Source organism: Oncorhynchus nerka, linkage group LG22, assembly GCF_034236695.1.
Source record: "Oncorhynchus nerka isolate Pitt River linkage group LG22, Oner_Uvic_2.0, whole genome shotgun sequence".
NCBI classification, from domain to species: domain Eukaryota; kingdom Metazoa; phylum Chordata; class Actinopteri; order Salmoniformes; family Salmonidae; genus Oncorhynchus; species Oncorhynchus nerka.
This window is the reverse complement of record NC_088417.1, coordinates 65,160,898-65,282,793: the sequence shown is the minus strand read 5'-3', so window position 1 is coordinate 65,282,793 and position 121,896 is coordinate 65,160,898. Positions and strand designations below refer to the sequence as shown.

Here is a 121,896-nt window from a genome sequence, read left to right as displayed (position 1 = left end):
AGTTGTGCAGACTCAGGACAAAGCCATCCTCTCTTGGGGAATGCTGCTTTTTAGTTAGCTTTGCGACAGTATCAAAAAGGAATTTGGATTGTTCTTATTTTCCTCAATTAAGTTAGAAAAATAGGATGATCGAGCAGCAGTAAGGGCTCTTCGGTACCGCACGGTACTGTCTTTCCAAGCTAGTCGGAAGACTTCCAGTTTGGTGTGGCGCCATTTCTGTTCCAATTTTCTGGAAGCTTGCTTCAGAGCTCTGGTATTTTCTGTGTACCAGGGAGCTAGTTTCTTATGAGAAATGTTTTTAGTTTTTAGGGGTGTAACTGCATCTAGGGTATTGTGCAAGGTTAAATTGAGTTCCTCAGTTAGGTGGTTAACTGATTTTTGTCCTCTGGCGTCCTTGGGTAGACAGAGGGAATCTGGAAGGACATCAAGGAATCTTTGTGTTGTCTGTGAATTTATAACAAGACTTTTGATGTTCCTTGGTTGGGGTCTGAGCAGATTATTTGTTGCAATTGCAAACGTAATAAAATGGTGGTCCGATAGTCCAGGATTATGAGGAAAAACATTAAGATCCACAACATTTATTCCATGGGACAAAACTAGGTCCAGATTATGACTGTGACAGTGAGTGGGTCCAGAGACATGTTGGACAAAACCCACTGAGTCGATGATGGCTCCGAAAGCTTTTTGGAGTGGGTCTGTGGACTTTTCCATGTGTATATTAAAGTCACCAAAGATTAGAATATTATCTGCTATGACTACAAGGTCCGATAGGAATTCAGGGAACTCAATGAGGAACGCTGTATATGGCCCAGGAGGCCTGTAAACAGTAGCTATAAAAAGTGATTGAGTAGGCTGCATAGATTTCATGACTAGAAGCTCAAAAGACGAAAACGTCATTTTTTTTGTTGGTAAATTGAAATTTGCTATCGTAAATGTTAGCAACACCTCCGCCTTTGCGGGATGCATGGGGGATATGGTCACTAGTGTAGCCAGGAGGTGAGGCCTCATTTAACACAGTAAATTCATCAGGCTTAAGCCATGTTTCAGTCAGGCCAATCACATCAAGATTATGATCAGTGATTAGTTCATTGACTATAATTGCCTGAAGTAAGGGATCTAACATTAAGTAGCCCTATTTTGAGATGTGAGGTATCATGATCTCTTTCAATAATGACAGGAATGGAGGAGGTCTTTATCCTAGTGAGATTGCTAAGGCGAACACCGCCATGTTTAGTTTTGCCCAACCTAGGTCGAGGCACAGACACGGTCTCAATGGTGATAGCTGAGCTGACTACACTGACTGTGCTAGTGGCAGACTCCACTATGCTGGCAGGCTGGCTAACAGCCTGCTGCCTGGCCTGCACCCTATTTCATTGTGGAGCTAGAGGAGTTAGAGCCCTGTCTATGTTGGTAGATAAGATGAGAGCACCCCTCCAGCTAGGATGGAGTCCGTCACTCCTCAGCAGGTCAAACAGGAAGGATATAACTGTTTGTGGGTGAGTCCCAGAAAGAGGGCCAATTATCTACAAATTCTATCTTTTGGGAGGGGCAGAAAACAGTTTTCAGCCAGCGATTGAGTTGTGAGACTCTGCTGTAGAGCTCATCACTCCCCCTAACTGGGAGGGGCCAGAGACAATTCCTCGATGCCGACACATCTTTCTAGCTGATTTACACGCAGAAGCTATGTTGCGCTTGGTGATCTCTGACTGTTTCATCCTAACATCGTTGGTGCCGACGTGGATAACAATATCTCTATACTCTCTACACTCGCCAGTTTTAGCTTTAGCCAGCACCATCTTCAGATTAGCCTTAACGTCGGTAGCCCTGCCCCCTGGTAAACAGTGTATGATCGCTGGATGATTCGTTTTAAGTCTAATACTGCGGGTTGTAACGGTTTGTGGTAGTGCATTTTTCAGCACCATGGACTTGACCTCAGGATTTTATAACATTCCAGTTCACGAAGAGGACAAGAAGTACACAGCCTTTACCACACCGATGGGACTTTATGAGTACAATCGCATGCCACAAGGTCTGTGTAACAGCCCGGCCTCTTTCATGAGATTGATGTTAAGTATATTTGGGGACCTAAAATTCTCAAATCTCATTTGTTACCTAGATGACTTGTTGGTCTTTGCACCCACCGAGGAACAGGCTCTACAGCGACTTGAAGCTGTGTTTAGCCGTCTAAGAGCCAACAATCTCAAACTAGCACCCAAAAAATGCCACTTCCTACGAAAAACAGTGAAATTCCTCAGTCATATCATTAAAGCGGACGGTGTGTCAGTGGATCCTGAGAAGGTGGAGGCCATTGCCAAGATGAGCCAAGCTCAGCTGATGGAGGCAGACGGATGCACTCCCTCTGCTCGGATGCTGAAATCCTTCTTGGGTATGGTATCCGGCACACAGACTAGAATTTCTAGCACTGAAATGGAGTTTGTGTGAGAAATTCAGTCACTGGCTTAAGGGGCATGAGGGTGAAAGGGGCCGCCGTAAGCTGGCTGACAAGTGGAACCCCGAGATTTTCACAGTGACTTCAGTCAATCCACAAACTCACACGTACATAATCCAAGACTGTTACGGCAGAGAGAAAGTGGTTCACAGGAATCTACTGCTGCAGGTGAATTTCTTGCCATTTGAAATTGATGATTCAGTGCACTTCAATGACAGTGATGCTTCAATCAATGTAGATGCAGGAGAGGTCACCCACTCCGGCGATGGACTGGACAGGGAAGACATGGAGGACTCTGGGGAGGAAAGTGCATCCTGGCTGGCGGAGGATTCAAGCGATTACTCCGAGCTCTGGACATCGGATGGAAAGTCAGAGCCAGAAGAACCTTGTTTGCTTGAGGAAAATGACCGGGGAAGCACCTCTGAGATTCTGGAGCTGATTCCTTCAAACCCACCTCTGATCAATGATCTAAGGCCAGAGCCACTGTTAGTCACCATGGCCTCTAGCCCAGTGGCAGGTCGCCCAAGGGCGGGGAGGGTAGTTAAACCAGTCAAGAGACTAATAGTCAATCCACCAGAAGGTGTCAATTTAACATAGTACAGAGAGATGCATACACAGTGTCTCCTCCCTTTCTGCATCCCTTGATTCTCTATGTCCCCTATCCTCCAGGCCGGCTCGGTCCTCCCCTCCCACTCCGTGGCTCGACGACTCATTGCGAGCTCACAGAACAGGGCTCCGGGGCGGAAATGGAGGAAAACTCGCCTCCCTGCGGACCTGGCATCCTTTCACTCCCTCCTCTCTACATTTTCCTCTTCTGTCTCTGCTGCTAAAGCCACTTTCTACCACTCTAAATTCCAAGCATCTGCCTCTAACCCTGGAAGCTCTTTGCCACCTTCTCCTCCCTCCTGAATCCTCCTCCCCCTCCTCCGTCTCTGCAGATGACTTGGTGAACCATTTTGAAAAGAAGGTCGGTGACATCCGATCCTCGTTGTTAAACGACACCGCTGGTTCTGCTCACACTGCCCTACCCTGTGCTCTGACCTCTTTCCTCTCTCTCCAGATGAAATCTGATTTGTTATGCCCAACAACCTGCCCGCTGACCCTATTCCTGGGACCATTTCCGAGACCTTCCCTTACCTCACCTCGCTCATCAACTCATCCCTGACCGCTGGCTTGTCCCTTCTGTCTTCAAGAGAGCGAGAGTTGCACCCCTTCTGAAAAAAAAAAACCTGCACTGATCCCTCCGATGTCAACAATTACAGACCAGTATCCCTTCTTTCTTTTCTCTCCAAAACTCTTGAACGTGCCGTCCTTGGCCAGCTCTCCCGCTATCTCTCTCAGAATGACCTTCTTGATCCAAATCAGTCAGGTTTCAAGACTAGTCATTCAACTGAGACTGTCTTTCTGTATCACGGAGGCCCTCCGCACTGCTAAAGCTAACTGCTCTCATCCTTCTAGACCTATCGGCTTTCGATACTGTGAACCATCAGATCCTCCTCTCCACCCTCTCCGAGTTGGGCATCTCCGGTTGGATTGTTACCTGACAGGTCGCTCCTACCAGGTGGCGTGGCGAGAATCTGTCTCCTCACCACGCGCTACCACTGGCGTCCCCAGGGCTCTGTTCTAGGCCCTCTCCTATTCTCGCTATACACCAAGTCACTTGGCTCTGTCATAACCTCACATGGTCTCTCCTATCATTGCTATGCAGACGACACACAATTAATCTTCTCCTTTCCCCTTCTGAGACCAGGTGGCGAAGGTGCATGTCTGGCAGACATATCAGTGTGGATGACGGATCACCACCTCAAGCTGAACCTCGGCAAGACGGAGCTGCTCTTCCTCCCGGGGAAGGACTGCCCGCCCATGATCCCTCACGGTTGACAACTCCATTGTGTCCTCCTGAGCGCCAAGAACCTTGGCGTGATCCTGACAACACCCTGTCGTTCTCAACTAACATCATTCTTGTAGGTTCATGCTCTACAACATCCGCAGAGTGTTTCACACAGGAAGCAGCGCAGGTCCTAATCCAGGCACTTGTCATCTCCCGTCTGATTACTGCAACTCGCTGTTGGCTGGGCTCCTGCCTGTGCCATTAAACCCCTACAACTCATCCAGAACGCCGAGCCCGTCTGGTGTTCAACCTTCCCAAGTTCTCTCACGTCACCCCGCTCCTCCGCTCTCTCCACTGGCTTCCAGTTGAAGCTCGCATCCGCTACAAGACCATGGTGCTTGCCTACGGAGCTGTGAGGGGAACGGCACCTCAGTACCTCCAGGCTCTGATCAGGCCCTACACCCAAACAAGGGCACTGCGTTCATCCACCTCTGGCCTGCTCGCCTCCCTACCACTGAGGAAGTACAGTTCCCGCGCAGCCCAGTCAAAACTGTTCGCTTGGCCCCCAATGGTGGAACAAACTCCCTCACGACGCCAGGACAGCGGAGTCAATCACCACCTTCCGGAGACACCTGAAACCCCACCTCTTTCAGGAATACCTAGGATAGGATAGAGTAATCCTTCTCACCCCCTTAAAAGATTTAGATGCACTATTGTAAAGTGGCTGTTCCACTGGATGTCTTAAGGTGAACGCACCAATTTGTAAGTCGCTCTGGATAAGAGCGTCTGCTAAATGACTTAAATGTAAATGTAAATGTAGATGATTTAGTACAGGATTATTTTTTTTAAGGCAAGAATGTAGGTATAGTGTAAGAGGCACTATGCATCTAGGGGCAGTTGAAGGCCTGACCAACTTTCACTTGCCCTGAACCCTATGGGTAGCTTTGAGCTGAATTCAGAATTAAGCCTTGAGCTTGGTAGGTTATTTTGTTGTTTTACAAGGTTGGTGAAATTCAGGAGGGGTGAATGTAACAGTTGTTAAAGTACTATGTGAATTTCACCAGGTTCATATATTAATATGTCGTGTTGATTTGTTATGCATGCCTGCATCCTGGGAGAAGGGGAGTGTGTACTTACGTTTTGCCCTACTCAAATCATTTTGATGCACTGAGAGAGGTAGGCACGCTTTTTCTGTCTTCAGAAAAGTTTGATTATTTTAAGTACAAAGTCATACACAGTGTTTTGTTCATGAATAATGATGTATATTTAGAGGTTACTCATAAGTGGATGGTATTGTTATGATGCACTTGTAATTGTACTTTTTAGGATGATATCAACATTCTGAATTCAACATGTGGTTAATAGCTAGCTAAGGTATTAGCAGGCTAGTGTATGTGAACTATGGCTAGCTCCTCGAATGATCCCAGTCCCTCCTATTGTGCATCTGTTGTAGAAAGCGGCAACGATTCTCAGAACATATGTGCTCTACAAATGTTTTATTTCCTTTTGGATGCAGATTGAGTTCTGCTTGATTAAAACTACCTGATCTCCAAAGTCCACGTCTATTGTCTCAATCAACCACACACAACGCAGTTACAGCGGTGCAGTATAGCACCAGGTTACATGCACACACAACGCAGTTACAGCGGTGCAGTATAGCACCAGGTTACATGCACACACAACGCAGTTACAGCGGTGCAGTATAGCACCAGGTTACATGCACACACAACGCAGTTACAGCGGTGCAGTATAGCACCAGGTTACATGCACACACAACGCAGTTACAGCGGTGCAGTATAGCACCAGGTTACATGCACACACAACGCAGTTACAGCGGCAGTATAGCACCAGGTTACATGCACACACAACACAGTTACAGCGGCAGTATAGCACCAGGTTACATGCACACACAACGCAGTTACAGCGGTGCAGTATAGCACCAGGTTACATGCACACACAACGCAGTTACAGCGGTGCAGTATAGCACCAGGTTACATGCACACACAACGCAGTTACAGCGGTGCAGTATAGCACCAGGTTACATGCACACACAACGCAGTTACAGCGGCAGTATAGCACCAGGTTACATGCACACACAAACGCAGTTACAGCGGTGCAGTATAGCACCAGGTTACATGCACACACAACGCAGTTACAGCGGTGCAGTATAGCACCAGGTTACATGCACACACAACGCAGTTACAGCGGTGCAGTATAGCACCAGGTTACATGCACACACAACGCAGTTACAGCGGCAGTATAGCACCAGGTTACATGCACACACAACGCAGTTACAGCGGCAGTATAGCACCAGGTTACATGCACACACAACACAGTTACAGCGGCAGTATAGCACCAGGTTACATGCACACACAACGCAGTTACAGCGGTGCAGTATAGCACCAGGTTACATGCACACACAACGCAGTTACAGCGGTGCAGTATAGCACCAGGTTACATGCACACACACACGCAGTTACAGCGGTGCAGTATAGCACCAGGTTACATGCACACACAACGCAGTTACAGCGGCAGTATAGCACCAGGTTACATGCACACACAACGCAGTTACAGCGGCAGTATAGCACCAGGTTACATGCACACACAACGCAGTTACAGCGGTGCAGTATAGCACCAGGTTACATGCACACACAACGCAGTTACAGCGGTGCAGTATAGCACCAGGTTACATGCACACACAACGCAGTTACAGCGGTGCAGTATAGCACCAGGTTACATGCACACACAACGCAGTTACAGCACCAGGTTACATGCACACACAACGCAGTTACAGCGGTGCAGTATAGCACCAGGTTACATGCACACACAACGCAGTTACAGCGGTGCAGTATAGCACCAGGTTACATGCACACACAACGCAGTTACAGCGGTGCAGTATAGCACCAGGTTACATGCACACACAACGCAGTTACAGCGGTGCAGTATAGCACCAGGTTACATGCACACACAACGCAGTTACAGCGGCAGTATAGCACCAGGTTACATGCACACACAACACAGTTACAGCGGCAGTATAGCACCAGGTTACATGCACACACAACGCAGTTACAGCGGTGCAGTATAGCACCAGGTTACATGCACACACAACACAGTTACAGCGGTGCAGTATAGCACCAGGTTACATGCACACACAACGCAGTTACAGCGGTGCAGTATAGCACCAGGTTACATGCACACACAACGCAGTTACAGCGGCAGTATAGCACCAGGTTACATGCACACACAACGCAGTTACAGCGGCAGTATAGCACCAGGTTACATGCACACACAACGCAGTTACAGCGGTGCAGTATAGCACCAAGTTACATGCACACACAACGCAGTTACAGCGGTGCAGTATAGCACCAAGTTACATGCACACACAACGCAGTTACAGCGGTGCAGTATAGCACCAGGTTACATGCACACACAACGCAGTTACAGCACCAGGTTACATGCACACACAACGCAGTTACAGCGGTGCAGTATAGCACCAGGTTACATGCACACACAACGCAGTTACAGCGGCAGTATAGCACCAGGTTACATGCACACACTACGCAGTTACAGCGGCAGTATAGCACCAGGTTACATGCACACACTACGCAGTTACAGCGGTGCAGTATAGCACCAGGTTACATGCACACACAACGCAGTTACAGCGGCAGTATAGCACCAGGTTACATGCACACACAACGCAGTTACAGCGGCAGTATAGCACCAGGTTACATGCACACACAACGCAGTTACAGCGGTGCAGTATAGCACCAGGTTACATGCACACACCAAAAAATCAAACAATGATCGAAAGACCTGTGTTGCCCTTGTTAATGCAGAGATGATCTACAACTTCTTAATCGTAGCCTCAATTTTGTGCCGCACATTGAATATAGTTGCAGAGTCCCTGTAATCCTAGATTCAGATCATTCAAGCGAGAAAAAAAACCTTACCCAGATAGGCCAGTCGTGTGAGAAACTCGTCATCATGCAAGCGGTCAGACAAATGAAAATGGTCAGTAAAGACAACTTTAAGCTCATCTCTCAATTTAAAACGTGTTAATACTTTGCCCTTTGATAACCAGCGCAGTGAATTCTATGCGTTACAGCAGTATGAGTCAACAGTGGTGGGCCTGGTCGTAAAAGCGTTAATGGTCGAGAACTATATCATTGCATCATGCAGAAAATACGAGCGCCCAGTGGCCTTGCTTTAACAAAGTTAATCATTTTCACTGTAGTGTCCAAAACGTCTTTCAAGCTGTCAGGCATTTCCTTTGCAGCAAGAGCCTCTTGGTGGATGCCGCAGTGTACCCAAGTGGTGTCAGGAGCAACTGCTTGCACGCGCGTTACCCCTCCACTATGTCTCCGTCATATGGCTTTTCTGCCATCAGTACAGATAAACACATCTTGACCAGTCCATTTGATGTCACAAAGCAGTCCAGTACTTTTAAAAATATCCTCTCATGCTGTCCTGGTTTCCAGTGGTTAACAGAAGAGGATGTCTTCCTTAATTGCCCCCCCATAAACGTAACGGACATATACCAGGAGCTGTGCCAGGGCCACCACAACTGTTGACTCATCCAGCTGTAACGCACATAATTCACTGGCTTGTATGCGCAGCAGTAATTGTTTCAAAGCATCTCCTGCCATGTCGAGCAAACGGAATGAGCTGAAGCTACTTTTGGCTACATACGGACCATTAGTAGAATTCCCGTGAGAGCAACGGTTAATGTGATTGATGTTAATTATTTGACTATGCTACCCGTATTTGACATTGTGTGGTTATTCCGCTGAACAGTAGATCGTTTAATTTTATTTTTGGCAGTGAAACGAGGCTACTCAGGCGAGAAAAAACATCGCCCAAATGTATAGCCCCGTTGGAAAATCAAAATAAGACTTTTTTGAAAATGTCAATCACATTTTTATTTTGCGTACCCTCGACAGCATTTTAGGCGTACTCCAGTTTGGGAATAGCCGCCCTAGAGCATGTTCTTCATATTTCTTTATTGTGTTGAGTTGTAATACTTTTACATGCTGCTGCAAGGTTTCTCACTTATTTTTTAAAGTGACATTGTTACAACCTTTTGTACAAGCTTGACAAATGACTATGCTTATACATCTTCCCCCCCAAAAAAATCCAAAGAGGAAATGCATTAATGAAACTTACAAACATATGTTGACATCATTACAAAAGCAGACTTAAATGTTCTTACTGTATATAATTTGTAACTGTATTTTGGGGAAACATACTAGAAGTATGAAGAAGAAAAAATGAGTATTTTATGCATGTTAAATCTTGTCTTGTCTTTTTCTCAAATGTTTACAGTTCTTTAAAATCCCAACTCAACATCTATTCTAAATTAAGAAAGCTTGTGTTTCTGGGTGCACTTTGACCCCCATCTCCTGTTCATCTTCGCCACAGTCACAGAATACTTGCTGAAGAGGAGTGGTTTCTTCCCCCCTTCACATTGAAAGTCTTTTCCCACCACAGACAGCCAGTTATGTGGAAACTGCTTTCCCCCCTTTGAGAGACTCCATGAAGGTGGTGTATTCCTCTGGATGGCAGCGTTTATACTGGTCCACTTTCCTCCTGATCTGTGAGGGAGTGTCCTGGTAATAGTTCTTCTCATCTCTGGCCATAGCCTACAGAAAGAGAAAAATCTTGTCTCACAATGCCCAGAAGAACATACAGTAATTATTGCAATGACCCAAAAGGCAATATACTGCAACTACAATAATACCAGCGCAACCTTTGAAATAGTACTACTGTAAAGAGTTGTCAAGTAAGGTGAAACTCCTCAGCTGTTCTTACCTTGTAGTTCTCGCTGTGTTCCCTGACCATGTACTGCACATACTCGATCAAGTCTGTGGATAAGGTCTTTGTGTCTTTCTCTGGGAGACTGGCCTCAGCCACCAGCTCTGTTGAAAACAAGAAGACACATGAGTTCACATGAACAGATGTTCTGATCAAATGTAATAGGTGAAGCGTTATATATGACTAGTCATATTACTGTCACAGGGAATGTGTATACAGTAGGTGTAATGGTCCTCTGTAGCTCGGTTGGTAGAGCATGCATGGCGCTTGCAACACCAGGATAGTGGGCAGGACCACCCATATGCATTATGTATGCACGCATGACTTAGTCGCTTTGGATAAGAGTGTCTGCTAAATGGCATATTAACATCCTGCTGGGTGAAGAACACAAACATTATGTCAAACAAGAAAATATGATTGGTGCCTTACCATTGAGTACATATGGTTTCCTTACAAGTTTGGGAGCGGGAGCATCTTCAGTTCTCCCCACAGCAGTAATCTGCAGACATATCAATTATAAGTGACTCAATTCGATTAATTAATTATTGAAAGTATAGCATATCACCACGATGGACAGGATATACTCACGGCTGGTGTCTTAATTGGGAGGGCACGGTTTGGGTCAAATGCCAGACCCATGTCTCGCAAGTTTCTTGCCACAGACTTTTTGTCACTCCAGGCATTTCGGATCTGAGGACTTGGAATGAACATTCATTTGTTACACAACTATAGCCATCTACCCATATGATTCTGATAAGTGGGTGAAGTATTGTACATCTGGAGAGTAGCCACCCTTTGCCTTTAACAGCTTTGCACATTCTTGGCATGAAGAAATTACTAATATTTCCCCTGTTTTTTTCTGCCTTCTAGCCATTAAATCTCGTTGAGGAAATCAATGCCGTTGCAGTCTGAACAGAGAATGTTTTGGGTACGAACCGGTCCACAGAGACACAAGAGTATTGGCGGCAGGTAGCCTAGCCACCAGTAACCCAAAGGTCGCTAGTTCAAATACCCGAGCCAACAAGGTGAAAAATCTGATGTGCCCTTGAGTTAGGCACTTAACCCCAATTTCCTCCAGGGGCGCTGTACTACTGTGGTTGACCCTGTAGAACAACACATTTCACTGCACCCATCTGGTAGAAGTAACAAAATATTCCTGGCTGCATACAATGCATTTGGTCAGTAAGATGAAACCATCAATACCAGATCACCATCTGCCAACCTTTGTGCTACCATTAAACAAAATTCCCCTATGATTATTTCATGGAACACTTATCACATAGTCCCAATGTGATATGGCTATGCTTTCCACTGCATGTACACATCTAGCAGACTAAACTCAACGATTTATGATGGAGACTAATGTGGGGGGAATGTTGTTATTCAACTAGGTATGTCAGTTAATAAAAAACGAATTATTATTTACAAAGACGGCCTGCCACGGCCAACCCCGAACGACGATAGATCAATTGTGCGCCGCCATATGGGCCTTCCAATCACGGCCGGATGTGATTCTCCCTGGATTCGAGTAAATCGTGGAGTTTTGTTTAATCAGCTAAACCACTGCAGGACTAGCAAACTGCCATAAAACAAGAAAATAGACTACATACAATAATCCAAATTATAACGATTCGCCTGCTAGTAGTTACCTATCTATATAGTTAGTGCTAGAAAACCTAACGTTAATAGAAACAACCACACAGGATGGATGAGCTAACGTTAGCATTGCTAGCATAGTTTGTTTTTCATCAACAATATTCGACTTACCACTCTATTCTCGGGGTTTCCCTTTTCTTAAACTGCTTTTTAAGTTTCTTTCTGTCTTTACTGTAGTCAAACGTGTTTCCTTTCCTTTTCTTTTTGGCTTTAGGCATTGTTACTTTGCTTTAAAAACGAGCTACCTTCTGATTCTGAACAACGCGTGGAACTGAGCAGGAAGCAAGTGTGGACGCATGTGTTCTAATTCTTCTTCGATGGGGTTTAGCGGCGGTTGACATACAATGTTAATGGTGCATTACCGCCACCAGCTGGACGGGGTATTGAATAATAAAAAATAAAAATAAACACTTTCCGTGAAAGGGGGAAAACGACCTGCAAAAAAGGTTTACTAAATAAAATAACATCATAGTTCTTAAATCACAGTTCACTCCAAAATACATCCTCACACAGCCTCAGGGGCCTGTGATGGGGCTACATTCACAGACAGGATTTATTGCACAGCCTCGGCTGTGAAATGACTTAGACCCCAAAAAACATCAGCATTCACAAAGATTCCGATTTTGTTAGACTTCTTCTCCGCTTGTGCTGTACAGTTTGAGCATTGTAATAAATACAAAGTCCACCTTTTCAGCATGTAGCATTTAACTATCCCTCAATTGATGAGTAACCGTCACTGGTCGTGGTGGCTCTAACGTTACTACCATTGATTCGTCCTTTTGGACACTCCTTATCGTTTCAGGGCACTCCACGAATTCAGGCGCATGTTCACCTCCACAGTTGCAGCATCTCCCTTCATCTGGCATAACAATATTCGTCACTTCTGCACACACTTAACACATGACCAAATATGTTACATTTATAACACTGAAGGGGCTTGTGCACAAAAGCTTTTACAACGTCTTTTTTTACGTCTACAACGTAACTTTATATGAGAAGGGAGAGACTTCATCAAAGAACAGTAGCATGAATGAAGTGAACTTCTTTTCTCCGTCCACCGTACAGGCCTATAGATGTGCACCAACCACTCCACTGAGGTCTTCAGTTACATCTTCTGCCTTTATATCTCGCGCCATCCCAGACATAACACCGTTGATATGCGCCCTGCTACGAAAATCCATGCAGGAAACATTCCACTCGGATATTATTTTGTGTCTTAAAACACGTTTCTTCTGCTCCGCAGACACAAACATCAAAATAAGACTACTTCTTGTGACTCTCACCGACTCCACACTTTCTTACAATACATTCGGGCTCCCGAGTGGCGCAGCTGTTTTAGGCACTGCAGTGCTTGAGGCATCACTACAGACACTCCAGTTCGATTCCAGGCTGTATCACAACCGACCGTGATTGGGAGTCCCATAGGGCGGCGAACAATTGGCCCATCGTCGTCCGGGTTTGGCCGGTGTATGCCGTCATTGTAAATACCAACTGACTTACCTAGTTAAATAAAACAAATCCCGATTTTATTAAGCGGATTTCCCAAGTAGCGTTGATCCAATACCCTGACTCAAGTCTAGTGGTTCCTATTTTCCAACATAGCTTGACTATTCTTGTTTTCCATTTTCTTCGCCACTGTAACCCACTCATTCTCACTTGCTGTACTATTAGCGTCACTCGACTCTTTTTTATTTTATTTTATATATTTTTTTATTTATTAATATCAAATCAATACATAAAGCACATGAGGGAACACAAGCATACATAGATTACAAACAATAGACAATCGAGCTAGGGGGTACAATATCACATTACAATTACACAAGGACCTTAAGGGACATGCATATACTTACAATTCTAACAGCTTTTTTGTTAGTAGAGCATTTAACCGTCTTAAAATACAGTTCAATTTCTTTTTGTAGGGTACGAAAATGTGGTTTTCTGTTTGTAAATTTACATTTGTGTATATGAAATTTGGCCAAAAGAATAATGAAATTAATTACATAAAAATGATTCCGCTTATTTCTATTGTATGTAAAGAATCCAAACAGTACATCTCTCCACAATAGTGTAAAATCTTCATAGATGCGTTCAATTATAAACCTACTGATGTCTTGCCACAGTTTTCTTACATGCATACAATGCCAAAAAAGATGCACAACTGTTTCTGGGTGGTCATTACAAAAGGAGCCATTTGAGTTGATGTTTTCCTTAAACTTCTTCATATAGTGGTTGGCAGGATAATATTTATGAATAATTTTAAAGGAAACTTCCTTAATTTTGTTAACAAGTAGGTATGTGTGTGGCAACATCCAAACTTTTTTCCAACAGATATTATCAATAAATCCATTCCAATAAGGCATGACATAAGGTATAGATACAACATCCTGCTGAAACAAGGATCGTATCGCTCTGTTGTTGAATGGACCAAAAGAGAAACAAATCTTTCCTACTGATGAGTCAACAGGGTCAACAGAAGGTAGGCTCTGAGGGTCAGGTCTTGACATGTTCCTGAATAACATAGCAACACCTGAGGGAATGGCATCTAAAACAATTGCAAAATCTTTAGGTGTTACAGGGACCTTGTAAAGTGATAAGAATTCTTTATAACTGAGTAAAAGACCCTCTGCATTTACCAGTTGGCTCACCAATAGGATATTATTTCGGAACCAATATTCTAAAAACAGAGAGCTATTTTTATACAATATATCCCGATTATTCCATATATAATATCTGTGTGGAGAAAAATTGTGTTTATAAATTAAGGACCATGACAAGAAAACCTGCCGATGAGAAGCAGAAAGTTTCACTGGAACTTTGTCAATATTATAATTGCAAAACAACATGAAGTTAAGGCCACCAAAAGTAGAGAAGACATGATGAGGAATAAAATTCCAGATAGAAGTGGGTCTTCTTAGGAATTGTTTAATCCAATTGATCTTAAAAGTATTATTTAAAGTAGTAAAGTCCAGAAAAGTGCTCATTACAACAGTTTTCCTAATGTAATGGGTACGGTTTCTCCAAAGAAAGTTGAAAAGCATCTGGTCTATCTCCTTGCTTATTTTACGGTCAATATATAAAGATCGAGCACCATATGTTAGTCTAGAGATACCTTCAGCCTTGGTTATTAGGACTCTACCTTTTAAAGATAAGTCCCTCTGTAGCCATTGATTTAGTTTCTTCTGGGGTTTTTTAATAAGAGGGTTAAAATTGAGTAAGCCTCTAGACTTCTGATCCTTTGTAATGGTTATGCCTAAATATGTAAGTTCTTCTTTTACTGGAATACCATAATATGAAGGTGTCATACAATCTCTGACAGCCATGAGTTCACATTTCTTAATGTTAAGATATAGACCAGACGCTTTGGAAAAGGATTGTATCACATTGATCGATATGGGAATTTGGTTAGCGTCTTTCAGAAAAAGTGTAGTATCATCAGCCAGCTGGCTTATAATAATTTCTTTACCAGCTATGGAAATACCTTGTACAGGACTATTATTTAAAGAATTTGCAAGAAGTTGGGTGATTAATAAAAACAGGTACGGAGAGATAGGACAACCTTGCCTAATTCCTCTCTTTAACTCAAATCTAGGTGAGGTGCCATATTTTAATTTGATAGAGCTGTTACCATTTGCATAGAGTCTTAATAGCCTTACAGAAAAAATCCCCAAAGCCAAGTCTCTCAAGGGAGTGGAAGAGAAACTGATGCTCTACTGTGTCAAATGCTTTATAAAAATCTAAAAAATAATATGAAGCTATCCTCAGTTATTAGGTCTGAGTAGTCAAGTACGTCTAATACTAGTCTGACATTGTTAGAAATATGTCTGTTCCTCATGAAGCCAGACTGTGTTTCATCAATGACTGCATCCAGGACTTCTTTAATTCTTTTTGCAAGTAGTGAGGCTAATATCTTAGTCATTATTAAGAAGACAAATTGGACGCCAGTTATCGATGAGTAGCACTTCTTTTTTAGGTTTAGGTATCAGTGTTATTAACCCCTGACTCATTGTAGGAGGGAGAACATTGTTTTTAATACTCTCTAAAAAGACTTCAAATAGGAAGGGAGCTACTTGTTCAGAAAATAATTTGTAAAATTCTGATGTAATTCCATCAACACCTGGTGATTTATTGTTCTTTAGATGTTTGATAGACTCTATAATCTCTTCAATTTTGATGGGTTCATCACACTGTTTAGATTCTATATCACTGATAGAGTGAACATTATTCAGTGAGTTAAAAAACATATATGTGGATCCCTGACAGTACGTAGAGCTATACAATTTTCTGTAAAAATTGCTGCAGTATTTAGCGATTAATTTTTGGTCATCTGTAATAACACCATCAATGTTTAACTTATGGATAGTGTTATTTTTAGAGTGATATTTCTCAAGTCTAAAGAAATAGGATGAATTCTGTTCTCCCTCCTCAATCCATTTTTTCCTAGATCTAATAAAGGCTCCTTCTGCTTTTAATTTATATATATTATCCAGTTTATTTTGTAACTCAATTAGTTCCATCTTCTCCCCCAAGAGGTCAGCTGGGGACCTCTGAGAAAGGGAAGTTATCTTAATGATCACCTTTTCCTCCTCAGCTCTTCTGGTCTTAGCAAGATTACTACCATATTTTCTAAGATATTTGGACACCTCAAATTTAAAGAGCTCCCAGTTCTTGCAATAAGATTTTTCTTCACAAGCCCTTTCCCAAAAGTGTGAGAGCAGATCTTTAACCTCAAATGTAATTATATCATTATTTAATAATGAGCTATTTAGCTTCCAGTAGGATGCTCTACCAAGGTTCGTATCAGGGGTAAATATTTTGATATCAATGTAAATAGCCGTATGGTCTGTGAGGGGAGTAGTACAAATATTTGTAGTAACACACTCACTATCAATACATTTGGATATAAGCCAAAAATCTATTCTGGATTGTCTGGAGCCTGTTTTGTTACTCCAAGTGAATGATCTTTCGGCCGGAAACCTCTCTCTCCATATATTAGTAAGATCAAACTTTTCCATAAAAAGTATTAAACCCAAATTCTGATTGGTTGGCCTACCTGGGGGCCATCTATCAGTTGAATTATCTATTGTAATGTTAAAGTCCCCTCCTATCAATAATAACGAATTGGGAAATTTGGATAACCAATGAAGTATATGTTTCTCTATAGATTCAAGCAACTCATCATTCTCATGTTTGGTGTTGTACCCGTAGAAGTTTACAGTAATGAGTGTAATGTCATTGTAACTGATCACAAGACAAATAAAGTGACCAAAGGGGTCACATTCCGAGTGTAGAATATTACCACCAAAGGTATTTTTCATTGTAGTGACACCAGCAGAGCGTTCAGATCCATGGGAAAGCCAAATATCGTTGCCCCACTGTGACCTCCAGAAGTTGGCATTAGACAAAATTGAGTGAGACTCTTGAAAAAAGCAAAAATCTGTTCGAAATTGTTTAGCAAATAAAAATAAGGCCTTGCGCTTCACACTGTTTCGTAACCCCCTAGCATTAAGAGATAATATAGACAAAGACAAAACAACAAAGATTATATAAAAGTATAAACTGTTAGCGTCACTCGACTCACTACCAGTTTCAAACAAAACCTCAGTTTCCGCCATCTTCCATTTCCCATATCCGTTACATCCCTCCTCCTCTCTTCCGAGTTTGGACGCCTGGTGTTTGGTGTCACGTGGGTGGAATAAACGCCCCTTTATCTTTGACCTTTCTGTAGTAAAGAAAATAAGAAAGAAATATTATTACAGTAGTAGCAGATTAAATAAAAATATCAAGACAATATTACTATTAAAATCTAATTTAAATCCATTCAATTATGGGCGATAATTTGATAACAGGGAAGGTGTGACGATGACCTATTCTGCTTCTGGTGGTGCTGATCTTGCTGTTACTGGTGATGATTATGATGAATGATGAGGGATTCATTATGAAATACAATTATAGATTAATTTGCAAGTAATATAACCCAAGAGTTGTCATTCTTCATCAGTGTCAACACAAAGGTTCCAACCACCTAGCCTACTGCGCAAACATCAGAAAGCTATACTTGTCCATCTGGGTTAATTTCAATTGATTGACAATGACAAACATGGCAAGGACTTTTAGCAACGATTGAGTTGAAATTGGTTGTCTTTCTTATTTTCAGAATATATTTCTTAACAAATTAGAAAGGATGTACACAAGCATTGGAGAAAGAGAGAGAGGAAGAGGAGAGAGAGAGTTCGCCACCTCTGTGCAAAATCTATTCCAGATGGCAATAGCCTCAAAGATATGAACATCCAAGAGGATTTCTACATCTCATTCTGAGGACAAAAATAAAACGAGGCTTGTAGTGGTATCATTATTTTTTTATTCCTTGTCTTCTGGGGACCATGGAAACCAGGCTGCCAGCATCAAACCTCATTCAGGGGTGTAAGGGCACACATATTTCACTGAGGAGGAGAGATCTCACTTTCTTGAACCGTTGGATTAGTGTGTTCTCAGGAGCGTTGATTCGATTTCATACTCTCCAAATGGACTTTGGTATATGACTGTTTCCATTTCCTTCATCTTAATGGAGGATTCTGCTACTCTCAGAGGAGATCTCTTATGTCCATCATAACAACCCACACTCACTGAAACTGTAACAACTAGGTTACCAAAAGAGAGCTTTTCTTTGGATTTGAAAGAACATTTCTTTCAAATCCTTTTTTCTTTCTATCCATTCACACTTTTTGTCAGCATAGACTACGATATCTAGTTTTATAAAGCATATCAACCCGAGAGCCAATATGAGAAACAAGACCCAATTCTATTACACATCTATACATAGTTTATGCTATTACATTATCTATGAATGTGTTAGTTTAAAAATGTTGGTAACCATATTTTAATCTCAGAGAGACAAATAGTCTCTCTCGCCAGACTCTGTGCATGACAAAAAAAAAGACAAGCAATGGTCAAGGGGGTGTTAAGCGGCGCAGCACAGGGGAACCCAAGAGCAGACTCCGACCAGGAAACAGGGATGAATGAACCAAGAAATGTATTGTAACACATGGAGAACTGAGGTGCAGATCCAGCGAGGCTTGGATGAGTTGTAGCAAACCAGATGTGGAGGCTGAGGTTGGAGTGAGCTGGGTTGGGACAGGGTAAACAGGTCTGTAGGGGAATCCAAGGGAGTGGTGGTGTGTTGAGTCCAGAACAGGGTAGTGAGATGTGTAACAGGAGACAGGAACCAGAATGGCAAAACAGCAGCGAGAGGAGAAACAGTGTCACGCAAGGAAATAGGCACAGCAGGATATTAAATAACAACAAATTGCTAGAAGCATGACTGACTGAACGGCGATTACGATCTGGCAGAGTGGCAGTGGCAGGACTGAGTATTTATAGAGGTCTTGATTATGGAACGGGTTGCAGGTGTTGGGGAACTGCTTTGACTCCAGCACACCTGTCTCCAACCACACAATCGCACACAGAGAGAGCGAAGAAGAGGGAGAGAACTGGGGGAATGGCTGCAGGTCAATAAGACTCCGGATGTCCACTAGGGGGTGTAGCAGGAGCAGATGGGACAGGGGGATTCTTGTTAATGCAATGCCATGCCTCTAGATGTCCCTGTAACCAAGCAAAATATCAGTTTACTGTAGAATCCATTCTTCATGCTCATTTTCTTTATTCAGACATTGCATTCAACTGAATGGTCATCAGGTAAAAAGTGTTATATTGCCTCCCCTAAAATGTGAATGGCAACATTTTGTTACTAGTTGGCCTTCATTTGAGACTATGCTGCATTCATAACCTAGTGGGGAAGTGGTGATTACCAGTTGTGAAGTCGTAAATACCAATTGGATGCATTCCAGTGATTTGAACTCGAAACGCTGACTGGCCAACAAGCTGCATCAACCCTAAACTAAAAGTACAGTTATCATGCTTTTAAACAGATTATGGTGTAAAAAATGTTATGTGCCTCCCAAGTGGCGCAGCGGTCTAAGGCACTGCATCGGCAGTGCTAGAGGCATTACTACAGACCTGGGTCACAGCCGGCCGTGACGGGAGACCCATGAGGCGGGGGCACAATTGGCCCAGCGTTATCCGGGTTAGAGGAGGGTTTGGCCACGGACACGGTCATCAGTGGTGCAGGTGGCTTCTGGGTCAAGCGAGCAGTGTGTCAAGAAGCAGTGCAGGTTGGTGGGGTCGTGTTTTGGAGGACGCATGGCTCTCGACCTTCACCTCTACCGAGTCAGTATGGGAGTTGCAGCAATGGGACAAGACTGTAACTACCAATTGGATATCACGAAATTGGGGAAAAAGTACACACAAAAAAATGAATAAAAAAATAACTTATTAGATTGCTTTTCATAAATAATGTTTTGTGTTACATTTAACTGCTGACAAGTGTGTAATCTAGGTCATTTCCTTAGTAGGTGACGTCAGAGGTCAGGATGTGGGAGAAGTCGAAGCTCAGGAATGATGTGGAGTTTCCCACTTGTATTTACAATTTGGAGGGGCGTTCATGTGTATGGTTCCCAGTCATATGTGGTAAATACCACCGTCCACTTGGCTATGAATGCAGCATTGGTTTGCGCTTCTTACGTCATGCGTTGAATAACTGAATATGAATATGAAGATTTTATCCAAGTTTGGTATTAAATGGGCGTGGTTATGTCACTAGAGTCCAATGAAAAAAACACAACTATTTACACTGTCAGAATACACCAATAGTTCACGTGTGGGCGGGGTCTAGTGGTAAACACAAAATAGTCCCAGTTGGAATCGACGCAGTTTGACGCTTCGGGGGTGGCGGTACTACGGGGAGAGAACGACGGAGCGGAGAGTCATTCAGGGTTAAAATATTCCGCCTTGGGGGGTGGGGGAGGACATACTTCACTGCCAACCCAGTGACAAGGTTGGGTCTGCGGTGCCTGCAACCCAGGAAAACATGGAGCTCGAGAATATCGTGGCCAACACAGTCCTGTTGAAAGCAAGAGAAGGTAAGAGACGTCGAAGGGCAGGGACGGGTGACAAGCTTGACAGCTTCTCTCTCTGCACCGCCAGAACCAACTCTGAATCCGGGGATTCCCCCAGGAAGTCCAGGCCATAGAGATAGACACTGGATGATTGCTGCCCCTCTTTATTATTTGCAAATCCTCTGAAGCGTTAAGATAAATATTAACATCACATATGCTCGCTGTGGCCTTCGTCACACAATATTTATCCGAGTTTAACCTTGGACAGTGGTAGGCTACAGAAAAGATGCGAGTGTCAATCTGACTGCGCGAGACGTTTGATTCCCCTTATTCCGCTTTGTACACTACAGCGTCCTTCGGTATTTTTTTTATACAGGATGTTGAACAGAATACCATATTCAATGAGAATAAAAAGAGCATCACTCATGCCAGTACACATGCATTTGTGGACCTCTTTTTGGCATTGACAGCGTATGTCAGTGCGCTCCATGGTTGCAAGAATATTATAGTGGTGTTGACAAGGGTGTCAACATTGTCAATTTGTGAAACGACAACAAAGATTATGACTGATTAAGCAGCACTATAGGCTCTAGCATACTATCTAACTGTAACAGGCAGGATGCACATTTCGTATAACTGTATAATGTGTCCATCTGAAACACAAATTGCAACAATGTATATCAATTTACCACCCAATCACAGATTATCTGCAAAAGTAAGACATTGATGTATCCGTTGTAACTTTTTCCTACTAAATCAATTAGTGCAAACACAATAAACAAATATCTTGTTTTAGAACTAAGGAATGTTTTTCCTTCAAACTATTTACAGTATCATTCGGTTCACAGGGTGGTAGACCCCAATCTCATGAACCTTACTCTGGCTGTATCAGTCTCATGGCGTGCACAGCTTTCTAGCAGATCTTGACAGTAGTGGATATATAAAGTAGAATAGAAAGTAATATAATAACTTTTATTTTCCCCAGATAGAACATCACTATCATCATTGAATAACATCATACTGATCTGTAAATGTGTTTATTTCCAATCAATCAATCAGTTTTTCATTAGTTAAATGTTTTATAATGGCAAACAAAAAAAACAATTGTACTGTGGTAGTCTATAGCAAAACACAGGGTTCAAAATGTTATTGTCCTGTGGTAGGATCAGTAATGAACCACTGTGCTGGCTCTGTCTACTTTGCTGGCTCTGTTTGATAGAGGAGAAGTATTGAATCAGCCATAGACATTACAGACTTCTGTTGTCATGTCGCCTCTCTCTGGTCAGATTGTATGCAATTGAAATCTACATCCAATGCCACTATGTAGTGTTATTATAGTTCGGTATAGTACACCTCAACACTAAGTTCTACTTACAATCTCTTAAGATTGCAAGTCTTATTTCAGCCATCAGGGACTAAAGAGGATGTGTTTTGTAGCAGAATGTAAAAAGATGAATCAGTTCATTCTAAATGATAAAAGTAGTTATCTGAGAGACCGAGCCCTACTCAGTAGCCAAGTGAAGTGGTATGATCAACTCCACAAGGAGAATAACACTAGTTATTACTGCAAACCAGCCATGTTGTATCTGCTACACCCCAATATGGTGTTCTAATAGAAGCTCCTCTACTTTACTTCCACTCTTGTTGTTTATGGTGGTGGTAATAACACTGCAAGTATCTTATTATTATCAAATAGTGATAAAGTAGTTAATAATAGCTTTATACTTTCGGTCACAAACAACAGTTTAAAATGGAAAAGGGCGGTAGAGTGAAAGAATAAGAGTCTCTGATTTGCAATATTATTTCCATACTGTTTGTCTGTCTTTGCATTTGCACTAATGCAGGATGTATGTGGACACCTGTATGTCGAACATCTCATTCCAAAATCATGGGCATTAATATGGAGTTGGTCCCCCTTTGCTTCTATAACAACCTCTACTCTTCTGGGAAGGCTTTCCACTAGATGTTGGAACATTGCTGCGAGGACTTGCTTTCGTTCAGCCGCAAGAGCATTCCGAAGTTGGAAGCACAGAATGGTCTAGAATGTCATTGTAGGCTGTAGCGTTAAAACTTCCCTTCACTAGAGCTAAAGGGCCTAGCCCGAACCATGAAAAACTTCCCCAGACCATTATTTCTCATCCACCAAACTTTACAGTTGGCACTAAACATTGGGCAGGTAGCGTTCTCCTGGCATCCGCCATACCCAGATTCGTCCGTCTGACTGCCAGATGGTGAAGTGTGATTCATCACTCCAGAGAACGTATTTCCACTGCTGCAAAGTCCAATGGCGGCAAGCTTTACACCACAGCTTTACACCACTTTACACCAAACCCATTTCATGAAGCTCCGACAAACAGTTCTTGTGCTGACATTGCTTCCAGAGGCATTTTGGAACCTGGTGTTGAGTGTTGGGACTGAGGAGAAATGATTTTTTTACACACTGCGTGCTTCAGTACTCGGCAGTCCCATTCTGTGAGCTTGTGTGGCCTACCACTTCGTGGATGAGCTGTTGTTGCTCCTAGATGTTTCCACTTCACAATAACAGCATTTACAGTTGACCAGGGTAGAAATTTGACTGACTTGTTGGAAAGGTTGCAGACTGACAGTACCACGTTGAACGTCACTGAGCTCTTCAGTAAGGCCATTCTACTGTCAATGTTTGACAATGGAGATTGCATGGCTGTGTGTTCCATTTTCCATTTTGTCTTTGCATTTGCACTAATGCAGGATGTGAATAGGTCTGATCTCATTCTTTCAACACCAGTGAGTATATCTCCATCAAACAATACTGGGTTAGTGATAATATACTGTACACTGTCATTTGTCTTTCTTGTACATCTATTTGCCAGGCATAAACAATGTACTCAGCGTGTTATTTGCATCCTGTCCACTTCCCATTGTGATAAAACATTGTTAGCCACACATAGTGTCAATATGTTCTCTGCCAACTACTATTTGAATAGCAAATGTTACTTTGCATGGCATCCAGTTCCTCCTCGTGCCCCTTATAGAGTTGGTTTCCCATCCAACCAAGATGGGAAACTTTACATCATAGGCAGCAGGCATATTCTGAATGTCAGTTTGTTTGTTGTCATACTGTAGCTACCCTTGACCAATTTCAGATTGGGTGAGGATGTTTGGATAGTTGGTGTCCTTTATTTGCACTGGTGAAAGTTAAAGCAGGATAATGGTCAGCTGTGCAAAGCCTTGTTTTGAATCTGGGTTTTGTTGATTTTTTTTTGAAGGTGCACACCATTACCATAGGGCAACAAGTTAACCCCTAGCTTTTTAACTGGCACTTAGTTGAAACGAAGATGAGGAACTGACTTAATTTTCTCTCCTTATGTTCTTTGTCTGCGGGACAGACGTTAACAAGTTCCTCATTGCTGCCCTGAGTCCATGTATGCTAGCTTAGCTATATATCACTACACTAAAACCCTCCCCCCCCATTCCCTTCCTCTGCCTTCCTCTACCACTAAAGACAAAGGGCCTCAACCCTCCTGCCTCAGTGTGTACTGTAGGCTCCAGTTTACACACACACAGTCAGCCCTGTGACCTTTCCCTGGACGGCATGTTGACAAGCCAGCTTTTCTAATAAGGAGGGAGCAGCAGGGCCTCCCACCTGGACCAGCCATTCTGCCTGCTCGCTGTGTGCGAATGCTGCAGCGTGTGACGTGGGTCTCACAGACGTTAGGACAGCGGGGCATTCTCATGGCATTGACATGATTATTTTCCTGAAGCCACTCCAGGACGCCTGCAGTCCATAGGCCTGTGGGAGGGAAGGTGGTGGGAGGGAAGGGAATAGTGGAGCCTTAGGCTGGGCAGTCTCCCTTGAGGAAAACAGAAACAGTTCACTCTCTCTCCAGTAATCTTTGTGGAGTTGAGCAAAGTTGTACTTTTATGTCGTACTGTTTTCTATCATCTATTGGAAGATTGGCATCTGGATTTTGTAGTCCCCCTGGCTCTTTCAGACCCCATGACCTTGGTGTGGGTCAGGGTCTCACCAGGTCACCATTCAAGGTCAATGTTTGTGTCAAGACCTTAAAGAAATTAAAAAGCTGTAGGCTATTTGTTAGCATTGTGGTTGGGTATTACTAACCCTATCTCATAGACAGTAATAAAGTAAGTATGCCTTTTCTATGTCAACAATGGAGCACTGTCTTCTTGAAACACACTCCAGGACATCCATTATTTTAATCACCCTGACCCTCCTCTTTATCTTGGCCAATGTACAACAGCACTTTTGTTCCGAGTGTTTTTAGGAGAGCTGTATGTATTTTATGGATCGCTCAAGTCTGTCTACTTACTGTATGTATCAGGTATTATTTAGTGTTTCCCCATGTGTTAAATGTTCCCTTTATTTGATTAATCAACCACTGTTCTTTTGCAGGAGGTGGTGGAAACAGAAAAGGAAAGAGCAAGAAATGGAAACAGATGCTTCAGTTCCCCCACATCAGCCTGTGTGAGGAGCTCCGGCAAACTACAGGTACGCTACCTCTCCTCTGCCCGCTAGCTCACCGCTCGCTCATGACTAGATATACTATATGTCCAAAAGTATGTGGACACTTGCTTGTCGAACATCTCATTCCAAAATCACGGGCATTATTATGGAGTTGTTCCCCCTTTGCTTCTATAACAACCTCCACTCTTCTGGGAAGGCTTTCCACTAGATGTTGGAACATTGCTGCGGGGACTTGCTTTCGTTCAGCCGCAAGATCATTCCGAAGTTTGAAGCACAGAATGGTCTAGAGTGTCATTGTAAGCTGTAGCGTTAACATTTCCCTTCACTAGAGCTAAAGGGCCTAGCCCGAACCATGAATAACTTCCCCAGACCATTATTTCTCCTGCACCAAACTTTACAGTTGGCACTAAACATTGGGCTGGTAGCGTTCTCCTGGCATCCGCCAAACCCACATTAGTCCGTCAGACTGCCAGATGGTGAAGTGTGATTCATCACTCCAGAGAACGTGTTTCCACTGCTGCAGAGTCCAATGGCAGGGGGCTTTACACCACTCCAGTCGATGCTTGGCATTGCGCATGGTGATCTTCGGTTTGTGTGCGGCTGCTCGGCCATGGAAACCCATTTCATGAAGCTCCCGACGAACAGGTCTTGTGCTGACATTGCTTCCAGAGGCATTTTGGAAAGGTTTCAGACTGACAGTACCACGTTGAACGTCACTGAGCTCTTCAGTAAGGCCGTTCTACTGCCAATGTTTGACAATGGAGATTGCATGGCTGTGTGTTCCATTTTTTTTTTTACACCGGTCATCAACGGGTGTGGCTGAAATAGCCAAATCCACTATTTGAAGGGGTGTCCACATACCTTTGTGTATATATTGTGTACCATGGTACTAAAAGTCTGAACAAAAACACAAGATGGGAGAACCTGCAATCCACACTCGAGGTGAAAATTCACACAAAACAATAACTAGGCACTGAGATTCTTTATAAAATGCAATTCAATGTGACGTTCACTGTGGTGTGGTCTGACAGAAGTCAAGGTGGGGTTGGTGGTGACAGACTGTGTTATGAAGTAGTCTGATGGCAGTTGACCATACTGTCCTTTCAATGGTGGAGCAAATCCCCACCCCATCCTCTCAAGACAAGAAGCATATATAATTTAGTACAGTTTGAATGCAGGTCTGTATAATATGCATCAGTTATCTCATTGTCTAATCAGGAGTCATTATTCTATCATCCCATTATTTCCTTAGGAAGTACATTAGTTATTGTCAATTTTGTGCACAAAGCAACATGTATTGCAACATGTATTTTTGGCAGTTGTGGCTGGTGCTGCTGGTGGTAGTCAGGAGTTGTTGAACATGGAGTCACACCAATGCAGATCAGCTCACTGCATGGTCTTTTGTAATCATGGGGCTTGCATTGCATCCTGTGGAACACGTGAATGATGAAGATAGGCTGCTGTGGTAACTTCTGTTTTTCTCAACCTTTCCCGATGATTTAGAGGCATTGTCGGCTGTTCCTCTACAGCTGCACAGAGAGGGTTTATAAATCCCTCTCATCCATCACTCTCTCAGATGGATGAGTTTGGGATTAGGGCTGTGATGGTCATGGAATTTTGGATGACGGTTATTGGCCAGCCAAATGATAATTTAAGACACACATTTTGTCCTCTCCTCTGCTCCTGACTTTATGTGCTGCCATAGAAATAGAATGAATAGAACGGGCGTCCCCGTTCAAGTCAATGAGGGCATAATGGGTGGACTGTACCCATTGGAGCAAAGCAGGAAGTAAAAGCAGGAAATGTACCCATCAATATGTGCTGTAATTTGTTAATTCAACTCAACTGACATTACAAAAATATATTTCATTGCATGAGCCACATCAGTTAAAGCTTTTGCTTTTGGTTTTGTACAAAGCTTCAAACAGCTGAAAATACTATATTTTTGGTTATGGAAAAGGTATTTCACAGCGGTTTAGATGGTACAATGATTCTCTACACTATACATTGCTTGTTTTGTCACATAAACTAAAATTAAGCAAACTATTAGAATTTTAGCAACCAGGAAATAGTTCATCTTTAAAATAATTTGAATGAACATTCTATATTACCATGAAAATGATTGCGTCACAATACCAGTAAGCCATTGCGACGGTACCCATGAGTATACCAGTCAAATTGTCTGGGTTAGAGGTCCGTTCTATTCATTCTGTGACTCAACCACATGAATGCCCTGCCATCCTGTCTTCAGTCAGCTGTTCGTGACAGTTATTTTATTTTCATGACCGTCATCATCCATAACCAACTGTTACATGGTAACTGTACCAGCCCTATTTGGGATGTTTATGAAATGAATCCTGTTTACGCTGTAAATGCTGAGTGCATTTTATCATTGACTTCAGCCATGAAGCAGAGGCAGACATACTGTATTCGTGCTTCAATTGTACCACAGAGGAAACTGCGGCCTGGGCAGAAAGAGGAAGTTGACTCGCATGTATACTTGAATTCACTCTGCCGTTTTAAAAAGAAAATGGTGACACAAATGTTTATAGATCACTGGTTTGGAACACAAAGTAGGCACAGAACACACACACACAGTTTTACTGTGAGATTTCACTCATGATTATTGAAGTTTCGTACAATAAGTAGACGTTAGAACGGTCAAAATAGGTTTGTTGCATATTTGAGTGTACAGTGCCTTGCGAAAGTATTCGGCCCCCTTGAACTTTGCGGCCTTTTGCCACATTTCAGGCTTCAAACATAAAGATATAAAACTGTATTTTTCTGTGAAGAATCATCAACAAGTGGGACACAATCATGAAGTGGAACGACATTTATTGGATATTTCAAACTTTTTTAACAAATCAAAAACTGAAAAATTGGGCGTGCAAAATTATTCAGCCCCTTTACTTTCAGTGCAGCAGACTCTCTCCAGAAGTTCAGTGAGGATCTCTGAATGATCCAATGTTGACCTAAATGACTAATGATGATAAATACAATCCACCTGTGTGTAATCAAGTCTCCGTATAAATGCACCTGCACTGTGATAGTCTCAGAGGTCCGTTAGAAGCGCAGAGAGCATCATGAAGAACAAGGAACACACCAGGCAGGCAAAACATTAGTGGCAAAACATCTGATCTGATTGGCAAAATACCAATTAGAGACAAAATATCAGAATTGGGTTGCCTGTAGAGGTGTGAACATTTACATGTTAAAATATTTAAATGAAATTGGGATCCTGAAAGCTGCAATATGGAACTTTTTGGATGACCCAACCAAATGATCATAGAAATGTAAGTTATAGATCTATCATTCTAATTGAAAACAAGTCTAAGAAACGGTAGATCTGTTCTATTTATATGCTTCAAACAGCTGAAAATACAATACTTTTGGTTATGGAAAATATATCACAGCGGTTTAGATGGTACAATGATTTTCTACACTATATCTGCTTGTTTTGTCACAAACTGGTGAACTAGTGGTTTTTAGACTGTTATTCATCTTATTGCTTGCTAGCTACTCTGTGACAAGAACATGTGGTAGGTAGCTAACTAGCTTGTTGTTAATGGTTTACAAACCAATTAGTGAATGTGTTAGAAAGCTAAACAGCTACCTAGCTAGGCAGGTGACTGCTGTGCATGTTATCCTGCTATCCTTTGAGAGATTTTAAGAGTTCTTACCATATGATTTTGAACATTCAAAGCAACTGGGAATAGTCCATGGCAGGCATTGTCACCATAGCTTGCTAAATAACTTCTGAGTGATAGAAAGCACAAGTGCCACCACCAATCATCCTACACCAGGGTTCCCCAACTGGGATGCTGGCCTAGGCAGAGTTCCTCTCTGTCCAGTGTCTGTTCTTTTGCCCATCTTAATCTTTTATTTTTATTGGCCAGTCTGAGATATTACATTTTCTTTGCAACTCTGCCAAGAAGGCCAGCATCCCAGAGTCGCCTCTTCACTGTTGATGTTGAGACTGGTGTTTTGCGGATACTATTCAATGAAGCTGCCAGTTGAGGACTTGTGAGGCGTCTACCAATGTGAGAAATACTGTACTTTATTAATGTTACAATGGAACCAACCAAAATCATACAAATATTTAATACAAAATACATTACACCAAAATCAAGGTTTCATAATTATTGGCACTCCTCATTTAGTACTTTGTGCAAACACCTCTGGCAATGATATCAGCATGGAGGCTTTTCCTGTAATGTTTGACAGGTTTAAGGAACACATTTGGAGGGATTTTGGACCATTCCTCTATGCAGATACTTTCAAGATCCTTCACATTCTTGGGTTTGTGCTTATCAACTGCCCTCTTCAACTCGGGCCACAGGTTTTTGATTGGATTGAGGTCCGGCTACTGAGATGGCCATGGCAGAACATTGACTTTGTTGTCACAGAATCATTTCTGTGTGGATCTTGAGGTATGTTTTGGGTCATTGTCTTGTTGGAAAGTCCACCCACGGCCAAGTCCCAGACTTCTGGCGGAGGCAACCAGATTGTCAGCCAAAATTGCTTGATACTTGGTGGAATTCATTATGTCATCAATCTTAACTAGTGCCCCTGGACCTCTGGAATAAAAACAGCCCCAAAACATCACTGACCCACCACCATATTTAACAGTGGGTATGAGGTGCCTCTCCTTGTATGCATCTCTGTTTTGACGCCAAACATGCCGATGCTGTATCTGACCAAAATGTTGGTCTCATCTGACCAGAGCACCTTCTTCTCTCACCATCCTCCTCCCTATCCTGAGCACTTGTTGGCTGCTTTTCCTTCACTCTGCGGTCCAACTCGTCCCAAAACATCTCAATTGGGTTGAGGTTGGGTGATTATGGAGGCCATGTCATCTGATGCAGCACTCCGTTACTCTCTTTCTTGGTCTAATAGCACTTACACAGCATGGAGGTGTGTTGGGTCATTGTCCTGTTGAAAAACAAATTATACTAAGCGCAAACCAGATGGGATGGCATGCTGGTTAAGTGTGCCTTGAATTCTAAATAAATCAGTGTCACCAGCAAAGCAACTCCACACCATCACACCTCCTCCATGCTTCATGGTGGGAACCACACATGCAGAGATCATCTGTTCACCTACTCTGCATCTCACAAAGACACAGCGGTTGGAACCAAAAATTTGGACTCATCAGACCAAAAGACAGATTTCCACCGGTCTAATATCCATTGCGTGTGTTTCTTGGCCCAAGCAAGTCTATTCTTATTGGTGTCCTTTAGTAGTGGTTTCTTTGCCGCAATTCAACCATGAAGGCCTAATTCACGCAGTCTCCTCTGAAAGTTGATGTTCCAGGTGTGTCTGTTACTTGAGCTCTGTGAAGCCCTTATTTGGGCAGCAATTTCTGAGGCTGGTAACTCTCTAATGAACTTATCCTCTGCAGCAGAGGTAACTCTGGGTCTTTCTTTCCTGTGGTGGTCCTCATAAGAGCCAGGTTCAACATAGTGCTTGATGGGTTTTGCGACTGCACATGAACAAAGTTCTTTAAATGTACCGTATTGACTGACCATCATGTCTTAAAGTAATGATGGACTGTTTCGCTTTGCTTGTTTGAGCTGTTCTTGCCATAATATGGACTTAGCCCTATTTGGTAAAAGACCTTCTTCTGTGTACCACCGCTCCCTTGTCAAAACACAACTGATTGTCTCAAATACATTAAGGGAATAGATTTCACAAATTAACTTTTAACAAGGCACACCTGTTAATTGAAATGCATTCCAGGTGACTACCTCATGAAGCTGGTTGAGAGAATTCCAAGTGTGTGCAAAGCTGTCATCAAGACAAAGGGTGGCTACTTTGAAGTATCTCAAATATAAAATAGATTTTTATTTGTTTAACACGGTTTTGGTTACTACATGATTCCATATGTTTTATTTCATAGTTTTGATGTTTTCACTATTATTCTACAATGTAGAAAACCCCCTGAATGAGTAGGTGTGTCCACATTTTTAACTGGTACTCCCTTTTTCCTCCAAACATAATGATGGTCATTATGGCCAAACAGTTCTATTTTTGTTTCATCAGACCAGAGGACATTTCTCCAAAAAGTATGATCTTTGTCCCCATGTGCAGTTGCAAACCATAGTCTGGCTTTTTTATGGCGGTTTTGGAGCAGTGGCTTCTTCCTTGCTGAGCGGCCTTTCAGGTTATGGACTCGTAGGACTCGTTTTACTGTGGATATGGATACTTTTCTACCTGTTTCCTCCAGTATCTTCACAAGGTCCTTTGCTGTTGTTCTGGGATTGATTTGCACTAAAGTACGTTAATCTCTAGGAGACGGAATGCGTCTCCTTCCTGAGTGGTATGGTGGCTGCGTGGTCCCATGGTGTTTATACTTGCCTACTATTGTTTGTACAGATGAACATGGTACCTTCAGGCATTTGGAAATTTCTTCCAAGGATGAACCAGACTTGTGGAGGTCTACAATTTTCTTTCTGAGGTCTTGGCTGATTTCTTTTGATATTCAACATGATGTCAAGCAGAGAGGCACTGAGTTTGAAGATAGACCTTGAAATACATTCACAGGTACACCTCCAATTGACTCAAATTGTGTCAATTAGCCTATCAGAAGCTTCTCAAGCCATGACATAATTTTCTGGAATTTTCCAAGCTGTTTAAAGGCACAGTCAACTTTGTGTATGTAAACTTCTGACCCACTGGAATTGTGATGGAGTGAGTAATAAGTGAAATAATCTGTCTGTTAAACAATTGTTGGAAAAATTGTGTCATGCACAAAGTAGATGTCTTAACCGACTTGCCAAAACTATAGTTTGTTAACAAGAAATTTGTTGAGTGGTTGAAAAATGAGTTTTAATGACTCCAACCTAAGTGTATGTGAAATTCCGACTTCAACTGTGTGTGTGTGTGTGTGTATATATAAAAAGTTGGGCTTTGATCTTCCACTATATATATATATGTTTGATACACTACCTATTTTGCAGGTTTTCCTACTTACAAAGCATATAGAGGTCTGTAATTTTTATCATAGGTACACTTCAACTGTGAGAGACAGAATCTAAAACAAAATTCCAGAAAATCACATTGTATGATTTTTAAGTAATTCATTTGCATTTTATTGCATGACATAAGTATTTGATCACCTACCAACCAGTAAGAATTCCGGCTCTCACAGACCTGTTAGTTTTTCTTTAAGAACCCCTCCTGTTCTCCACTCATTACCTGTATTAACTGCACCTGTTTGAACTCGTTACCTGTATAAAAGACACCTGTCCACACACTCAATCAAACAGACTCCAACCTCTCCACAATGGCCAAGACAAGAGAGCTGTGTAAGGACATCAGGGATAGAATTGTAGACCTGCACAAGGCTGGGATGGGCTACAGGACAATAGGCAAGCAGCTTGGTGAGAAGGCAACAACTGTTGGCACAATTATTAGAAAATGGAAGAAGTTCAAGATGACGGTCAATCACCCTCAGTCTGGGGCTCCATGCAAGATCTCACCTTGTGGGGCATCAATGATCATGAGGAAGGTGAGGGATCAGCCCAGAACTACACGGCAGGACCTGGTCAATGACCTGAAGAGAGCTGGGACCACAGTCTAAAAAAAAAACATTAGTAACACACTACGCCATCATGGATTAAAATCCTGCAGCGCACGCAAGGTCCCCCTGCTCAAGCCAGCGCATGTCCAGGCCCGTCTGAAGTTTGCCAATGACCATCTGGATGATCCAGAGGAGGAATGAGAAGGTCATGTGGTCTGATGAGACAAAAATAGAGCTTTTTGGTCTAAACTCCACTCGCCATGTTTGGAGGAAGAAGGATGAGTGCAACCCCAAGAACACCATCCCAACTGTGAAGCATGGAGGTGGAAACATCATTCTTTGGGGATGATTTTCTGCAAAGGGGACAGGACGACTGCACCGTATTGAGGGGAGGATGGGTGGGGCCATGTATTGCGAGATCTTGGCCCACAACCTCCTTCCCTCAGCAAGAGCATTGAAGATGGGTCGTGGCTGGGTCTTCCAGCATGACAATGACCCTAAACACACAGCCAGGGCAACTAAGGAGGGGCTCCGTAAGAAGCATCTCAAGGTCCTGGAGTGGCCTAGCCAGTCTCCAGACCTGAACCCAATAGAAAATCTTTGGAGGGAGCTGAAAGTCTGTATTGCCCAGCAACAGCCCCGAAACCTGAAGGATCTGGAGAAGGTCTGTATGGAGGAGTGGGCCAAAATCCCTGCTGCAGTGTGTGCAAACCTGGTCAAGAACTACAGGAAACGTATGATCTCTGTAATTGCAAACAAAGGTTTCTGTACCAAATATTGAGTTCTGCTTTTCTGATGTGTCAAATACTTATGTCATGCAATAAAATGCAAATGAATTACTTACAAATCATGCAATGTGATTTTCTGGATTTTTGTTTTAGATTCCGTCTCACAGTTGAAGTGTACCTATGATAAAAATTACATACCTCTACATGCTTTGTAAGTAGGACAACCTGCAACATCGGCAGTGTATCAAATACTTGTTCTCCCCACTGTATATAGTGGAAGATCAAAGCCCAACTTTTAGGATGAGATGGCTGTTTTCAAGGGTGTCAGTACAGTCAATGGCCTACACCCAGTTTGGAGCAGTTTGTTACAACACCACGTTGACACCATTTACTCATTGCAAAATCTCACTACGCTTCCTGTCCATCAAAGTGTCATGAAATTAGGGGCAAACAATTGTATTGTGGTTCCTGTTCCTAGTTCTTACCCATCTTGTCTGTAAGGGCAGCACAATTTTATGGATTTGAGTCCGGTTTCATTCAGTAGGTTGTTGGGGGTAGTGGGTGGTGGACAAAGAAAGAAACAGTCCCTTATTAAGGTTAAATGGAATCATATGATTGTCATGATTTATCTCCATAATACATTATGTTGAGATGCATCCACTGGGCTGAGGCTCCATCTGGCCAAGGGCCTTCTGGGTTATGACTCCAGCTCCCATGGTGGCCTTCCATACCTACAATAGACACATTGATTGTTCCCTGATCATTCAAATGTTTTATTTTCCCCTGAGGTTATGAACAAATGTATTTTTCTTTACTGTGCTTTCTGAATGAAGCTACAACAGCTAGCTCTATAGACTAGGCTGCTTGGCCTACATCTCAGTATTGTCAGACAGTGTTGCCGTGCTGAAACGTGGGAATGGTGGTGGTAGAAACATGTGGGTGAAGTAGTCTTGAGTCTAGTGGTGCATTGTTCACTTAGGCTCTTGGTGCTCCACTGGAGTCTAACGGTACAGTGCTTTCCTCTTCAGCTGAGGCTCAACTTGCTTCAATCAGGAAGTGAAAACAGCACTTCGTGCAAGTGGTGCATTTAGGGGCGGGGGAAACAAGGACAGGCTTAAACGGTTCTGAATTGTTGGTTTGTTCATTCACTTAATGTCGATCATAGTCATGGGTCCTCAGACAGTCAAAATGGCATTCTGTACACTCTCACAATTCTTGAAAATGTCCCTTTATGAAGTTATGAACGATAATGGTTGTCAAGAGCCAAACAATGTAAACATTGTGAGCAGGAATAAGCTGTTAAGATGAGCTTAGAAGATAACAGGACTGCCCTAAGGTCTTTGGTTTATTTAAAAACTCACCCCAATGGCTAGGCCTATTCCTAGATGTTATTTTCCTTCTAATACGCACATATACATACATACACTCACACACACACACACACACACACACACACACACGCTCAGTAAAGTCTTCTTAATCATCGTGTTTTGAATTTTTTTTCAAAGGACATCGTCACAGTGTTATGACCTGGTGAATTGCAAATATAAATTTGACTAGCTTTTCATCAACGCTGAAACCGACTCCTAAGGCTTCGGAGCATTCCTTTAAGTGTTATTTTCTAAAGCTCCGCTTGAGATCCACTTTGTCGTATTCCTGTTGCCCCAAACTAAAACGACCCACGTAGTGGGAGGTCAATGCAATCTTCTTTTTGTCCTCCAGGAAAAAGGCATGGCACAACACAAAGCTTGACAGTGTTGCGAAGAGGTCTTGTTTGTGTCATATTCTCACCATAATGTTCATGCTTTAAGCTACAAACTCAGACCAGGCTGTCACAGAGAGGCTGTTGTTGGAAAGACATCCGGATGTTAAACAATTAACTGATGATGACCTGGGAGCCAGTGCTATATGCTCCCTCAGGGAGGTGACCAAGAACCCGATGGTCACTATGACCGAGCTCTAGAGTTCCTCTGTGGAGATGGGAGAACCTTCCAGAAGGAAAACCATCTCCACCAATCAGGCCTTGATGGTAGGGTGGCCAGACGGAAGACACTCCTTTGTAAAAGGCACATGACAGCCCACAGATTCTCTGGTCTGATGAAACCAAGACGTAACTATTTGGTTTAAATGCCAAGTGTCACATCTGGAGGAAATGTAGCACCATCCCTACGGTGAAGCATGGTGGTGGCAGCATCATGCTGTGGGGATGTTTTTCAGTTGCAGGGACTGGGAGACTAGTCAGGATTGAGGCAAAGATGAATGGAGTCTGTAAGGGCAGCACAGAGTTCCTTGATGAAATGTCCTTGAGTGGCCAGACAGAACCCATACTTGAACCCGATCGAACATCTCTGGAGATACCTGAAAATATCTGTGCAGCAACGCTCCCCATCAAACCTGACAGAGCTTGAGAGGTTCTGCAGAGAAGAATGGGAGAAACTCCTCAAATACAGGTGTGCCAAGCTTGTGGCGTCATACCCAAGTAGACTCAATGCTGCAATCGCTGCCAAAGGTGTCTGAATACATTTGTAAATTAAAATCATTTGGAAAAATGTCCAAAAACTATTTTTTGCTTTGTTTATGGTGTTTTGTGCTTAGATTGATGAGGGAAAAATTATTGAATCAATTTTAGAGTAAGGCTGTAATGTAACAAAATGTGGAAAAAGTCAAGGGGTCTGAATACTTTCAGAAGGCACATTACAACAGGGGGCATCATTACAGGCCTGAGCGGCTGACATTTGGATATCTCTCATTGTTTACTGCTTGTTACCTTCACCAGATGCTGTCTGATACACAGCGACAGAGAAAGACAACCTCCCACTGAGATTGTGCAGGATAAAAACAGGCTGTTGTCTGAGCACCAACTCAAAGCTTTTCTTCTGCCTGCAGTTTGCAAAGAGAGTCTAGAGAGAGGGAGAGTGCGTGGGGTTCAGGAAACCCTCAACTTCCGTGTTTACCGCCGAGGCCTGACAGAGAAATTGTCTGCTACCCTCTGTTAAAGTGGGGCAGGAGAAAACCTATGTACACCCCCAGTTTCCTTCCAGTCTCCCAGGGAGCTAACGCCACTGCCACCCAACGGGGCAGAGAATGACTGGACTGTCACTGACTGAATGACTTTTCTCATCTCCTGAATGACCTGGTTATTTAGAAAGGCCCAGGCCGCCCCTCTTCCTCTCCCCCACTGCCCTCCTTCTCCCAGGCTTCAGCCCTAATGAGGGACCCTCTGGTCTCCATGCTCGGCCTGGAGCAGCTGTCCAATCGTCCGGTGGTCAATAAAGCTTTGTGCACTCTTTGTGTTAGCTAATGAGCACTGGCTTCAGGTTTAACATATAGCGCCTGTGCTCACTGCCTCCCTCCTCTCTCCATACATTTTGTTACTGTTATCTTAGAATTGCCCCCATTGACAGTCAGAGCAGCAATGAGAGAGAGGAGATTGAACAGGGCAGGGTGCAGTATCAGGCTATCAGCCCCAATGCAATATGGCACAGATTCGCTGAATGCAAATAGCTTACCGTTTTCCTAGTTTTAATGCCTGTGATCTTGTGGGATTAATTTCACAATTGCAACATCACTACACATTTTTTAAGAGCCCATGGAATCAAGTGTATATGTTTATGTATTAAATTACACCAAATACAGTGATACATATTTTTTGGCTGACTTAAATTCACCTCTCGATCTTCTGACTCACATTTTGGTTGAATCAGGTGCTCTTGTAGCGGGGCCAAAACAATCCATCCATTGGATGCAACAATAGATGTGAAAAGGCCAGGGCTCAAAGGGGGGGAGCTGCATGATCTCTTCCGACTGTCTTCCTGTCAATAGAGCCTCTGTCAGGGACTAAATGAAATTGCATTGTAACTAATGCGATTATCTCCATGAAACGGCCATTAGTGGGTCAAATCTTGTTTGTCCTCCTCATCGTTTCATTGTACAACCCAATCAGAGACCACCTAGCATAGGCCACTGGCAGAGCACATAGGGCCCTATAGATACACAACAGACCCACAACAACCGACAGCTCATGAAAATCTATCAAAATGATTTATTGGAAAGAAATGGGTAGTACTACTGTTTTTAGTGTCATTAAAGGGCAAAACTGCAATTTTATGATAGACAAATAAGACATACACATAAGACAAGCATGTTGCTAAATTAAGCTACAACCTGTAACTGGAAATCTCTACACTATTATCGCATAACATGCGCATAACACTTCTAGCAACTAATTTAGTTAAGGCCAGTGGTGATTTTAGCAGTACATCTTGGTGGGGCAAACCCCCAAACATGTTTTAGATGCATGCCACAAAGCCACTACACAACACTAAACAATGCATTAATTGCGCTATAATGGTGACAAACGGTGCCCACAAACTGTTAGGGCCTACAGAGCTTTCTTTTTAGCACCACGGAGTGAATCCTTACAACTGCTACACCTGGCTATCAGCAGAGCCTTGTCTGGCAGTAAAACGGTTCATTCTGGCTCATTTACTGCCTAAAAAAACAAACATGTGGTTTCCACTGACAATTGAGATGCACAAACTATGGCATAAGGGAAAGATAAGAGGCAATCCGTAATTTAGATTAAGACAGTAATGAGCGAGCTAAGACTGACGTAGTCAATATAACTATTCTAATCAAATTTTAGTCACATGCGCCGAATACAACCGGTGTAGACCTTACAGTGAAATGCTTACTTACGAGCCCCTAACCAACAATGCAATTTTAAAAAATATGGATAAGAATAAAAAATTAAAGTATCAAGTAATTAAAGAGCAGCAGTAAAATAACAATAGTGAGACTATATACAGGGGGGTACTGGTACATAGTCAATGTGCAGGGGCACCGGTTAGTTGAGGTAATATGTATATGTTGGTAGAGTTATTAAAGTGACTATGCATAGATGATAACAACAGAGAGTAGCAGCGGTATTTGTTCAGCACTTTTGAAATGTACAGCGACTGAATTCAGAACATGGGCCGTTCTTACAGTATTCTCCCTGTACACCAAGTCAGAACAGTAGGATAAATAAAGGGGGCATATAAGCAAACAATGAAAGCTCATGCCATATGTGAATGTTTATCATTTTAAGCTTGGAAAAGAGATCCTTAAACCCAGACTTGGACCACACACCCTCTTCACTGAATAGCAGGCTACTGATGGCTTTGCAATGCTTGCAGTTAGCCACTGATTCCTTCCTAACCACTCACTGTTGAATTTGCGATTTCCAACTTGTTGTGTAATGTTTATGTTCTATGGTCGTTCAGCACCGATACGTTTTATCTATAATTTATTTTCATAATACAAGGATTTGCCAGTAGATTGTCGACTTGATTCATGATGATGACTGCTTGTCTAGCTTGCTAGCTAAGATTTTGAAAGTATGATGTTGACATTATCAGTCCAATTAAAGCTATGGTAGATATAACGTGATTTGACGTCATTTTATCTGTGGCCAATGACCTTTAGCCTTCTTGGATGGGCACTTCTAATGTAAATCCATGGCAGCCCCCAAGGGGCTTGACATTTTGAGCTCTCCCTGTAGAGTTTGTGGTGAGTAGTGTCCCATTGCTGATAGTCAATCACAGTGCAAACCTTAGCTCTGTATGTTACGCTGGCTGCCCCACCACCATACAAAGTACTGAGCTAGGCTGAAACACCTGCATTTTAGAGCTGCCTTACTCAAGAGAGCAAAAAGAGACCATGTTTGTATGTGGCATTATTAACTCAATTACATATATTTTTAACATTGTTTGCAAACTGATACGTGACACATATTAATGCCAAAATAACATGCAAAACAGGCAACACTAGTTTTTTTTACCTTAACATTTTTTTTCTTTTTTTTCTAGCTAAACAGGTGGTGCTCAAAACAGGTTTTGAATGATGGGTTGCCACCGGTTAAGGCACAGTAGAGCTTTAGTTTTTTTTAGTAGAGAGTAGGGCTGTGGCTGTTATGCAATGTTGTCAGCCTGTTTAATATCATGCAAAAGCCTACGGACTCATGGTAACACATTTAGCATCTCCAGGCCTCCATGCATACAAGCTGCTGATGTGCCTTTTGAACAAATACATTTAAAAAAGTAAAATAAATCAGTACCATAAGCTCTAGGCTTGTTTATTTAGCTGACAAGATCGGTTTATAAGTCACATGCCATTATGTTATAGGATTTTATAAAATATAATTGAACTTAGCTGAATAAAATGGAAAGGATATTTTTCCCATTACAGAGCAAGTGCGCATGTGAAGTGGTTATGTAAAAGTGATCAATCGAAACACGTCCTATATGCTAGATTTTGAGTTATTTGGCAACTTTAGTTGTGAACTATACCAACCTTAGAATGTCTTAGAAATCAACACATATATGGGCAGCATGGTGTGATTATAGGCTATTGAGAAAGTAGCAAAAAAGCTTGCGATCTGTTCCTTGCCCCAGGCTGCACAGCTGTTCTTTCATCATGTGATCATATTTTCATCCATCAGACTAAATTTCAATTGAATCTTGTCTTTCGATTTAGAATGGCCCAATGGAATGGCCAAATTAGAATGATCAAATGGGCAGGGGGAAAAAGACATGTAAATCTATATGCCCTCGAATAGTGAATGGAGGTCGCGTGCTTTCACGCCGGTCCATTTTGTAGGCTACTTCGGTTATATAGCAGAGCATGTGCTTAATGAGTAGCTGAGAAATACATTTAAGAAAACTTACTTCACTCCACGCATCAACATCTGTTTGAGGCGCATGTTCTCTCTGCCTGACAGGTGATACAAACATTCCCTATTACTAGGCTATTAAAAATCAAATCCAAATTCACTAATTGTAGGCTAACTGTAAGCCTGCCCTGCACAATCAGTGAACCAACAGCATCACCTAGGGCTGGCTATACGTTCTCTACCAGACTCATGGGTATACATTTTGGGGCATAGCATAAGGTAACCAGTCCATCCAGTATCCATAATAATACAGTCCACACTCAAAAGCTAGACCAATTATGTACCAAACACTTCTTAAATCAGTTTGACATTTTATACTTTTTTCTGCAATGCTTAAAATGCGGTAGGCTATATATTCTATAACAGCACAATCATCATTTTTTCTTGTTTTGATGATGTGTTTGATGTGGTTTTTCGATTGCATATGCATTGATATCAGAGTAGTTAAGAGGGACAACAGATCTCTGAGTACCAGCCCATTAGGACCTGATGGTAGTTAGACAGTTGGGTACTACCAAAGCATGTCCAGAGTGCATAAAATGAGATTCCGGTGTGGCTGTAATAAGGTCACCGCAACAGCCCTAGCAGATAGCATGTAAGGTACCATACCGCACATGCATAGGCCTAACACTTCCAAAATGATGTCTGCTCCTGAAAAATGTAACAGCAGGCTAATAGCTGTGTGTGCACTGTGCACATGCTTGTGCGTTGGTGTGTGTCTAAAGTTGCTCTCCGGTTACAGAGGAGCTTGCAGCAGCTCTCAAATGTATTTACTCAATAACGGCCACCTACACATGTCCTCCTTAGGCTCGGCTGGATCCTCACATTGTTTTGTTTGAGTCATACAGTCACCTGTGTCCTCTTTTGCATCTACCTGAGCCGCAGATGCAAATCGCAGTTTCCCTCTGTCAATTTGTTGTTCACTACACAGACAGACAGGGAAATGGGGCCTAATAACTTGGATACATAAACGTAAAATACCTCTTCATAGCTATTTACACATGTGGAGAGACGATGGACCGTTTCTGATTAATTAGTTGAAGATGAGATTGTGCTGTGTGTAGGGTACGTCTAGACCTCATTCATAACCCTTTCTCCGTCTACAAAGGGTGGTTCGGCAGAGGTGTGTGGGAATAGTTTGATACTCATAGTACTCACAGTACATTTGCTAATGTGCCCTATGTCTATACAAGATGTTTAAGTGCACACGCCTTTGAGTAGGCGTGAGCATGTGCGTTATGCACAGTACAGTATATATTTGTTTACTTCTAACGTGTTTTTGTGCTTGAGTGTTTTCATTATACCCTGAGAGAGGCCCTCATTGACACCCCTGTCTTGTGTTCTTCCACAGAGAAATACTACAACAGCCTTTGTGAGCGGCAGCCAATCGGACGCATGCTCTTTCGCCAGTTCTGTGAAACCCGGGTTGAGCTGAGGCGCTGTGTCAAATTCCTGGACACTGTGGTAAGCAAGAAAGACAGATAGGCAGGATTAAAACGCTTGTGTTTGTTTTTCCTCGAGATGCACATCTTCTGAAGGACTCTGAATGAGCTTGTCCAAATGTATCAAGTTCTCATGTGTTAGGGGGAAGGAGAGGAGAGGGGAAATCATTCATTTGAAGGCATTCAGTTGTACAACTGACTTGGTATCCACCTTTCCTTTCCCTCATGAAATACAGGATCTCTTGAGTTCTGGGAGCAAAGGGTTGCAATCTGTGTCAATTTTCCACCCTCCCTCTTCTCTACTTTTTCAGCGAATATGCCCCGCACTACGCTCTTGTAGAATAATGTTTAGGTTCTACCCACCCAGTCTCGCGAGGAAAGGGGCAGTGTTAGGTGGTGATGTGGAGGTGCAGGGGGGGCAGCAGGTTAGCTAGCCTACCAGTGTGTTGTTCAGAGCCCCTACCTGTTGACTCAATGATAAGCCTGATCTTCCTCTCTCCACCCTGGCTTACCCCCATAGCATTGTGTGGCATTCTTCTAAAATATTGTTCTGGTACACACACACATACACACACACACTCGCGCATGCATGCACGCTAGAGGTCTTCACGTGTCCAACAGGCCTAAAATTCTGAGATCTGACCCGGGACCAGTGCAGTCCTAAATTATGACTTTTTTCTTTGATCTGGGTTGGGTCTGATATACAGTGGGGCAAAAAAGTATTTAGTCAGCCACCAATTGTGCAAGTTCTCCCACTTAAAAAGATGAGGCCTGTAATTTTCATCATAGGTACACTTCAACTATGACAGACAAAATTAGGAAAAAAATCCAGAAAATCACATTGTAGGATTTTTAATGAATTAATTTGCAAATTATGGTGGAAAATAAGTATTTGGTCACCTACAAACAAGCAAGATGTCTGGCTCTCACAGACCTGTAACTTCTTCTTTAAGAGGCTCCTCTGTCCTCCACTCGTTACCTGTATTAATGGCACCTGTTTGAACTTATCAGTATAAAAGACACCTGTCCACAACCTCAAACAGTCACACTCCAAACACCACTCTGGCCAAGACCAAAGAGCTGTCAAAGGACACCAGAAACAATATTGTAGACCTGCACCAGGCTGGGAAGACTGAATCTGCAATAGGTAAGCAGCTTGGTTTGAAGAAATCAACTGTGGGAGCAATTATTAGGAAATTGAAGACATACAAGACCACTGATAATCTCCCTCGATCTGGGACTCCACGCAAGATCTCACCCCGTGGGGTCAAAATGATCACAAGAACCACACGGGGGGACCTAGTGAATGACCTGCAGAGAGCTGGGACCAAAGTAACAAAGCCTACCATCAGTAACACACTACGCCGCCAGGGACTCAAATTCTGCAGTGCCAGACGTGTCCCCCTGCTTAAGCCAGTACATGTCCAGGCCCGTCTGAAGTTTGCTAGAGAGCATTTGAATGTTTCAGAAGAAGATTGGGAGAATGTCAGATGAAACCAAGATATAACTTTTTGGTAAAAACTCAACTCGTTGTGTTTGGAGGACAAAGAATGCTGAGTTGCACGCAAAGAACACCATACCTACTGTGAAGCATGGGGGTGGAAACATCATGCTTTGGGGCTGTTTTTCTGCAAAGGGACCAGGACGACAGATCCGTGTAAAGGAAAGAATGAATGGGGCCATGTATCGTGAGATTTTGAGTGAAAACCTCCTTCCATCAGCAAGGGCATTGAAGATGAAACGTGGCTGGGTCTTTCAGCATGACAATGATCCCAAACACACCGCCCGGGCAACGAAGGAGTGGCTTCGTAAGAAGCATTTCAAGGTCCTGGAGTGGCCTAGCCAGTCTCCAGATCTCAACCCCATAGAAAATCTTTGGAGGGAGTTGAAAGTCCGTGTTGCCCAGCAACCGCCCCAAAACATCACTGCTCTAGAGGAGATCTGCATGGAGGAATGGGCCAAAATACCAGCAACAGTGTGTGAAAACCTTGTGAAGACTTACAGAAAACGTTTGACCTCTGTCATTGCCAACAAAGGGTATATAACAAAGTATTGAGAAACTTTTGTTATTGACCAAATACTTATTTTCCACCATAATTTGCAAATAAATTCATAAAAAATCCTACAATGTAATTTTCTGGATTTTTTTCTCTCTCATTTTGTCTGTCATAGTTGAAGTGTACCTATGATGAAAATTACAGGCCTCTCATCTTTTTAAGTGGGAGAACTTGCACAATTGGTGGCTGACTAAATACTTTTTTGCCCCACTGTAATTGCCACGGATCTCGGGTATGTGCAATTGAAATGTATACTGACTGGACCTGATTGGACAGTGTCCTCTGTTAAAGAAGCCAACAAGGGGAATGTCTTCAAGGACAAGTTTTAGTGAACAAAGATGAGAAGAATGTTGGCGCAGTCAAATGGACTGTGTGCAACTCGCTTTTCAGGTTTGATGCAATTTTCTAACATTCATTAATTTTCATATTTGTTATTTGTTTTTGTATATCATTATTATTGTAGGCCTATTTAATAAATATAAGCCAGTTCTTTTAAATGAGGCAAAAAGTGTTTTTTGTTTCATTTTGCTGAGATATTTGTTTTGGCTAAATGAAGTTCAAACTGTCTTTTTATGTTTGTGCTATGTATTTAATTAAAGATAGATTAAAAGTAGGCCTGTTGTAGGATTAGACTCTTGCGGTAATTTGTTGGGTGGGCCTTTGGTAGGCACTCACTTTTGTTGGTAATTTCTGCAATATAAGCCTGTTCAAAACTTTTGAAGGTTGAAATTTGTGTTTATTTCTTTCTGTTGAGACATTTTCTTTGGCCAAATTAAGTTAATGTTGTGTTTTCCGCAATATAATAGAATTACCGGTAGTGCTACTCACACTCGAACCACGAAGAGGAAAAACCAAAGAGGGCAAGATGCAAAACTTATTTTAATGCCACAATATAATAACATGTTTGTATTTTCCTTATAAACAATGACTTGAATTACTTTTGATATTACTACTGAAGTCAAACTTTTGTGAAGGTATGGTGGGGTGTGGCTATTATTAGGCTTAGCTATGCAGGCCTATGAAGGCAGAGCGCACCAGCGTTCCAACTGACTCCTACAGTTGAACTTGAGGTGAGGAAGTATGTTTTGGGCCTACGAGGGTTACCAGTCTGTCGACTCAGAATAAATTATTCCGCTGCTCTGTCGTTCTCTACATACTTTAGTCTGAGACTGACATAATTTGAAGTTGTTTGTGATGATGAGGGGCGTTGTACAAGAAGTCATCAGCAATTTGATCGTCTCTAACCAATCTGAATATCAAAGCCACATTTTCAAAGCTCTGGCCCAACCCATGGGTTTCTGGACCAATCAGACGGCCCTGAATGTGTTCGCATTCGGTGAATGTTGGAGGAGGTACTCAGGTCCAGACTTATTGCGGAGAAGAAACTAACGTCCATTGGAGTGGTGCAGCGTTTGGCCAGAGCAAGGAGTCTGGGTAGCCAGGCAACAGAGTTACCCCTTTAATCTAACAATATAATGCTTATCTTTATAAAAAATGTATGAATTAGCCTCTGTCTGTACGCCTATAGAGTATCACCGTATGTCATAATACCCTTAAAACCTAGCGGTCAAACAAGGAAATGGTTCCAATCGTTTTTCCACCATACATTTTTCCCATAGGGGATTTTATAAACACTTAAAATAATGGCTGTTTCATGTAGGCTTACCGTGGTGTGATGTTTTGATGTCCTAGAGAGATTTACACGGTTAAGGTGACATCAATATATTCTCCCGTATTTACCCCCAAAATTAAATGCTAATGTGGCTATCATAAAGAACTACAAATACCATGATCTGGATGAGACTGCCATTGAGGCAGGATTAACTATCTAATTTGAGCTACATATAGTAATGAATAAATGGTCTATATTTCTTTAAATTGACAATTCTTTGAATTATCTTGTGCAAGTTTTAAGTTGACACAATACCTGTTAGCAAAGGTATCAGCTAGATGACATGCAGGAGCTTGCAGGGATTTATAGCCATGCATGATGTCTACTTTGACGCTAATTAGCATTTTCGAATTGGAATAAATAGAGCCGAATATATTGATAAAAGTAACTTTGTCCGAGAGAGATTTACATGGTTATCAAAACGTCATGCCAGGGTAGGCCTACGAAACACAGCCCTTTTTTAAAAGTTTTTATAAAATACCATGTGGGGAAAAAAGAATGGTGGGACAACAATTGGAACCATTTCACGCTTTGACCGCTAGATTTTATGGATATTTGTTATTCTGGTATTTATTAGGATCCACATTAGCTGCTGTAAACGCATCAGCTACTATTACTGTGGTTCCATATGAAACATGACATAATGCATTAGCCAAGGACTGAAATACATACATTTAAAAACGCCACACACAGCCGACATTCCAGAACATACACACAATGTCTAGTACATAGTACAGTGTAAATTACAATACAGGATATTTAAAATGGCTGTGTCTCTTCACAGTTCCCTTTGTGCAGTAAGGTGTTTTTTAAACTGTTTTTCTTTTGTTTTTTTTGTTGCTAGCTTGAGTTACCTGTTGTGGCAGTGTTCCATGTATTCATGGCTCTATTTTAATACTGTGTGTTTCCCAGCCTCTGTTCAATATTATGACACCTCCCCTGTGGGGCTCTATATCTGTACAGTAGTACAAAGACAAGTACAAAGAAATGTATATCTGTGTCAGAACTAAAATGTAGAATGGGAACATGGTACTGACATATCTTTCTCTCTGTCTCTCTAGGGTTAGGCCTAAGCTTCTTCCTTTTTATATATACATTTGTTTAAATATTCAAATCGTACAGTGGACGTCTAGGCCTATAGGAATGACATGATGCATTTAGCTCTCATCTCCGACTGCTGATCTGTGAAGTGGACAAATATTGTTTTTGAAAAGTAGAAACCAATAAAACAATAGGCTACAAAATGTTGATTATGCTATACAACGAATAGTTTTTTCTTTCATTTGTTATAGGCAGTTAAGAACACATACTTGGCCAATATTGCTTGTTGATTGATGGCGCTGCCCGGTCGGAGGGTTTCTTTATCTCTCTTTCTACTCTTGGATATGAACGGGTCTCTCAAATCCGAACCGGCACTGGTCTGTTTGGGTCTGTTTTTCCACAGGCCTTTTCCAAATGGGTCTGATTGTCTTTGGGTCCATTTGAACAGGTCTCTGTTTTCCTTTTTTAAATTTGTATTTATATCTGGTTGGGTGGGAAAGCCATGGATCCATTTCAGACAGATCCAACTAACGCACACACACACTCAGTTATGAGCCACCCACTTTATCTCCTTCCCTCTAACACGTTATTACTCACACACGCTAATATTGATATGAGGAAGTGTCCTTGTAGCTAGATCCTCTCTGGTTGATTTAACAAACGCAAAAGCCAAGTAGAAAAAGGCTCAATGGGATGATAGCTAGTAGCATAATGAAGATGGTCAATGGCAGTAAAATGATGAATAGGTGGCTGACTTTATGAATTTAAGAGCGAGCAGGACAGTCATAACAGCTTTTATCAAGCAGTCTTCTCAAACTTTGTAAGTAGTGATCATGTGCTTTTACTGCACTGTCTCCTTCCTGCCTCGCACAGAGCCTGGGCTACATGAGAAGGAGCAAATGAGATTTGAACCTTCTCAACTGTCATTAACCATTATGGACAAGTTGTGCTGAGAGTCCATCGGAAGCACTTTAGAGTGAGGCTCTTAGCTTACTGTAAGTCATGCTGCTGGATGGCTGGATGATGGCATGGCACATGGGCTTGATGCTTTTGTACTTAGCAGGATTCAGGAATCAACAACACAGAGAGAAATATTAAAATAAAAATGATTTTGGGAGTGAGACCCAGGCATGTGGCTCTGTAGAACTGTGCCTTAGTGAAGGGATGTACTACTTACAGTAGGACTGGGTTGTGTTCAGTATGCATATTAAACTTGTTTAATGAACATACTCAGGTAGTATTTCTTCCGTTTCAAATAGTGTTCTACGGCTGCGTGCCTACTGAACACGACCCTGTGGTTGCAGTGATGTGGTAATTTGGTACCATCAGAGGTTGTACAGAAAGTACTAGATTGTAGGCTACTGTTATGTGGAAATAGTAGAACTGACCTGTTAGAGCAGGTGTATGTTGAATGATGTATGTTACTGTTTCTTCCCCCCACAGGCAGAGTATGAGGTCAGTCCAGATGAGAAGAGGAGGGAGTGTGCTCAGGAGCTCCTAGACAAGTACTTCAGCCCAAAGGTACAGTAGAAGAACCCCTATTTTCAGCCAATGAGTGATTTGATGTCAACTATTCAATAATGGTGACGTGTGGTTTCCCGGACCCAGATTAAAACTATTCACGATCTAAAAATCTATTTCAATTAAGATACTCCATCGAGCATGCTTTTTAATTCAGGAGAGGGCTTAATCTGGGCCTATGATGTCATATATATGAAATTCACGCTGTATTGTGTTCCATCCCCCTGTAGTCAGAGGATCATGTCCCCGAGTTGGGGGAGGAAATGATGGGTCAGTTTACAGAGAGACTGGAGCAAGAGCAGGAGCCCTGTAAAGAACTCTTCAACGAGTGCACCAAGTGAGTCTGTTAACACAGAAACCCAGTCACAGAGAATAAACTAACATCAATACCTAGCATATGGGATATATTCAAGATTGGAAAAGGTAGATTTTTTTTATTTTTATGATGATCACACCATTATTCAACGAAGGAAGTCAGTTAATAATAAAGGGTCATTTTCAGTGATAAAATATGCCAAGAGGCAGAATTTCTGAGTTTTCCTTTAAATTGTCTCCTACATTGTGCAACATCCTGTGAAAGGTTGTTCACACTTGTTGTATGGGCATGTCAACAGCATTGAGCGTATGTGGCGGCTGATGAAAATAGTTCTAATCAATCAACCCTAGCAACTTCAATCACCCGCCCTTCCATTCAGCAACATTTATATTCTAGAACATTCTCACAACATGAACAGACTCTTTGTCATTCCTCCATCTGGTTGGGGTTAATGAATGTTTAGATGTGAACTGATGTTTGGGAATAGTAGACAGAGAGATGGGCCCATGGCAGCATGGTACATGTGTAGGGCCTGGAGATTTTCCTGGCCATGTGACCTGACCAGAAAAAACTTAGGGAGGGACCAGAGTATTTCCTGTTTATGTCATGTAGTGGGCTGTATGTGTTCTGACTGTGTTCTGTCCTCTGTTGTAGACTGATCCATGACTACCTGAGTGTGGCTCCCTTCGCAGACTACCTCGACAGCATGTACTATAACCGATTCCTGCAGTGGAAGTGGCTGGAGAGGTATGGTAGCCTACTAGTTGAAATCAAAGTAAAAATGACAAATACTCACACACACCCTTTTGCTGCTTCCCACACTTATGAGCACACACACCCACACACACACACACACACACACTCTTATCAGCCTGAGAACCTCACCTCAACACAGCACGAGTGATTACATGTTACAGTAACTTCACACCGCTCCATAGTATCCTCCTAGTCACGTGTACTCAACTCTCAATGGGGCTGTGTTTTTGATATGCTCTGCTGTTAATTCTCTAATATTGATGTGATTTATATATATATATTAGCGGCTCTCAAGGTTTCCTCCTATCTAGAGTTATTCTTATCAACTGTTCCTCAACTTGGTCTCATGGGTTTTTAGGCCAGTTTACCGTTAAGAGCTTTGTGACAAAAGTGTTTGTTAAAAGCGCTACACAACGCACATACAATGTTATGAAGCGATTGATAGTGTTCAGGATAGTGGCATTGTGATGTACTGTATAACCTACACTTTTGGTTTCGTTTACATTCGTACTCATACTTCAAATCAAGCTTTATTTATACAGCACATTTCAGACATGGAATGATTAACAATGTGCTTCACAGGAAAAAACTCAACTGAAATATTTACTACATAATTAACCTAAGAGGATAAAAAGCAAAAGAATAACAATAGAGACTGAAAAACTAAAAAGCACCCTAAGCAAAAGCAAAGCTACGTTTTAAGATCTCATATAAATATAACTACAGTTTCGGCCACCCTCGGGTTCTCTGGCAGGCTATTCCAGATGCTGGGGGCGTAATAACTAAAGGCTGCCTTTCCCTGCCTCATGGTCCTAGGCTTTGTGATAGTTAAAGTGCCAGAGGACCTGAGAGACCTACTGGGCACATAACTTAAACTCATGTCTGACATGTATTGGGGTGCACAATCAAGGATTGATTTTAAAAACCAATAGAAGAATCTTAAAATGTATTCTAAAACTCACAGGCAGCCAGTGCAGACACCTTAAAACTGGTGTAATACGTTCTCTCCGTCTGGTCCTATATGGGCCATTTAAAGACCTTTAGCCCAGCAGGCCTATCATACATGGAATGGTCTCTATATTTATTTACATTTGCAAACAGAACATGTCTCCACTCATCAGCCTAGCAGAGGGGCAAGGCTTGTGCAATGCCTTTCCCATAATAGTCATAGATTAAGTTTACCCACACACTTTCATCACTTTGGCTGTTTTGTAAATGGCACCTTTAGTGCACTACTTTTGACCAGGGCCCATAGAGTTCTGGTCAAAAGTAGTGCACTATGTGAGGAATAGAGTGCCATTTGGGACGCATCCTTTGACTCACAGTAAATATGCCAACACTTGTTAAAGGCCTTAAGAAAGTTGTCTCATCTTGTCTTTGGTGCTGGGCCAAACTCAAGTCTTTCTCTACAAGATAAAACAGAACATTTGACAGAATAGTATTTTTAAAGCAAAAACATTGTTAAAGTGTAATGGTCAAGCCGTTTACTTACAAAGTCAGGTGTGTATGTTCCTGTGCATTGCTGCTGTACAGTCAGTGTATGTCCATGAAGTTGAGCAAATTTCCCCCACATTGGACAATAAAGTTGTTGTTTTCTATTGTATTGACCCTCTTCTCTGTGTCCTCATAGGCAGCCAGTCACCAAGAACACATTCCGACAGTACAGGGTATTAGGAAAGGGAGGCTTTGGTGAGGTAAGGACTCTCTCTGTTTCTCTCTTTAACTAAAGCATACTTTCATTTAGAAGGAGATTTTAGAAGTGAAGTTAGTCTAAAGTTAGTCTCTTCATCAACTTGTAAATGATCAACAAGGTCCAACAAGGATCTCAGTCTGGATGTAATTTGATGGGCCTATAAAATTATAAACTGTGTGTTTGGGAAATAACTGCCATTTAGCTGGTGTCATCTTGTGGTGTGAAATGAGTCATGCCACCATTACATTGTATTTACTACCCTCCTCCTCTCCCTTTCTCTCTCTCATCCACTTCTCTCATCAGGTGTGTGCTTGCCAGGTGCGAGCCACAGGAAAGATGTATGCGTGTAAGAAGTTGGAGAAGAAGAGGATTAAGAAGAGGAAAGGAGAGTCCATGGCCTTGAACGAGAAGCAGATTTTAGAGAAAGTCAACAGTAGGTTTGTAGTAAGTATTCGAGCTACCTATTTACCACATACCATTTGTCACGTATGTATAAGATATGCACTGTATGTAGGGTTGTGCGATATCAAAATAATTTGAATATATGTTTTAGCGCAATGTTCCAAATGCCTTTATTGCAAGTCTCTAGGTTTTTTATTTGGTCTTGTCTCATTCGCTCCTTCTGTGCTGTGTGCACTGTGCACCTTCCCACTCACACACAGACACCAAGCCCCGCCCTTTGCCACTCACAGCAACAAAGATAAAAGATCACTTCTTCCTGTCTGAAAACAAACAGTTTCAACTCGCTATTTGCATTTGAGGTTTGGTCGATTTTCCCTTTTAACGATACCCTTTTTATGTCTTCCAAAATGTAGAATAGAGTAGACCCTACTAAAACGGGAGTTATCAATGAACATTATTGTGGAAAATGAATGCTCAGTTTCTGCAGTACCGTAAGCAGCATTTTAGCTACATACTATTATGTGCTAGCTCTCTAGTCTGTGTTTTATAAATGTGCAATGAGAATAAAAATAAGCATTTATATAAGGAATTGGCAACTGTTCTCATTCTGAGAAGTAAGCATCTTATCCAGGTTAGCCACTTGATTTGATCTAAACAAAGTGAACAGGCTGTTGTTCAAACAGTTGGAGACGGACAGGAGCGTGTGTTCATAATAGTTCAGCTGTTCTACCTTGTTAGCGAGCATATAGATCCAAGTTGGCTAGACTTGAAATACAAAGATTAGCTGGCTACTCACTAGAGATTATTTGAGATCTGTGTTCATTTTCTATAATGCCTGCTACAAGTAGTTGGTCATTATTAGTGGATGTGCATGGTTCTGGTTAAATTTGTAACAAAAAGAGCATTTTCATCGACAGACATGAAAGCCAGATCAGTGATTATTGCAACAACAAAAAAAGCATGTTAAACTATACCGAACAAGAATATACCCCCTGGGGAGCCAAGCTCAGCCAATCATAATTAGTTTTTCCCCACAAAAGGGCTTTATTACAGACAACAATACTCCTCAGTTTCATCAGTTGTCCAGGTGGCTGGTCTGACGATCCCGCAGGTGAAGAAGCAGGATATGGAAATCATGGGCTGGCATGGGAAAACGTGGTATGTGGTTGTGAGGCCTGTTGGACGTACTGCAAAATTCTCTAAAATGACATTGGTGGCGGCTTATGGTAGAGAAATTAACATTAAATTCTCAGGCAACAACTCTGGTGGACATTCCTGCAGTCAGCATGCCAATTGCACACTCTCAAAACTTGAGACATCTGTGGCATTGTGTTATGTGATAAAACTGCACATTTTAGAGTGGCATTTTATTGTCCCCATCACAAGGTGCACCTGTGTAATGATCATGCTGTTTAATCAACTTCTTGAAATGCTACACCTGTCAAGTGGATGGATTACCTTGGCAAAAGATAAATCCTCACTAACAGGGATGTAAACACATTTTTGCACAACATTTGAGAGAAATAAGATTTTTTGTGTGGATGGAAAATTTCAGGGATCTTTTATTTCAGCTCATAAAGCATGGGACCAACACTTTACATGTTGCGTTTATATTTTTGTTCAGTATATTTGGATAAAATAATGTAATTATTAGTAGGCCTTGTTTGTGGAAGGCTTATATTTAGCCTTGGTATAATTTTTCAAGCCCTGATTTAGATTACATTATGTTATTCCTAACTGTTTGAAATGCAGTGTATTGACCTTAAATTGTCCAACAAAGCTTATTTAGAGAAAAGATTAACAAAATAGATCGAGTCGCTCATAAGTTTGAAAAAAAAAAAAAATTGGGCTAAAAATCCTATTTGTATGTACACTCTATGTAATATATTTAATGTATATAGTACATGATCTACATTCATATATTATGCTGCACCACTTACTCACATTTCGACCAAAGATGTCAAGATGTCTGAACTCATCGAATTCAACTGTTGACCGCAACATAAACACTTTTGACCAGTTGAGTCTAGATGGCTCTTCCAGACGACTGTGTGATAGCTCGTAATAATAATAATAAAAACAACACTAGTAATTAAAAGATAACACCAGGGTTTGGTTCAGTGGGGTTTGTTTTCATTTCAAGTGACCCCACACAATCCATTTTAGACTTATTTTATTTGGACATCCATCAGTCAGTGATCCAATGTTCTGGCCAAAAGTGGACTTAGATGTTCATTCTGTTTCCCACACACACTCCTCTACTTCTCTTAGCTTCAAACTGGTCTCTAAGCCCAGGGTCGTATTCATTAGGGCGCACCATAACAGAATGTAGGCGAAAACAAGCGCTTATTGTACAAGTTCAGGTAGTCCCTCCCTGTTTAAGTCTGTTTTCTTTTGTTTGGTGCCTAATGAATATGACCGTGTTGTCTGTCTCTCATGGAGGTGAGTCTAGCGTACGCCTATGAGACGAAGGACGCTCTGTGTCTGGTGCTCACCCTGATGAACGGAGGAGACCTCAAGTTCCACATCTACCACATGGGAGACGCCGGCTTCGAGGAGAAGAGGGCTGTATTCTACTCTGCCGAGCTGGCCTGTGGCCTTGAGGACCTGCACAGAGAGAGGATCGTATACAGGTCAGGCTGCACACACAGTCTCTCTCACTCACTCACTCACTCACTCACTCACTCACTCACTCACTCTCTCACACAAGGCTGTTCTAGGGGAATGGTTTAGCGGGTACTCAGCTTTCTGCTTACAAGGCTGCAGGAACTTTATGGAGCATATTTAGTGTTTACACAAGTATCAGCTTACAAGGGAGGATGGAGAGAAAGAGAGAGAGCGCTTCATGTTTTCAAAAGGGAGAGAGAGAGATGGAGAATGATGGCTAGCAAGATGTAGATTGAAAGAAAGGGGGGAGATGGAGAACAATAAGTAGTAAGATGTGGAGAGAAACAAAGAGAGAAGGAGCGATGGAGAGCTTGTCAAAGTTTTGTAAATCTGTCCCTCAGCTGCTCACAATGCTGTTGGAGGCGATAAAAGTTAGTTCTTAGTTTCATAACTCCTGGTATTTATCTCTTCTTCCAGGGACCTGAAGCCTGAGAACATACTATTGGACGACCATGGTGAGTAGAGATAGCAATAATATGAATGCCCACTTGTATACAAGTAAATAAATATTCTAATGGACCAACCCTGGTCTTGGAGACCAACCATGGTCCTGGAACAATAGCCTGTATACCTTGTTGTTCCAGCTGAGCACTACTTTAAAATAATTTATTAAACTAATCTAGGTCTTGATGATTAATAGATCCGGTGTGTTAGTGATGGGCTGGAACGAAAGCCTGCACACACACACTGTAGCTCTCTGTAACCAGACCTTACTGCTTGTGTGAACCAATGCTGCCATTCTGTTATTCACCAATAGAGGGAGCAGATTGTCTATGAAAAGACTTGTCTCAAGATAGGGGCTCCTGCTTTCTCAAGGTTGTCAGTGAAGCCTGCTACCACTGAATGGTGCTCTTTAGCAAAACAAAATAGATAAGGTGTCCACAGTACATGGCTTTCATGAGATCTGCTTTGACCAAAGGAAGCCCTCTATTGATATACATAGTCTCTTGTTCAGACTCCAGACTGGAGATAGCCTGTCAAATGACATCGGATTGAAGGGTATGCTAAGTAATACTGTATGTGTCTTGTTGTGTTGTGTCGTGATTGTCCGTACCCGGGGAACTCCATTGGTATGCATCGTCTGTGGGATAGCATGTCATTTGACATAAGGTTAACTGTTCCAGCATTAGGCAGTGTACTGTAACACAGTGTGTGTTGTGTTCCTTTAGGCCATATCCGGATATCAGACCTGGGCTTGGCTGTCCATGTGCCCGAGGGAGAGACTATCAAGGGTCGGGTTGGCACCGTTGGGTACATGGGTAAGAACATTCAACAACATTCAACAAAAGATATTCAACATATTGTTTTCATATACGGTTCCTGTACTGTATAATGAACAGTACCAATATACACGGAACAAAAAAACTCAACATGTAAAGTGTTGGTCCCATGTTTCATGAGCTGAAATAAAAAATCCCCAAAATGTTCCATACGCACAAAAAGCTTATTTCTCTCAAATGTTGTGCAAATTTCTTTACATCCCTGTTATTGAGCATTTCTCATTTGCCAAGATAATCCATCCACCTGACAGGTGTGGCATATCAAGAAGCTTATCAAACAGCATGATCGTTACACAGATGCACCTTGTGCTGTGGACAATAAAAGGCCACTCTAAAATGTGCAGTTTTGTCACAGAACACAATGCCACAGATGTCTCAAATTTTGAGGGAGAGTGCAATTGGCATGCTGATTGCAGGAATGTCCACCAGAGCTGTTGCTACCATAAGCTGCCTCCAATCTCGTTTTAGAGAATTTGGCAGTACGTCCAACAGGCCTCACAACCGCAGACAACGTATAACCACGCTAGACCTTGATATCCACATCCGGCTTCTTCACCTGCGGGATCGTCTGAGGGGTGCTGGGGTTGTGCTGAGGAGTATTTCTGTCTCTAATAAAGCCCTTTTGTGGGAAAAGCGTATTCTGATTGGCTGGGCCTGGTTCCCCAGTGGTAGGGCCTGAATGCCAAGTGGGTGGGCCTTTACCCTCTTATGCCCACCCATGACTCCCCCCCTGCCCAGTCATGTGAAATCCATAGATTAGGGCCTAATGAATTTATTTAAATTGACTGATTTCCTTATATGAGCTGTAACTCAGTAAAATCTTTGAAATTGTTGCGTTTTGTACTTATATTTTTGTTCAGTATAAATGAACAACGACATTCATAAAGTCATAAGTACTACGTAAATGCTTCTAAAATGATTTGTAATCATGTGTCTGTTTGTGTGCACATACGTATGTATGCTTGCCTGTCATCCTAATGTGTGTGTGTGTCAGCTCCGGAGGTGGTTAAGAATGAGCGCTACACATTCAGCCCAGACTGGTGGGCGCTGGGCTGTCTGCTGTATGAGATGATCGAGGGCCAGTCTCCCTTCCAGCAGCGCAAGAAGAAGATTAAACGTGAGGACGTGGAGAGGCTGGTCAGAGACGTGGAGGAGGAGTACTCAGACAAGTTCTCAGAGGACACCAAGTCCCTCTGCAAAATGGTACCGGACATATTATCAACAACATGAGATCATGCTTTGTCTGTTGGCACAGGCATTTGCTTTGCATATCAAAATATATCTTTATAGTAGTGACTTTTATTTGTGAAGGCAGCGTCATGTTTAAAAAACATTTGCATTCGTGACGTACGTGGATGAAGGACGCTTTTATTCCGTTTTTTATGACTTCTAATATAAGCACAGAAGGTTGTCTTTGATGATTTGAAAACGAACTCCAAACACATAGTCCCAGTCAGTATCCACATAATAATAAGGCATTTTCCTCGACCATGCCCATAAATTGGGGAAAACCAACATTATTTCCTATTGACCCTCATTGTAAGAGGCAACTTCGTCGTCGATGTTATACAGAAACAATAAAATATGCCGAGAAGCTGCTGTGTTGTTCAAATGTACATGTAACCAGGTCAAAAATCCCAACCCACAGTTTGCAATGCTCCCATGTAAGGAAATAGAGCCTGCGAGAAGAGCCCTGTGGCTTGAGGCTATTCGGTGTGGTAAATGTGGGGATGCGTAGGCTACACGTAGCTATGTGTGTGTGGAAAACATTTAATCACAGGTAAGACATTTAACTTGTACAGCCCGTTTGTAACTCCACTCACTACTTGTAGCTGTATAGTCCGTTTGTTTGTGTTGTTGGTCTTGGCTAGCCTAATGTTCCGGTCGGTAGCTAACTAGCACTCACACTCAAGTGGCTACTAGCATCGTCATGAAAAGGGGCGTGAGGGAAGCCGTACAATATTACATTTTTCTAAGTAGGGAGAATGCTAGGGAGCAGGCAATGTTGAATCTTTAGACACACTTTTCTTTAAATGTAGTTTTGTAATGAACTAAAACAAGCAGACAAGAAAATTGCTTTGAAAATGTCAAGTTTTTGCTGTGAGCCAATGGGGTAACTTAGGTAACCACATGTTGTTTTCCCCACAGATGGGCATGGTCGCAACATTTTTATCTATTACCGACTGGGTCTATACAGCAGATCAGTCAATCTTTCATAAATTTAACAGCATAACATATTTACTTTGTTGCCTAGTAACACTGCTATCTCTCACTCTTGTCTCCGCCCAGCTGCTGGCCAAAGAGCCCAGTGAGAGGCTGGGCTGCCAGGGGGAGGGTGCTACGGAGGTGAAGGCCCACCACATCTTCCGATCCATCAACTTTAAAAGGCTGAAGGCTGGCAGGCTGAAGGCCCCCTTCACCCCTGATGTAAGGAAACACACTGTGGTCCAATCTGTTCACTGTACAGACGTCATCCTTCATAATGCATCATTTAGATTTCAAGTGGCACATGTAGTGATGCTGTCGACATGAAACATCTAGCCTTTTTGTCTTTATATGGTAGTCGTCTTGGTTAGAATGAATGAGCTGCCTCCACTTGATGTGACTGCGTGCATGTGTTTAGTGCATTAAAAAGTAGGATTGAAATAGATGTAATTCGGTCATTGATCTATACAAAATACTCCATGATGTCAAAGGGATACTTCAGGATTTTTACAATGAGGCCCTTTATCTACTTCCCCAGAGTCAGATGAACTTGTGGATACCATTTTTAAATCTGCTAGCCGATACCCATAGACTTCCAGTCATTGCGCTAATGCTAGTTAGCATTGGCTCGCAAAACTACCTTTAACTTCCTTCATACTGGACACAGACACACAAAAATTGTATCCACAAGTTGGGGAAGTAGATAATGGCCTCATTGAGAAAATCCCAAGGTATCCCTTAAAAGTGAAAATATATTTATTTTTTTACAAATTAAATAACTCTGTCTGCCATACATACAACATCTGTAAGGTCCCGCATGACCCCAAGTCACTTTGGATAAAAGCAGTTACTAAATGCCATATGCATTCGGAAAGTATTCAGACCCCTTCCCTTTTTTCACATTTTGTTATGTTACAAATGGATAAAATATATATTTTGCCTCAATCTACAATAGAAAAACTGCTTTTTTGAAATTTGTGCACATTTATAAAAGAAAATCTGAAATCAGAACCTTTACTTAGTACTTTGTTGAAGCACCTTTGGCAGCGATTACAGCCTCGAGTCTTCTTGGATATGACACTACTTTATTTACATAAGTATTCAGACCCTTTGCTATGAGACTCAAAATTTAGCACACACCATAAGGTCCCACAGTTGACAGTGCATGTCAGAGCAAAAACCAAGCTATGATGTCTGTTAGGTTCTAATTCTAAGAGTAAAACACTCAACGGACATTATGAAAGCTTAACCAAGTTTATTCTGCCCAGTGGGTCAATATAGCTGCATTCAGACAAAACATGTTTCCACCACCACAAGTATATATACTCCAATTTAGGCACTCCTCCTTCTCTCCAATCCTTACATCTAGTATGGTTCGACAGGAAGACAAAGTAATAGGGTAATAAACCATAATTTCTCCCTTAAGGGGGTTCTGACCTGACCTCAACCCCTCATTTGCCTAATCCACAGATGTCCACCCGTTTCCCCTATAGCAATCCTGTGTCTTCCTCCTAATCCTGTGTCTTCCTCCTGTCCACCCAGCGCCATCAGGCTCCTAGAGATAACTATTCACTTCTGATGTAAAAACCCTCAAAACCTCAGCACTCCATCAGTGACATGAATAAGTATATTCTCAGAACCCAACATGTCGAAATTGTCTGTTGCGCTTCAAGACCAGATTGTGTTGCGGAACAGAGCTGGGGAAGGGTACCAAAAACATTATGCAGCATTGAAGGTCCCCATGAAGAGTGGCCTACATAATTCTTAAATGGAAGAAGTTTGGAACCACCAAGACTTCCTAGAGCTGAGCTATCGGGGGAGAAGGCCTTGGTCAGGGAGGTGACCAAGAACCCGATGGTGACTCTGACAGAGCTCCAGTGGAGATCTCTGTGGAGATAGGAGAACCTTCCAGAAGGACAACCATCTCTGCAGCACTCCACCATTCCGGCCTTAATAGTAGAGTGGCCAGACGGAAGCTACTCCTCAGTAAATGGCACATTGACAGCCCAATTCGAGTTTGCCAAAAGGCACCTAAAGGACTCTCAGACCATGAGAAACAAGATTCTCTGGTCTGATGAATCCAAGATTGCCGGGTTTGGCTGTTGTAGGCTGTCATTGTAAATAATAATTTGTTCTTCACTGACTTGCTTAGTTAAATAAAGGTTGATTAAAATAAGAAATGTAACTATTTGGCCTGAATGCCAAGTGTCACGTCTGTAGGGAACATGGTACCATCCCTACGGTGAAGCATGGTGGTGGCAGCATCATGTTGTGGGGATGTTTTTCAGCGGCAGGGACTGGGAGACTAGTCAGGAATGAAGCAAAGATGAACAGAGCGAAGTAGAGATCCTTGATGGAAACCTGCTCCAGAGCGCTCAGGACCTTAGACTGGAGCAAAGGTTCACCTTCCAACAGGACAATGACTCTAAGCACACAGCCAAGACAACGCAGGAGTGGCTTCGGGACAAGTCTCTGAATGTCCTTGAGTGGCCCAGCCAGAGCCCGGACTTGAACCCGATCTAACATTTCTGGAGAGACCTGAAAATAGCTGTGCAGTGACGCTCCGCATCCAACCTGACAGAGCTTGAGTGGCTCTGCAGAGAAGAATGGGAGAAACTCCCCAAATACATGTATGCCAAGCTTGTAGTGTCATACCCAAGAAAATCGCTGAAAAGGTGCTTCAACAAAGTACTGAGTAAAGGGTTTGAATGTTTATGTAAATGTAAAAATCTGTTTTAAAAGAACACATTTCCAAAAAACAGTTTTTGCTTTGTCAAAATTGGGTATTTTGTGTAGATCGATGAGGGGGGAAATGATTTAATTAATTGTAGAATAAGGCTATAACAAAATGTGGAAAAAGTCAAAGGGTCTGAATACTTTCCGAATGCATTTCAAGCACAGACGAAACTACAAAGACCCGAGAGCTTTTCAGAAGCCTCATAGGGGCAGTGATTGGTAGATCAAATCAGTCATAGAAATAGCTGCCTTTAAAAAAGATATTCAATCTCGGTAACAATGAAGGTCCTTACTGTTTATTAATTTATTTTTTAAATAGTTAAAAAGAGACAAAAATAGCTTCTTAGCAAAGAGCAATTTCTCAAGCAAGAATTTTGCCAGGAGTGGCGTGATTGAGGGGCTTAATTGGCCAAGATTATGGGAGGGATATGTAATCTGAAAACAAGCTGTTATTGGAAACTCTTTTATTGGTCTATTAATTTATACTGCCTGGTGATGTCGCCAGGCAGGCCAAAACTCCATCCCACCAAAACAGAATTACATTTCAGGTGGTCTTTACAAACTACTCTAACACTAAAAGAACATTATCATTTTCACAATTTCATAACCTCATAGTGGGGAAATAAACTGACAGAGCTTGAGAAGGATGGGAGAAAATCCTCAAATACAGGTGTACAGATCTTGTAGTTTCAACCTGAAGAATGGTGACGGAGGGGGGATGGCTGCCGTTTTACGGGCACCTAACCCATTGTGCTATTTTGTGTGTTTTTTCGCATTGTTTGTAACTTATTTTGTACATAATGTTGATGCTACCTTCTCTTATGACCAAAAAGAGCTTCTGGAAATCAGAACAGCGATTACTCACCTCGACCTGGTCGAAGATTTGTTTTTTAATGAGTCTGACGCGAAGAATATAATGTCTACTTTGAGAAACAGATGCCTCAAAAGTCCTGACCTGACAGCTTCATTAAATAGTACCTGCAAAACACCCATCTCAACGTCAATGGTGAAGATGCTCTGTGATGCTGGCCTTCTAGGCAGAGTTCCTCTGTCCGTGTCTGTTATTTTTGCCCATCTTAATCTTTTCTTTTTATTGGCCAGTCTGAGATGGCTTTTTCTTTGCAACTCTGCCTATAAGACCAGCATCCCGGAGTAGCCTCTTCACTGTTGACATTGAGACTGGTGTTTTGCGGGTACTATCTAATAAAGCTGCCAGTTGAGGTCTTGTGAGGTGTCTGTTTCTCGAACTAGACACTAATGTACTTGTCCTCTTGCTCAGTTGTGCACCGGGGCCTCCCACTCCTCTTTCTATTCTGGCTAGAGCCAGTTTGCGCTGTTCTGTGAAGGGAGTAGTATACAGTGCTGTACGAGAACTTTAGTTTCTTGGCAATTTCTCGCATGCAATGGCCTTCATTTATCAGAACAAAAATAGACTGAGTTTCAGAAGAAAGATCTTTGTTTCTGGCCATTTTGAGCCTGTTATCGAACCCACAAATGCTCATGCTCCAGATACTCAATTAGTTTAAAGAAGGCCAGTTTTATTGCTTCTTTTTTCAGCGTGCTAACATAATTGCAAAAGGGTTTTCTAATGAAACTTGGTTTAGCTAACACAACGTGCCATTGGAACAGAAGTGATGGTTGCTGATAATGGGCCTCTGTAGATATTCCATAAAAAATCTGCCGTTTTCAGCTACAATAGTCATTTACAACATTATCAATGTCTACACTGTATTTCTAAACAATTTGCTGTTATTTTAACTTCTTGGTGACGGGGGCAGTATTGAGTAACTTGGATGAATAAGGTGCCCAGAGTAAACTGTCTGCTACTCTGTCCCAGATGCTAATATATGCATATTATTAGTATTATTATTGCTTTAGTCCAGGTCTGGGAGGAGATCCCTCAGGAGACCATCCGCCACCTCATCAGGAGCATGCCCAGGCATTGTAGGGAGGTCATACAGGCACGTGGAGGCCACACACACTACTGAGCCTCATTTTGACTTGTTTTAAGGACATTACATCAAAGTTGGATCAGCCTGTAGTGTGGTTTTCCACTTTAATTTTGAGTGTGACTCCAAGTCCAGACCTCCATGGGTTGATAAATTTGATTTCCATTGATAATTTTTGTGTGATTTTGTTGTCAGCACATTCAACTATGTAAAGAAAAAAGTATTTCATAAGAATATTTCATTAATTCAGATCTAGGATGTGTTATGTTAGTGTTCCCTTAAATTTTTTGAGCAGTGTAGTTTCATTTACTTGATTGCCTATCCAATATGCTGTGTCTATGGGGCCAAATTGCACTTCCCAAGGCTTCCAGCAGATGTCAACAGTCTTTAGAAAATTGTTTGAGGCTTCTATTGTGGAAGGGTGTCGAATAAGAGCTAAGTGGACTAGGCTGAGGCCAATCAGTTGTTTACTGCGCGGTCACATGGGTGCGCCGTGCCTTCTTTTTCCTCTAATGAATACGCTATTGTCCGGTTGGAATATTATTGAAGATTTATTATAAAAATACCCTAAGGGTCTTGATTGCCCCTTGATTGTAAACATCGTTTGACATGTTTCTACAAATTGTAATGGAACTCTTGACTTTTTGTCTGGATTTTGCGCTCGAGCATTGTGCCTCTGGAATAGTGAACTAAACGCACGAACAAAACGGAGGTATTTGGACGTAATCGAACAAAAAAATTTTTTATTGTGGGAGTGCATTCCGACGAAGATCAGCAAAGGTAAGTGAAGATTTATAATGCTATTTATGACTTTTGTTGACTCCACAATTTGGCGGGTAACTGTATGGCTTGCATTCGTGGCTGAAAGCTGTTCTCAGATGATTAAATATTGTGCTTTTGCGAAATCTGACACAGTGGTTGCATTAACCTCTTCAGTCGACCCTCTACTTTTTTGAACATTCTGTTAAAAATCGCGCAACATTTCAGCGCCCTGCTACTCATGCCAGGAATATGGTATATGCATTTGCTTAGTCTGTGTGGATAGAAAACACTCAGACGTTTAAAAAACTGGTTAAATCACTGCTGTGGCTTTACCAGAACGGCATTTACATCGAAAAGCACAGGAAAAACTGATCACTGAAAATGGGGAAAATATATCCATGCGCTACTTGAACCCATTGATAAACGTGAACCACAATTAATTGCCTGAGGTTGCAGTACCTACAGCTTCCACAGGGTGTCTAGAGTCTTGTCATTTCCCTTCGAGTTTTTTCTTGGTCAAACACATACAGGACACCGTATCTAATCCGGTCTAGGACCGGATATTTTCGTTGAGTTTCTAGCCGGACATTTTTCCAGACGGACAGCTAATGATCTTTACATCGCCTCCTGATGAATTTTATCGCTTATTAACGTTTACTAATACCTAAAGTTGCATTACAAACGTATTTGAAGTGTTTTGTGAAAGTTTATCGTCGACTTTTTGAATTTAAAAAAATGACGTTACGTTTTGAAACGATGTTTTTTTCGTTTATCACACAGTCTACATATAACGATATCTAGGCTTTATATGGACCGATTTAATCGAAATAAAGACCCAAATAGTGTTTATGGGACATCTAGGAGTGCCAACAAAGAAGATGGTGAAAGGTAATGAATGTTTTCTATTTTATTGTGCGGTTTGTGTAACGCCGAAATGCTAATTATTTTGTTTACGTCCCCTGTGGGTCTTTTGGGGTGTTGCATGCTATCAGATAATAGCTTCTCATGCTTTCGCCGAAAAGCATTTTAAAAATCTGACTTGTTGCCTGGATTCACAACGAGTGTAGCTTTAATTCGATACCCTGCATGTGTATTTTAATGAACTTTTGAGTTTTAACTAATACTATTAGCATTTAGCGTAGCGCATTTGCATTTCCAGAGCTCTAGTTGGGACGCAAGCGTCCCGAGTAGAAGCAACAGGTTAACCCACTGTTCCTAGGCCGTCATTGAAAATAAGAATTTGTTCTTAACCTCTTACCTCTACCTGGGACGCTTGCGTCCCAACTAGAGCTCTGGAAATGCAAATGCGCTACGCTAAATGCTAATAGTATTAGTTAAAACTCAAAAGTTCATTAAAATACACATGCAGGGTATCAAATTAAAGCTACACTCGTTGTGAATCCAGGCAACAAGTCAGATTTTTAAAATGCTTTTCGGCGACAGCATGAGAAGCTATTATCTGATAGCATGCACCAATACACTACAACAGAAAAGCACAGCAGGGGACGTAAACAAAATAATTAGCATTTCGGCGTTACACAAACCGCACAATAAAATAGAAAACAGTCATTACCTTTCACCATCTTCTTTGTTGGCACTCCTAGATGTCCCATAAACACTATTGGGTCTTTATTTCGATTAAATCGGGCCATATAAAGCCAACATATCGTTATATGTAGACTGTGTGATAAACGAAAAAAACAGCGATTTCACAACGTAACGTCATTTTTTAAAATTCAAAAAGTAGACGATAAACTTTCACAAAACACTTCGAAATACGTTTGTCAAATACACATGGTTAGCAGATGTCATTGCGAGTGTAGCGAAATGGTTCTAGATCTGACAGTGCAGCAGTATCTAACAATTCCACAACAAAACCTAATACACACAATCTGGTAAAGGAATGGGATAAGAATATATAAGTATAAAATATATGGATGAGCAGTGACAGAGCAGCTAAGATGCAATAGATGGTAAAGAATAGATTAAGGATACATTATATACATATGAAATGAGTAATGCAAGATATGTAAACATTTTTAAAGTGGCATTGAAGTGACTAGTGTTCCGTTTATTAAAGTGGCCAATGATATCAAGTCTGTAGGTAGGCAGCTGCCACTCTGTGCTGGTGGTGTCTGTTTTAACAAACTGGTGGCATTGAGAAGCAGTTTTTCAATCTCTCTTTCCCAGCTTTGATGCACCTGTACTGACCTCGCCTTCTGGATGGAAGTGGGGTGAACAGGCAGTGGCTCGGGTGGTTATTGTCCTTGGACCTTTTTTGCCTTCCTGTGACATTGGGTGTTGTCGGTGTCCTGGAGGGCAGGTAGCTTGCCCCTGGTGATGCGTTGTGCACACCACTCTCTGGAGAGCCTTGCGGTTGTGGGCGTTGCCGTACCAGGTGGTGATACAGCCCGACAGGATGCTCTCAATTGTGCATCTGTAAATGTGAGTGAGGGTTTTTGGTGACTAGCCACATTTCTTCAGCCTCCTGAGGTTGAAGAGGCGCTCTTGAGCCTTCTTCACCACACTGTCTGTGTGCGTGGACCATTTCAGTTTGTCTGTGATATGAACACCGAGGAACTTAACTTTCCACCTTCTCTACTGCTGTCGTGTCGATGTGGATAGGGGGGTGCTCTCTTTGCTGTTTCCTGTCCACAATCATCTCTTTTGTTTTGCTGACATTGAGTGAGAGGTTATTTTCCTGACACCACACTCCGAGGGCCCTCACCTCCTCCCTGTTGGCTGTCTCGTCGTTGTTGGTAATAAAGCCTACCACTGTTGTGTCGTCTGCAAACTTGTTGATTGTGTTGGAGGTGTCCATGGCCACACAGTCATGGGTGAACAGGGAGTACAGGAGAGGGCTGAGAACGCACCCTTGTGGGGCCCCAGTGTTGAGGATCAGCGGAGTGGAGATGTTGTTTCCTACCTTCACCACCTGGGGGTGGCCCGTCAGGAAGTCCAGGACCCAGTTGCACAGGACAGGATCGAGACCCAGGGTCTCAAGCTTAATGATGAGCTTGGAGGGTACTATGGTGTTGAATGCTGAGCTGTAGTCAATGAACAGCATTCTTACATAGGGTATTTATCTTGTCCAGATGGGATAGGGCAGTGGGATTGCATCGTCTGTGGACCTATTGGGGTGGTAAGCAAATTTAAGTGGGTCTAGGGTGACAGGTCGGGTGGATGTGATATGATCCTTGACTAGTCTCTCAAAGCACTTCATGATGACAGAAGTGAGTGCTACAGGGCGATATTTAGTTCAGTTACCTTTGCTTTCTTGGTAACAGGAACAACGGTGGCCGTCTTGAAGCATGTGGGGACAGCACACTGGGATAGGGATTGATTGAATATGTCTGTATAAACACACCAGCCAGCTGGTCTGCGCCTGCTCTGAGGACGCGGCTAGGGATGTCAAGTTCTTCCACACATTCTTGACAAACCGTTTCTGTATGGACCTTGCATTTGTGCACGGGGGCATTGTCATGCTGAAACAGGAAAGGGCCTTGCCAAGTTGGAAGCATAGAATCGTCTAGAATGTCATTGTATGCTGTAGGGTTAAGATTTCCCTTCATTGGAACTAAGGGGCATAGCCCGAACTATGAAAAATAGCCCCAAACCATTATTCCTCCTCCACCAAACTCTGCATTCGGGCAGGTAGCGTTCTCCTGGCATCACTCCAGAGAACGCATTTAAACTTCTCCAGAGTCCAGTGGCGGCGAGCTTTACACCACTGCAGCCAACACTTGGCAATGCGCATGGTGATCTTAGGCTTGTGTGCAGCTGCTCGGCTATGGAAACCCATTTTATGAATCTCCCGACAAACAGTTATTGTGCTGAAGTTGCTTCCAGAGGCGGTTTGGAACTCTGTAGTGAGTGTTGCAACTGAGGACAGATGATTTTTACGCACTTCAGCGGTCTCTTTCTGTGAGCTTGTGTGGCCTACCACTTCGCGGCTGAGCTGTTGTTGCTCCTAGACATTTCCACTTCACAATAACAGCACTTACAGTTGACCGGGGCAGCTCTTGCAGGGCAGAAATTTGATGAACTGACTTGTTGGAAAGGTGACGGTGTCACATTGAAAGTCACTGAGCTCTTCAGTAAGGCCATTCTACTGCCAATGTATGTCTAAGGAGATTGCGTGGCTTGTGCTCAATTTTATACATCTGTCAGCAATGGGTGTGGCTGAAATAGCCAAATCTGCTAAATTGAAGTGGTGTCCACATACTTTTGTATATTAGTGTTGTATTTTTCATTAGTCTTTAAAAAAATCAATCTTCCAGAGTATACAGAGTATTTTGTGTAGATTGACAAAAATGTTAATTCAGTGGAGATTCATACTTATGATAACCACTGTATATACCATGTGACATTAATACCCTCGAGTAATTAAGAAGGCATTGTCAGAGTACAAATGTACAGTGCATACAGTATACATACAATGTTGTTTGCTTCCCCAGCCCCAGGCCATTTACTGTAAGGACGTACTGGACATCGAGCAGTTCTCCACGGTCAAGGGGGTGGAGTTGGAGCCCAAAGATGACTCCTTCTACTGTAAAGTGTCCACAGGCAGCGTGTCCATCCCCTGGCAGATGGAGGTCAGAGGTCACACACGCATGCACCAAAAGGAAAAATGACTGCCGTGGTTTGATTTGTCATCAGCCTGTTTTAAAACACTTTTAGTTATTTAATTATTTTCCTATCAGCTTTGTCAGACAAAGACACTGGGCAAATCAGCTCTATTTTTAAATGCTTTCACTTCCCTGTCCTATCAAGATGGCCTTCACCTTTATCATACTAATGTGCTGGTCAGTGGCCTGGCAAAAAAACACTTGGGTTCTGCCCCAAACAACACCATATTCCCTCTGTAGTCCACTACTTTTGACCAGGGCTCATAAGGCTCTGGTCAAAATTAGTGCACAATGTAGGGAATAGGGTGCCATTTGGTACGCATCTCAAAGTCCCCTTTACCCTAATATGCCACTTTATCAAACGATTTTAGGTTTGACGTTGCGATCAATGTTGTTTCTTCTGTTTCCAGATGATCGAGTCTGAGTGCTTTCAGGAGCTCAATGTGTTTCACACAGACGGGACAGTTCCCCCGGACCTGGACTGGAGAGGACAGCCCTCGCCACCACCTAAACAAGGGCTGCTGCAGAGGCTCTTTGGGAGACAGGTGAGCTCCTCAACCTTATTAAACAGAAAGCCTCAGTATTGTTTGTCATTGACTCTCCATGTTTTTGGCTGTAAGTGTATGTATTCTTATTGACGACTGCGATTCTTTTATAAACCAGAATACACCTATTTTAGCATTTGTTATGTACTACATAACCCACCATGCACCCACCGTGTAAGATCTCACACCGAGCAGTATGGGTACTGTAGTACATCATGCTCCTGAAGCATACATATTGGTGTCCTGTCTATCTATGCTCCAATGTTTTCCTCATTAACTTCTTATTGGGCCTCCTGATAAATCTGTTCTGTATCACCCCCTGTCAGGACTGTTGTGGGAACTGCAGCGACAGTGACGAGGAGCCCACCAGGCTGTGACTGAGCTCCCTCCAACCAATTACACCAAGGATCTCATTTGTTTACAAATTTTGCACATTTGTATCTTTAAGATAGTTCTATATAAATATTGGAATGTATATTTTCAGTATATAGCCATAAAGTCCATGTCATTTAAATGTAATCATTATTCAGAACCCATCATAGGAGGCAACAACAGGTAAGCCTAACACTGCTGTGGTCCCCCCCCCCCAAATCTGTTGATAGTGTTGTCAGCTTTTCTTTCTCTTTTAAAAAGTGTCGACCGTGCTCGGACTGCTAAGTGTTTCTGAATGGGGGATGAATGAAAAGTGTACGTCCACAACTATTTTTATATTTATATTTTATTTTTATTTACTTAATGTAATTCTAGGCAATCAAATTAGGAATGTTGTGTGAACTCTAGGCTTAAAGGAAATGGAAGACTAAGGTGAACTTTTGGTATGAGGTGATACATTATGTACATTCTAGGGTTCAATCTAGAGACACTTGATATAAACCAAATAGATATGACTAAACACTGCATATGTAAGTGCAAACAAGTGTATAATTTGTGACACTCGCGTCCGAAGTGTGTCTTCCAATGAACCTGAGTTTAGGTAGAAAGCATGTTAGTTCCCAACCATATTATGAGCTAGAGAAGTGAATTGACAAACAAAAAAAACTGCATTGTAATACAGTAATTCAGTTGTAAGAAATGACCTTTTTCGTAAGACGTGGATAGCCGAGAATGGCCTGGAGTTTCCTCTACCATGACATCCTCTAGATGGCTACACGTTTGTCACGGAGCACTTGAGTTTAATTAAGCGATGCACTTATGACCAAACCGGTTTGTTTTCATCCTCCAAATATTTTTTATGGTTAATTCCTTCCCATTCAAGGTTCCTTTGATAGTTTATGGTACTCTATATAATTACCATATTTTATCAAATCTAACAAAGCTGTCTGTCTAGGTTGAGACCATGCTGCATCTCTCTCTCCCTCCCTCTGCTGTACCTCATGTGTTCCTCTGCATCGTGTAACTCAGTGGGATTCTCCTTGTAAATGTGGGACTTTAATAGGACTGAGGGACTGAGCTCCCTGACAGACTATGGGACTATGGTATCACCCTCTGAACCCTCCTTACCAGAGACTCTATCAGACTGAGGAAGAAGGTTCAAAGAGGAGGGGAGGGGTCACCGAGAGGTCAAACCATCTCAATGTAAAGCTCAGCACTCCGACGGAAATTGGAAGAGACTCTCAAACTCCTACCATCCCCGTCTCTCATTATCAAATCATGTTATCGTATGTGATTCTCAAATTAACTTGCCTACATTCCAGTCTATACCGTACTGTACAGTGTAAAGTTATGCTACTTTTGTTTATTTTGCAATGTTTTTTTTACCGGTGTAAAGTTACAACAACAATAACAGTTCCACCATGAAACTAGAATAGGACTGAAAGTAAGATGAGTATGATTTCTCTTTACAATGTGCTCCTGAGCCAAGCTTACACACTGAGAGGGAGGGCTTCTCTCTGTCTGTCTCTGCATCCATGAAACACCTCTGACACTTTCTTTTTTGCAATGCACTGACGTTTTTTGTGTGGGCACGCATGTATCACCATAACCACTAGACTCTGTACCCACTTGGCACAAACTGGTTAAGTCAACGTATTGTGACGTGGAAAATACATTGGATTTGAAAAAAGTAATCAACTGTTGTAATTTCAACCACAGGAATATATCATAACCAATTTTCAAAATATGTTGAATTTATACCTTTTGAAACAACATCAGATCTTCAACGTAATATCCACTATAAGAAAACAACTGTAGGGGGGGGTTCTACTAAGCTAACATATGGAATTGTTTTAAGTTAGCTAAATGATCCATCATTTGACTATTTGATTTGGAATTTTAGGACCCCTGTAGGTTTCCCCCCTTGATTTTGGCCTTCACCACTATAGCGCATTGAGGAACGCATTCATACGTGGGAAAACAGACATAAGGAATAAGGTTTTGATGTGTCTGTCCTATTTATAGGAGATATAAGAAAGCTCAGGAAATATTTTTGTTTTTTCAACACACATTTAACCCCTATTGTTGGCACAAAACTACCTCCAACCTTCTGTTCATTTTTTAAAACTGGTACTGGTTTACATTCAGACCAGTCCCGTGACACTTGTGGGGATCATAGAGCAAAACCAGTGTGTTCTTTAGTTTAATCTTTCCATAGAGTTGTTATATTCCTTAGTAAGCCAAACCGTTCAGACGTTTTTGTAAGACAGATTTTTGAGATGTGTCCTGGTCTGACAAACAGCACCGTAGCTCTGCCATTTTCTACTGCAGTGGCGGGAGGCCGACATAGGCGGATAGAGATGCAAAAAAACAGAAACTGATGGATTTTTTTGTTTGTTAATTAGATTGACGCACTTTTTTTACCAAGCCCTGCTAAACTTTGATATTTGTCATCAACTGTCCTATTGTGAGAATGATTGTTGATCTATTCACCGTTGTTATCAAAGTCAAGGGTAGGTTTAATAGAGCAAATGAAATATGACCATATATTATCAATGATGATATTTAGGCCTATATAGCATTTCTAAAGTCATCAACCGCTATTGTTTCAATTCAACACACGATTCAAGCTTTGGTTGATTTCAAATGGAATCTACAAGTTAGTAAAATATAAAGTTGGATTCATGTCGCCATCTCAACCAAAAATGTAAGTTAAACAATGACTAAATTAAATCAAACTGTATTTAAAGTGCATTTAATGTTTCATCTGATTTAGCCCTATTAATTCAAATTGTATGTATACATTTGTAGACAAACTGGAATTAAAGCCAGATAGTTTCATCCGTGCCACTATCTAAGGACACATCTCCTTCATATGTCTATTTTTGGTTGCGTTGACAACCAAGCACAATTAAATATTTTTGCAATACAGTAAATATCCTATTAACTTGTCGATCAGTTAACAAATTAATTGTGTGATTCAGGTCTCCATGTCAACAGAAAATAGAAGTTAGAGAATAGATTTAAGCCAGTGGCTCAGATGGAACTATACAAGCAGCAGATATTTCCTTTAAATGTTTATTTGTTTGCATTGTCAACCAAACAATTCTATTTCTTTTGTAATACAGTAAAATGAGTATCACATCCCTGGCCACATTTTGAGGTTACTGTAACAACAAATGTCTTATGTAATCATAAAAAGTGTGCATGTTCAAGATAGCATGCAAATGTCGCAGGTCTGTGGAGATTTTCTTGCCTGGCTACCCAAACCCTTTGCTCCAACCAAACGCTACGCCATGCCCACAAACGTTAGTTTATTTCAATGAGTCTGGATCTGAGTACCTCCCTGACGATTTCTAGAATTCTCAACGTTGAGCAAAGTGGGTACCCACGTAGGCAAGAACTGGTTAAATCAATGTTGTTTCCATGTGATGTTGAATTAACGTGGAAAACTGAGTGGATTTTTCACCCAACTTTTATTCTAAATCCAATGACATGGTGAGATTTTGTGTGGAATTCACATTAGTTGACAACTCAACCAAATGTAACTCAAAACTAGATGTTGAACTGATGTCTGTGCCCAGTGGGTAAGGTACTGCTCATGATGAGTGAACATGCTACTGTACTAAAGGGAGTTCTCTGAACGTTCTCTGAATGTCAGGAGGTTGTCTAAATCTCTGTTAGTTTCCCAAGCCCAACAGGAGAGCACTAAGCAACAGGTTTTGACAGTGGGTATGAGAACAGTTACATTTGACCAAACACATACTTAATTTTTACCTCAGTAAAGAAAGACGTAGTTAATACAGTAGAGTACCAACAATTAAAGCACTGAAAAGGATGAATACAACATAAGTCAATGTACAATATACACTACATGGCCATAAGTATGTGGACACCCCTTGAAATTAGTTGATTCGGCTATTTCAACAACACCCATTGCTGACAGGTGTATAAAATCGAGCACACAGCCATGCAATCTCCATAGATAAACATTGGCGTTAGAATGGCCGAGTGAAATCGCCGGGCACCGTCATAGGATGTTACCTTTCCAACAAGTCAGTAAGGACATTTTTCTACCCTGCTAGAGCTGCCCCGGTCAACTGTATGTGCTGTTATTGTGGAAAGCCGCAAAGTGGTAGGCCACAAGCTCACAGAATGGGACCACCAAGTGCTGAAGCGCACAGCGTGTAAAAATCATCTGTCCTCGGTTGCAACGCTCACTACTCAGTTCCAAACTGCCTCTGGAAGCAACGTCAGCACAATAACTGTTTGTTGGGAGCTTCATGAAATGGGTTTCCATCTGGCAGTCTGACGGACAAACCTGGGCTTGCCGGATGCCAGGAGAACGCTACCTGCCTGAATGCATAGTCCTAACTGTAAAGTTTGGTGGAGGAGGAATAATGGTCTGGGGCTGTTTTTCATGGTTTGGGCTAGGCCCCCTAGTTCCAGTGAAGGGAAATCTCAACGCTACAGCATATTCTACATGATTCTATGCTTCCAACTTTGTGGTAACGGTTTAGGGAAGGCCCTTTCCTGTTTCAGCATGACAATGCCCCTGTGCACAAAGCGAGGTCCATAAAGAAATGGTTTGTCAAGATCGGTGTGGAAGAACTTGACTGGCCTGCACAGAGCCCTGACATCAAACACCTTTGGACTGAATTGGAACGCCGACTGCGAGCCGGGCCGAATTGCCCAACATCTGTACCCAACCTCAATAATGCTCTTGTGGCTGAAGGGAAGCAAGTCTCCTCAGCAATGTTCCATCATCTAGTGTAAAGCCTTCCCAGAAGAGTGGAGGCTGTTATAGCTGCAAAGGGGGGACCAACTCCATATTAATTCCTATGATTTTGGAATGAGATGTTCGACGAGCAGGTGTCCACATATTCTTAGCCATGTAATGTATGCGCACAATAATGGGTCAAAACTAATGAAGTGCTTGTCTTGTATTGAGTCATGGACTGAGCTGTTTCCTCTGAAAAGGCTCTATCTGTGAAGCGGAAATGGCGGTTAGCATCTGCTAGCGCTGGATAATGAAGTCAGGTTCATGTGTCACACACGTTACAGTACATTGACTTTAAGGATTCAGGGACGTTTGCTTACCCTTTTAATATTTATCTGTTGCTTTTATTTTATGTTGCGCTCTTAACTATTTTATAGCCTTCTGTGAGTCTAGACTGTAATGCTAGGTTATGCTAATGCTAGGCATTCAAAATTGCCATGTCCTTATTAAGGTGCTTCCTTACATTATCTACCTGTACATCTGCATTTTATTTCAGTATTTATTTTTTGACCATGTGCTTAAAGTTTTTACCTTACACTGTTGGTTTCAGTTCAAATATTCAGTCATTTTTTTGATGTTGCCATACTCTTCACATTTTGCCAACTATGTTCAGACTGCACTAAGCCCTCACAATTAGGAGGTACGCTTTGTTACAGTTCACGAGGAGAGAATTGACAAGTGTATGAGGTGAAAAATGTTTATCTGAAATTATATTGTGTCCAATGTCCATATCCTTTTAAATACCATATTAAACCAAGCACTAGTCTTCATTGTCTGATTAATTGTAGCTGAATCCATGTCACATTTGTTGCAACGTTGCATTGTAATGCAGCTCCGCTTTGGCGTTCCGTGTGATATCTCTCTGAGCTCTGGAAGGTTGGAGACTTCATTCATGTAACCATCTTCTGTTACTCAATTGCCTTCCCACCCTGTCCTCTGTTAGGCCCCATGTCATACTGTGTGTGTCTCTAGAGACCATTAGATCTGTTGTCCTACTGTGTTAACATGCCAAATGGAAGCTACCGAGATGATGATTGATGAAAGGAGTCGATAATGATGATAATCAAATCAAAACGTATTGGTCGTGTACAGATGTGAAATGCTGATGTTACTAGCTCCAACAGTGCAGTAGAATGTCTAGCAAATACAATACTAATACACAAATAATTAAAGTATACAAATAAATGTCAGAACGAGTCCAATTAACAATCCAAAGTAGATAGTGAGCAGTGTCAGAATCCAGAATATAAATATTAATACGTGGTGTGTATAGACAGTTTATAATTTTGAAAATAAAATGGTATGTACAGTATTAGGTATATTAGGATGAGCTATGTCAAGAATACAATATATACATAGTGAGTAAACAAGAGTATATGAATTGACCAGTGTTCAATGTCTCTCTGTACATGGTGCATTAGTATCACCATGCAGAGTACCTGGCAGGTAGACGGCTAGTAATGGCTGTTCAACCGTCTGATGGCCTTGTGATAGAAGCTGTTTCTCATTGTCTCGGTCCTGGATCTGATGCACCTGTACCTTCTCTGTCTGCTAGATGGTAGCAGAGTGAACAGACCGTGGCTCGTGTGGCTGAGGTCCCTAATGATCTTCTTGGCCTTCCTTTGACACCAAGTGCCATAAATGTCCTGGAGGTGATGATCATGAGGATATGTAAATGTGCCATGTGCATGCTATGTATCACTGTGATGTGTTTGTTTGAGCTCTTTTGGTTCTCTCGCTCTCCTCTGAAATCAACTCATACTGTCTGACTCTGACCCATCTCCATAGGTGCCTGTGAAACTTTATTAGTCATGGCCAGTCAAACTGGACCTCCATGTAACATATGAGTTGGAATATTATTTTTTTGCATAAGTATTTTACTTCAATAAAACATTGTTTCTTTAGCTTTGGCTTGTCTTGTGTAATTCTTGCAAACAGAGATTTATGACAGTTTGAAATGAAGATAGGAGGAGCCAGGAGAATATAGATGACAGGTGGGATTCGTACCTGGTAGCTCAAGAATCAAAATTAAGTCAACCAGTAGACTAAAGAGAAATCCCCTGGTCCAAGGGGAACTATTTGGCTTATGCGTTTCAGGCAGAGCTAGCAATCACAGTGTGATTTTAAATAATTTCCGCTACACCTGCATTCCTTTAGGTATTTGATTTTCCACTCAGTGGGTGGCTCACATCAAAACCATCATCCCCGAAACACTAGACCCACTCCAATTCGCATACCACCCCAACAGATCCACAGATGACAAAAGGAACACCTATGTGAGAATGCTGTTCATTGACTACAGCTCAGCGTTCAACACCAAAGTGCCCACAAAGCTCATCACTAAGCTAAGGACCCAGGGACTAAACAACTCCTTCTGCAACTGGATCCTGGACTTCCTGATGGGCTGCCCCCAGGTGGTAAGGGTAGATAACACATCTGCCACGCTGATCCTCAAGGGTGCGTGCTTAGTCCCCTCCTGTATTCCCTGTTCACCCACGCCTGTGTGGCTAAGCACAACTCCAACACCATCCCTCAACATGAGCAAGACAAAGGAGATGATCGTGGACTACAGGAAAAGGAGGGACGAACACGCCCTGATTCACATTGACGGGGCTGTAATGGAGAGGGTCGAGAGTTTCAAGTTCCATCACCAACAAACTATCATGGTCCAAACCCACCAAGAAAGTCATGAAGAGGGTGAACAGGGAACACGCCTTTTCCCCCTCAGGAGACTGAAAAGATTTGGCATGGGTCCACAGATCCTCAAAATGTTCTACACCTGCACCATCGAATGCATCCTGACCAGTTGCATCACGTCCTGGTACAGCAACTGCTCAGCATCCGACCGTAATGCGCTACAGACGGTAGTGCGTTCGGCCCAGTATATCACTGGACCTATATACTAGGCGGTGTCAGAGGAAGGCCCAAAGAATTGTCAGACTCCAGTCATCGAAGTCCTAGACCATTCTCTCTGCTACCGCACAGTAAGTGGTGCCAAGTCCAAGTCCAAAAGGCTCCTTAACAGCTTTTAACCCCAAGCCATAAGACTGCTGAACAATTCATCAAATGCCCCGCCCCCTTTGTTTTTTCACTGCTCCAAGTCACTGTTAGTTATCTATGCATAGTCACTTTACCCCTACCTACATGTACAAATTACCTCAACTAACCTGTATCCCCTACACATCGACTCGGTACCTGTACCCCCTGTATATAGCCTCATTATTGTTATTTTACTTTAGTTTATTTAGTAAATATTTTCTTAACTCTATTTTCTTAACTGCATTGTTGGTTAAGTCGTTGGTAAGTAAGCATTTCATGGTAAGGTCTACAACTGTTGTATTCGGCGCATGTGACACATTTTTGGTGCAGCAGATGCATCACCTGACATTATAACAGTCTGACTGCTCACATGTTGGTAACCACCATCCATTTGAACTTTTCCCCCGTAGGCTCGTGATGTGTAGCACCCACAGCACTGCATATCCCCTGTCCTCTGTTCTACCAGACAGCCTCTGTCTCCAGCACTTATTTTCACCATACAGGGCTGATACAGTCTATCCTACTCTCCAAACCATAATCTATGTCTCTCCCTCCCTCACATCTCTCTTTCCTCTCACTCCTCACTAGCCTCCCCTCTGTTGCCTGGCAACTCTCTTTAAGAGGAATTTTAAATAAATAAATAATGCTGCAAATAGACTTTTTTTATATTGAAAGGAGGCACAGGGTGCCCAGTGCAGACTGTCTTTATGGCATGAACGTATCATCAGGGTGTTGCATGCTTCAGGAGGGAGGGAGAGAGATAGAGGGTGCTTAGACAACACAATGTTTTTCTATTTTTCTCAGCCAGTCGTGGATCACCAAGGACGTTGAATGTATTGTTCTTACGTGGACATTAGCTGATTGGGAGTGTGCCATTTGGCGCCCCTCTTTCATTCCATTCTCTCAGAGCCTCCCTCTCTCACTCTTTTCATCACTCTAAAAGTCTCCTGAAGCATGTAACACCAGGACCCCCTCTCCCCTCTTCCAACCCCCTCTCAACCACTGATGGCTTATGTTTGAAGGCGGTCAGTTGCTGATTAGAACAGGTGACTACGATGATGTAGAGCACAGAAAACACATGTTTAGGCTCAGCTACTGTTCCTTCCGGTATAGAGAGTGTTGCTACCTTAACAATTTTACAGCTTTTGAACAATGCTGGTACAATACAAATTTTACAAAAAATAATTTATTTAATCACATAGATCTGGATCACCTGTGTCTGGCTTAGCACCTTTAATAACAATTTTCAGGTACTTTTTGTCATCATAGAAGAGTGCAGTATGTGGATCTTAGAACGGTCTCTTCAAGTATAATGGCGCCGGAGGGGATGGCTGCTATTTTGCGAGTTCCTAAACAACTGCTATTTTATTTTCTCTCGCATTGTTTGTAACTCATTTTGTACATAATGTTGCTGCTACTGTCTTTTATGACCAAAAAGAGCTTCTGGACATCAGAACTGCAATTTACTCACCTCGAACTGGATGAATATTTTTTGTGTTAATGAGTCCGACGTGAAGGATATACTGCTTTGTCAAGACAAGGCCCAAATTCCTGTCATCGGCGCATAGAAAATACAGAGAAAAAGGGGGAGGGAGGGAGGGGTACCTTGTAAGAATTAGCCGACGAGTAGGTAAACCACCACTACCCTCCGTATTATTGGCCAACTTGGAATCCTTGGAAAACAAATTGGACGATCTACGATTAACACTATCCTACCAATGGGACATTAAAAACGAATATCTTATGTTACTCGAGAAGTGGCTGAACGACGACACTGATAATATATAGCTGGCTGGCTCCTTGGTGCATCGGCAGGACAGAGCAGCTACGTCCGGTAAGACGAGGGGAAGGGGTGTGTCCCCATTTGCCAATAATTGCTGGTGAGTGATGTCTAATATTAAAGAGGTCTCAAGGTATTGCTTGCCTGAGGTAGAATACCTCATGATAAACTGTAGACCACACTATCTACAAGGAGAGTTCTCATCTATATTATTTGTAGACATGTATTTACCACCACAAACAGATGCTAGCACTAAGACCGCACTCAACGAGCTGTATTAGGCCATAAGCAAACAAGAACATGGTCATCCAGAAGCGGCACTCCTAGTGGCTGGGAACTTGAATGCAGGCAAACTTAAATATGTTTTACCTCATTTCTACCAGCATGTCACATGTGCAACCAGAGGGGGGAAAAAAACTCTAGACCACCTTTACTCCACACACAGAGATGCGTGCAAATCTGACCATAAATTTATCCTCCTGATTCCTGCTTACAAGCAAAAACTAAAGCAGGAAGTACCAGTGATGGTGCAGGTGTAGACTGTTTTGATAGCACATAGTGGAATATGTTTTGAGATTCATCCAATGGCATTGAGGAGTATACCACCTCAGTCACCGGCTTCATCAGTAAGTGCATCGACGACGTCGTCCCTACAGTGACCATACATACATATCCCAACCAGAAGCATTGGATTACAGGCAACATCCGCACCAAGCTAACAGCTAGACCTGCCACTTTCAAGAAGCGGGACACTAATCCAGACGCTTATAAGAAATCCCGCTATGCCCTCAGACGAACCATCAAACAGGTCAAGTGTCAATACAGGACTAAGATTGAATCCTACTACACCGGCTCTGATGCTCGTCGGATGTGGCAGGGCTTGAAAAATATTATGGACTACAAAGGGAAACTCAGCTGTGAGCTGCCCAGTGATGCGAGCTTACCAGACGAGCTAAATGCCTTTTAAGCTCACTTCGAGGTAAGCAACACTGAAGCATGCATGAGAGCACCAGCTGTTCTGGACGACTGCGTGATCACGCTCTCTGCAGCAGATGTGCGCAAGACCTTTAGACCGATCAACTTTCACAAAGTCGCAGGGCCAGATGGATTACCAGGTTGTGTACTCAAAGCATGAGTGGACCAACTGGCAATTGTCTTCACAACACATATGTCATACTGATCCACAACACTGAGGTCCCTCAGGGGTGCGTGCTTAGTCCCCTCCTGTACTCCCTGTTCACCCACGACTGCGTGGCCAAGCATGACTCCTAGATCCTCATTAAGTTTGCTGACGACACAACAGTGGTAGGCCTGATCACCGACAACGATGAGCCAGCCTATAGGGAGGAGGTCAGACACGGGTCAGCAAGGGCATTGAAGATGAAACGTGGCTGGGTCTTTCAGCATGACAATTATCCTAAACACACCACCCGGGCAACGAAGGAGTGGCTTCGTAAGAAGCATTTCAAGGTCCTGGAGTGGCCTAGCCAGTTTCCAGATCTCAACCCCATAGAACATCTTTGGAGGGAGTTGAAAGTCTGTGTTGCCCAGCAACAGCCCCAAAACATCACTGCTCTAGAGGAGATCTGCATGGTGTGTCAAAACCTTGTGAAGACTTGTGAAGACTTACAGAAAACGTTTGACCTCTGTCATTGCCAACAAAGGGTATATAACAAAGTATTGAGATAAACTTTAGTTATTGACTAAATACTTATTTTCCACCATAATTTGCAAATAAATTCATTAAAAATCAACAATGTGATTTTCTGGATTTTTTTTCTCATTTTGTCTGTCATAGTTGAAGTGTACCTATGATGAAAATTACAGGCCTCTCTCACTTTTTTTAAGTGGGAGAACTTGCACAATTGGTCGCTGACTAAATACCTTTTTGCCCCACTGTATATACTAGGCGATGTCAGAGGAAGGCCCAAAACATTTTCAAAGACTCCAGTCACCCAAGTCATAGACTGTCCTCTCTGCTACTGTACCTCAAGCTGTACCGGCGCGCCAAGTCAAAGACCAAAAGGCTCCTTAACAGCTTCTACACCCAAGCCATAAAACTGCTGGACAATTAACTAAATGGCCACCCAGACTTTTTACATTGACCCCCCTTTGTTTTTACACTTCTGCTACTCACTGTTTATTATCTATGCATAGTCACTTTACAAATTAACCTCAACTAACCTGTACTCCCGCACATTGACTCGGTACCGGTACACCCTGTATATAGCCTCGTTATTGTCAAGTAATTTTATTGTGTTACTTTTAAAAAAAATTTTTACTTTAGTTTATTTAGTAAGTATTTTCTTAACTCTACTTCCTGAACTTCATTGTTTGTTTAGGGTTTGTAAGTAAGCATTTCACAGTAAGGTATTGTTGTATTTGGTGCATGTGACAAATAAAATGTGATTTGATACTAGGAAGTTCACAAGGTGAGAAAGACAGCTGTTTCCCTCCTCTCTGTCTATTTGTATTAGCCATAGATGATGCTATGCTGCCAACTCTCAGCTGGTTCATCAGCAAGGGCCATGGAGGAATTATAGCTTTATCTCCTCTCATTGGCTACAGGCATCACGCACACCGCATGTCTTGTGTCCCTGAGGTATTCTCTAATTACTGGAAAATTAGGACCTCACTTGAGCCCACTTCCAGAGAATACCTAAGAATGCCTCGAGGAGAGAGAGTGAGCGGGACCCGACGTAACGACACAATGCTTTTCATTGTGCCCCGGCCTGGCCTCCGTGATGCTGCTGTGTCACTGATGCTATCAATCTGAATTACACCTCCGTGTGCCACGTGTCACAGTCACACTGAGTCACAACAACCAGTCACAACAACCAATCACAATGGACAGAGTGAATTGAATGTCACTCCAGTGAGCACATGATATGCTCACGTCTCTGACTAGGAAAAAGTTACTGTTTAGGTGTTTTCAATGCTCTCACTCACAAGGTCACATTTTCCTGAGTCACACACATAATTATGACCAACCCCCATTCTCATGTTCCCTATAGAACAACACTGGACATAACCAGTCAGGATTAGGTCACATCTCACACCCAGAACAGTTAACCCTTGCTGTGAAATAAAAATATCACTCTTCAATATTTATGAAATGGGTTTCCTTCACTGCATCTGACCACTGAGCTCACAGTGTAAGTCAATCTGTCAAAACACTATCCATAGGGAGGAGAGAGAGACCCACAAAGAATTTGAAAACGAATCCAATTTTGATAAAACTCCCAGATCTATTGGGTGAAATACCCGTGTGCAATCACACGTGCAAGATGTAAATTACAACCCATATTTATTTCCCCTTTTGTACTTTAACTATTTCCACATCATTACAACACTATATATAGACATATGACATTTGAAATGTCTTTATTCTTTTGGAAGTTCGGGAGTATAAAGTTAACTTTAAACTTTTTTATTATTTAAAGTTAACTTAATTTTAAAAGAAAATCTATTTCACTTGCTTTGGCAATGTAAACATGTTTCCCATGCCAATAAAGCCCCTTCAATTGAGAGAGAATTATTATTTTGGATTAAATTAGATTTGTTTATTTCCTTGGTTGTACTCTCAATGGCTGATGGCCGTGATTCCTCGTGAACGTGCTGTACTCAATATGTCATGATTTAGATGTTTGTGTTTACAAAATACTGGATAACACTTTACTTAAGGCGTACAGGTACAATGGCAGGTATAATGCATGATGAAGCATTAAGGGGCCGATTCAGACCCTAGTTAAGTGTGTGTAAATGGAACTTAATTCCCTTTTTATACACTTTTCTCTCAATGCGTATTCTGACCTTGAACTTAAGCATGAGAATAGCATGCTATTCACCCGCTATTAGTTCGGGTGGGGATCTAAGAAATGAAGATGTGGTGGAAGCGTGTCTACATATGTGCCATATTCTGATCTTGACTTAATTCCCTCATAATTCCACACAAGGAAACCATTAATATGGTTGAGCCGAACCTACCGTTTCCAAGTGGAAAAAGGATCTACTTTCTTTTTTTCCGACAGAAACAACAGCATTCTCCATGCATTGTAATTTACACTGCTCAAAAAAATAAAGGGAACACTAAAATAACACATCCTAGATCTGAATGAATGAAATATTCTTATTAAATACTTTTTTCTTTACATAGTTGAATGTGCTGACAACAAAATCACACAAAAATTATCAATGGAAATCAAATTTATCAACCCATGGAGGTCTGGATTTGGAGTCACACTCAAAATTAAAGTGGAAAACCACACTACAGGCTGATCCAACTTTGATGTAATGTCCTTAAAACAAGTCACAATGAGGCTCAGTAGTGTGTGTGGCCTCCACGTGCCTGTATGACCTCCCTGCAACGCCTGGGCATGCTCCTGATGAGGTGGCAGATGGTCTCCTAAGGGATCTCCGCCCAGACCTGGACTAAAGCATCCGCCAGCTCCTGGACAGTCTTGTGCAACGTGGCGTTGGTGGATGGAGCGAGACATGATGTCTCAGATGTGCTCAATTGGATTCAGGTCTGGGGAATGGGCAGGCCAGTCCATAGCATCAATGCCTTCCTCTTGCAGGAACTGCTGACACACTCCAGCCACATGAGGTCTAGCATTGTCTTGCATTAGGAGGAACCCAGGGCCAACCGCACCAGCATATGGTCTCACAAGGGGTCTCATCTCGGTACCTAATGGCAGTCAGGCTACCTCTGGCGGGCACATGGAGGGCTGTGCGGCCCCCCAAAGAAATGCTACCCCACACCATGACTGACCCACCGCCAAACCGGTGATGCTGGAGGATGTTGCAGGCAGCAGAACGTTCTCCACGGCGTCTCCAGACTGTCACATGTGCTCAGTGTGAACCTGCTTTAATCTGTGAAGAGCGCAGGGCGCCAGTGGCGAATTTGCCAATCTTGGTGTTCTCTGGCAAATGCCAAACGTCCTGCACGGTGTTGAGCTGTAAGCACAACCCCCACATGTGGACGTCGGGCCCTCATGGAGTCTGTTTCTGACCGTTTGTGCAGACACATGCACATTTGTGGCCTGCTGGAGGTCATTTTGCAGGGCTCTGGCATTGCTCCTCCTACTCCTCCTTGCACAAAGGCGGAGGTAGCGGTCCTGCTGCTGGGTTGTTGCCCTCCTACGGCCTCCTCCACGTCTCCTGATGTACTGACCTGTCTCCTGGTAGCGCCTCCATGCTCTAGACACTACGCTGACAGACACAGCAAACCTTCTTGCCACAGCTCGCATTGATGTGCCATCCTGGATGAGCTGCACTAGGTAAATGAGTAATCCATTTGGAGAAGGGGATTGTAAATACACATAGCTATTTTTTTAAAGAATTTTTCATTAGGATCCCTGGAGACGAAGGTTTCACAACCTGGTTTCACAACCTGTCATATGGAGGCAAACAAAAAATCAACAAGACCTATTGCGGCCCCTTTTCCACAGTGAAGTAGGCTATAAATAGATGTGCCGTTATTCAACATTTGTATTGTGTTCCTTCTTAATTTGCGTGGATGAAATTTGGAGACCCAAGCAATAAGCTTCTGTAGGGCTGAACCTGCCAAGTTGATGAATGTGCTTTAATTATATGCCCAGACTTTTCTCCATTTTATTTTACAATTTGTAACATGTTATATATTAGCCACTATCATGACCCACCGTCAGTAATACCCACATACATTCTGTCAATTTGTAGCTTACATTTTGCATCATTCCATTTCATTCTGTTTCCCTTTCTTTACTCTGTCATGCTTGTGTGTTTCCTGAGGGTCGCTAGCATTAGTGGGTCATATTAGGCTAACGTTGTGGAATAATTTGGGGCATGTAGCCATTTGAATCATTATGGAACTCAGACCACACGTAGCAGGTTAAACCTGGAGCACAGTACACCATGACTGGACTGAGTATTTTTAAATCTACCAGTTGGTGCTGAAAAGGGGACCAATATGCATGTATTTTTATGGCTTTCTTTAATTGATTCCTATATTCTGAACTTGTTCTCTCGATGTATTCTAGTGAGCCTGTTGCCAAAATTATAGTTAAAAAGGTACACCATATTTAAAGGGATGGCTTAAGAAAAATGTACTGAAAACCCTATTGAATGAAAACTCCAGGAGAAAATCTGTTGCCAGCAAGTGGGAGGGTTTTCAGCGGTTGAATTAAATGTTTTCAGCGCACTCAATATAACCACACCTGCAAAGCCCATTACGCACCTGCATAAGGTGTCTGAATGCCAACTACTGAGAAGTGCGTAGGAAAGGCGTGGTTAGGAAAAGTGTAATTGACCTAAGTCGGAATCTGCCCCTATATGCCTTGTCAAAAGTATCTATGAACTGCTTATAATGTGTTAGTATTCTCTTATAATGGGCCTCTATTAGAAAAAGTGTCAAGTCCCTCCTCTGAACTCTGGTTTCCCTCAGCAAAGCGAAGGTCAAAGCCGACAAGAAGAATGCATATTTTCAGCTCAGAACAAAGACACTATTTCAAGGAGCTTTTCACCCAGGGTCCTAAAAACCAAGAGGGCACTGATGTACGCCAAGCACAGTGTGCCTCACAAGTGAACTACAGAGGAACTAAGTAAGAGCTGGTGTGTGTATGTGTGTGTGTGTGCGTACGCCCTGTGTGTGCACTATGCATGTGTGTGTGTTCAAACGACGCACGAGGCCGAGGTAAGCTAAGTTAGCTCTCAGGCATATGGAACAAATTGTCAGAAGAAACTGCTAGAAACGAGATGTTTCAAACGCTGTTATACTCTGTAACACAGTGTGCCAGGGTTTTTATTTTGCTACCCCTGTAGTGATGAGATGAATCAATCCGAATGCAGGACAAAACCTAGACAGAGAACTACATTACTGCTGCATACTGTTGCTATTATGTCGCTAAATCACCATGAGGCAACATACAGCATCTTTATGATGCCAATGCTCCGGTGCCCTTTCCTCTTGGCTCTGCATGCTCTCTGGTATGTTTGTTATCGCACAAAAAAAATGTGAAGTGAGAGAGATCATTCACAGCCTTTAGTACTGTAATATCCCTCAGCTCAGAGTGTTGTCATGGCAATGTGATACTCAGGTCTGTATTGTTTCATGGTGATGTTGTACAGATTCCAGATTGAATGATAGGTCACCCAACCACAGATTGTTAGTTTAGAGCTAGAAAACTGTTTGACCATGTTTGGAACTTCTATAGTAGCCAGATTCCCCTACTTTGGAATACAATGGTCTGGAATGGAATCTAGTGGTCTAGGTATATTTCAAACAACAACACACTTCTCTTTATTACCAGAATGATTTAGGCTGGGATTCAATCTGATCGTGTTTTGTTGACAATGTGCCATTTAAAGGTAATTTTCCAATTGAGCCGACATTTGCAGCATTTACCGTGAATGCGGTCTCCGTGAACGCAGGAACATTGCCTTTAAAAGACTCATTGTTCAGAAAGCGCAGTTGGATTTAATTCTGGCCTTAATCATACCATTCAACAGTACATGTGGTAAAGGAGCACACTAAGTCAATTAATATTTATAGAAATGTCGTACAAGTACTTTGGCAGATCCAGTCTGACACATAAGCCACTGAACACAAGCAGGGGAGAGAGCCTAGCCGTCCCTGTAAATAAATCCATAACTCCTGTACATGCTACAGCATTTTCTCAGTTACATGAAATAGTGTCTATATGGTGTTCATATTGAGACTGAGGTTGTCCTAACATGGACACTTGATCTGCAAAATGAATAACAGTTGTGAATTTCACTGGAGAGTCACTCATCTGACAATGACCTGATACATCATCTCTATGTACCACTCTGAGTTTGCACAGCAGACCAACTGACAAAATCCAGTTTTCAGTCAAGATTTACTCTGTTTTGAAGATTTGAAGTTGAACATTCAATGCTCAATCTTGATCAGCCTCAAAATCAATTTTTGGATGTATAAATTAATGATTATGTACCCATTGATACATGAAGAATATAACTTATCAGCTTACGTAGTTCAACTGTCGTACCCCCCATCAGAACTCAAAATATAAGATTGTTTTACTCCAATGTTTGTAAACAAAGTAAATGTAAAAACACTAGATAACACCAAAACATGGTTAAGGGCTCTATTCAATCTATATCGCGGAAATTTAGCGTTACACCATGATTGACATTTAAAGTCCGATTTTTACCGAAACAGGGGTGGGAGGATGCTTTCTTATTATTTTAACTGCTGATTGCCGCTTTAAGGAGGCTGTGGATAATCTCTCCCTCATACCCTCATGTAGTGTTTGTCTAATTCATTACCCTGTGACACAGTCGTGGAGACTTCTGACATGGCCTTGGAGTTTTAGAGAGAGCTTTAAACGGCGTATTAAAACATGTGTGAGGTTTGCGCAAAGGAAAATAGCCAGAGGAAATTACTTTTGATTGAGCTAGGCCAAATGTCCAATTGAAATCACTTTTTGGGAAACAAATGCATCTTTTATGATAGAGAAGCTGGATGAAGACAAGAGGTCTAGTGTATAGTATTGTAATGGCTGGAGACTATTAGGAGATCAAATGTTGCAGTGCCAAGAGTGGAGTCGGCTAAAGAAAGGAGGCCACAGAGGTTGGTTTCTGACAGGACCACAGAAAAAGACTGTTCTCTGAGAGAGAGCCATCTACAGAAAAATGTCAAACCCCTATTGACAAAGAATTATAATTGAATGATAATTCATTGCATTGTTCTGGGGGTATTGAGGCTGTATTTTGTGGCGTACCTCTCAATTTAAATCGGCATGTGTCCCAAAAGACACCAAGTGTTAAGCAATGATCAATGAACACACAATGGCTGTATTGTTAGAGTGGAAATGGTGAGTAATGTAATGGGCTGGCTCTCTCAGTCATTGAAGAATAGTGGGATTCTCCAATGGCGTGTTACAATGCAATGTATTGCAGATGAGCAGAATCCAGTTTTATAATTGGGCTCACAACTTTGTCTTTAAACTCCCTAAAGTATGCAATCCTAAAACAAAGCCACGGACAAAACACATGGTCAAACGCACACAATGGTTATTCAACCAGTTTTTGGCCAGTGGGATGACTCATGTTATGTGAAATATGGATACAAAATGTGCCATTTGCAGGTCTGGATAATGCGGTAGCATATTTATACAATAACACGCCAAATATTATTCAAGAAAATGTGAGAAAGCAAAAAAAGTTAGATAATCATACCCTGCTATATCAAATATGAAACCTTTTCAATGTAGCCTACTTGTGCGCTTTAGCCTCAGCCACAATGCAACAACAATTACGCACTTGTGTCCTGCGTCCTTGGAAAACCCCTATCCGCATTGATTGTGTGGGTCACGACGATTACGATGGAAGGAAATGAGAAGAGATTGACTGACTATACGACAAATAGATAGGAAGGGAGGAGCCAGGTTGCCAAGGTGAATGTAGACTACTGTCTACTCTACGGTATAATCCAGACCTCATTACTAAACACGACACCGCGCTCATGATTGCCGCACATCGTTCATTAAAGGCGATACCAAGAAACCAGAGGAAATTAGCGTGAAACGGACGAGTAGCATCACTCACTTAAATTGCGGTCAAGGCAACATAAAATACTTCATGAAATCTGTATTTCCTTTATTGTTAAATAAACCCGAAACACCTTGGTTTACCTATTTCCTTGCTGTCATAATCTGTGCGCTCAGCTGACATTTCAATGGAACGGAGCGAGTCGTGTTTCTGATCCATCAGGAAGACGTCCTGGCAATAAAGGTAAACAACGAATTGTATTTGCATTTTTTATGGTCAGATTTTATGGAAATGGCGCGCTGTCTCCCTACCTGACATTCATCAGGTGCGCATGCGAAAGAAGACAATTAGGTTTTTAAATCACAAGTGTTGCATATCTGTTGCATCATTTTAATTGTCCATCTCGTATGCGTTTTGGTGAAGCTTGGCACTGGCATTATCATTCCAAGATAGATTATACAAAACATTTAAAGTGTGAGTGTACATTTTATTTGTTGATTCAGTTTACCAAAGTTTGTTATCAGGCTGCTCTAACATTTAATGTCAAATCCAATCCGGATTACTTGTGGAGTTATTTAATCAAATTAGACACATTTGGAATGAAAACTTGTTGAGTGAACAACAATGTCCTTCAACTGATATTTGTATTAGTTGTGCTAATAAAGCTACACACGTGGTTTTGACAAATTCCTAAGAGAGGACAAGTATTTGCTAGTCAGAAAAACAAAACTGTTCATTTTTTCAAGTTACCAAAGTTTGTTACCAGGCTGCCTTAAAAATTTAAATTGTGTCAACTTCCTATACAGTAGAAACAACTCATTTGAAAATGATGCATTTCAGAAATGACTAAGTCTTTGAAATGATATAATATAGATTTCAGTAGGGAACATTATGCTTCAATCTGTCTCTTACACGTGTGAGCTTTTTTTGACAGTTTCACAAAGCTGGCAGTGCACTCAGTAATGTTCAGTTCTGTGTTTCCCCAGATACAATGCTATACGCTAACGCTTATAGGGAAGGACATTCAACAAGCATGGCACTTACACAAATAACTGATGATTGGCTGAGAGAAATTGATTATAAAAAGATTGTGGGGGATGTTTTGTTAGACTTCAACACGACTTTTGACATTGTCATTCATACTCTGCTGATGGAAAAACATATGTGGTATGGCTTTACACACCCTGCTATATTGTGGATAAAGAGTTACCTGTCTAACGCAACACAGAGGTGTTTTTTAATGGGAGCCTCTCCAGCATAATCCCGGTAGAATCAGGAATTCCCAAGGGCAGCTGTCTAGGCCCCTTACTTTTAAAAATGTTTACCAATAACATGCCACTGGCTTTGAGTAAAGCCAGTGTGTCTATGTATACGTATGACTAAAATCATGTCTTACATGCGCCAAATTCAACCTTACAGTGAAATACTTACAAGCGCTAACCAACAATGTAGTTTAAGAAAAACAAATATATGAATAAGAAATAAAAGTAACAAATAAACAAAGAGCAGCAGTAAAATAACAAAAGTGAGGCTATATACAGTGGGTACCGTTACAGAGTCAATGTGCAGGGGCACCGGTTAGTCGAGGTAATATGTACATGTAGGTAGAGTTATTAAAGTGACTATCCATTGATAATAACAGAGAGTAGCAGCAGTGTAAGAGGTGGGGGGGGATTTGATTAGATGTTTGATTAGATGCAAAGCGTCAATACAGGACTAAGATCGAATCATACTACACTGGCTCCGATGCTCATCAGATGTAGCAGGGCTTGCAAACTACTACAGACTACAAAGGGAAGCACAGCCGAGAGCTGCCCAGTGACACAAGCCTACCAGATGAGCTAAATTACTTCTATGCTCGCTTTGAGGCAAGTAACACTGAAACGTGCATGAGCGCATCACCCTTTCCGCTGCCAATGTGATTAAGACCTTTAAACAGGTCAACATTAACAAGCCAGCAGGGCCAGACAGATTACCAGGACGTGTATTCCAAGCATGCGCTGACCAACTGGCAAGTGTCTTCACTGACATTTTCAACCTCTCCCTGTCGGAGTCTGTAATACCAACATGTTTCAAGCAGACCACCATAGTCCCTGTGCCCAAGAACACTAAGGTAACTTGCCTAAATGTCTACTGACCTGTAGCACTCACGTCTGTAGCAATGAAGTGCTTTGAAAGGCTGGTCATAGCGCACATCAACACCATTATCCCAGAAACCCTAGATCCACTCCAATTTGTATACCGCCCCAACAGATCCACAGATGATGCATTCTCTATTGCACTCCACACTGCCCTTTCCCACCTGGACAAAAAGAACACCTATGTGAGAATGCTATTCATTGACTACAGCTCAGCGTTCAACACCATAGTGCCCTCAAATCTCATCACTAAGCTAAGGACCCTGGGACTAAACACCTCCCTCTGCAACTGGATCCTGGACTTCCTGATGGGCCGCCCCCAGGTGGTAAGGGTAGGTAACAACGCTAATTCTCAACACAAGGGCCCCTCAGGGGTGCGTGCTCAGTCCTCTCCTGTACTCCCTGTTCACTCATGACTGCACGGCCAGGCATGACTCCAACACCATCATTACATTTGCCAATGACACAACAGTGGTAGGCCTGATCACCGACAACGACGAGAAAGCCTATAGGGAGGAGGTCAGAGACCTGGCCGTGTGGTGCCACGACAACAACCTCTCCCTCAACGTTATCAAGACAAAAGGAGACGATTGTGGACTACAGGAAAAGGGGACTGAGCACGCCTCCATTCTCATCATTGGGGCTGCAGTGGAGCAGGTTGAAAGCTTCAAGTTCCTTGGTGTCCACATCACCAACAAACTAACATGTTCCAAGCACACCAAGACAGTCATGAAGACTGAAAACCTATTCCCCCTCAGGAGACTGAAAACATTTGTCATGGGTCCTCAGATCCTCAAAAAGGTTCTACAGCTGCACCATCGAGAGCATCCTGACTGGTTCCATCACTGCCTGGAATGGCAACTGCTCGGCCTCCAACCGCAAGGCACTACAGAGGGCAGTGCATACGGCCCAGTACATCACTGGGGCCAAGCTTCCTGCCATCCAGGACCTCTATACCAGGCTGTATCAGAGGAAGGCCCTAAAAATTGTCAAAGACTCCAGCCACCCTAGTCATAGACCGTTCGCCCTGCTACCGCACAGCAAGCGGTACCAGAGCGCCAAGTCTAGGTCCAAGCGGCTTCTAAACAGCTTCTACCCCCAAGCCATAAGACTCCTGAACATGGGGCGGCAGGTTAAAGCATTGGACTTGTAACCGGAAGGTTGCAAGTTCAAACCCCTGAGCTGACAAGGTACAAATCTGTCGTTCTGCCCCTGAACAGGCAGTTAACCCACTGTTCCTAGGCCGTCATTGAAAATAAGAATTTGTTCTTAACTGACTTGCCTGGTTAAATAAAGGTAAAATTAATTTTTTTTTTTTTAAATCTGGTCAAATGGCTACCCAGACTATTTGCATTGTCGTCGTCCCCTCACCCCCTCTTTACACCACTGCTACTCTGTTGTCATCTATGCATAGTCACTTTAATAACTCTACCTACATGTACATACAACCTCATTGTTGGTTATGGGCTCGTAAGTAAGCATTCCACTATAACCTGTTGTATTCGGCACATGTGACTAATAAAATTTGATACACATAAGACACGCACTCTACACACACGTACACATGGATTTGTATTGTAGATATGTGATGGTAGAGTAGTGGCCTGAGGGAACACACTTAATGTATTGTGTAAAATGTTAAGAAATGTAATGTCCTGTAATATTTTAAATTGTATTTAACTGCCTTAATGTTGCTGGACACCAGGAAGAGTAGCTGCTGCCTTGACAGCTAATGGGGATCCTTAATAAATACAAAAACTGTCCAGTTGTTTGGTCAGGAGCCACAAAGAGGGACTTAGGAAAATTACAATTGCCCCAGAACAGGGCAGCATGGTTGTCCAACAAATGTTCACGGAGAGCTAACATGAATAATATGCATGTCAATCTATCCTGGCAAAGTGGAGGAGAGATTGATTTCATCACTAATTGTATTTGTAAGAAGTATTTACATGTTGAATGCACCGAACTGTCTGTTTAAACAAAAAAATACAAATTTTCAGTCAACACTACTGTTATGTAGCTTCAGTTGATTTTACTTCTTGGTTGACTTTTTAAGTAAGCACATAGTTAGCTGGTTCAAATGGATTTTTTTGTATAATTTTTTAAATATACAGTCTTGTCCCATCGCTGCAACTCCCGTACGGACTCGGGAGAGGTAAAGGTTGAGAGGCGTGCGTCCTCCGGGCGTGCGTCCTTCGGGCGTGCGTCCTCCGAAACACGACCCCACCAAGCCGCACTGCGTCTTGACACAATGCTCGCTTAACCCGGAAGCCAGTCGCATCAATGTGTCGGAGGAAACACTATACACCTGGCTACCCTCCCCTAAACCCGGACGACGCTGGTCTAATTGTGCGCCGCCTCATGGGTCTCCCGGTCAAGGGCCAGCTGTGACACAGCCTGGAATCGAACCAGGATCTGTAGTGACACAGATAGCACTGCGATGCAGTGCCTTAGATCGCTCCGCCACTCGGGAGGCCCTACGTTGTAGTTATCTTAACTTGACATTTTTAGTCAACACAACTGCAGGTAGCGTAGGGGTTAAGAGCGTTAGGCGTTGTGTAACTTTCCATTAAGGTATCTATACTTTTACTCAAGTATGACAGTTGGGTACTTTTTCTACCACTGGTTGAAAGCAAATCAACGTGACATTTTTTGTCAACTCAACAAATGATGGGTGCACCTGGCGAGACCCAGATGCAGATGGTCAAAGATGTTTATTAACAATCCAAAAGGGGTAGGCAAGATAATAGTCATGGACAGGCAAAAGGTCAAAACCAGTTCAGAGGTACAGAATGGCAGGCAGGCTCGAGTTCAGGGCAGGCAGAATGGTCAGGCAGGCGGCGGGAATGGAGTCCAGAAAACAGGCAAAGGTCAAAACCAGGAGGACTAGTAGAAAAGAATAGAAAAGCAGGAGCACGGGAACAAAAACACACTGGTTGACTTGAACATACAAGATGAACTGGCACAGAGAGACAGGAAACACAGGGATAAATACACCAGGGAAAATAAGCCACACCTGCAGGGGGTGGAGACAATCACAAGGACAGGTGAAATGGATCAGGGTGTGACGCAATTTTACTTGACTTGGCTAATTAAACAAGTCATTTTGACTGAATTTCAAAATATATATATTTTTTGACAGTGTACAGAGGAGAGCAAGGCGAGTATCAGTCAATAGGAAAGCTGTTTATGTTGGCATCAGGTGCATGCAGGGTGGTTTCTCCAAGCATGGACATCTGCATATTATTACCTCTCCAAATTAATTAACCTTTAAATATTTACCTTTTTTTGTGGGATGTTTGATATTGAATATAATGCTTTTGCATTAACTATCTTGTATACTGTATATCAAGATGTAATAGGTATCAAGATATAACAGTATTAGGCTACTACAGTGTAAAAATCTGAATAGTCTAACCAACAAATGGCAGAATCGTAATAGAGGTTTCAGTGAACAGCTGTGTTGGGTTATTACATGAGAATAGGTGTCGATGCTTTACAGTGCATGGCTCAAATGGGTAATATAAGAGTCTATCAGCCATTAACGCTTGTGTAGATTGCACCGGGGCAGGGCACACACACTGAGATTGGACTAGTCATGCTGTATATTAAGTGAAATGTGATGACAGCTTGTGTCAGTCACCCTCCAATAAACTACCTGAGGAGAAGGAGGTAAGAGGAGAGATTAAGGAGAGGAATCTAGGAAGCTTGGGGTAGAGTGGTGTAACTTTACCAAACCACAGCTTCTTACTCCAGCCCTATCCATGATCATGATGAGTCACAGTCAGGAGGTGTGCCAGGCAGTAACATCAGAGAAAGGGACAACAAGACACTTCCATTGGTTCCATAGGTTTGGAAATGTTATGAGGGAATCAGTCTTTCCTTCCTCCTTCCTAACCACCATTCTATAAGTCATCCATTATGCCACCTCTGGGTGTTAAAGTATGATCATCATCAGAGATATACAAGATAAAAGAGCAAGGCCAATGACCTGTAAAGGAAGGAATTTATCCACCTCTAAGAAAGTCACAACAATAAGAGTCTAGCGTTATTATTTTGTGGGTGTATGGAGGCCAAGGCCAGATTACAAATGCTCTAATGTGATGTGATAGTGAGGAGAGTGGCACGACTAGAACATTTACTAGAGGTATCAACAACTCGGTCTATAAGATTCAGTATATGTGGCCTGGAGTTTTTCCTGACCATGTAACCTAACCAGTTAGAAATCTGGGCCCTAGTTAGGAGCTACTAAGATCCAGAGTATTTCCATATTTTTTCCTGGTTGGGAAAAAACGTCATGGCCTAGTTATAACTATGATTTCTAGTCAGGTCCAGTGATTCCATTGAGTACTGTCCCAGCTAGTGCACCCTGAGTGTGGGTGTGGCATGTGGGGACAGAGAATGACCTGCTATGTTGAGGTCAGCATTATTGGGGCCCACACAAAGGGCCCTGTTTTCCCCATGAGATCCATGTAGGGTTCTGCTCCTTCCTCTCTGATGTGTGAAACTGATACTCACCCCCTGAGGTCACCATCATTATGATGCTTGAACATTTGAGATCACTTACCAGACAGGCCCATTTTTTGGGCGTATTTCATAATTGATAATGATTGTCCCCTCTGCCCTCTCTCCTCCCTCTCTCCCTTTGTTGATCAGCGTGACGTTGAGAGTCCTCTGGAGTTCTGAGGTGCCAGAACCCATAGTCTGGGGATCAGGGTGCCAGAGGGGGGACGCGGAACCAAGTGGAACCGCTCAGAACTCTGCAGGAGTGTACGGAACCCCTGGGCCTGGCCCTGTGTCCTGGAGGAGGCAGCTGAGGGACGGACCGGGGGCGTCACGTGGCACTGCTCTGCCTGACCTCACCCCTCAGAGGGCCCTCTCAGCCTGCCTGCTGGGGAGAAGAGCAGGCCTTCAATCTCAGTGGGAAGGAGGAGCAGTGCTCTGTGTTTATTTGTGTTTTCATTAAGCTGTGTTTTTTCAGGATACCTGGACAGTGGATGTGATTTAGACAATGAGTTTTGCAGTGAGACTGCAGGGAGAATGTAGATGACCTTGTTTTACCTGTAAAGAACCATAGGACTGATCTGATCTGCAGTGACCAGCTGGCTGGAAAACAACTGATCACACCTGGCCTTTGGACTTCAGAAGCGCCTCTGAGACAGTACTGTTGGTGTGGGTGTTGTTGTGTGGGTATGAAGACACTGGACAGCCGGTCATTTTAACAGGGATCATGTACACTGTCATCAGGGCTGATCTGAGACATCAGCTGTCACACTGATATAAGATGACTAAAAATCAACAGAAGACTACACATTCAACCAAACTCCTCTGGAGACTGGAGCCCTGTTTTCCCGTCTCCTCAGTGACAGTCAGTGCTATTTGATTTAACGTATCTCCAGTCCAGTTGGCTCCTCATTTAACGCACCTCGGTAGTGCCAAGTCAACTAGTTTCTCATCACCATGGTGATGTCCCAGGGCACATACACCTTCCTGGCCTGCTTTGCTGGGTTCTGGCTGGTGTGGGCTCTCATCGTCATGCTGTGCTGCTTCTGCAGCTTCATCCAGCGCCATCTGAAGAAGAGGAGGGAGGAGAGGCTGAGGGAGCAGTGTCTGAGGGCCTTGGAGATGGAGCCATTGGAGTGCCTGGGCCCAGAGGGGTTAGGAAGGGAACCCCCCACCAGAGAGCCCCTCCATTTCTGCCCCCCACATTTCTCCCCCCCACATTTCTCCCCCCCACTGCACATTCTTCACTCCCTCCCACAGGGCAGCTGGGCCTCCCCTCAAGGTAATGTACTGATACAGTACTTTTCTTTACGCTTTGAATATTCCACCACACAGATGCACGCACACACACACTATGACTAATTAAGATTAGACTGCAGTACTTTGAATCATACACACTTCAACCAAGCTAAATTACTTCTATGCTCGCTTCGAGGCAAGCAACACTAAAACATGCATGAGAGCATCAGCTGTTCCAGGCGACTGTTTGATCACACTCTCCATAGCCGATGTGAGTAAGACCTTTAAGCAGGTCAGCATTCACAAGGCCACGGGGTCAGACGGATTGCCAGGACTTGCACTCCGAGCATGCGCTGACCAACTGGCAAGTGTCTTCACTGACATTTTCAACCTGTCCCAGACTGAGTCTGCAATACCAACATGTTTCAAGCAGACCACCATAGTCCCTGTGCCCAAGAACACTAAGGTAACTTGCCTAAATGACTACCGACCCATAGCACTCACATCTGTAGCAATGAAGTGCTCTGAAAGGCTGATCATAGCTCACATCAACACTATTATCCCAGAAACCTAGACCCACTCCAATTTGCATACCACCCCAACAGATCCACAGATAATGCAATCTCTATTGCACTCCACACTGCCCTTTCCCACCTGGACAAAAATAACACCTACGTGAGAATGCTATTGATTGACTACAGCTCAGCGTTCAACACCATAGTGCCCTGAAAGCTCATCACTAAGCTAAGGACTCTGGGACTAAACACTTCCCTCTGCAACTGGATCCTGGACTTCCCGACGGGCCACGCCCAGGTGGTAAGGGTAGGTAACAACACATCTGCCACGCTGATCCTCAACATGGAGTCCCCTAATGGGTGCGTGCTCAGTCCCCTCCTGTACTCCCTGTTCACCCATGACTGCATGGCCAGGCATGACTCCAACACCATCATTTAGTTTTCCGACTACACAACAACGGAAGGCCTGATCACCGACAATGACAAGACAGCCTCTAGGGAGGAGGTCAGAGACCTGGCCATGTGGTGCCAGGATAACAACCTCTCCCTCAACGTGATCAAGACAAAGGAGATGATTGTGGACTACAGGAAAAGGAGGACCGAGCACAACCCCATTCTCATCGACAGGGCTGTAACGGAGCAGGTTGAGAGCTTTAAGTTCCTTGGTGTCCACATGACCAACAAACTATCATGGTCCAAACACACCAGGACAGTGGTGAAGAGGGCACAACAAAGCCTATTCCCCCTCAGGAGACTGAAAGGATTTGGCATGGGTCCTCAGATCCACCGCAACGCATATACTGAGGGTAGTGCGTCTGGCCCAGTACATCACTGGGGCCAAGCTTCCTGCCACCTAGGACCTCTATACTAGGCAGTGTCAGAGGAAGGCCCTAAAAATGGTCTAGCCACCCTAGTCATAGACATATCTCTAATACCGCAGGGCAAGCGGCACCAGAGTGCCAAGTCTAGGTCCAAGAGGCTTCTTAACAGCTTCTACCCCCAAGCCATAAGACTCCTGAACAGCTAATGAAATGGCTACCCAGACTATTTGCATTGTCCCCCCCCCCCACGCCCTCTTTTACGCTGCTGCTACTACTCTCTGGTTATTATCTATGCATAGTCACTCTACCTACATGTACATATTACCTCAATTACTTCGACTAACCTGTGCCCCCGCACATCGAGTCTGTTCCGGTACCCAGTGTATTTAGCCTCGCTACTCTTATTTAACTGCAACTCTAACTATGAGTTATTTTTGTTTTACCACACACTTATTTTTCTTAAAACTGCATTGTTGGTTAGTAAGTAAGTAAGCATTTCACTATAAGGTCTACTACACCTGTTGTATTTGGCACATGTGACAAATACAACAAAAACACGTTTGTTTTAGCTCTGATGTTTACCATGCAACCTCCTTTTCCAGTTCAATATGAGCGCAATATAAACACACAAAGAGCATAACCCAGGAGACACCTGCAGTTTTCTGTACATTACATGCTACAGGCATGACAGCAGTGACTATGAAGGTTTGCTGTAGGCTCTTGTTGTATCTGTAGCTGTGTTCCTTCATGGGTGACATGGTGACAGTTAGTACTGTAGCGTAGGCGTGTGTAGGCAGAGCAGTGGCAGAGTTGGCAGCACAGCAGCCAGCTCAATGACAGAGACTGCAAGCAGCTCGACACTTAGTAGGGGCTAACGGCGTGACAGTCAGTCAGTGGCATGAAAGGTAGGCTAGCAGCAGCCATTGAAATAGACAGAGAGGGCTAGCAAGCACAACAGCCATACAGAGGAACTCAGTTCCAAGGCGGCTAGGACAGGCTGGTTAAGGGGTGCACCTCAGAGTGGTAGAAAAATGGGGATACCCCAAATGTCATTATAGCTCCAGGACATAAAATGTACATTTTTTTATTGCCGTTTCCTCATGCTGAGATCCACAGGCCTCCAGCATTGGAGAGGACTTTTTCCAATAATACCTTCCTCCATGTAGCTGCTGTTGTGCCTGCGTCATAGGGGCTGTCATTGGCGGCAGATGTGGGCCCCGGAGCCCCAGGATCACGGAGGCTGAGATTAGCAATCCTGCCCCCGGTGAAGGTGGCTCCCCTCTGGATAGTCCCTTTGCCTCGTCCCCCCGCCTGCCATTCCACCATCCTCTATACTCCTCCACGGCCCTGCCAGCCCTCTGCACCCGTGGCCCTCTCTAGGTTTGGAGGCATTGCTGACACTGGAAACAAACACCCACCTGGCGCAACACATGAAACACTCCTTTCATCTCCCAGTGTTCTGGGCCTCCATTGTTACTGTATGGAAGTAATTTTTATTCATACATATAGCAGCTGGGGCTAATATTAGAGACCAAAGCAGGGTATTATACATGTGTGGTGGAAAACGAGATCATAAAAACTATAGTGTAATTCGTTGTGAATATGTGGACACATACAGGGCATATACAGTCGTGGCCAAAAGTCTTGAGAATGACACAAATATACATTTCCACAAAGTGTCTTTAGATATTTTTGTCAGGTGTTACTATGGAATAGTGAAGTCTAATTACAAGCATTTCATATGTGTCAAGGGCTTTTATTGACAATTACACAAAGTTGATGCAAAGAGTCAATATTTGCAGTGTTGACCCTTCTTTTTCAAGACCTCTGCAATCTGCCCTGGCATGCTGTCAATTAACTTTTGGCCACATCCGGACTGATGGCAGCCAATTTTTGCATAATCAATGCTTGGAGTTTGTCAAAATTTGTGGGTTTTTGTTTGTCCACCCGCCTCTTGAGGATTGACCACAAGTTCTCAATGGGATCAAGGTCTGGGGAGTTTCCTGGCCATGGACCCAAAATATCGATGTTTTGTTCCTCGAGCAACTTAGTTATCACTTTTGCCTTATGGCAATGTGTTCCATCATGCTGGAAAAGGCATTGTTCGTCACCAAACTGTTTCTGGATGGTTGGGAGAAGTTGCTCTCGGAGGATGTGTTGGTACCATTCTTTATTCATGGCTGTGTTGTTAAGCAAAATTGTGAGTGAGCCCACACCCTTGGCTGAGAAGTAACCCCACACATGAATGGTCTCAGGATGCTTTACTGTTGGCATGACACAGGACTGGTGGTAGCGCTCACCTTGTCTTCTCCGGACAAGCTTTTTTCCGGATGCCACAAACAATCGGAAAGGGGATTCATCAGAGAAAATGACTTGACCCCAGTCCTCAGCAGTCCAATCCCTGTACCTTTTGCAGAATATCAGTCTGTCCCTGATGTTTTTCCTGGAGAGAAGTGGCTTCTTTGCTGCCCTTCTTGACACCAGGCCATCTTCCAAAGGTCTTCGCCTCACTGTGCAGATGCACTCACACCTGCCTGCTGCCATTCACGACTGTACACTTAATTAGTATTTGGTAGCATTGCCTTTAAATTGTTTATCTTGGGACAAACGTTTCAGGTAGCCTTACAAAAGCTTCCCACAATAAGTTGGGTGAATTTTGGCCCATTCCTCCTGACAGAGCTGATGTAACTGAGTCAGGTTTGTAGGCCTCCTTGCTCGCACACGCTTTTTCAGTTCTGCCCACAAATGTTCTATTGGATTGAGGTCAGGGCTTTGTGATGGCCACAATACCTTCACTTGTTGTCCTTAATTAAGGCATTTTGCCACAACTTTGGAAGTATGCTTGGGGTCATTGTCCATTTGGAAGATGCATTTGCGACCAAGCTTTAACTGATGTCTTGAGATGTTGCTTCAATATATCCACATAATTTCCCTGCCTCATGACGCCATCCATTTTGTGAAGTGCAACAATCCCTCCTGCAGCGAACCACAACATGATGCTGCCACCCCCGTGCTTCACGGTTGGGATGGTATTCTTCAGCTTGCAAGCATCCCCCCTTTTCCTCCAAACCTAATGATGGTCATTATGGCCAAACAGTTCTATTTTTGTTTCATCAGACCAGAGAACATTTCTCCATAAAGTACAACCTTTTTCCCCATGTGCAGTTACAAACCGTAGTCTGGCTTTTTTAAGGCTGTTTTGGAGCAGTGGCTTCTTCCTTGCTGAGCGGCCTTTCAGGTTATGTCAATATAGAACTCGTTTTTACTGTGGATATAGATACTTTTGTACCTGTTTCCTTCAACATCTTCACAGGGTCCTTTGCTGTTGTTCTGGGATTGATTTGCACTTTTCGCACCAAAGTACGTTCATCTCTAGGAGACAGAATGCGTCTCCTTCCTGAGCGGTATGATGGCAGCGTGGTCCCATGGTGTTTATACTTTTGTTTGTACAGATGAACGTGGTACCTTCAGGCATTTGCTCCCAAGGATGAACCAGACTTGTGGAGGTCTTGGCTGATTTATTTAGATTTGTCCCCTGATGTCAAGCAAAGAGGCACGGAGTTTGAAGGTAGGCCTTGAAATACTTCCACAGCTACACCTCCAATTGACTCAAATGATGTCAATTAACCTATCAGAAGCATCTAAAAGCCATGACATCATTTTCTGGAATTTTCAAAGCTGTTTTAAGGCAACTGTACATAGCAGATCAGTGCCACCACAACAACACTTCAAATAAACTTTTCGTCACATGCGCCAAATACAAGAAGTTTAGACTTTACCTTGAAATGCTTACTTTACAAGCCCTTAACCAACAGTGCAGGTCAAGAAGAAGAAAATATTTACCAAGTAGACTCAAATAAAAAGTAAAAGAATAACAACTGTCACGTCGGCATAAATGATTCGAGAGACAGGCGCAGGAATGCGTAATAGGGTTTTGTATTGTACCCAAATTACGGCAAGGCACGGGGACGAAGACCAAACAAACACTATACAAAAGGGTTGAAACCCAAATAAATAACACACGTGCACAATGATTAACACACGGTACGGGACCCATAATCACACAATGGCACCACAATGGCATAAAAGCCAAAACACACAGCACCGGTACTCACACGCACCAACGGACATTGTAACAATAATGGACAGCCCAATGGAAACCAAAGGGCACACTTATATACGTACTAATCAGTGGGAATAGGGGACAGGTGTGTGTAATGAATGTTCCAGAGGGATCCGTAACAATAATAAGGCTATATACAGGGGGCACCGGTACCGAGTCAGTGTGCGGGGGTACAGGCTAGTTGAGATAATCTGTACATGTAGGTGGGGGCGAAGTGACTATCCATAGGTAACAAACAAATAGCGAGTAGCAGAAGTGTACAAGGGGGGGGTCAATGTAAATTGTCGGTTGGCGATTTTATGAATTGTTCAGCAATCTTATGGCTTATGGCTTAGAGAGAACAGTCTGACTGGAGTCAGACTGCAACCAGTATGCTCTCAAGGGTGCAGCTGTAGAACCTTTTGAGGATCTGAGGACCCATGCCAAATCTTTTCAGTCTCCTGAGGGGGAAAAGGTTTTGAAGCTCTCGACCCGCTCCACTACAGCCCCATCGATGTTAATGGGCCTTTTCCTGTAGTCCACGAACAACTCCTTTGTCTTGCTCACATTGAGGGTGAGGTTGTTGGCCTGGCACCACACTGCCAGTTCTCTGACCTCCTCCCTATAGGCTGTCTCATCGTTGTCAGTGATCAGGCCTAGCACTGTTGTGTCGTCTGCAAACTTAATGATGGTGTTGGAGTCGTGTTTGGCCACCCAGTCGGGGGTAAACAGGGAATACAGGAGGGGACTAAGTTCACACCCCTGAGGGGCCCCAGTGTTAAGGATCAGTGTGGCAGACGTGCTGTTGCCTACTCTTGCCACCTGGGGGCGGCCCATCAGGAAGTCCAGGATCCAGTTGCAGAGGGAGGTGTTTAGTCCCAGAGTCCTTAGCTTAGTGATGAGCTTCGTGGGCACTATGGAGTTGAACGCTGAGCTGTAGCCAATGAACAGAATTCTCACATAGGTGTTCCTTTTGTTCAGGTGAGAAAGAGCAGTGTGGAGTGCGATTGAGATTGCATCATCTGTGGATCTGTTGGGGCGGTATGCAAATTGGAGTGGATCTAGGGTTTCTGGGATAATGGTGTTGATGTGAGCCATAACCAGCCTTTCAAAGCACTTCATGGCTACCGACTTGAGTGCCACAGGGCGGTAATCATTTAGGCAGGTTATCTTCGCTTCCTTGGGCACAGGGACTATGGTGGTCTGCTTGAAATGTAGGTATTACAGACTCGGTCAGGGAGAGGTTGAAAATGTCAGTGAAGACACTTGACAGTTGGTCAGCACATGCTTTGAGTACACGTCCTGGTAATCTGTCTGGGCCAGCGGCTTTGTGAATGTTGCCCGGTTTAAAAGGTTTTGTTCACATCGGCTACCGAGAGAGTTATCACACAGTCATCCAGAACAGCTGGTGCTCTCGTGCATGCTTCAGCATTGCTTGCCTCGAAGCAGGCATAAAAAGCATTTATCTCGTCTGGTAGGCTTGCGTCACTGGGCAGCTCGCGTCTGGGTTTCCCTTTGTAGTCTGTAATAGTTTTCAAGCCCTGCCACATCCGACGAGTGTCAGAGCCGGTGTAGTAGGATTCAATCTTAATCCTATATTGACGCTTTGCTTGTTTGATGGTTCATCTGAAGGCATAGCGGGATTTCTTTTAAGTGTCTGGGTTAGTCTCCCACTCCTTGAAAGCAAAGCGGCAGCTCTAGCCCTTAGCACGATTGCGGATGTTGCCTGTAATCCATGGCTTCTGGTTGGGATATGTACATACAGTCACTGTGGGGACGACGTCATCGATGCACTTATTGATGAAGCCGATGACTGAGGTGGTGTATTCCTCAATGCCACATACTGTGGAGGATTTCCCATATCACACATTCCATATCCTTGACATCAATCAGTTGTCGTGTGTTTAGAGAGCAGCAACATTTCTTCCATTGAAAAACATTCTGTGCAAAGTGTTATGGCTTCCTGGAATATGTAGGGAGAATCTCAACTGCATTCTCCTTGCATCTTCTCTCCTTGCCTCCTTAAAACCCATTGGATGAGAGAGCCAATGGTCCCTCCTCTGACCTTCTCCTCAAATCAAATCACATTTTATTTGTCACATACACATTTTTAGCAGATATTATTGCGGGTGTAGCGAATTGCTTCCTCCAATGAGTTTTGAGGAGGCGGCGAGGAGAGCGGATGAGTTGAGTAGGCAATTGAGGTTTTCCCATTATATAGTATAGAAAGGCTGTGGGTAGTCTTTGAAAGGGATGCGGGCTGTAAAATGGGAGTTTATGATTAGTAGTACCTCTCCCTTTATCAGCCTGGGTTTCCACACTGGAGGAAGTAGCACTGTCAAAGCACTGCAAATAAAGTACTCCAGAGGTGTGGTCAGATGGTGTGTCATTGTTATTAGCCCAGCTAGCTACATTTTACAACCCTCCGGATTCATCACCGAGTAGTCAGAGTCCAAGGAGATATTACTTCACCAGTTTGCTCCACATCCTTATCTCTGACTTGTATTCTGTTGTTCAAACCACAAGTATATCAGAGTTTCCAGGCGTGAATGACCTATGACGTCTCAACTGTACTAACCTCACATGACATCATTCGAAAGGAAGTCGTCCCTATATGGTAAACCCTGGGGGCGTGAACACTTCATACAGCTGAATGTACTTTACCGCCCACTAATTACTTTACAGACTTCATGTTATTGCCTCGTGCTACCGGTTTGTCACATCAAAGCATGCTTACTATGTTTTATGTATCAATTGCAGTTATACCTGAAAAAGCAGAGTTAAAATAAATGTTCTACATTCTTTCATTACAATCAACATGACGAGCACAAGGCTCTATCTATAAAAAATAAAGTTCTGAACCCTTATCGTTTGAATGGTGTCAGCAATTTTTATCTTGTATTCTTTTGAACTTAATTAAAAACATGAATTGGGGGTATTTAGAAAACTATATGGGTAGAGAACATTGAACAGAACAATAACTCCATTTGGACAAAAAAATTCAGATAGAACCTTATAGTCCCAAGCTCTCAATGATTTGTTTCACCTGAAAAGAAATGCACAGTGCTTTCAGAATGAATTGTCTAATTCACACTGAACACTAGTACAGGCATGCCTCGGTTCGGCCCTACAGTGTGAATCAGACACAAGTCTATCAACCCGCTCGCCTCTACTCTCATTCCATCTTTTACAGGTCCCTCTCTCTGTGTCACACCTGTCCTGTTCCTGTGGGTTTTCTCTTTGTGAGCTTTGAAGGGAGTGAATCCAGATGATTGTGCTGAAAACATCAGTAAATTAGCCTCCCACTTGTGGCTTGAATGTTTCTGTCAGAACAAATATCTCATTAAGCTCTCTTTACACTGTGTGTTTGTGTGTGTTTGTGAGAATGCGTGCACGTGTGTGAAGCCATTCAGTTCTTCAAAATGTCCGAATTGAGTCAAAGAAGCCTTTATTGTAGGCTACTGTACTCATCAATGGAATTCTCACCGCTCAACCTGTGTTCAACATGATTCACAGTTTAAAAGGCAGAGCTGTTAGTGTAGTAGTTGGACTTGGCAGTGGTATCAGTAGCTTCAGATGTATAGTCAGCCATCTGAGATGACTGAGGCGTCAGTGAAGCTCCATTAACATTATGTAATAGCCAGCAGGAGTCAGCTTAGCAATAATAATCACCCACACAACCCTTTCCACAGGATCCCTACCTTTAGACCTAAACACTGACAATCCAATGGCCTAATATGACTGTGTCCATGGTAAAGTAGCATTTGATAATAATGATGGATTTGGTTTATATTAAGCTTTTCCAATGCTTACAGCACTTTACATTGTTAAGGGGAAACTAACATACTGTACGTTTGTCTGTTTCCTCCCCAGAGACGGACGTGTTTGGAAAGCCCCCCTGCTATGAGGAGGCCGTTCTGATGGAGGACCCCCCTCCTCCCTACTGTGAGGTGCTGGCTGACAGCCGGGGGGGCACCAACACCAAGCCCTCCTCCCGGACCTCCAGGCTGGAGCAGCAGGAGACTGAGACCTCCAAGACTCTTCCGGTCACAGTGTTCTCAGAGAGGGGCTACTCCTCCCTGATCCGCCTGCCCACTGCCCGACGCTGGGACTCCCTGGGGCACCTGCTGTCTACCATGGACCTCAACCACAACACCCTCCCCATGGAGCCCCTCTCCCTGCAGGCCCAGGCCACCACTACCATGCCCCGCGAGGGCCGGACTCACACACAGCCAGAGCTGGGGCTGAGAAGTATCCAGGGGCTCAGGCGGCTAGAGCAGAGCTGTGGCCTGCCCACGTCCTTCCCTCTGCTGGGTCGCAGCACGGCCGTGTAAGCCTGAATAATCCTCCTGGAGGTGGGGATGAGGCTGAAGCTAAGGACGCTGGGTTGAGGTGGAGAGGCGTTGGGTTGGGTTTGAGGAGGGGCGTCTGGTTTGTAGAGTTGGACTGATGGCGGGGGTAGAGGAGGGAAAACACCTTTTAGACACCCAGCAGCCAGAGGTGGTGTTCTGTGCTTTCTTCTGTGCAGTGAGATGAGGACAACTTTTCTAAAGATGACATATCTGCCTTCCTCTCATCATCCCTCTTTTATCTTGCTTTGTCTCCCTCCATATCTGTCTCGCTCTATTCTCTCTCTCTGGCTGTGTTGATCTCTCTATTCTCCATGGCATCGCAGCCTGATGCAGAGCAGCTATTACACCGAGGGTACAAAACATTTGGAACATCTTCCTAATATTGAGTTGCAACCCTTGCAACCGTTTTTGTCCTCAGAACAGCCTCAATTCATCAGGGCATTGACTCTACAAGGTATCGAAAGCATCCACAGGGATGCTGGCCCATGTTGACTCCAATGCTTCCCACCATTGTGTCAAGTTGTCTGGATGTCCTTTGGGTGGTGCACCATTCTTGATACACACGGGAAACTGTTGAGCGTAAAAAAAATCCAGCAGTGTTGCAGTTCTTGACATACTTAAACCCATGCGCCTGGTACTTACTGTACTACCATACCCCGTTCAAAGGCACTTAAAACTCTTGTCTTGCCCATTCACCCTCTGAAAGGCACACACACAATCCATGTCTCAATGCATAAAAATCCCAGTGGTGGAAAAAGTACCCAAATGTTATACTTGAGTAAAGGTAAAGATACTTTAATAGAAAATGACTCAAGTAAAAGTGAAAGTCACCCAGTAAAATACTACTTGAGTAAAAGTCTAAAAGTATTTGGTTTTAAATATACTTAAGTATCAAACATATACTTAAGTATCAAAAGTAAAAGTATAAATAGTTTCAAATGTCCAGACTGCATCATTTTCTTGTTTTTTAAATTTACAGATAGCTAGGGGCATGCTCCAACACTCAGACATTATTTACAAACAAAGCATGTGTTTAGTGAGTCCGCAGTAGGGATGACCAGGGATGTTCTCTTGATAAGTGTGTGAATTGGACCATTTCCCTGTCCTTCTGAGCATTCGAAATGTAACTTTTGGGTGTCAGGGACAATGTATGGAGTAAAAAGTACATAATTTTCTTTAGTAAAAGTTGTCAAAAATATAAATAGTAAAGTACAGATACCCCAAAAAACTACTTAAGTAAAAATACTTGAAAGTACTACTCAAGTAATTTACACCACTGAAAAATCATTCCTCCCCTTTATCTACACAGATTGAAGTGGATTTAATAAGTGACATCAATAAGTGATCATAGCTTTCACCTAGATTCATCTGGTCAGTCTGTCATGGAAAGGTGTTCCTAATGTTTTGTGCGCTCAGTATATGAGTCTGCTGTTGCCATGGCTCCCTGGAACTGTCTGTTGCCCATGATGCCTTGGCCCCCTAGCGACTCCAGGTAGAAAGGCCTCTAGTAGCTCTGTGTTGCTCCTGTTGTATAACATTAACAGTGAAGGACCAAGAGATTTGCTGAATTCAGTAGCTATCGCCCTGCTCTGAGGATTGCGATGTGCAATGGAAACATTGTTTTGAATTGAAAAAGCTCTTCTCCATCATTACTGTCATATCTTCAAGATGTTCTGGGACTATGTGGACTATGAATATCAATTTAATAAACCACAGCTGGGGATTGTTGCTCCTCGGTGTACGGATGACTGTGTGTGTGTGTGTGTGTGTGTGTGTGTGTATGTATGTATGTATGTATGTATGTATGTATGTGTGCGTGTGTGTGTGTGTGCGTGTGTATGTATGTGTGCGTGTGTGTGTATGTATGTGTGTGTGTGTGTATGTATGTGTGTGTGTGTGTGTGTGTGTATGCGCGCGTGTGTGGTCTAGCTCCTAAATCATTAGTCCAATCAAGTACAAAGGGAGACAGCAGCCTTTTTCCAGCAGGAATAAGTTCCCTCTATCCGAAGAATTGAAACCCTTGTATAAATAATTCATAGCGCTAATCATAAGATTTCCTTTCTCTCCCTCTCTGGGTTGTAAATGACTTCCTAATGGTTGCAATCTGTCCATCAGTGAAGCGTTTCATCAAGATTGTAAATCCATTTCTCTTTCTCTCCCTCTCCATCTCGAGCTACTCATCAGGCTAGATGTGACTGTGAAACACTCCTTCACATTGCCATGCGGGTGCTACAGTGCAGACACCATTACAGAAAATTGAAACAGTCATGGTAGCAAGGCAAACCCATCACCATGCAGCAATTGTAGACACAGGATTTTCTTTCCTTATTTCCTCAAATATTATTGAGCTATTCATGGCTTTCTCTCTCTCGCTCTTTCATAATATCTGACCCCTTCTCTCGGCACCACTGGTGTTGTGAATGACATTCAGACAGCTCCTCTTCGTTGAGCTTTGGAAAACACTTAGTGCTGAAGCATAAGTGTTAAATCTAATAATTCCCATTAAGGAATGTATAATTAGCGTACACCCTGCTTTCCCTTGTCACTCACAACCAATTATATTTTGGGAATATTTTTTCTGTTTTCAAACATTTTTTCACAGATAGTGTGATTAAGCACCGAATTCAATCCGTGGAGCTCATGATCAGCGTTACAGCATGATTACATTTAAAGGCAATGTTCCCCGTCAGCGGAGACTGCATTCACAGTAAACCCTGCATATGTCGGCTTAATCTGAAATTACCTTCATATTTTGATCACGCAGTCGTGCCCCAGATGGTTTTGCAGGGGAAAAATCTGAAAAATCATGAGGGAAAATTAGTGAGATATGAACAATAGTGCGTTGATTGCATCAAGGCCAAAGTATTTCCTCCTTCTGAATCCATCCAATACGGACCCCATTTACTACCCTTCTCAGCCTATGAGGAACCATGTTACCCACCAAGGTCCGCCTCTTTGTTATTAGCTGTTATGTAACCCAATTCAATCACATTATGTAACCACTGAAATTAATGCATTATTTGAAAGGCTTACCTGGCAGCACCCTTGAGATGCTTGGACAAATTAGGAAGCTTGTCAGCTTGGTTCGGTCCTCAAGGACGCTCAAGTTAGGGAATTGGATTGGAGGTCTTCAATCCAAGGAACACCACCATTACAGTATGGGGCACAGCAGGTTATACAAATGTGCAGGTAGGAAACATACAGTACCCAACAGAAGGAGAGAGATGGAGAGACTGGAGGGGGAGAGAGAGAAAAATGGGTGACAGGAGAAAGAGCATGAGAGAAAGCTACTTGAGGCCATTCCTGTAAATAGAGAATGTTATTACTGAGAGGTAAAAAAAAGTATTGCAGTTTGAAGTGAGGGACAATAGGGGAATGTCAAAGAGCACTTATTTATATATTAAGGTAGTTGTGGTTATCTTGAAACCTCAAATTTAGGCAGTCCATTAAGTTTATTCCAGATGCTGTTTTTTGTGTGTTTTTTTTACAGTATACAATTGCATTTAGACAATCATTTTGAGAGCTTAGGAGTTTTCCTTTTTTGGAACAACCAATTTAATCTGATTATCATGGCCCCTGAATGTACAGATTCATGATATAAGTGTAACTGAAAATGAACACAATTTAATTTGAGGTGTTTCTATCCATGCTTGAATGTAGAAGTAAATGTTAAATATTATTTTGCCAAATGTTTTGTCTGTTTAGATCACACATCATGTCATATACAGTCTTCTTGATTGATTGACAATTGCTTCTGAGCTGTCATGCCTGGATTCCAGTCGCTTATTTAATTGTACAACTTATTTTGTTTATGCAGTTTATTTTCCTTTTCCCCCTCCTCCGCCACAGAAGGAAAAGACAGAGGTGTAAAACTGTCATCCTTCCTCTGTTGGCCTACGTGTTGCTTGGCAACCACCAGGCCAGAGTGCTAGCTCAGTTTGTTTACATAGAGTGAATGGGAACGTCAGCTGTGTGGCCAGTGCTGAACATAGTCAGAGCACAATGGATATGGGCCACTGGGCAAGGTTACATGGCTTCTAGCTACTAGTGTGGGACTGGGACTGTCAGTAGTGTCAGACATAGTTTCCCATCTCCTAACCCAAGGGGTCACCCAACACAGTTGGAACTGGACCCATATCATAGAGAATGAGAGGCCTCTAGTGGCCAATAGGTATTAGCATTTGCAGTGCCATTGAGGGCTTCCACCACTTTAATATAGTCAACTGGGTGGGACTTCCATCTTCCTTGGCTGGTCCATTCTGGTGACCCGGTTGGAGTCGTGTCCAACTGGGTTACGAGGAGGGATCAGTCAATTGTGAAGAAGAAAATGGACTACTTCAAAATGGAGATTTCTTTAATAGGGTTGCCTATGCTGTCACAGACGCTTTAACGGTACAAAGATGAGTCCTCTACCTCTATGCCCGGGTACATCAACTGTCTAGCTGGCAATGTGGCAGCCATTTTGAGGAGCTCAATAAAATGCCCTGATAGAATGGACCGTTCCTCTAACATTGGGTTGGCATCACTGTGGTATATCCATCATTTGAGGAATTCAAACAGACATTTATTTACCATCCAAGGAAGCATATTATTCCAGACAGGCTACAGATTGATATGGCTTATAGCAGAACGTGGCCCTGCCATAGTATGGACTCTGACACCTCCTCACAAATACATACCTGTTCCGCTGTGACTGTCTGTACAGCATGTAGCATGCAAAGTGTTCTGTATACATCTGACTGCAGGAGCTGTTCTCTGTTAGTTCTCTCCTACATCTGCTGCTACTACTGTATTGTATGGAATGCAGAGCAAAAATGTCCCCCTACTACCTATATAGTACTTTTGACTAGGGCCCATAGGAACTATATAGGGAATAGGGTGCCATTTGGGACACAACCTATGTGTTCTATGTATACCTGTGAGAAAGGGGCTTCATAATCATAGTCCAGTTATGGTTCTAAGTCAATGGTACCAACATCTCTTTAATAAAATGCAGTTGAATAAAAACAAACATGACAAGTGGCTTTGACAGATTCGTGTTTCAATGTTGCTGGATGTTTTGTGTTCATGATCATAGCCGCTTTGAAGAGATTATTTGATTGCTAGATCATTTAAATGTGTAAAAAAAAAAACGGAACTTCAAACAATATATGCTATAAGATTCCCTGACGAAGACGGATGTCACGTTGCAGGGATGCCAATGTTCATTCTAATGTTCTATTTAACTCTATGATGCTAGCTTTTCCCTTTGCACTTCCTCCTTAAGTCATGATCATATTTAACTCTATGATGCTAGCATTTCCCTTTGCACTTCCTCCTTAAGTCATGATCATATTTCAGTGCTCAAGTGCATTGGATTTTTTAAATGTGTATATATATATTTAAAAATATGTATATATATATTCTTAACTAGGCAAGTCAGTTAAGAACAAATTCTTATTTACAATGACGGCCTACCGGGGAACAGTGGGTCAATTGCCTTGTTACCATGTCAGCTCAGGGATTCGGTCCAGCAACCTTTTGGTTACTGTCCCAATGCTCTAACCACTAGGCTACCTGCTGCCCCAATTGTACAACTGGATTGGGGAGAAGTGGGCAAAAAAGAAAAGAAATTCAAATCAAAACTCTGAAGTCATCGTTTGGAGGTTTTTAAGTCTTTTATTAACATACATCAGCACCTAGCATGTCACAAAAGATCTTGCGCTTATTTAAAAAAAAAAACAGTGTGTGAGAAGCGGACGCAAAAGAGGGAAGAGAATCTTTTTATTTCTATCTTTTAAATAAAAAGAGATCAGTAAAGCCAAGGAACAGCTAAGCCTTGCTTTGGGGCGAGTATTAGGAGTAGTAGTAGAGTAGTAGTCTCCTAGTAGTGCAGTAGGGAGAGAATAATAATCACTAACCAGGAGGTTATCAGAGTGAAGAGGTATACATTGAAATTATGTGGAAATGGTGTCAGTTACTGCTAAAGATGCAGGTTGGTCGGCTCTTACCAAGCATGAGGTGATTCTCATATACGGAAAAGGCTGCGAGGGATATGGAATCCCACCACGACTCACATTTCAAATCTCTCTTCAAAGAAACTTCATTTAAAAATCTCACTCAATCCCACAACAAGCCTCAATTCAAAGTGTCATAATCATAAGGGCCACAATAACCCCCCCAAAAAAGTGTTAGTCGATCATTAGTTGTATATTACTAAATATCAAACACTATTTACAGGACAAAAAAACGACATTGTTTTTTTTTCTTTTTCTTATTGCTTTCTGGTTCCCACTCAGAACTCTGTGGTAAGAACAGAGAGATAGAACAGTTCTATATTGTTATATCTCTATGAATACGAATGACAGGATTTATTTAGAATCAGATCAGAGGTGTGGAATCTCAGAAATGAAACTACCCTTGAACAGTAACAATAATAAACAACCTCTAGATCATGTGAAGGAAGACAGACAGACAGTCCCCAAGCCGTGTGTGTGTGTGGGGGGGGGGGGGGGGCGTGTCAATAATCATCTGTTCTAAACATTGGAACATTAATAAAGGGGATAATGAGTCTTGATGATCAAAATCATTTCTACGGCCTACGTGCAAAGCTAGTCTACTGTACTGTTTCTCATTTAGGGGTGAAATCAGAACTGAGATGACTGGGTGAAAGTCAAGCAGGGAATGAGACCTGTGCAAAAACAACATAGTCCCAATGGTAGAATTACAAGAGTGCCTCTGAGGCCATCAAGGGGGCGTGCATGTGAACTACATCATTTTAAAAGAAGGACGAGGGAAATTTAAACAGATGGAATGCAAAAAATAGTGAATTTGTGTCTACTGAAAAGAAGGGTATCATGTCATACAGCAGAGACTAGTGTGGCAGCTCTCCAACAACCTCAGCACAAGACACACTGTTCCGTTCATAGTGCCACAACGTGTGACGAATGTCCTCGTTCCCATCGGAGTACTCTAGATATAGTTATTGCCTAGTTTTCACTGGAGACGAAACAAAACGAGACTACAGCTATGGCCATGATTCAAAGACCCTGAATATTAATTCCTAGTACACTTTTAATAGGTAGTAAAAAATACACACATTCTCCTCTAGTCTGATTTTATTCTGGGATAGCACTAATACTTTCCCAGCAGAAAAACTGACTAGGGGGAAATGTGTGTATGCCAACAATAAACAATAAGAAACTACGATAGATATTCCTTTTCAAAGTGACTTGCACATATATATATATATTTGAGGGTTTTACTATGATATAGTACAATAGTACTGCTATCCCAGCCTGTACTATGATGTCCGCCATGCCTTTGTCTGGTTCCCCGCTCCTCCTCTATCTGTCTACAGTGGATTACGAGTAAGGTCCCATGGCCAAACTGACACATTGAAAAATTCAGGATTACACTTGGCACCATTTCCTCTCTGATCCCCCTCACCCTTCCCCCAGGCACCGTGCCCACTTTTATCCCCAACCAGCTACCCAGAAGTGTGGGGGGGGGGGGGTGAGGTTAGGTCCCCTAGGCCTCAGGGGAAAGGGCCAGAGCAGGGCAACTCTTGGCACTAGGGAGGGTGGAAGGTGGGGCCCAGGGTTGGGGGAGAGAGGAGGAGGGGGCTGTGGTAGGAATAATTGTGATTGCTCACAAAAGGGTTTGCTCTAACTTTTAATAGGCTACCTGTCTGGTACAGGGGTCATATCTGCTGTAGAAGACACAGACGTGAGCTACTGAGCTGTGTATATAAGTACGCAAGAAAGTAGTTCTCACTCTCTGCTATTTACTCGACATAGCAAATAAGGAGAAATATAAGAAATACATTTAAAAAAACAAGAGCTCATCATCAACCAATTAGCATCTCTAACAATAACTCGACAACCTTTTCGGTGGCTAACATTTTTTTGTTTTATTCTAGAACATTATACAGATTTTTTTTTTTAATGCAAGACTTGTTATTATTACTTTTTAAAAAACAGTTTGGTCATTGATGATGCGTTGTTTCTACTTCCCTACACCGGACTGTTCTACTCCGCCTTCGTCTAGTCGCTGTCCTCCATTACAGGGTCCGTGTCCCAGCATGTGATGTCAATCTCTGTACACACACAGTGCATAGATAAACATCCACAAATCCACTGGGTCAATCTTTGCACACACACACACACGTTTTAGTATTTTCATCAAGGGTGTCTTACAATATGTCAAAGAAGGGGGCAGAAACAACCACATACCATAACCATCATCATCACACATCAGACTGTCTTCAAAAAGAAGTGTGACAGCAGTTCTTAAAAAAATGTGTTTCTGACTTCGCCAAACATGAAGCTCTCTCACTCACCTGGTGGCTTGTTATAAAACACTGGCGTCGGGTTCATTTTAGCAGAGCAGTCCTCCTCCTCCTGCGATTGGCTGAAGTAACCCTCGCTCGCCTGCACAGGCAGACAGATTAGTTAATAACAGTATCGTCTCAGCATATAGACATTTTCCTCCAGCTATGCCATCACAAGGGTACACGGTTCAGTATACTGCATGTACAGTACAGTTTGGGTTATCTTGGGGCAATTTGTATAATCCAGTGCTGTACTGTGTGTGTTAGTGTATCTCTGTGTGTGTCAATCTTTGTTCCATATCAGGAACACAGAACAGACTTCCAACCTCTCCGTCCTAGGTAACCAGCAGCACTCACTACTGCCGATTTAGAATGCATTTACTGCCATCTTGTGGCCAATAATATTATCACTTTAGAAAAAGGAGAGATTCAATACAAGCATACAAAGTAAACAACTCACAACAAGTCATAAACCCACATATGAAATACAGGAAAATGTGTTCAATGTTAATTACATTCTGGTTATCAAAGTAGTTTCAAAGTAACTACATGGCATAAGGCTAACATAATGTAAAGTTCTGCCAAGTCATGTAATATGTCGTAATGACCTGAGTCCCTTCTTTGAGCAGCGTCTCCCCATTGGTCATCAGCTGAGTGTCATCTGAAGCATGCTGCAGTGCATGCTGGTAGCTCAGGGTCATATCGTGGGTCCCAGCCACATCCACCAGGCTGGAGGGCTCGTCCTCAGCACCCCCGGGGCCCCCCGGGTAGAATGGTACGTCTCCCATCTCGTCGAAGCTCAGCAGGGGCTGGACTCGCCCTCCAGGAGGCAGGGCCTGGGAGGGGGCAGAGCCTGTGGCAGGACTGCTGTCCCATAGGTCCACCAGGGGGTCTGCGGCAGTGGGTGCGGGAAGGGGCCTGAAACCTGAGAAGGGGTCGTAGTCGTCCGAGGTTGAGGACGGGGCTTGGGAGTCTGGGCGGGTCTGGGGGGCCACGCTCTGAACGGGCTTGGTGGGAGTGGACTCCTGGACTGGGCCTGGCTGCTGCTTCGGCTCACCTGGAGGGGAGGGAGAGAGGGAATGTTATCAAAAGTTATCAATAAGCCCTGATAGGAGACAAAGCGAAACAGTCCAACGATCATTCATTTTTAAAACAAACTATAGAAAGTTGGTTGCAATTTCAGTTTAATCCACCAGAAAAAAAACAGAACAAATAAAACAAGAAATATTATGGTTAAACTCAAATATACTAGTGGAGCTGTCACATGCAGCTGACAAAAATATATGGAAACGTCTGCGCTACCCAAAATTACAACCAACTAATTAAAGAATTACCGCAAAAGTGGAAGAGGCAAGTGGAAGTGGGAGATAGAAAGGAACTTGTCTGTCTGCCCTGCATTAAAGACCGATTGTTTAAAGAATATTGTGATAAATAAAAAAGTATACCAGTTTATTTTAAGGGACAAAAAATTGACAGCTGTGCCATACAGATTGCAAAATAGTTAGGAAGAGATAGAGTCAAAACGACACATTTTTCCATTTAAATTATAATACAAAATTCATGCAACCAATAGAATGTTATATACAGTAGTGCCTTCGGAAAGTACCCAGACCCCTTGACTTTTTCCACATTTTGTTACGTTACAGCCTTATTCTAAAATTGATTAAAATATATATATATAATTTTTTTTTTTTTACAATGTATAAAGTAAAAAAATAAATATATATATATATATACACACACACACACACATACATGTTACAAGTATTCAGACCCTTTAAATCAGTACTTTGTTGAAGCACCTTGGCAGCGATTACAGCATCGATTCTTCTTGGGTATGACGTTACAAGCTTGGCACACCTGTGTTTGGGGAGTTTCACCCGTTCTTCTCTGCAGATCCTCTCAAGCTCTGTCAGGTTGATTGGGAGCATTGCTGCACAGATATTTTCAGGTATCTCCAGAGATGTTCGATCAGGTTCTAGTCTGGGCTCTGGCTGGGCCACTCAAGGACATTGAGACTTGTCCTGAAGCCACTCCTGCGTTGTCTTGGCTGTGTGCTTAGGGTCGTTGTCCTGTTAGAAGGTGAACCTTCGCCCTAGTCTGAGGTCCTGAGCGCTACTGAGCAGGTTTTCATCAAAGATCTCTCTGTACTTTGCTCTGTTCATCTTTGCCTCGATCCTGACTAGTCTACCAGTACCTGCTGCTGAGAAACATCCACACACAGCATGATTCTGCCACCACCATGCTTCATCGTAGGAATGGTGTCAGGTTTCCTCCTGACGTGAAACTTGGCATTCAGGCCAAAGAGTTCAATCTTGGTTTCATCAGACCAGAGAATCTTGTTTCACATGGTCTGAGAGTCTTAAGTTAACTTTTGGCAAACTCCAAGTGGGCTGTCATGTGCCTTATACTGAGAAGGTGCTTCTGCCTGGCCACTCTACCGTAAAGGCCTGATTGGGGGAGTGCTGCAGAGATATTTGTCCTTCTGGAAGGTTCTTCCATCTCCACAGAGGAACTCTGGAGCTCTGTCAGAATGACCATCGGGCTCTTGGTCACCTCCCCTCCCCGGGCGGCCAGCTCTAGGAAAAGTCTTGGTGGTTCCAAACTTCTTCCTTTTAAGAATTATGGAGGCCACTGTGTTCTTGGGGACATTCAATGCTGCAGAAATGTTTTGGTAATCTTCCCCTAATCTGTGCCTCGACACAATCATGTCTCGGAGCTCTACAGACAATTCCTTCGACCTCATGGCTTGGTTCTTGCTCTGACATGCACGGTCAACTGTGGGACTTTATATAGACAGGTGTGTGCCTTTACAAATAATTTCCAATCAATTGAATTTACCACAGGTGGACTCCAAGTTGTAGACACATCTCAAGGATAATCAATGGAAACAGGATACACCGGAGCTCAATTTCTAATCTCATAGCAAAGGGTCTGAATACTTGTGTAAATAAGGTAACTTTAAAAAAATTTAATAGATTTGCACACATTTCTAAAAACCTGTTTTGCCTTTGTCAATATGGGGTATTGTGTGTAGATTGCTGAGGATTTGTATTTTATTTTAAATTTAAAATCAATTTTAGAATAAGGCTGTAACTTAACAAAATGTGGAAAAGGTCAAGGGGTCTGAATACTTTCCGAAGGCACTGGAGATGGGGGATACCGCCACCCAAGCTCTGCAGATTTTGCTGTGAAGAGACAATCATTAGATCATTTGTTTTGGTACTGTCCCATATGTAGCTTGTTGTTGGTCGCAGGTTCAGGAATGGCTGAAGAATTGAAACATTTACCTGGAGATAACTGCAAATAGCACTGCTGGGGGATTTGAAAAGTCACGATCGATCGATAATACTCTTAGCAAAATAATTGCTTTCATTTACAATCTAATCTGTAGAAACTATGAGAATAGAAAGGTTCAGAATTTTTGTGAAACATCACAGCACAGTTGAAATATATATGGCAAATAGAAGTGGATAATGGTCAGAGACAGATGGGAGGGGTTCAGAGACAGATGGGAGGGGTTCAGAGACAGATGGGAGGGGTTCAGAGACAGATGGGAGGGGTTCAGAGACAGATGGGAGGGGTTCAGAGACAGATGGGAGGGGTTCAGAGACAGATGGGAGGGGTTCAGAGACAGATGGGAGGGGTTCAGAGACAGATGGGAGGGGTTCAGAGATAGATGGGAGGGGTTCAGAGATAGATGGGAGGGGTTGAATGGAGCTGAATGATGGGACTAAAACAAACAAAAGATAAATATTGTAAAATATACTGGGTCCGTAAAATGTACAGCACATTCATTCAGAAAGACTTATTTTAAAATGGATTACATTATATCTCCCCCCCCCCATCAATCTACACACAATACCCCAAGTCATACAGTATATGAATCAGAGCGCCACTGGGGCCTAGAGACATGAGCAGGGGAGATAGGCAAATGAGGCCTGGGCAAATACAGTCCCAGTGTGGGTATGTGTGTTTTTGTATGGGATAAGTAATAGCCACGCTGTATCACAACCGGCTGTGATTGGGAGTCCCATAGGGCGGCGCACAATTGACTCAGCATTGTCCGGATTAGGGTTTGGTCGGGGTAGGCCGTCATTGTAAATAAAAATGTGTTTTTAACTGACTTGTCTAGTTAAATAAAGGTTAAAAAAAAAATGCCAACAGGCCAGGGCTCTCAATAGTTTTAAATGTTAACATTAACCATGTACAAAGTGGCATATAGCAACATAATCAAACAGAAAACAACTATTTAAGTCCTTGTTAGGCCCCAGTATAACACAACTCTGTCCAGTCTTACCCCACTCGTTCCGGCTGTCGTCCTCTGCCTCCTGGATGGGTGTGGTGACTATTTTAGGGATAGGCGTTGGGGACGTCCCCATGCTGTGGTCTGAGCTCCCTTCATCATCACCATCTGGAGGAAGGTCAGACAACACACATTGAGAGGGAAGACCATCACAACTTCCCATAATCACCACCCAACATCACCATTGTGCAATACCTTCACTCACAATCAAAATGACACCTAACATTCAACGCCAACACAATAAACACCAACACAATAAAAATACAGCACTCCCCCACAATCAAAAGCACGTTCAAAAATGTTACCAAACACTAAACCCAGTCAAAAGGCCACCAGAAAAATCACATAATGAACACAATGAAATACCACCATCGGTCACAATAAGCACAATCAGACTAGCCTGAACACTGCATTCAATTTCACACTGGAGATGACAACGGTGTAGTTATTCATTTCAATTAGCGACTTGAATGGTGCAACAGCAGCTGTATATCTGCTCAAGCACAAATGCAGCTGGGGATGAGATCATGTGACGCATGGGTGACATCCCTGGCGGCGGTGAAGCGTGGGTCCTTCCCAGCAGGCTTTTGTGCATTTAGCTGTCAGTAAGCAGCAACAACAGTTACAGTGCCTTGCGAAAGTATTCGGCCCCCTTGAGCTTTGCGACCTTTTGCCACATTTCAGGCTTCAAACATAAAGATATAAAACTGTATTTTTTTGTGAAGAATCAACAACAAGTGGGACACAATCATGAAGTGGAACGACATTTATTGGATATTTCAAACTTTTTTAACAAATCAAAAACTGAAAAATTGGGCGTGCAAAATTATTCAGCCCCTTTACTTTCAGTGCAGCAAACTCTCTCCAGAGGTTCAGTGAGGATCTCTGAATGATCCAATGTTGACCTAAATGACTAATGATGATAAATACAATCCACCTGTGTGTAATCAAGTCTCCGTATAAATGCACCTGCACTGTGATAGTCTCAGAGGTCCGTTAAAAGCGCAGAGAGCATCATGAAGAACAAGGAACACACCAGGCAGGCTCGAGATACTGTTGTGAAGAGGTTTAAAGCCGGATTTGGATACAAAAAGATTTCCCAAGCTTTAAACATCCCAAGGAGCACTGTGCAAGCGATAATATTGAAATGGAAGGAGTATCAGACCACTGCAAATCTACCAAGACCTGGCCGTCCCTCTAAACTTTCAGCTCATACAAGGATAAGACTGATCAGAGATGCAGCCAAGAGGCCCATGATCACTCTGGATGAACTGCAGAGATCTACAGCTGAGGTGGGAGACTCTGTCCATAGGACAACAATCAGTCGTATATTGCACAAATCTAGCCTTTATGGAAGAGTGGCAAGAAGAAAGCCATTTCTTAAAGATATCCATAAAAAGTGTTGTTTAAAGTTTGCCACAAGCCACCTGGGAGACACACCAAACATGTGGAAGAAGGTGCTCTGGTCAGATGAAACCAAAATTGAACTTTTTGGCAACAATGCAAAACGTTATGTTTGGCGTAAAAGCAACACAGCTCATCACCCTGAACACACCATCCCCACTGTCAAACATGGTGGTGGCAGCATCATGGTTTGGGCCTGCTTTTCTTCAGCAGGGACAGGGAAGATGGTTAACATTGATGGGAAGTTGGATGGAGCCAAATACAGGACCATTCTGGAAGAAAACCTGATGGAGTCTGCAAAAGACCTGAGACTGGGACGGAGATTTGTCTTCCAACAAGACAATGATCCAAAACATAAAGCAAAATCTACAATGCAATGGTTCAAAAATAAACATATCCAGGTGTTAGTATGGCCAAGTCAAAGTCCAGACCTGAATCCAATCGAGAATCTGTGGAAAGAACTGAAAACTGCTGTTCACAAATGCTATCCATCCAACCTCACTGAGCTCGAGCTGTTTTGCAAGGAGGAATGGGAAAAAAATTCAGTCTCTCGATGTGCAAAACTGATAAAGACATACCCCAAGCGACTTACAGCTGTAATCGCAGCAAAAGGTGGCGCTACAAAGTATTAACTTAAAGGGGCTGAATCATTTTGCACACCCAATTTTTCAGTTTTTGATTTGTTAAAAAAGTTTGAAATATCCAATAAATGTCGTTCCACTTCATGATTGTGTCCCACTTGTTGTTGATTCTTCACAAAAAAATACAGTTTTATATCTTTATGTTTGAAGCCTGAAATGTGGCAAAAGGTCGCAAAGTTCAAGGGGGCCGAATACTTTCGCAAGGCACTGTATATTCCCATGCATGAGCTGCAGCAACAGTCACTCCATAAGGGAGTCTTCTCTCCTCTCCAATACACAGCCCTCAATCAGTACTGTAGGTAGAAGTTGCCCCTAACCACTGATACAGGTCAGACATCCGATGATTATGATTAGCACAGAGTTAAAAGTAAGCTGATCCTAGATCTGGGCTTAGGGGCATCCTTCAACACCTCGCGCAAAAAGACAATCAGATCTTCATGGTGATGTTGTCTTGATCTAAACAATGAATTCACCTGAAAGCAGAAATAGTGTGTGAGGAATGTCCATCAAAATGACACATTAAGTGATGTGGATAAATCGGTTTTTGAGTCAGCTAGTGATTCTCTGCTGTCTGTAATGCACATTGCAAAGAATGACCTGGGAGGAGATTTGACCTGAGGAGGGCGAATCTCGATGACAAAGAATTCATATCCATTCAACGAATAAACTCCAGCACATTATACAGGCTGATACACCAAACACAATTCCCTTCAATTCAATTTGGACCAGGAACTGCGGACACAATAACAGAACGTGCTCGTGATTACTAAGAGCCAAAGCACCAACAAACAAACCATTGATAATGACCAACATCACTGTGACTGGGAGCAACAGGACATACAGATGACTGACTGGTGATGATATACAGTGACTACAGCATCTTGCTTGGGTGGGGTTCCCACTTCACTACTAATCTAGGGGTCTTTAAATACTAAGAAGAGAGGACAGGATATTGTCCCGTCCTAATCAAAGCTGAACCATTTAAAATCACAGTTTCAGTTTAAGGGGGGAAATATTTCACATGCAGAGGTGAAAAGTACAGGCTGAATTTCATGGTGGTATAGGAATCCCTTTGCAGGAAAACCTTTGACATATCTATGGTGTTGGGTCTAGTAGGAACCAGTTGGAATTGGTTGGCCACCCTCACCAGAGCTGCCTTCATAGACAGACCATACAACATGAAGACACAGTACAGTTCCAGTACAATACTCCACATAGGTCAGAGGTAACATAACGGTCACACAGGGCCCACAACACAAGCCCAGAGACTACAGGCAACACAAATGAACGAGCAGCTCGACGACGACATACACTCACAGGTCATAGTTCAGGAGGTACGCGAGGTATGTGTGTACGGGCAGAGCATCACAGTCCAGGAGTAGCATGAGAGCAGAAACAGGGTAGGGAGAAGGGGGTAAAGGTGGACACGAAGTGAGATCGCCAAAACAAGTAATGAAGCATGGAACCTACTGTTTGCAGGTTTGGATAATTCTCCTCCTCTCCTCCAGGTGAAAGCCTGCCCAATAGGGTTTACCATGACTAGTCCCCTAACCATACTACCATCTCCACAACCCCTGGATAAAAGATCAGACCTCAGTGGACAACATATAAACATTGCGACCGAGAGGAATAATGGAGTAAACATCATTGGCGTGAAGGGGATGGAAGAGTTGAAGCCGTTGACAAGATAGTACCAACTACCCTAACGTACTAACACACTAAGATTCATTTGTGATAGGATATATAAGAGGCAATAGTAGGCCGAACTAAGGGCCATGATCAACACAGCTCTTTGATAGATACAGCCATCATCAAGGGGGCTCCCGAGTGGCGCAGCGGTCTAAGGCACTGATTTTCAGTGCTAGAGGCGTCACTACGTGTTGTTGTATGTGTCGAACTGCCTTGCTTTATCTTGGCCAGGTCGCAGTTGTAAATGAGAACTTGTTCTCAACTAGCCTACCTGGTTAAATAAATAAATAAAATAAAAATAAAATAAAAAAACTTTTAATTGTAAATCAGCAAGATAACTAAAAGCACACTGCACCAGAGTGAGAGTGCAGAGAAAGAGGCCAAACCAGGAGTGTGCTGACTGACTGAGACACCGCCTGTAATGGGATCTGTCATCACACTGGGAGGACTTTTAGCACAGAGCACCGTGGGTTTTAGCACACTGCACAGCCACCCATCTCCTATAGACAGTCCCAACATCGTCCACTTTACCATGGGTATCTATATCACATGCTCACCAAGGACTCAAAATAGAATAGAGCATGTCAGGCCCAG

At 42.7% G+C, this 121,896-nt stretch overlaps 4 protein-coding genes across 6 annotated transcripts in view; 2 read left to right on the top strand and 2 right to left on the bottom strand.

The window, feature by feature from the left end:
- Positions 1-9,173: 9,173 nt before the first annotated feature.
- nop16 (NOP16 nucleolar protein homolog (yeast)) lies at positions 9,174-12,053 on the bottom strand. The gene is made up of 5 exons (XM_029626017.2): positions 11,859-12,053; positions 10,680-10,788; positions 10,521-10,590; positions 10,089-10,195; positions 9,174-9,919 (listed from the first exon to the last, which is right to left on the bottom strand). Exons 1-5 carry the CDS (start codon positions 11,963-11,965, stop codon positions 9,776-9,778), a joined length of 537 nt encoding a protein of 178 aa, XP_029481877.1. The 5' UTR covers positions 11,966-12,053; the 3' UTR covers positions 9,174-9,775.
- An 8,464-nt stretch (positions 12,054-20,517) lies between these two features.
- Positions 20,518-74,853, top strand: LOC115105505 (G protein-coupled receptor kinase 6-like). Its single transcript, XM_029627629.2, has 16 exons — positions 20,518-20,725; positions 25,092-25,187; positions 41,477-41,589; positions 47,781-47,858; positions 48,089-48,195; positions 48,829-48,921; positions 50,561-50,624; positions 50,927-51,067; positions 53,468-53,658; positions 54,110-54,147; positions 54,862-54,951; positions 55,967-56,175; positions 57,262-57,399; positions 67,082-67,219; positions 67,663-67,797; positions 68,124-74,853. Exons 1-16 carry the CDS (start codon positions 20,674-20,676, stop codon positions 68,172-68,174), a joined length of 1,734 nt encoding a protein of 577 aa, XP_029483489.1. The 5' UTR covers positions 20,518-20,673; the 3' UTR covers positions 68,175-74,853.
- A 19,235-nt stretch (positions 74,854-94,088) lies between these two features.
- On the top strand, positions 94,089-106,699 carry LOC115104664 (proline-rich protein 7). Its single transcript, XM_065007318.1, has 2 exons — positions 94,089-95,209; positions 104,475-106,699. Exons 1-2 carry the CDS (start codon positions 94,880-94,882, stop codon positions 104,931-104,933), a joined length of 789 nt encoding a protein of 262 aa, XP_064863390.1. The 5' UTR covers positions 94,089-94,879; the 3' UTR covers positions 104,934-106,699.
- A 3,890-nt stretch (positions 106,700-110,589) lies between these two features.
- Positions 110,590-121,896, bottom strand: part of dbn1 (drebrin 1) — a 107,010-nt gene continuing 95,703 nt past the window's right edge. For all 3 annotated transcript variants that reach the window (XM_029627625.2, XM_029627626.2, XM_029627628.2), the window contains 4 exons: positions 117,563-117,676; positions 113,871-114,319; positions 113,272-113,362; positions 110,590-113,028 (listed from right to left, as the gene is read on the bottom strand). In XM_029627625.2, coding sequence (XP_029483485.1) covers positions 112,976-113,028; positions 113,272-113,362; positions 113,871-114,319; positions 117,563-117,676 — 707 coding nt within the window. In that variant the 3' untranslated portion in view covers positions 110,590-112,975. The remainder of the gene's footprint in view (positions 113,029-113,271; positions 113,363-113,870; positions 114,320-117,562; positions 117,677-121,896) is intronic.

Bases quoted from the DNA above. Each gene is read 5' to 3' on its own strand.
- nop16 (XM_029626017.2), bottom strand. From the start codon at position 11,965: ATGCCTAAAGCCAAAAAGAAAAGGAAAGGAAACACGTTTGACTACAGT. The intron at 10,591-10,679 runs GTGAGTATATCC...ATATGTCTGCAG, and splicing joins TCCCAATTAAGACACCAGCC to ATTACTGCTGTGGGGAGAAC. The intron at 9,920-10,088 runs GTAAGAACAGCT...CTCTTTCTGTAG, and splicing joins AACACAGCGAGAACTACAAG to GCTATGGCCAGAGATGAGAA.
- LOC115105505 (XM_029627629.2), top strand. From the start codon at position 20,674: ATGGAGCTCGAGAATATCGTGGCCAACACAGTCCTGTTGAAAGCAAGA. The intron at 48,196-48,828 runs GTGAGTCTGTTA...CCTCTGTTGTAG, and splicing joins CTCTTCAACGAGTGCACCAA to ACTGATCCATGACTACCTGA. The intron at 67,220-67,662 runs GTCAGAGGTCAC...TTCTGTTTCCAG, and splicing joins CCATCCCCTGGCAGATGGAG to ATGATCGAGTCTGAGTGCTT.
- LOC115104664 (XM_065007318.1), top strand. From the start codon at position 94,880: ATGGTGATGTCCCAGGGCACATACACCTTCCTGGCCTGCTTTGCTGGG. The intron at 95,210-104,474 runs GTACTGATACAG...TCCTCCCCAGAG, and splicing joins GGGCCTCCCCTCAAGGTAAT to ACGGACGTGTTTGGAAAGCC.